At 41.9% G+C, this 121896-nt stretch overlaps 1 protein-coding gene across 5 annotated transcripts; it reads left to right on the top strand.

The window, feature by feature from the left end:
- Positions 1-754: 754 nt before the first annotated feature.
- TRANK1 (tetratricopeptide repeat and ankyrin repeat containing 1) lies at positions 755-103685 on the top strand. Of its 5 annotated transcripts, XM_034761085.1 has the most exons (26): positions 755-845; positions 9555-9671; positions 25235-25353; positions 35693-35827; positions 37530-37656; positions 39551-39701; positions 42531-42649; positions 43897-43980; positions 49300-49438; positions 50002-50133; positions 51895-52065; positions 64170-64331; positions 70910-71164; positions 72512-72688; positions 75010-77931; positions 78531-78730; positions 79268-79405; positions 82301-82444; positions 83260-83416; positions 84080-84168; positions 87807-87910; positions 88076-88208; positions 89889-90034; positions 95146-98213; positions 100725-100826; positions 102380-103685. In XM_034761085.1, exons 4-26 carry the CDS (start codon positions 35694-35696, stop codon positions 102487-102489), a joined length of 8964 nt encoding a protein of 2987 aa, XP_034616976.1. In that variant the 5' UTR covers positions 755-845; positions 9555-9671; positions 25235-25353; position 35693; the 3' UTR covers positions 102490-103685. The 5 variants fall into 5 exon arrangements, with proteins under 5 accessions (XP_034616976.1, XP_034616977.1, XP_034616973.1 ...); XM_034761086.1 differs by lacking the exon at positions 25235-25353; XM_034761084.1 differs by lacking the exons at positions 755-845; positions 9555-9671 and adding an exon at positions 21348-21503.
- Positions 103686-121896: the final 18211 nt, after the last annotated feature.

Raw genomic sequence — 121896 nt, 5'->3', positions numbered from 1 at the left:
GTTGCTTTTACACAGTTGCCAAATTCATCCATATTTCAGTGATAAAGATTTAAAACCACAGGCACGTGAATTCACTTGCTCAATAATATACAGTTTAAATGACAGTTAGACCTGGTCCAGCTAGTGGTTTCTAGCTGATCTCCTACTTAATTGTCCATATATGGTAGACTAAGGTGTAGTTGACCAGTCTGTTATTTATAAAGCACTTCATTTTTCTTTTCTTGATGCTCGGGAGTTTCTTCACTGTGCACTGATATCTTCTGCTGTCTTCAGTCTGTGGGATGCATCCTTAAACAGCTTATGTTGGTTAACATAATACAGTTTTTTGCTTGTTTGTTTTATATTTCTCTTGTTGGTGTCACTAGGCATCACCCTAGGTAACTCGGGGGGTTGGAAGACCCGAGAGTCGATGAAGCCGCTCTAGGCCAAAGTGAATCACAGTCCCTGCGTGTTAAACTTTACTAACCTCACAGGCCAGCAGCTGGGAAGCAGTAGTGATAAGGGAAACCTACATGCTTCTAGCTAAAGGACAAGATTACTTGCAGAAAGAAACAGTGAGAACAAGCTGCACAGCCAAGGTCGTGTAATGTAGCCAGAGGGAGAAAGGGGGAGAGGTGGGAATGGAGGAGGGGGGGTGAGAAAGGACGGGGGAAGAAGGGAAAGGCTTAGTTACAAACTGTATAAAAGACAAAGGCTGCTTATGTTGGTGTGCTTGATTTGAGACGTTCCTGTCTTCTTGCACCACTTTGAGATCTCAAATAAACTTTGATTGCTTCTCCAACCTGGTGTGTTTATTGGCGTGACACACACCGGGCAACGGACCCCGCTGTGCCGGCAACACTCTGGTAACCCAAATTTAATACACAGATTAATTTAGTTTGTTTACAATGTAATAGGGATAAAGTCTTTTATAACACAAGCTATGCTTTTGTTCTGATTTTCCCAATTCTTTAGCACAAATAAATCTGTTTTAGATACTTTTGCAGTTGTTGAATAGACATTCCTTTTCACTTAATATGTGCATTATTAATTTTTCATAATAAATATACTTCTTGACTGCTAAAATTGATGTTCACAATCTTCTGAGAGGTGTAACGCTCTCTCCTGCTGAGCACTCTGTTTTAGCAGGAATTAGTAACAGAATTTTTATCCAAGCTTTTTAGAGTTAATTTGATTGTGATACCAATTCCACTTTTAACTGTTTAGAAGCACAAACGTTAACAACCAGTACTTCCTTTTAACATAACATAAAAGAAAAGAGTATAAAAAGTAAACCAAACTTAATTTTAAATGCAGGTCTATGCAAATACATTGAGAGTATTAAACTTTTATGACACTTGGTTGTATTTGGGAGACAAAGGTTAGCTTTAACATTTTGCAGCATAACCAGACATAGTATATATTGTAATATATTTTAAACCATTTTTGTTATAACATTCTTATAACTATATCTTATTATTTAATGCATAAACAACTTTATAAAAACCCAAACAAGAAATTGACATTTTGTTAATATTACCTTTGCATTAATGTTGAGGTTTCCCCTTGCAATTTTCTCTTTGAATAAAAAACCCATGATTAATAAAAGAGAAATTGTTTTTGTTTGCAGTTGCAAAAATATACATATACATATATTTATAAATGAGGCCTTTTTGAGGTTTGCAAAGTTAATTGGTTATTAATAATATTATTATGGTTATACCCCAACCATAATATTAAAATAATGTGGTACCACTTACATTTAAAAAAAAGTATAAAATTGATTTTTGTTGCAACAAAATAACAACAACAACAAAAAGTCACACCATACAAGGACACAGGACAACATACATGACAAATTTACGATTAAAGATGAATCGTGCCAGAATTGTATTCATAACTATACAAGATAAGGCATTAAGAGCTCAAAATTATTAAGCCAATGTATTTTAGAAAACAGACAAGTAAACAAAAGAGTTAAACATGTAAAAAAGCAAGTATTTACCTTTTTATTTAAAACTTTTAATAAGAGTAATTAAAAATTAAGTTATTTGCCCACTTTGCTATATTAATTTAGTAACTGAAGGCATTTTCCATTACTTTATATTACTTTATTTTAAAAACTCTGCTATATGGAAACAAGGATGTGCTTAGGCCAGTCAGTGATTAGGATTAGAAACCTGAATTTCTGTTGCTAGGCAACCATATCTTCAAGAAAGCTAGGAGTATTTCCAGCTGTTGCATTCCTGAAGGCCTAAAATAATTAATTTGCTGCACTTAATTAAAGTAAAGATTTTACCTTGTTTTCTCTGTTTGTTGTGTTGCTTTGTTTTCAGTTGCTTCATTTTTTTAGCAATGGAGATTTCTGTAATAACTGTAACATTTAATTTTTAAAACAAAGAGAGGGCAGAAGTGAGAAGGAGGTGGGGAGAGCATTCTAGGATGGGAGGGAGACCTGAGCCAAGAGAGCTTCATTACCTTTATCAAGTTATCTTAAAGGACAGGCAGCAGCAGCCAGTTTAGCAAACTAAGAGAAGATATAAAGGAAAACTTAACTAGTATGTAAAAATATTTGAGTAAGAAGGTTATATTATTAGCTCTGAGCGATGAGTGGGGCTCCATGGGTTAAAGCAGTTGGGAACCCATAACCCCTGGTTTTTATCCTGGCTCTGAGAGGAGAGTGGGGGTCATTATCAGCTCTTCCAAAACCTGAATTCCCCTGATCTCTGTTGTTTTTGTCTGCATGCCAAATGGATTGCAGGAGTGTCCTTGCCTGCTGCAGTTAACTGTTTCTGGGCAACTCTGGGTGTTACTGCATCAATTCTAGGTGTTAAACCGCTCGTTCTCGATTTTTCACTTTGAAATTCTTTTTTATTCACTCCCCTGCGATCATGTTGCAGCTCCTATCTCCTAATGTGCTCTGTGAACTGTTCCATTTTGTCCTTCATCTGATTTACCAATCCAGGGACAGTATTGTTTGCTTCTTCTTGCTCCTGTGCACTTACTTCTCCTGTTCTAACAGGAACCAATCTAGGTCTTAGTTTAGGATTTACCAGAACCTGGCTCTTATCCTACAGTGGTGGTAGCAATGTGGTGGACCCTGCCCATGGGTTGTTAGGTGGCTGGTCTGGGTCATGCCACGTGTCCTCATTGCAACACCCATTCCAATCATCCCATGTTCCATCTTTTAATTTTACTAGGGCCATCTTTTTCCATTTCTGTCCCCATTCTTCAGGCACTATGTAAGTACCCAAAGTCTGTTGTTGCCTAACAAGATTTATAATGGGGGATGGTACTTCTCTTTTTTGCAGATTCTCTACTGCTGTGTCCTGTGCTTTCCAGTGTTTTGTTGCGTCTGTTGTTTCTTCTCACCTTCTTTTGTTTCTGTTACTTGCCCCATCAATTTTATGGTGTGTTGTCTGAACCATTTAACAGTCCTGGTCATAGTTTGCAATATTATACATTTCTTACTCTTATTATTATTATTTTTCAGGGCTACAGTCTCTGCCCTAGCCTTATAGATTCCATTCCATGTTTCTTCCCCACTTTGTTTTTTAAACTCATATGGACCACTTTTTTTTTTTGTTACCCAGTGTGTCCAAACCTTATTAAACTCTGTGAGGATATCCAGGGAGGGCATTAGGTGGTTCCCTAGCTTGGAGTTTTCTGTCATGTGTGGAGATATAGGAAGAAAAGGACACACATCAGGGCCCAAATGGGGCTCTGGGTGATCACTGCTTTCCACCACCCAACACAGATGTAATGAGGTTAAGTGGTGTCCGTATAAAGAAATTAAAACTACTGATTATTCCTCAAGAAAGGCTTTTAATGACTTACGGCTATAAATGCAACACAGACAGACTAGGAAAAGAAAAATTAAAGACCAGCATTGAATAAGGATTAATATAAATGACAAATTATATTGCAAACAAGCACAAGTACAAGTAATGTTATGCATTAGCTACTTATTACTATAAAAGCATGTCCTTAACATTGGCAGTTTTTACTGATGACAGGCACGAGTACATGCAAAGCTATTATTACTCATTAACTATTAACCTTACAAGTACTATTCCTACCCTTAATAAACACAAGTACAAACAAAGATACTATAAATTGATTAATAACTTTCTACTATTTCTAAACAACTTAACACTAGTATTAAGCTTTTACTACTATTTTTAATACTGCAGCATTAATATAATCTGAGATCAAATTATCCCTACACTACCATTCTTAATACTATAGTGTCAGTACAACTTGAGATCAAATCAGCTCGAGCAACCCAGACTTCTTTACTCCGTTACCTTATTCTGCATGCAACCAGACTATTTTACCTTAAAGCCTTACCCTACCGAGAATACGTTACCCTTTAGTCAACAGATCTTTGCACTGGCCAGGTACAGATAGTCAGTGTGATTCAGGTTTCCTCGGTTCAGGGGGTGTGGGTCAGACCGATCAAAGAGAATAACCTCTTAGACCAAGACACACACACAAATCCACCTGAGGCTCTACACATTTAATCTCATCTGCCCGCCATGTTTTGAAGCAGGTCAACCAATTAGGGAAGGTCGAATTTTATTGTGATTATTGTGGTTGTTTTGATAGCCAATTGTGTTTTAGTTTTATAAGTTATGCACAAGGAGATAACTTATTTCCATATAGCCCATTGTCTCGACTGTGGTTTTTCTAATAGCCAATTGGTGCTTTAGTTTTTTAAGTTACAAGGATATAACTTATCTCTAAATGGGCTATTGTCTTGATTGTGGGTAAGGTTATTTTGATAATCTATGCCTGAAGGCCTAGCCCCTCAAAACCATATAGGAATCAATTCTTTGGCGCAGCATTTCTTAACCACAAGTTTCAAAGGTGGTCTTAATAAGCCGAACCCGTGGGCATGACCTATTTTACCATATAGGAGTCAGCATAAAATGTTGTCTAGTTGCAGGTGTCTTTTGACCACAAGTTGCAGCTTAATTTTGCAAAGCTTGCTCTTTAAAGCTTCCAGAAGTTTTAGGCCTAACACTGGCAATACTGTTGTTCATTTAAAGCTTGACAACACTCTTGTTCAAATTAATCACACCATGTTAGGTTGCAACCCCTACAGCAGACAGCTCGCCACTTACCAAAATCAGCAGTTGGGGTCACCAACGTTGTCTGTTGGGTGTGTGTGTGTTCTCTCGGTATACAGTCCCATCCCTGTGCAGATAAGTGGTTCAGCAGACCTCAATAGCACCCAGAAAGACCACAGACTCGGTTCAGTGGTGAAGGCGCTTGGCCAGGTTTATTGTTGACAAAACACAATCCTAGTGCCCTGACTCCATGGTTACAAGTACACTACCACATGTATGTTCATGACAATGGAACAGCTGAGTCAGCAGCGAGAGTTTCTGCTGCCCTCTAGGCTGGACAAAAGTGCCCCTCCCATGATTTCTCTTTGATACATGGATATAAACAAGTTACATGTTACGCTCCTGATGTGGTTAGTTACCAACCCTACACCTTGTACCTGCTGGTTTGAACAAAACATTCATTATTCATTCATTATTCTGTCCTCCTATCCTTGTCTTACTTGGGGTCAGTGTGTTCCTGTACCATCTCCCAGGAATGTGTGTACATAGATATCCAGTAATTAGGAGTGCCTTTTCCAAGTACTTGCTGTACCTTTTCCAAGTTCACGTACCAGACCGTGAACATGTAAGCAAGTGTCTGTTTTATGACAGGGCCTGACTTTGCTGACAGTGGTTCAGGCCTCAAATCTTGCACCAGGCCCAGTGCTCTAGGCTCTCATTCTCTCTACTACAGCCACAGATAGGCTGCGACAACAAAGAGGACCTCTGTAATGGAAAGGCCAAAGGGAAGAACAGTGCTAATGATGGCCATTGTCAATGATAAACTGCAGGAAGAATCTGTGAGCTGGATGCATTGCTATATGAGAATATACATCCTGAAGGTTAAGGGCCACAAACCAGTCACCTGAATCGAATGACAATATTATTGCTACTAGGGTTCCCATCCTGAATGTGTCTTTGGATGCATGTATTCCGATTCCTGAGGTCCCTGATTGGTCTCCGTCTTCCTTTTGTCTTGGGTATCAAGAAGTACCTGCAGTAGAACTGTTTCCCAATGAAAGAGAGGGGAACTGGTTCAATCACCCCCAGGGGAGCAAGAGGGATTGTACCTCCTGCCTTGAGAGACCCTCATGAGAAGGTCCCCTGAAAAGTGAAGGGGAAGGGGGCATGGAAGGGAATGCACCTGAAGTGAATGGCATAGTCTGATGTAATGACTTCTAGTATCAATCTGTCTGATGTGATGTACTCTCAAGAAGGTTAGAAATGAGGAAGATGATCCCTGTCGGGTGGAGGGGGAGGTGAGATTGCGGAATGATCCTTGACTGAAGAGTCAAACGGCTGGTTAGAAGAAGTTGCTGACTGGGAGGTGACAGGGCCCTTCTTGAGGAATCTAGTCCTCTTCTTGCATGGTTCTACAGTTCTTTGGAAGGTTTGGTACTGGACAGGATGAAACCATTGTGCTGTCTGTTACCTTCTGAATTTTCTCTTCGTTGCAGAGATGTAGATGCCCAGGGATTGGAGGATCGCTCTAGAATCCTTTGATAAGTGAAGGGATTCATCTGTAGCCCTGCTGAAGAGCGTGGGGCCCTCAAAGATCCTCTATTGTATTCTGGACCTCCCTTAGGAGTCCAGAGAACTGCAGCCAAGAAGGGCGGTGCATAATTGTGGCAGCTGCCATAGAACAAAAAGCTGTGTTCACTGCATCCAGTGAGCCTTGCAAAGGGGCTTTGGCAATCATCTGACCTTCAGTCATGAAAGCCTGGAACTGGTCCTTCTGGTCTTGTGGCACATAATAAAATGAGATAACTTGTTGTAATTTGTGTAGTCATACTTTGCCACTTGGCCATGGTAGTTAACTAGCCTGAACTGTAATGTGGTCAAGAAGGACCAGACGCTTGAGCTCCTTTTCCTGAGGAGCAGATCTGGAGTGATGTTGTCTGTTTCTCTCCTTATGGCATTGAGCCCCAGAGAATTTGGAGTGGGTTGGAAAAAGAGGCGTTGCAGGTATGCAGTATTTCTTGTCCACCCCTCTTGCAAATAGATGGGATAGTGACTGGTGTTTGCCATACTGTTCAAGCTGGTGACATTTATAGGTTAGGCTATTTTGCCATGTGGAGAGATATGTAAGATGTCTACTAGGGCATGCTGTGGTTCCTGCACCTCTTCCAAGGGGACCTGAAATGATTCAGCTATCCTCTTCATAAGTTCTTGGAAGACTTTGAAGTTATCTGTATAGGATGGGAGTTCTTGTTCTTCTAGAGGGTCCTCTTGAAGAGGGGAGGGGGTCCTGTGGTACCAGAGGTTGCCCCTTTGTGGAACCTTTTGCATGAGGGTATCCTATAGAATTGGCCTCTGTGTAGGATCCAAGGATTCCAGAAAGGCATAAGGGAAGGGGGAGGGACCCCAAGGGTGCTCCTGCCAGAGAGGTTGTTAAATCAGTCATTGTCTGGTTCATGGGGTCTCTTCCTTGGGAGACATCTCAGGTAGGAAGGTAGTGAAATTTTGGATGGACATCTGAGTCTGAGGAGGTACGTTCTCCTGTTCCTATAGAGGCAGGGGCAGAAGGAGTTGGGGGGCAAAAGATGTCTGCATCAGCGGCTGTGTTAGTACCAGCAGTTGTGCTGGTACTGGCTGCGATACCTTCATCTGAAGGTGTGGCAGCATCTGGGAGCTATGGCAGTATCTGCAGAAGATCCCTCTTGATACTTAGTAGAGGGGATTCAAGTTCTTCCAACACTCAAAGATTCTCTTGCAAAATAAATCTAATTGGCACTGGCAAAACAGGACATTGAGTGGTGGTTGCGATGCAACTGGCGGTACCAGGGATGGTACAGCTGGACCATCCGTATGGTCCTTATGCCCTGGACCCACAGAAGTGGGTGCTGGGGTCAGGACCAAAGATAGTGTCTTTGAGAAGTCCCTGTGCCTGGAGGACTCCAAGGGGCATACCAACGTCAGTGCCAAGTGGAGCTGTTTGTGAGAGACTTCTCGATGCGCACCATGCTGGAGGTCTTCTTTGATGGTATGTGGAGCTTGGTATCGGAGGATGTAGGATCCTCAGCAGTACTCATAGTGGGACATGAGGTCTCCTTGCTACCTGATTTGTGGGAGACTTTTACCTTTTCTTAGTCTCTCTATAGGGGAATTTTGGTCTTTTCTTAGAAGTCTTCAGGGTCTCTGAAGCTGTCCTTAGGTCTCCAATCATTGGAGCAGTAGAAGTCACCAGTGCGCTCATGCTGTCTGAGCTGATATATGGTGGGGGGGATCAGGGTCAGAAGTGGTAGCTGATCTCAGGGAACTGTCCATGAGGAATAGCTTGAGTCTGTCTTCCCTCAGCTTCCTAAATCTGCTCTTAACATCAGTGCAGATCTTGCACTTAGACAGAATGTAGGACTCTCTGAGACAGCGGAGGAAGCTGGAATGTCCCTTGCTGAGGGGAAAAGTTCTATTACAGGTTTGGGAGACTTTGAAGTCTAGGGTTTTGGGCACGCCCCAAACCAGAGAAGGCCGTAGACAAAGACAGACCAAGATTGGAAGGGTGGGGCAACCGTGGGGGAAAAACAGGGGGGACCTGAAAAGCACACAGTGTTTGGGGAAATTAATAAAATGACAAAAATGTAAAAAGGTAAGAATAAAACAATAAGCTAGCCAAAACTAGGAAGCTAATGGACACCACAGCACTCTGTCTCTAGCTGCAGGTGGTTGAGAAGGAACAGGAGTTCCATTGGGTCCGCCCTCCTCTACACGCCCTCAGATCAGAGAACAAGGAAGTAGGGCACAACTGCACCACTCCCCAAACTCTCTGATTGAAAGCGCACAGATGTGTGCACACCTAAAGTGGAGAACCAACTATTCAAAAAAGAAGTATTATTATGCCCATTTTACTGACAGGGCGCTGAAGCACACAGATGGAGGGAGTGATTTGTCCATAGTCCCACAGGCAATATGTGACAAAGCTGGGAATCAAAGCCAGTTCTCCTAAGTTTCAGTACTGTGCCTTAATCACAAGGTCATTTTATCACCCTAAAATGTAGACACTTATTTATATGCATGAGAACATCTATAGTTTTATTCCTTAGGATAAAAAAAACTCTGCATCAGGATATAAGCCAATCACTAAGTGATGACTGTTGGGGAGAATTTTTCCTTCTGGGCAGGTTATTCCATAATTTCCCACTACAGTTTGCTCACCTCTTCTTTGGAAGCGTCTGGCACTGGCCACTCTCACAGGCAGGATACTGAACTAGACAGACCTCAGGTCTGAGCCAAGATGGCTATTTCCATGTTGATGGCTATTTCAATGTTTGAGTTATATCAACAACAAAATCATACATGCTTTTTCTACAAGCTAGTAATTGCAAACTGAATTAGCATTAGGAATTAATATTAACGGACCAATTTTATCCCTGGTGCATCCCCATTCTGCCATTATGTCATTCCAAAATGTTTAGAATTACCAAACCATGTTTAACAATTATACCTTTTTCTCCATCATGTTTTCAGCATTTATCACTATCTTTAATTGGAAGCAACATGGTCCACTGGACCGGCACTGGAGTGAGAGACAGAAATCCTGGGTTCTGTCCACATCTTTGCAACTGATTTGTCAAATGAGCTTGGGTAAGTCACTCATTTCTCTGTACCTCAGTTTCAGAGTCTTGTGGTGCTTGACAGATGTGCTAGAAGTTTCATGACAGTTCAGTTGTTGCAGGAAATGGCTTGAACTGCAGCTGGAGAAATCTATATTTTGTACAACTGCACAAACCACACCAATGTTTGTCTAACATTGACAAGTTTGTCATGGAACTGAGACAGATGTCCATGGTACATCAGTACTGTGTTGCACATCCCTGAGCTAAAGAAATTATAATTTCATCAGTCCTATTCTCTGCTCACCCAGACAGGGGCATCTGATGACTGGAGATGACATACCATATAGTCCTAGAATTCTGGTTTGTGAGTCTTCAGAGGCAGGATCTAAAGATAACAGAAGCCTGGGAATTGGCAAATATGTTTGACCTGCAAATACCCACTCCGGAAGTGTTTTTATATTTTGTGTCTTTATCTGGCTGTTCCTACTGGTGATACTGGATCCAAATAGCTAAGTTCCCTGATGCACTGTCAGAGGGACAGAGCTGTAGAAGTTTTCCTGCTGTGACCTTATTGCATATTGGCAAAAGGGTTTAACTAGGAGATGGAAAGGGCTATAAACTGTACATGCAAAAGCCTCGTGAGCCACAGATTATTGGCAAGTATTGTAATTGGTGGAGCTGTAACAAGGAGAGGGATATTGACAGGATATGTACAATTGGGCTGAACCTTGACCACTCTGAACTTATTTACTGACAGATCCTGGATTTTATTGACCAGCTACATATTTGCTATATTGATTGTCCCTAGAGGAGAAAAATTAAACATAAATCCCTCAGTATCCCCCCTGTTGTGTGACTTGGGCTTTGAGGAGGAAGAATACCATAAAGGTATTCCCGTTGCCCCATCCTCTCCAGCAGAGTTTGGGGCTATGTGGGGCTCATTTTGTTTGCAATTACTAGCTTGTAGAAAAAGCATGTATGATTTTGTTGTTGATTTAACTCAAATGCCTTATAAATAGTTGACAGAGAGGCTATATTGGTTAAAGATTCAACGAACAGGGTCCAAACCAATTTTTTCCTCCCCTCAGTGGCATTGCCTACATAAAAAATGTAATACTCTCATTCCAGGAATGGTGCAGCAACACTTATGAGTAGCCACATTGCCAGTGCTAAGATAGACAGGGTTCAGAAGTTTTGTATGGGTTGTTTTGTTTTGTGTGGGGGGTTGTTGTTTTTTTTTATTTACCACCATGTCATGACAACCTACTCAGAGCTCTGTTTGGAATGTCCCAATGAATAGGAGCAGTGATTGACATGTCTGGGGGAAGGATGCATTTTTCCTTGCAGTGCTGGACACATGATGAGCTGGACCTGCTCAGAGCCAGTTTTCATATCATGGTGCTAAAAATGTTTGTGCCCTGTCTGTGCTAGCACTTTTACACTCTTGCTTTCGTTAATGCAGCCACACTGTTGCTGACCGTTCTAATGCAAACAAGGCCTAAGTGGGCACAAACTGCACTTAGAGCCAATCATACCACTAAGTTGTTACGGATTCAGTTAAAAGTTATAGATTGTGCCCATGTTTGAACTGGTTAGTTTGGTTTTTGAACTCAGGCACAGGTTGTCAAGAACTGTCCATTCTGTTCTCATAGGGCCAAATTTCTGAGGACTTTGATCAGGTGAAACTCTCATTCAGTTTGTCCTCAACATTCTCACATGTGTCTACCACTCCTTGTTTGTCACTGAATTTTTTCTAGCATTCCAGATGACTAAAGTCAGCACTCAACAGCCTTTTGGAAAGGTACCACTCTGCCCCACGCATTTGAGAGAATGCCCTAGGCTACATACCTTTTTACATCCAGTTCCCTGATTCCACTTCCCACAAAAGATCAAGTTTGTTTTCCTTTTTCCTGAGAATGCAGTGGTGCCAACTCTCAGAATTTTATTGGGAGTTTCATTATATTTGAAGTTTTACTTAAAGCCCCACCTCCTGGAAAAGGTTGGTTACGTGAGAAATCTCAGTTTAATTTTTTTTTAAATGTAAGTTTTTAGCCCTTATGATTGCAGAGAAAGCTTGAAAATGTGAAGCAAATGCACCTAAAATATCAGAAACCAGTAGGTAAATAAATAACAAATATACCCACATTTATTATTTTAAAAAAATCATATGATATTTAGGCCAATATCATGAATTCTAGGGGCCTAGTTCATGAATTTTGAACTGCTGGGCTTGACAATACTGGGACTGTGTATGAACTTTAGAGAGAAATCAAAATAAATACAAAATCTGAGTTGTCGGCTATATGGGTTCCATGGTAAGTGAGCAAGATGTCAGATAATCAGCCTCAATCTATTTATTGAGTGAAAATAAAGTCAGCTTAATACAGAAAGGTCCACACATTACCAAACTGGAGAACAGTCTTTCAGTGGTTACATCTTCACTCTGTTCCAAATTATGCTTATATTTATATTCCTCTTGTTTATGACAGGTAGAAGATTCACCAATTTTACACATCTTTTCTTATCTAGGTTTTGTACATAACATTCCAGATGGCAGCAGATAATAGAAACATCTACGCTAACTGTACCTAGCACACAATTCATATTTCGCAAACCTTAATAACATTCCAGATTTCACTAGACCGTAGAGACACATGCACTAACTGTACCTGCACACAGTTCATATTTGACAAATCTCAACAGATCATACATCTTGCATCTGACAAATTCTGCAAATGAAAAGAACAAATGTTACAACAATTTAACTGCTAGTAAATTTCCACAATAAAGCTTAGCATGACTACAAAGCATTCAGGGAAATTTTAACTAGCTCAAGACACTAACGGACTAAATGTGGGTGAGTCCAAAACTGTACAAACGCAGTGAGATACCAAAATGGTATAAACTAAAGTGGAAAAAGATTCTTATTCTGGAATAAGAGTTTCCAAACAAGGAGTTATACCAGTATAACTATAGTGGTAAAATTATACCTGTATAATTAGGCTGGTAAATTTCCCTATGTAGATTTGTCCTGTGTTTCTTATAGCAACCAGGTTTCTTTGTTCTCTCCCTCAAGTAAGGCTGGCCAGTCTCCAGAGGGTTGAAAGTTATAGAATTACACATCACTTTACTTTTTCTTCTTCCATTCCATTTGGGGCATTTACTATTGCTCCCCACTTCTATTGCCTGCTGAGGATTGTCAATAACTCATCTCCAGTCAGTTGCTTTGGTACAGGGTTTGGGCATATCTGCTTTTAGCCCTTCCAGTTTTACTTAGTATGCAGGATCATTAACTTTTTGTTCGTCTTCAGAGCCCATTACATATCAATAGTGTGACGGGTTGGACCCCCCCCATCCGGGATGCCACCTGATGTACTGGGTTTCACTGAGCCTCTCCTACTCCACCAGCCTGGATTCCCTCTTCCTATTGTGCTGAATTTGGCTCTCCGGCCCTTGCAGCACACACACACAGGTAGGGCTACACCCAGCTGCAGATACAGACTGAAGTCAGCTCTGTGTGAGATGAAGAACAGGAGTACTTGTGGCACCTTAGAGACTAACAAATTTATTAGAGCATAAGCTTTCGTGGACTACAGCCACTGTAGTCCACGAAAGCTTATGCTCTAATAAATTTGTTAGTCTCTAAGGTGCCACAAGTACTCCTGTTCTTCTTTTTGCGGATACAGACTAACACGGCTGTTACTCTGAAATCTGTGTGAGATGACTCACTCAGCACTCATGTGCATGCCCCTTTTGGGAGATAAACCCAAAATAATACTGTCTTGCACTGTATAGAAAAATCTGCGCAGTGCAAGCTCATAAAAATTCATCCTGTTCCTCAATGTGAAGAGAGATATGCACAGCTCCTTGCCCCCCCGTTAGAAATTGCATAAACTGGGTTTAATAATATACAATACAAATTTTATTAACTATGAAAGGCTGATTTTAAGTGGTTAAAGGGATAGCAAACAGAACAAAGCAGATTACTAAGCAAATAAAACAAAACACACAAACTAAGCTTGATTCACTAAAGAAATTGGCTACAAATAGTAATTTCTCACCCTAAATATTGTCACAGGCAAATTACAGAGAGTCTTAAATGCCAACAGCACTGGTCTGCAGCTTGAAACTTCAGGTATTTCCACTCACGGACTGGACGCCCTTCCCGCCTGGACTCTCCTGCCCAAGATGCTGGCAAGGAGGAGCTGAGCCTTACACGTGCCAAAGCCCCACACAGTGCTGCCACGGGGAAGCCTCTCTGCCCCTCAGCTAAGCTCTGGAGTGGGGACAGAGTGGAGTGATTTCCAGCCTGTTCATGCCCCGAACCTGCAGGCTCCACAGCAACCCCTGGGGCTAGGGCTTAGCACCCTCTTCACACATACCAGGGAGCACGGGGCTAGTTACTCTTCTCTGCTGAGCCACCTCTCTGGGCGGGTCAGCTGAACCCCCTACAGTCAGGTTCACTGGGCCCTGGTGCACAATGCATCCTTAGGGCTTAACCCCTTCCTGCCTGCGCTGTAGCCGGGGGGACAGGAGGCATCTGGGTTATATTGGTGGCCAGAAGCAGCCTGGAGGTGTTAGCTGCCTTTCGACACTGTGCAGACAGGAAGGGACAAGCTGCTTCCAGCTTTTTTGGCGGGGAGGGGGAGAGGAGAGGAAGAGATGAGCTCTGTAAAGACACGGGCCAGGTCCCCCCTCCTTCTCCCCTGCGGCTGGAAGTAGCTCCCTCCCTTCCCTCCTGGCAGCTGGCCACATTCTGGTGTGAACTCTGGCAGAAATCTGGGGGGGGGGAGGGCATGTGACCTTGTGTGCCCCTCCCCCACCGGGTTGCCTCAGGAAGACGTGGCGCCAGGTACCAGGAGAGGTGGCCATCCCGGGTGCCCAGCCAGGCATGGAGGGCAGAGAGCGCCAGGCAGGGAGGGTTGGGTTGATCGGTCTCTTCCCCCCCATCTAAGAGATGTATACGGAAATGTGTGTGTGTGTGTGTGTGTGTGTGAGACCTCTCCCCATGTGTGTGATGGGGGGGGGTAGGTGTGTGTGTGTCACTCCTCCCTGTGTGAACCCTAAAGCCTTAAAGATAAGAAGTTAAATAAAAAGAATCCAACTATGCAGTATTTCTTTTTAACAGGGGCTCAGTCAACTTGATGTTAATTTGAACGTTTGTACTGCATAGTTCTGATTGATTGCTGTTGAACTTGCTTGAATACGAGTAATTTTATCAGGTGTCCCATATTCAGAATAAGGAAATATGGTCACCCTACCTCAGATCACCTTGAGCAAGGGATGGTAAAAACTGACTAAGAATTTCAGGACATGGCAGCCCAAAAAAACAGATTGTCCCATCTGGACATTATTTGTAAAACTCTATTTGAGGGCATAATACTGTTGAGTTTGTGAATGACTTTAACTTTGGGTTCTGAAAGTGTTGGTCTACTTAGGTGGGTGTTCTTACTTTGTTCCCATCTATATGTGGTTCCTGGGACAAAGGCCCACTGCAATCAGTAGGAGTCTTTCTGTGGACTTCACAGGGCTTTGGATCAGGTTCCAAGTCAGGAATGTGAAAGTTGGTATTCAGATAAGACAGGGAGACGAGAATACTATTAAAAATATATAACTATGGGCCCGATTCTCCACTACTTTGTATCTTGTGCAGTCAGTTATACTTCTGTAAAGTGGGTGTGAAAAGCTATCATTCTGATCTAGTAGCACTTTACATAGGTGTATATGCCCAAAGTGCAGTATAGTATCCCTATGGGCTTATCTACAGTGGGTTGATTTTTTATTTATTTTTTTGCCTTGATGTAGCCACATTGAGGTGAGCTGAACTGGTGCAACCCCTACTGTAAACATGTTGCATCAGTGTAAAATGTGACTTACACCCATACAACTTACTTCAGTTTGACACTTGGTAGGATGCACTGGTATCACTTTTTATGTAAGTGCGGTGTGGCTGCACTAGAGGTTTCCTCCAGTGTGGCTACCCCAGTGCAAAAATTCCCTATGTAGGTAAATCCTTATTTCTAGACAATTAGGCCTTGTCTGCCTATGAAATTGCTAGTTTAACATAAATTGTTTTTTAAATCTATTTAGTTAACCGAGTGCAAAGCCCTGTGTGGACACTTAAGGTTGGTCTATGCTATAAAGTTAGGCTGACTTAATTACATTGCTCGGGCTGTGAAAAATTTCATGGCATGTGATGTAGTTAAGCTGTACTAAGGCCTGGGGTAGACACCCCTAGGTTTATGGAAGAATTCTTCCATGGACCTAATTACCTGCCCTTGAAGAGGTGGATTTACTACAGCAACGGAAGAACTCTTTCTGTTGTGTAGTAAGTGTCTATGCTACAGCGGCACAGCTGTGGTGTTTCTAGTGCAGACATAGCCTTAGTTCTGTTTAAAAGTGGCTTAGGGCAGGTCTTCACTACAGGGGGGGGTCGATTTAAGATACGCAAATTCAGCTACGCTATTCGCGTAGCTGAATTCGACGTATCGGAGCCGACTTACCCCGCTGTGAGGATGGCGGCAAAATCGACCTCCGCGGCTCCCCGTCGACGGCGCTTACTCCCACCTCTGCTGGTGGAGTAAGAGCATCGATTCGGGGATTGATTGTCGCGTCCCGACGAGACACGATAATTCGATCCCCGAGAGATCGATTTCTACCCGCCGATTCAGGCGGGTAGTGTAGACTTAGCCTTATTTTGGTTTAGGTTAAACCTGTTCCCAGTTGATTTATGCTAAACTGAAATAAGGTTGGTTTAAACTGAAATAAGCACATCCACACAGGCTTTTGCACTGGCTTAAGTAAACTAGTTTAAAATCCTGCCTTTAGTTAAACGGTGCAAGTTTCTCATGAAGTCAAGTCCTTACAGTTTTGTTACCCATACCTTTACTTTGCAAGGACTGAGAAGACTGCCTTTCCCATACACATCCATATTATGTTGTAGGGGAGGGATATTTGGGGGGCTGCTTTATAAGACTTGGTGAAATTAGGAGGGACAGTCCCTGTTGCCAACTGCAGCTTATTCCATTTCATAGTGGTTTATACCTGATGCTCCCCTTTTCGCTTCCCTAACAAATGTGGAAACATAAATGTTTGACAGGTCAAGGTTTGGTGGAAGTATCAGAGTAAGTACTAGAATAGAACCAGGAACAGTGCTAAGACATTCATTTTGACGAGTTAGTTCTATCCCACCTGTGATGGTAAGGACAGCAATGGCCACCTATTTAGTCTTGTTTAACTAGTAATAATAAACTAACAAATTGTGTGGTAGTTTATTAAAAAAACTTCACTGTAGGCTACGTGTTGTGGCTGGCAAGGAATTAAAAAAAAATCCTTTGTGCCTTATATCCATGCCCATCTACAGTGGACTACTCTTGGGGGAATTCTGCCCCCCAAAATTAAAAATTCAGCACCAACAAAATTAAAAATTCTGCGCACAATATTTTAAAATTCTGCATATTTTATTTGTTAAAATAACGCAGTATAATCATGCTGTTTTCAATTATTTTAGTAATTTATTTAGACCAGGGGTCTCAAATTCAAATGATCACAAGGGCCACATGAGGACTAGTGCATTGAACCGGGGGACGCATCACTGACACCCCCCCTCGCTGCTTCTGGCCCCATCCCCACTCCACCCCTTCCATTAGGCCCTGCCCCTGTCCCACCTCTTCCCACCCCTTCCCTGCCCCATTCCAACCCCTTCCCCGAAGTCCCCACGCCAACTTTGCCCCCGGGGGTGCAAAAAGGGTGCAGGGTGCGCCGGGGGCTCAGGGCAGGGAGTTGAGGTGCAGGTGGTGTGCAGGGTGTGGCAGGGGGCACAGGGCAGGGCATTGGTGGGTGGGGTGCAAGAGGGTGAGGGGTGTGGCAGGTGGCTCAGGGCAGGGAGTGCAGGAGGGGTGTGGGATGTGGCAGGGGGCTCAAGGCAGGGAATTGAGGTGTGGGATGTGGCAGGGGGCTCAGGGCAGGGAGTTAGGGTGCAGGAGGGGTGTGGGATGTGGCAGGGGGCTCAGGGCAGGGAGTTGGGGTGTGGGATGTGGCAGGGGCTCAGGGCAGGGGGTTGGGGTGCAGGAGGGGTGCAGGGTGCGAGCTCCAGCCCGGCGCCGCTTACCTAGAGCAGCTCCGGGGTGGCAGCGGCGCACACTGGGGCCAGGGCAGGCTCCCTGCCTCCCTGGCCTGGCCCCCGGCCCCATGCTACTCTGTTCCAGGAAGCAGCTCAGGGTTCCGTGTGTGCGCTGCTCTTGCCGCACCTCTAGATACCTCCCACAAAGCTCCCATTAGCCGCAGTTCCCTGTTCCCAGCCAATGGGGGTTGTGGTGGGCGGTGCCTGGAAGGAGGCAATGCAGGTGCCCTCTGCCTCCTTCCCCTCCCCTCTGGCCCGAAGGGCCGTGCTGCCAGCTGCTTCAGAGAGCGGCGCGGGACTTGCAACACCACAGGGGACAATCCCCCGGGTAGGCAGAGGGGCGGGGAGCTTGGCGGGCCACTCGCAAGAGCACCGCGGGCCGCGTGTTTGAGACCCCTGATTTAGACTATAATACAATGGATAAAGAATGGGAGTGGGGAGCATTGGAGGAAATCCCCCAACCCCTTCTGTCTAATAGTAATGTACCTAATGTTGACCCTTTACTTCTAGTTATTAGTCAACAAATGTATGCAGCCATATGCTCAGTGTTACAGCATAGGCAACTGAAGAGCAAGTGAGGGCTGGGGACTCAACTCACAATGTATATTAGCTACTGACCATCTCCGGACAGGTCAGTAGCAAACAGTTCATGGAGCACATTTTGATAGGAAATTTTTTCAGTCTAAAAATTTAGACCAGTTCTAATCACTAAAGCACCATAAGCATTTATAAGTCCACACTGTCCTTTACAATAAGACTCTTTTACACCACTCTGGCAATGCAAAGGAGCCTTAGAATTTTTACACCTGTTTTATACTCCTGGGGAAATTCACTAAGAACAATGGGAACAATTCACAAAGTAGGCAGGCTGCTACATTCTGTTCTGCCCCATGCCTACCTCCCCAGACACACCCCAAAGCCTTGCCCCTCCACGCCAAGCGTGCCGTAATAGCGAGCGCGAGGGACAGAGTGTCTCTTTCTCTCACACGCATGACTGCCAGCCCTCCCGTCCCAGTGGTGATTTATGTCTCTACCGGCTGCTCCGGGCGCCCACACTGACCTGCCTGCACTGCTGGGGAGGGGCGTGTGACTGGTCTTGCGGCTTCCCTTTGCTTCTCCATCAGAAGTCATTTTTCTGTGAGGAAGCAAAGAAATCTGTGGGGGCCATGAATTCTGCGCACGCGCAGTGACACAAAATTCCCCCAGGAGTAACTGGAGTCAGAGGAACTGGATGGGCACTGGGCTCAGCAGTCTTCTATGGGAAGAACAACAGCAGTAGCCAAGGAGTTTTCACAAGACGTACCACTATCATCATCCATTCAAAGTTGAAATTAGGGCCCTGTCTACATGAATGACATTTACATTGTTGTAATGGCATCAATATAGTTATACCTGCTGTTAATTTTCTTAATTTGCTGTGGACTCTGGATTTTTGTTTCTCATTTTCTGTAGTCATGGATTGTTGGTTGCCCTCTCTCGGGCCCTTCAACTACCCTGCTTCATCCTCCCAGACACCACCACCATGCTTCTCTCCCTTTTTGCAAAGTCTCTTCCACCTCTTCACTTGTCTCCCTCGCCCTTTGTTCTTACTCCAACAATCTCTTCTCCAAAACAAATAGAAACAAATATGTTAACACACAAGAGAGAAAACTACCATGATCATTTAGTAACTTCTACTGCTTTCCCATATCCATTCTGTCACTTTTAGTTTGGTTTGTCTTTTTAAATAGCAAGCACTTTGGGGTAGGGGCTGTCCTCACCGGGGCCTGTGCGTGCTGCCACAATACAAATATGAATAATAACATTGAAAGATGGCTGTGAATCATGGTGCAGGCCGACCAAAGGGGAGTGAAAGCCCCCTCCCCAGCAAAGGGTGCTAATTATAAAGTCACTTAGGTCTGGTTTATACATAGTTTTTGTACTATTTCAGTTAGGGTTATGATTTTTTTTATTGAAATAGTTATGCTGGTATAACCTCTATTGTGGATGCACTTATATGGGTATTTAGGTGCCTCATAGGCCAGATTTACATGAGAATTTTTTGCTGACGTAACTATGTTGGTTAGGGGTGGACGAGGGATAATCTGTGACTGATATAGCTGTACTGGCAAAACCCCCTAGTGCAGACAGGTATGTTGGCAAAATTATGCTTTTGCTGGTATAGTTCATTTTGCTCAGGGAAGCTGGAATAAGCTATACTGGCAAAATGTTGCCACTACCACCATTCTTGCTAGCAAGCATGCCTGTGCCTCTGGACACTCAGTACTGCCTCCATAAAAGGGTCCACCTCCATTCAATTTCTATTTCTTCCACACTCAACTTTAAAGGTGAAACTCAGCAGTTCACAGAAGCCTCGCATACTTGTGTGGAGTAGGGCTGCAGCATTTGGAATTGTTCCTTTCACTTTCAGTGGGAGGGGAAGACTTCACATAGGCTATCATTCTGCATCCTGCCAAGTTTCATTTGTAAAGCTGGGTGTGGAAGAAAAAGAAACAAACTAAGTTTCATTTGCTATCGTGACTCATTTCAAATGTCCGACTATTCTCTTGGAGATACCGTAATGCATGTGTGTTGTGAGGGTGTTTCAGGTCATAGTTCCTGCTGAATTCTGTAGCAGAATTTTGCAAGAAGTTTTATCAGAATTAATGTGGGATGGGTAAAGTGAAACTGTGTGCCTGCATTTAAGTGTGATGACCCAGAATGGATATCTAGTTTCCAGTTTGCACCAAACTCCAAGTGAACTGGCCTTCACCTCTATGAGCCAGCCTTCCATTACTCAGCCCCTGGCAACAGGCTTATATACATTTTGTCCAGTTAGTGCGAGTTTTACCCGAGTAAGAACTGCTGCATCTCAACCAGGGACTTCGCCTTCTTCAGCTCACTTAATATATATAAATAAAATTACATCGAATAGTTTCTAAAGTTCTCCTCTGTTGTTCTAGCACTGATACAGCTCCACTGATCCTAGCAATTGCAGGAGCACTAGTGTAGACCATGCACAAGGTGTTTTTGCCAATGTGTTGTCTGGACTTTCTCTGATCAGAGTTAAATGATGTGGTGGTAAAAATCTCCAGCGATAGCAAAGTTGCTAATTCCCCACATGTGGTGCTATAGTAGGGTTACCATATGTCCGGTTTTTCCCAGACATGTCCGGCTTTTAGGTAATCAAACCCCCATCGGGGGGAACTGCCAAAAAGCCGAACATGTTCGGGAAAATACTGTCCGGGCACTTCCCCTCCCGCGGCTGCTCTGCTCCTCCCCTGACTCTTCGGCCCCTTGCCTCCGGGCCCCAGCCGCCGGCCGGACACTCCCCGCCCCCGCCCCGGGCTCCGGCTGCTCTGCTCCAGCGGCGCAGGGTCCGGAGGCATGGGGGCTGCCCGAACCCGGTAGCCTTCAGCCGACAGCCAGACACTCCCAGTCCCGATTCAAGCCCAGATTCAAGCCAGCCCAGTGGCTGGTTTCGATTTTCTAAGTTTCAGCTGCTCAGGGTTCTATCCCCAGCGCGAGCCGCCCGTTTCCCCGAAATGACGTCGATGGGAGGGCGTGGTTAGAACGTGGCCCGCCCGGGCCTGGCTGTGCAGCGAGCGTAGTGCGCCCGCAAGGATGGGTTTTGTTTACGGCCAGCAGCTGAGCAGTGCCAGGCCGCTGTGTAGAGCTGCGCGCTATGGAGGAGCAAAGAGCAGCTGCAGCGGCAAATGCCTCTGTGTGCTGGCGTGCTGCCGCCCCTTCAGGATTCAGGTAGGTGGGTGCATGTCGCCATTGCATCCATAGGCGGTGCAGCAAGCCAGGGAACTTCTTACAGAAGAAAGCAGCCTGCAGCTCTCTTTAGTCAGGGGTGCACTCGGGGCTAATGCACGAACCCATCGCCTTTCCCCCCCCCTTATTCCCGCAGAATGAAAGGTAGAGAGAGAGCCCAGAGACCGCCTTCCCAGAGCCACCCCTACTGCAACTCCCGCATTCGGCAGGGCTGCGTTGCATTGAAGGATGTGTTTCTTTAGGGGCCCCAATTCCACCTTCGTTGGACACCCAAAACTTCCATGAAGCTAGTGGGGGTGCTCAAGGAATGCAGGGGAGGGTCCATGTTGCTTTTAAGGGAAGGGCTGTTATATTCAACATTTGCAAAATAACGGGTGCAGTTATAAGTATTTTAGAGGCTTGCCTGCATGTGGGGTGAATTATGAGGCCATCTTTGCTCTTTCACCTGGGGGCTGGACTGTGTGTGCTTTGTGGTGCCCTCATGTAAAGAGTACTTAAAAAGAGGGACTGATTGTATGGATCTGTGTTTAAAAGTGGGGGGACTCGTTTAGTGCAGTCTGGAAATGAGCACATTTTCTAATGGAGTTGGACCCCTTTCCACACTGGGATTAAGTCTTTTACTGTTGCACCAGAAAGCTGCTTTTTGATCTCTCTATAAACTGAGAAGTTTTTTGTTTAAAAAGTAGAGTGAATGGTCTCTGCACTTTGGTAATAGCTTATCCTGGTAATGTTTGTTTTTCTTTTAATCCTTTTCTTGGCTGTTTGTTCCAAAACAAACTAGCAGTTTTGCAATATTGCAAAAATAGATAATTGAGGTTTATTGCAAGTGGTAAAAGGTTTCCAAATCTCCTGGAAACTATGTTAGTAGGAGTCCAATGGTTTTCCCATGGGTCTGTGAAAACAGATACATTGGACTCTTCGGAGCTGAATATAGTCTAAGCATAGGCGAGGGAGCCAGGATTTGTAGAGTTGTATTCCCAGCTCTGATATTGACTCACTGGTCTTGTCTACACCAGGGAAATCTTGCAGAGATTTCTCACTATCGCTTATACTAGTTCAGCTCCGCCAGCAGGACTGGGAAACCTTGTATAAACAGCTACCTGCGTTTCAAGTACCCTGTTGATCTTTTCTTCGCTGGATCACATCTTGTGGTGCTTAAAGTGTGATGGGAACTGGTGGCTGTTCTACACTAGGATTCTCAAAGTTGCTGTCACCTTCCTCCCCCTTCATGGTTGTAAACCAGAGTTAACAATTTGTAGTATTTCCCTAATGGAGACAGGAAATGCTAGATAAATACAAAGTTGCTTATTAGAGTGTAACTCTGGTTTATGTACACAGCCATCCTCCTGGAGATAAGACATGCTATTGCCCTTGTTACAGGGAGGAAGAGGCGATAACTTGGAAATTAAAAGGAAAAATCCTATTCTGTTACAATGATAGGATAACACTACTTTGGATAATATGTAGGACCAAATTCAACACAGGTGTAAAAAAGTAATTATTAACTTAAGGGAGGTCCATGCCACATATGATAGTGGTAAGTTTGGCTTGGGAGGGGAGGAGGAAGAATGTCAAGCACAGATCTATCTTTTTAAATAAACCCACAATGGCTCTTGGCTTGTTCTGTGACAAAGAACTACACCGTTAAATTAATCAGATACACATTTAATTCTTGTATTTAAGTGGTGGAGCTGCAATACTGTGAATTTTACTAGTACACCTCTACCTCGATATAACACTGCCCTTGGGAGCCAAAAAATCTTACCGCGTTATAGGTGAAACCGCGTTATATTTAACTTGCTTTGATCCACCGGAGTGCGCAGCCCTCTCCCCCCCCAGAGCACTGCTATATCATGTTATATCGGGTCGCGTTATATCGAGGTAGGGGTGTATTATCTTTTACTTGTAAAGTGTTATAAGTTTTCAAGGGGCTTCCCAAGATGTGTTATTAGACAGGTACTTGTCCTGTGGAGTTTATAGTCTAAATGGGATGAATACAACTTAAATAATTAAAAGACAGGGTAGGAGCATAGAGTCGTAACTGATCTGTGGTGGGTCAGGGTTTCCCACTTCTAAAGCCCCATTCATCCAGTAATCTCAAAGGGACAGATGTGATACCTTCACTCATACTGAGTAGTATCTTACTCTGTGACTAGTTTCCTAGATTTCACGGTTAGAGCCCTGTGAAAAATCACAATTTCACGGACTGGGTGGAAATAGTGAATTTAGCCCTAGACATGCTGTTGGCAAAATTGTGGGAGGTGGAAGCGGGCATCTGTGCTCTCTGGTCTCAAGCTCCGTGCAGCTGCTAGTTTGCATTCTAAGCTGCAGCTGCGGCACTGGCTACTTGTGCCTCGCATAAAACCAGCTCCCAGTTCTTCTCTCGCCCACCCCGAACTACTGCTCCAACTAACGCTGCTGTTCACTACAAGCTATACCCAGCATAAGATCGATGTGCACGGATGCCCACTTCCACTTCCCTGATGTTGGAAAAATCATAGCAGTTCAGGAGGGACTTGGTGGCCGTGCATATTCTGTGAAAATGGATACTTTACTTGTGCTGCTGCCTGTGAATTTAAAAAATAAATCTGTGATTTTTCACAGTTCTTACATGATGTAAGGTCCTGGCATGGTTTCAGAGCTACCTGCACCTCTGTTCCTTTGCTGTCTCTCTGAGTGCAGCCCCGCAAGTGTCAACCTTTACTTCTCTATCATGGGGTGGAATTCCATGATAGAGAATTCTATCATGGAATTCCATGCACCAGGCTCTTCTCTTCAGGAGTGTGTGTGTGTATAGTGGTCAGACAGCACTCTTAAAACCAAATTGTTGTTTAACAGTAGGAACAAAGCATTTAGAGAAGAAGACTTTTGAAATAGTCTACATAAATGTCTATCTTATCTAAGACTTACCATCCCTCATGGTATCTTCTGCAGACACCCCAGCAGGTCCTGAGGATTACTCTGATTTTTCCTCTTGAGGGAGTCCATTTTTCAACTCTTATAGTGCTTTTCAATCTTCAGGTTCCCAGATCTTGGCTCTATTCATTAAAACCAGTTTTGTAAATTGGCTGGAGTCAGGAGATTGAATTGTCAAAATTAATAGTTCGGGCATTGTCTTTTAACAGCTCTTAAGTGTTTGCTGAGAAGTGGCTTATCTTCAGCCATTTTGATTCCTTCCTGCTTGTTTTCCTTACCGTACCATCTTAAACTAAACCGGTATTTATGCAGTAAACATCCCAATAAGCAGTATTCATAATTTAGTGCAGAGCAGCTCCAAATCAGTCATAGGTGCTAGTTAGCATATGTAGAGATATCACAAGCTAGTTTTTCATCAGTAGATCTCAGCAATTCCCAAAATCCCTGTGAGACTGGGAAGTGTTATTACCCCCATATTACAGATGAGGAATTGAGACACAGAGAGGCTAAGTCATTTGCCCAAACTCACACAGAAAGTCAGTGGCGGAACAGGGAATTTAATCTGGGTCTCCCAAATTCTATGCTAGAGCCCTAATCACTAAACCATCCTTCCCCTCCTTTAAGAACTAGTAACAAAGATGATTTGTGGTTTAACAGGGGATCTGAAGGCATCTGTCTGCCACTAACTGCTTTTGCTTTCATCTTTCCTTATTGTTTTGCTTTCCCCTCACTCATTGTCTTCCCTGCCTGAAAATCAACTAAATATCTATCTAGTATTTATTTTTTTTGCATTTTAGTTGTGCCTGGAGCCCTGGCAGAGATTGAGGTCCCGTTGCACTAAGCACTAAATACACAGCGTAAGAGACGTGACCTGCCCTGAAGACCTGACAGTCTAAACAGACACCAGAGATAAAAGGTGGGAGAAAGGAAGATTATTATCCAAGTTGTACAGATGGAAAGGAGAGACTAAGTGATTTGCCCAGGGTCACACAGGATGGCTGTACCAAAGCTGGACATTGAGCCCAGATGTTCTTGAGTCCCAGTCCAGTGCCTCAACCTCCAGGCTGTTTTTCATCTCAAAATCCCTTATGCTCCTTATCGCTCTGATTTCTGTGACCCCAACCATCCCTCCCATTGTTAATTTCCCAGATAACACCTAGGACAGTGGTGGGCATTTTGCTGATGTTGACCATCTGCAGGCACGGCCCCCCGCAGCTCCCAGTGGCCGCAGTTTGCCATTCCAGGCCAATGGGAGCTGCGGGAAGCAGCGGGCTGCAAGGTCAGCTAATAGGTTATGTTGTGGTATGAGAAATGTCCAAATGATGTACCTCTTTCCAGATGAATCTTTGTTTAAAACTGAGCTGCAAAGAAAGTGGGCGGGGCAAAAAGTAGGGTTATGCACAGGAGGGCTGGAACCATTGTGTAGTGGTGATGCTGAGAGCCATTGAACCAAACTGTAAACCCTGTATATGCTGGAATCCACTTCAAGCCAGGGGGTGCAGCAGCACCCCTAGTTCCAACACCTATGGTTATGCTATTATTTTTCTTGTTCTGTTTTACATTAGGAATTCAAATTTTGTCTGACTTGGAAGAGTCTGTGGTGACTGGAGAACTAGTAAAATGATGTTGCAGGATTTTTAGTAGGGCTGTCAAGTGCTTAAAAAAATTAATCGTGATTAATCATGCGATTAATCGCACTGTTAAACAATAATAGAATACCATTTATTTAAATATTTTTGGATGTTTTCTACATTTTCAAATATATTGATTTCAATTACAACACAGAATACAAAGTGTACAGTGCTCACTTTATTTTTGATGACAAATATTTGCACTGTAAAAAAACCAAAAGAAATACACCTCTAACCCGATATAATGTGACCTGATATAACATGAATTCAGATATAACGCGGTAAAGCAGTGCTCCGGGGGGGCGGAGTTGTGCACTCCGGCGGATCAAAACAAGTTCAATATAACACGGTTTCACCTATAACACGGTAAGATTTTTTGGCTCCCGAGGACAGCGTTATATTGGGGTAGAGGTATAGTATATTTCAATTCACCTGATACAAGTACTGTAGTGCAATCTCTTTATCATGAAAGTTGAACTTACAAATGTAGAATTATGTACAAAAAGTAACTGCACTCAAAAATAAAACAATGTAATATTTTAGAGCCTATAAGTCCACTCAGTCCTACTTCAGCCAATCGCTCAGACAAACAAGTTTGGTTACAATTTGCAGGAGATAATGCTGCCCACGTCTTGTTTACAATGTCACCTGAAAGTGAGAACAGGCGTGTTTGGATGGCACTGTTGTAGTCGGCATAGCAAGATATTTATGTGCCAGATGCGCTAAAGATTCAGATGTCGCGTCATGCTTCAACCACCATTCCAGAATACATGCGTCCATGCTGATGATGGGTTCTGCTTGATAATGATCCAAAGCAGAGCGAACCGATGCATGTTCATTTTCATCATCTGAGTCAGATGCCACCAGCAGAAAGTTGATTTTCTGTTTTGGTGGTTCGGATTCTGTAGCTTCCACGTCAGAGTGTTGCTCTTTTAAGACTTCTGAAAGCATGTTCCACACCTCATCCCTCTCAGATTTTGGATGGCACTTCAGATTCTTAAATCTTGGGTCGAGTGCTGTAGCTATTTTTAGAAATCTCACATTGGTACCTTCTTTGCGTCTTGTCAAATCTGCTGTGAAAGTGTTCTTAAAACGGACAACATATGCTGAGTCATTATCCGAGACTGCTATAAAATGAAATATATGCAGAATGTGGTTAAAACAGAACAGGAGACATACAGTTCTCCCCCAAGGAGTTCAGTCACTAATTTAATTAACGCATTAATTTTAACGAGCATCATCAGCATGGAAGCATATCCTCTGAAATGGTGGCCGAAGCATGAAAGGGCATACGAATGTTTAGCCTCTCTGGCATGTAAATACCTTGCAACGCTGGTTACAAAAGTGCCATGCGAATGCCTGTTCTCACTTTCAGGTGACATTGTAAATAAGAAGCAGTCAGCAGTATCTCCTGTCAATGTAAACAAACTTGTTTGTCTTAGCGATTGGGTGAACAAGAAGTAGCCTGAGTGGACTTGTAGCCTCTAATGCAGGGGTTGGCAACCTTTGGCATGCGGCTCGCCAGGGTAAGCACCCTCGTGGGCCAGGCCGGTTTGTTTACCTGCCGCGTCTGCAGGGCTCCCACTGGCCGCAGTTCGCCATCCCAGGCCAATGGGGGTGGTGGGACACCGCGGCCAGCACATCCCTCGGCCCGTGCTGCTTCCTGCAGCCCCCATTGGCCTGGAGCGGTGAACCGCAGCCAGTGGGAGCCGCGATCGGCTGAACCTGTGGACGCGGCAGGTAAACAAACCGGCCCGGCCCGCCGGGGGCTTACCCTGGCGAGCTACATGCCAAAGGTTGCGGACCCTTGCTCTAATGTTTTACATTATTTTGTTTTTGAGTGCAGTTATGTAACAAAAAAAAATTACACTTTCATGATAAAGCAATTTCACATCACACAGGTACTGTAGTGCATGGAAATATACGATTTCTTTTGTTTAGCATTTTACAGTGTAAATATTTGTAATAAAAATAATATAAAGTGAGCACTGTACACTTTTATTCTGTGTTGTAATATAAATCAATATATTTGAAAATGTAGAAAAACATCCAAAAATATTTAATAAATGTTGATTGGTATTCTATTGTTTAACAGTATGATTAATCGCAATTCATTTTTTTAATCACAGTTAATTTTTTTGTTAATCGCGTGAGTTAATGGCGATTAATCAACAGCCTTAATTTTTAGTTTTTATTTTTATTTTAAAATATCTCAACCACTTATTGAAAAAGCCCACTTATTTAACAAATTAAATAATTTAGTAAATGACTAACATTTTAGATAGAATATGCCTTTAATAAAGATTCAGTACCCTTATTCTTTCAACTAAAACATGAACTAGTGAAATACATGCTTTGAGACATATAGCAGTTTTTCCCACAATACTGGGGAAGATCAGACTGGATAATCTTGATATTTCTAAGGTACTAAACAAGCAGAAATTAACTTGATTATTATTATTATTTTGGCTGGGAGGAGAGGTACATTTAGCATTGGAGAGATCAGAATCTTTTGGGTCATGCACTTTCATACACGATAAAACAAAAGAGCACAAGCCTAATTTTTAATAGAATCTTTGCAAGTCACATTAAAGAATGCAACACAATGCTGAGTTGGATGTGAATAATTAATTTAGCTGTGAAAGGACTAGAATTGTTGCTTCCTTTTCAGGGCAAAAAAAGTTAGCTAAGTTATTGTTGTAGGATCCTAAAGTCATGGTCATCCCTAGACAAAGGAAAAATAATACTTGGCACTTAAATTGCAGTGTCTGTACATCCTCTTGAAAATGAGCACTAATGTACTGACTGATACTGCAGGTAATAGTGTGAGTATGGACAGTCATGCATGTGCAAGTCATGCTGCTGTCATGCACAGGATCAGGGACTATGTATTTGGGATTGGGCTGCCCGTGGCCCAGCACTTTTTTCAGGTGGATAGCTCTGTCAACACACATGTGGGATAACAACACAATTTCCCTACCGGCACATGCTTTCCTCCTACCCCCGTGTCTTGATATTTCTTTCCTTTTTAGCTTGTGTGTCTGGGTTGATTTTTGAATTACGGTATCACCTCAGAGTTACGAACGCCTCGGGAATGGAGGTGATTCGTAACTCTGAACAAAACATAATGGTTCTTTCAAAAGTTTACAGTTGAACATTGACTTAGTACAGTTTTGAAACTTTACTATGCAAAATGCTGCATTTAACTGTCTTAATTTAAATGAAACAAGCACAGAAAGTTTCCTTACCTTGTCAAATCTTTTTATTAAAACTCCCCCCCCCCTTTTTTTTTTAGTAGTTTACATTTGAGACAGCACTGTACTGTATTTGCTTTATTTATTTTTTTGTTTCTGCTGACTGCATACTTCCGGTTCCAAATGAGGTATGTGGTTGACCTCTGGTGTTTATAACTCTGAGGTTCTACTGTATTGTGTGATGTGGAAGTGGGAGGGCGGACAAAGCCAGTCAAAGAATAGTCGTGGACTGCCAGGAGCCACCCAGGGGCCCTGCATGTTACATATTTGCACAGAATCTCACAAAATTTAGATCTTGTCTAGATTATGGGTGAATTTTGGGCTGATAAACACCAGCTAACACATTTTTAAAGGTATTTTAAATAGCAATGAAAGTGTGCTCCCTAACACTTCTTTTTAATTTTTTTTTTGCTAGCCTAAACAGGAGAGAAGGCCCTGTCCAAACTTGACAAGTCTATTTTTCCTGTGCCTGAAATTTTCATTTGTTTGAGTCACAACTAGATAGTCTGTCAGTGTTTCTCAAACTGAGGTCGCCTTTGTGTAGGGAAAGCCCCTGGTGGGCCGGGCCGGTTTGTTTACCTGCCCCGTCCGCAGGTCCGGCCGATCGCGGCTCCCACTAGCCACAGTTCGCTGCTCCGGGTCAATGGGAGCTGCTGGAAGCGGCGTTGGCCGAGGGACGTACTGGCTGCCGCTTCCAGCAGCTCCCATTGGCCTGCAGCGGCGAACTGCAGCCAGTGGGAGCCGCGATCGCCCGGACCTGCGGATGGGGCAGGTAAACAAATCGGCCCGGCCCGCCAGGTGCTTTCCCTACACAAGCGGTGACCCCAGTTTGAGAAACACTGGTCTATGTCTACATTAAACGTTACATGCACCACAATGGCATAGCCACAGCGTTGCAGCTACGCCGCTGCAGTGTAGACGCTTCCTATATCGATGTAGTTAATGCATCTCTCTGAGGGGCAGTTAGCTGGGTCAACTGAAGAATTTTTCTGTTGCTCTTGCTGTGTCTACCCTTGGGGTAAGGGTGACCTAACCATGGCACTCAGGCATGGAATTTTTCACAACCCTGAGCGACATAGCTAGGGGCGGTTTAATTTTTAAGTGTAGACCAGGCTTAAGTGCCAGCATTATGAGCCAGAATGTTGGAACATCACAGGTGCAAAAATAACAGTACATTCTGCAATTTTAAGATTTTTTGCCATCTTTACCATTTAATGCGGAGCCAAATCACATTTTTTTAAAAAAGTTCTATTTTGTTTTCCGACTTTTTGCACACAACAACTATTTCAATGCAGGCTGAAAGCTTCTTTGTGCAGCATCCAGGGAACAAAGTGTAAAGGCCTGCAGCCTCCTTTGGGTGGCTTTTGGGACCTTTCAGTGCAACAGTAACATTCGATGGGCCTGATGTTTGTGCATTCCATCTGTCTGTGGAGAAGACTCCATCTTTCTGCCTGACAGCTGCAGTGTTTGCTTTCGGAAGGAAGAGAGGCTGCTTCTTTGGCAAATGTTCGTGTAGCCTGTTGGAATGGGTTTATTTTCTTTCTCTCTGAATGCTGTTGAAGGTGTTGGCAGTCACTCTTCTACAGTTTGATTGTTTGTGTTTTCTGCTGACGTGGTGATGTCTGTCTTTGAGGACAGGGGTAAGAAGTTGCATTCTTTTTGCATGACAGGAAGGGTGACCACAAAGACTTCTGGATGATGAATTTCCTCAGGCTGGGAGAGAGGCTTCTCGTTTCCCACCATTGCTGATAACGTTATCATCCAGATGTAAATAACATCTCCCCTCCCCCAAAACATCTTTCATTTAAAAAAAAAGAAAAAAAAATACGTGTAGCCCTGCTGCCTGGATTTTGGAGGAAGTGACATGCCTTAGGGAGAAAAGGCACTTTCTCCCTAGCAGCTGTCGCTATAAGGTGAAGCTTCTAGATAAACTTGCAACAGCAGCATTAAGTTAACCACATTACATAATGTAGATTGCTATTCTAGTTTTTCTCATTAAATAAGTAGCTTAACATATTGTTTGTCTTACAAAATGTATAACCCCAGAACATGCAGGCTCAACAATGTGTCTGGGCCTTTAACTTTCACATTTCCTGATTATCGGATCCAGTTCTCAGTATTGCTAACCCCAAAAGTTCAAAAATCACAAGTCAGGCCTCCAAAAAAAAAAAAAAAAAAAAAAAAAAAAGAAGATTGGCTTAAAGAGGATGTTATTTAAAAAAAATTAATTGAGCCTTTAGGATTCACTCTGATCAGTTTCAAGTTTTTCTCCACAACCACAAGGCTCCCTCTCCACCTCCTCTCCCCCCCACCCCCCCCAAAAAAAAGAGAGAGAGAAAATTGGGACTTTCATGTAATCACATCTCCCGGAACTGGTGAAATACCAAATATCATGAGAGTCTCAACAGAATCCAAAGACTTGGCAACACTGAAGTCAATGGGAGCTTTGCCCTTTGATTCAATAGGAATAGGATCAGACCTTAGTGATTTTACTATTGTATACAATACTTAGGTCCAGATCCTGTAAACACTTACACACATGCTTAATTTTGCTATAATGAGTAGTCCCATTGAGTTCATTGGGTCTCTTCACAGTAGAAAAGTTAAGCCCATTCTTAATTATTTTCGGGATCAGGGTCTTGATATTAGATTGATGTAGTTATTTGCATTCAATTATTCTGAAAGCATGGAGAAGGGTCTCTGTGGCTTCCCTGCCCCCAGACCTCTGTATTTCTGTGACTTAAGGAAGATTTCCACCCGGTGAGGGACTTGGTATTTCCCCAGCAGGAAAGCCAAGGCCTTTGTTTACTTATGGTTGTATGTTCTTATGGTTCTGATTTTGCCCATTTATGTTGCATGAAATAAATAATTATGCTCATTCAAGCCAGAATAATAGATTATATCTTTGTTATGAACTCTTATGAATGGAGAGATATTTAGCTTTCTTTGAGAGAGAATTAAGCTTCAGGAAGAAGTTAGAGCAATATGTTTTATGTAGCAATTGGCAGTTAGTTCAGTGGTTCTGTTTCAATAAGCACTCAGCTGTCAAATTTTGATATCCAAACTTCTTGGCTCTTGTGCCCAGCCTTGCTCCCAATGACGTCAACAGCAATCATCCCATTGATTTCATTAGTATCTGTTTTAGGCCCTTGGCTGGCAAGGTCAAAAGAATAGGCTTTGCCACAAGCTTTTTAGTTCTGCTTCTGGTTGTGCTGGAGTAGTGCATGAAGAGACTCTTTTGCTGTATTTCATCACTACTGCTTCTGGACAGAATCCAGAAATGCAGGAGATCACAAAAATTAAAAACTGGCCAGAGGAAGATGGTAAAATTATTGCAAATGCCAAACAATGGTTAATGTCGAGGAATACATTTTGGGTCAGCTCTACCGAGTAGATTGAAACCAAAGGGAGAGCTCTGATCTCCACACCTTCCCCTTCTCCAGCTGGGCTGATGAGAGTGAAGTCTCCATTTGCTTTTCACGCAGGAAGGATAGTTGTGTTCCTCTCAGCCTCTTGACTTTAACTGGTCAGTCTCCCATTCTTTACATTTACTGTTTTTCTTTCTGGGGGAATTTCACTTATGCTGGAGTAAATCAGGAGTAACTTACAGTAGTGTAAAATGGTGCAAGTGAGATCAGAATTGGGTCCTACAGACCAGCATACTTCCTCTTTCATTTTCTTGTCTTGTGAAAAGAGGTTAAAATTTCTGTTGGTTTCTAAATTTGATCTTTCTTGTGATAAATGCTGTAATCATTATACTCATGTTTGGTTGTCGTCCCCCCCCCCCTTTCTTTCTAATTGTATTTTATTAGAAAAATCAGTAACAAAAAGCAAACAAATGTTGTAACCAAAGATCTTTCACTATATTGTTCCATAACATGTCTGTGAAACTTGGTTGTAGTGTTGATTTTTATTTTAAACGGACCTAAAATAATAACCAAATTTAATTCTGGGCAAAAGCCAGAGACCCCACCCTCACGACAATCTCCACCTTAATTCTTGAAAAAACAACAACAGTCAAAGTCTACCCTTGATAAGATGAGCTATATCAAGCGTTATATGTACTCTGATCAACCAGAACCAAACACACATGCACAATGCATATTAAGAAAACATCTCGGTAGCTGAACCTGTTTCAGAATATATTTTTCTTCCTGTAATCATTTTTTACTTGCTCCTGATGTTAAAGGGATACACGTGGATTAAAAATCATAGATTAAAATTGAAAGAATTGAAAAAGTCTAAGGATTTTTTTTGTAACATAGGTAAGAATTTGGTTTTTAAAATATTACTCATTTTTATTATTTACACAGTTTATTGCTTTTTTAATATTTTTTTTGCAGCTTGGGAAATGAAACTAAGGTTCCATCTTCACTATGAATGCATCTGTTTCTCTGATTTGTGTCTAAGGCTTTAGCATAATTCTAGAAACTTGGTTAGGTCCTATCCACTGCGTTTCCTTTGTCTAAAAAATCTGTTACCTTTTCAAAGAAGATCAGGTTGGTTTGGCATGATCTGCCTTTTGTAAAACCATGTTGTATTTTGTCCCAGTTACCATTGACCTCAATGTCCTTAACTACTTTCTCCTTCTAATTTTTTTCCAAGACCTTGCATACTACAGATGTCAAGCTAACAGGCCTGTAGTTACCCAGATCACTTTTTTTTCCTTTCTTAAAAATAAGAACTATGTTAGCAATTCTCCAGTCATACGGTACAACCCCTGAGTTTACAGATTCATTTAAAAATTCTTGCTAATGGGCTTGCAATTTCATGTGCCAGTTCCTTTAATATTCTTGGATGAAGATTATCTGGACTCCCCGATTTAGTCCCATTAAGCTGTTCGAGTTTGGCTTCTACCTCAGATGTGGTAATGTCTTACCTCCATATCCTCATTCCCATTTGTCATCCTGCCATTATCTCTAAGCTCCTCATTACAGACTGAAGCAAAGTATTTGTTTAGATATTGGGCCATGCCTAGATTATCCTTAACCTCCACTCCATCCTCCGTGTTTAGCGGCCCACTTCTTCTTTCTTTGTTTTCTTCTTATTTATATGGCTATAGAAACTTTTACTATTGGTTTTAATTCCCTTTGCAAGGTCCAACTCTACATGGTTTTTGGCCTTTCTCACTTTATCCCTACACGTTCTGACCTCAATATGGTAGCTTTCGTTGTTGATCCCTCCCATCTTCCACTCCTCGTAGGCTTTCTGCTTTTTCTTGATGCAAGATTTCCAAACTGATAAGAATGATTAGCAACACTTTTTTGTTTATTGGTAGTTCATTCTTGGGAAAGGATTTTACTTGAAGCTTCAAAACTTGCTTTTCTCTTTCACTTTTGAGATTATATTTTTTTATTTTTTATTTTTTTGGAAGTAACATTTCTCAAAGTAAATGTTTTTGGTTTTAATGTTTTTGAATCCCTTCTCCCCAAACATGTTGGATGTTGTGACTATTTTAATTTCTCTGTGTAAGTAATTTTGTTTTGCAATTTAAATTGCAATTTAAATTGCAAAAATGATTCTGGTTCCTGTCATTGTCCCCTTTATGTTCCCTCGGCGTGTTTGTTACCCCCTTTTCTTGTATCTTGTCTTAAATTAGATTTTTATCTCTTCTGAGCTGGGTATATCTCTTGTGTTTGTATGATAACGTTTTCAGGCTGTAGTCAGATTGTTATGCAGTTTTGCTGTGTAATTGTCTGCCTAACTGTGTAACCAGAAAAGCTGGTCAAACCCCAGGAGAATTAACAGGTTTTTTGTTTTTTTCAGAAATGTTTCCTGTTTTTTCAACCAACTAAAATTAAACTTTTAATTTGATTTTTTTAACCAATTCTGTAGTTGTCTCACAGTTTTTTCCAGTGTATGTATATATGTGTGTCCATTTAAATAAATTAGTTTAAATACCATTTTTAAAAATAAGATTCCAACAAGATTTGAGAAATGTACCAAGCACCTACCAGCCAAAGGACTAAATCTGCTAGCCAAAGGTTGAGACAAAAATTAAGAGGGTAAATTTCAAGTCAGTGCTATGGTCCAAGTTCACCTCACCATCTTCAGTTGCTGGGATAGGAAAGATGGTTTTTATCTGTCCTGCTCCTCCTCCCACCAGACATTAGAAGTTGCTACCTAAAATGAGATTAAATTGGCTTCAGAACCAAAGTGAATTGTTGTTGCAAAAGAGAATTTGGGTCTGATCCCAAGAACATCCATAATTTTCACTGAAGTCCTTACAAGCTGGTTATCACCTCTCAGGATTAGGTCCTTTATGAAGGAAACAGGCTTATTCTTGTGATTTTTTTGGGGCGGGGGGGAAGGAGGAGCACCGTAGCATAGATCTTTCATTTGTTTGTTTTGTTTTTTCCCTTTCAACTAGCATGGATCCCATGGATTATGCAGAGGTTATGAAAAAAGCTGGAAATGAGAACTTTAAAAATGGAAATTATTTCTTGGCCATCAGAAACTACGATGAAGCCATACGTGTGCTCTTTCAGTTATTCCAGTGGGGGATGTAAGTATTCAGCTAATGTATGACAGAGTAAATGATAAGAGAATTTTAAAGATAAGTGATCCAGCTATCTGAGGATAGCAGGAATCAGGAACTCTTGAGCTCTGTTTTCAAGCCCGATACTGACTCTTTTTTTTTTTGTTTTTTGGCAAGCCACTTAACATCCCTGATTCATTGTTTTCCCCATCTGTAAAATGGGCATGATACTAATCAAATTACCTGAACAAGCCCAAAATAAGTATTGAGAATTATTGTAAATTAAAATAAGCTTAATTCAATTGAATTTTACTATTTACTGTGACTTACTTATTTTTCGTTTTTTTCTTTCACTCTGACTCTTTCTACTGGCATTGGGCTAGACCAGCAGTTCTCAAACTTCATTACACCGTGACCCCCTTCTGATAAGAATTACTACACTACTCTAGGAGGGAGGCCCGAAGCCTGAGCCCGCCCGAGCCCCACTGCCCCGGACTGGATGGCCAAATCCCAAGGACTTCACCCCTCAGTAAGGGGCCTGTAACCTGAGCCCCACTGCCTAGGGCTGAAGCCCTTGGGCTTAGGCTTCCTCCCTGGACAGTTGGGTTTGGGTTTCAGCTTCAGCCCCGGGCCCCAGCAAGTCTAACATCAGTCGTGGTGACCCCATTGTAATGGGGTCGCGACCCACTTTGGGAACTCCTGCTTTAAATCAAGTTTTAAGGACTTTAGTAACTCAGCCAGAAGTTACTATAGGAGTGGTTGGGCGAGGTTCTGGGGCTTGTAATGTGCAGGAGATGAGACTAGATGATCATGATTGTCCCATCTGGTCTTAAAGTCTTCGAGTCTATCTGCTGTACTTATGCTCATCCCAGCCCCCAAACACTGTAGTATCTCAGCCCCTCACACAAACTAATGAATTTATCATCTCACTATCCCTCTGAGGTAAAGAATGGAGGCATGGAGATTTTGTGACAAAGCCAGGATTGTATCTCAGCTCCTCCTCCGACCCAGTCCAATGCTTTGGTGTCTAAGTTCAGGATCTTTAGTATAAATTTTCCTAGATACTGTCTTGGTTTGGGTCAGATCCCCACCATTCAAATTATCAATATTCAAAAACCAAGTAAGAATTAAATCAATGTTCTTCCAGATCCTCAGCTGGTATAAATTCGGCTTCCCTGGGGTTATGCCAGCTCACATCAGCCAAAGATTTAGCCCTGTATTTTTAGTTAGCGTTTCTTGGTTGCTGAAGCACATTTGCTCTCCTTACCACCTGCAGGTCACACCCTCAGTGTTCCACTCAGGCCTTGGGCCTGATCGTGAACCCATCCAAATTGTTTAATTGAACCAACGTACTTTCAATATTTTCCTTCAGAGATTAAATGAAAAAAATAGAATGCAGTCATAAAATAGACTGTATTTAATGCATATCCCGAAAAGGGTGGGATAGAGTTATGGTGGCATGTATGAGCATAACTGTATTTCTTTACTTCACCTTGTAACATTAATGTTGTTTTAAAGTAGTATTTTCCCCTGTGGAATATAGCTATAAGTTATGGAATTGTGTTAACTGAATTTGCAAGATCTTTATTTTCTTTCCAGAGGATATCTTTTTGTACCATAATTCTGTTTGGTGGAATAAATTGAAGAGTTTTGTCAAATGTTTGTTCACTATAAAGTACCATTTATCTCTTTAAAATTGATTAAACATTAATGTTGCTAATTTTTGTAGGGTTTCTCAGAGAGATGTGGCTGTGTTATTGTGCAACAAATCAAATGCCTTTTACAGCCTTGGTAAGTGGGAAGAAGCATATCACTGTGCCAAGGAGAGCCTCCAGTGGGATTTGTCCTATGTTAAGGTACGGCATGTTTAATCCAACAGCTCAGCAATGCTTGCCAGCCTTATTATTCTAAACAAGATTCAAAATTAGTTTAAAAAAGATTAGTACACAAATACACCACCTTGTAAGAAGAATAATAGTAACTTCAGGGTCCCTAATCAGTAGCCGAATATATTTTTTGACATAAAAAAAAATTACAATGGCAGTTGTATTTTGAATGACATGGAACTAGCTTACCATGAATCCAGGTATAATGAAACCATAATTAAGTGTTGTAGAATGAAACTCCCATGTTGTTTCATTGCACTATGCAAATTCCAGTACAGCAAGCTGTCTTGTGAAAAATGATTTCACTATGACCCCAATTCAGTGAAGCAATTAAATGTATGCTTAAAGCCCTATGTCGAAGCCATTTAAATACTTCAACAGATACTGAAAAGTGGTACTAGATTTTTGACATAAGCACGTGTTCAAGAGTTTTGCTGCACTGTGAGAGGGTTGAAATATATTTGCTAGTTCTTTGGTTATTTTTCAAAGTCTTGATTGAGAATTCTCTGCTTTCTTTCTAGACACTTTAATGACATTGATAATATTTGAGGGGTGAGCATTTCCAATGAGTCAGGTCCTAAGAAAATTGCGATTTTACAGACCGTCTGGAAATTGTGAAATGAGCATAAAACTGTGTTTAGCCTCTCTTCCTCCCCCCCCCTTTCCCCAACAGTCTTGTGCTCGGTGTGGCTCATAGCATCATGTCAGAGCAGTAGTTTGACAGGGACTTGGTGGCCGGTTTTATGCAAGGCTTGGTAGCCAGCACTGCTGCTACCTCAGCGGGGAGGTGGAGGCAATAGCAGATATCTGCGTGCAACAGTCTCATGTTTGGTGTGGCCTGTGGCCAATTTTATGCGAGGCCTAGTAGCCAGTTACACTGCCCCTTGGAACACATGCTGCAAATTGCATTGGGCACGAGACCAGTATGCACGGATGCCCACCTCTGCCTCTCCGCTGTTGGAAAAAATCTCAGCAGTCTGGGGGGAACTCGGCAGTCGATTTTTATGCGAAGGAATGCAACAGTGATCTCTCATTGCCTCTGAAGAAGTGGGTTTTTTACTCACGAAAGCTTATGCCCAAATAAATGTGTTAGTCTTTAAGGTGCCTTGTTGCTTTCGCTGACTGAATCCCATGCATATATTGTGAAATTCATTACTTGGCCTGTGACACTGCTGTGAATTTTATTAAAAAAAAAAATCTGTGATTTTTCTCGGGGCCCTACCAATGAGTGCCAATGTCATACACCTTTACCCCGATATAACACTGTCCTTGGAAGCCAAAAAATCTTACCGCATTATATCGAACTTGCTTTGATCTGCTGGAGTGCGCAGCCCTGCTGCCCCAGAGCACTGCTTTATCGCGTTATATCCGAATTCGTGTTATATCGGGTCGCGTTATATCGGGGTAGAGGTGTATTTATTCTTACAGAATTCTTTGAGTTTGAGTGTAACGAGCTGAGAGAGTAGTATTGCAACCCATACATGAGGTACATTTTGGGGCATGATTAGTAATTTGGGACTAGAAAATGATGTTTAGCTTAATAATAATTTTGTTTGCAGAAATATTTAATTTAATTTTCAAAAGATATTGGGCCTTGAGGAGACTAAAACATTATCATATTCAGATGCCCACAATATTTTACAGCTTTTTTCTGTAGATATGTGAGTAATTCTCTCAACTATTTAAAATGTTGATAACTTTGTATGCAGTTAGACCAGATCCTGCAAGTCTTATTCAGGGAAAACGTCCCATAGTAAAGTTACTGATAGTTTTCTGTAGGGCTTTCAGAAATGGGCTCCTAATCTCCTAAAATTAGAAGTAACAAGATTTGATGACAATTTTGTTGTTGTGTTTTTCCCACTAGGGCTACTATAGATCTGGCTATTCACTGCTGCAGTTGTCGAGAACTCGTGATGCAGTTATTACATTTTCTCGTGGTTTGACTCTTCTGTGTGGTTCTATGGATCAATCTCAAATTGCTGATTTTATAGTTGGAATCTTCACAAGTGTTAACGGTAAATTGGAATGGAGGCTTGTATTTTATTTAGACTCATTTAATAGGGACAGGACAGTTGAGGGGCTTGTGTATGGGATTTGGAGCCATTCTTCCTGGAATAGTTAATTTGGCGTCTACCGACCAGGATCAGATTTGAAAATTGTTAACATCTGATAGCTGTACAGTGGGATGGATAGTCTTAATCCTGTTTATAGATGAGGAATATCCACATTCCCAAAACACCACCACTGCCACGTAGATGAATGAGTTGTCACACACAGGTAGGTGTCCCAGTTGTGTTACAGTTAGAACTGGTTGAAATTTTTCATTAAAAAATGAAAAGTTGTGTGGAAGAAGAAAAACTTCATGAAACCATTTAAATTTTTTAAAAAATTCCTGCTAATTGAAAAAATTTGATGGAAAATGTATACAAAAACAGTTCAGGTTGTTCCTTTGCCAAGTTTAGTCAATTGTTTTTTTTTTTTTTTAGTTTGTTGCCAATTTTGATTGGTCACCTTAGCCACGTTGAGGGATTTATTCAAAATATAAAAAATTCCTTTTTAAAAAAGTTAGATTTAAAAAAATGGAAAAATCGTTTGAAAATAATTCTGTAGATTTAAAAAAAAAATCAGTCAATTTACAACACTATTGGAAGGAAAATGTTTTCAAATGGTTGGAAATTCCCATTATTTTAGTGGGAGGGTAAAGGAGGAGAAGTGATAGTGGGTTTTAGCCAGCTCTAATTATAATATGGTTTGGTTGGGCCTCAGAAAACTTGGATAACCTGGCAGACAGCACAAAGCTGGTGAAAAAGCAAATGTTGTACTGATTTTGCAATAAAAGAAAGAAGATTGATCCTCTCAATTGCCACTTTTTAACTTTAACTACCATCCCTAGTAAAACAATGGAACAGATATCAAGAGGAACAATCACAAAATGTTTAAAAAGGAAACACAACCAAGAGCAGTATGAATCTTCCCAGGCAAACTTGCTTGCCTTTTTGGACAGAATTACAAAATTAGTGGATGTAAAGAATGCAGTAAGTTTAATTCAGAATGGCTTGGAACGAATACTGTCATGTGTATTAAAAACTGATCAAAAGACCTAAATCCAAAGCCCATTGAAAGGGAATCTTTCGATTAATTTAATGGGTCTTAGGGCTTAACAATATATGCAATGAATTTAACTAAGTGCAGTCTGGAGATTTAGGGCCTGATTTTTCTGAGGTTCTGAGCACCCACAGCTCCCACTGATGTCAGCTGGAGTTATGGTTGCTCAACAGTTGTAACATGGATTGTAGTGTGGTTCAGTTTTAACTAACGTCTCTATTAGTGACTGGGGGAAGGAATGACAGCATGTCAGTGAAATGTGCAGTTGTTACAAAAATGGGCTGAGTTGTAAACACAGTTAGGACAGAGAAAGTACCTGGAGAGTAAAAGAAATATGAGCAGAAAATCTCAAAATAAGATCAATATATAGTACATGTAAGCCAACACGTCCAAGGAAAAATAATTAGAAATGCTCACTCAGTGGGAAGCATTAATACTAAGGGAGCTGCAGTGGCAGTGAGCAGCCAATTAGACTTGAGTTTGCAATCTTTATCTGGTAGCAAAGCACCAGTTCAGTTTTGGGCTGCATACTCCAAGTCATACCACAGAGCCGGATAATAGTCCTCTACCCTGCTGGTGTGACACACCCACACAAACAAATTGTGACAAATTGAAAGAATTTATAAATGAACATTACAAATGATTATGGAGCGGAGGTGACATGGAGGTATGGAGAACAATAAAAAGAACTGAACATGTATATCTTGGTCAAGCAAGACTTGTGGGGATATAAATTCTCCACATATATGAATGATGTAAGCACCAGGGAAGCAGAGTAATCATTTAATAATACTTAGCATTTTTACGGTATTTTCAAAGCACCATACATTAACTGATAAATTTATACAACATCCCTCTCCCCTCTCCCCCCAGCATTTTACAGATGGGGAAGGTGAGACAGAAAGGTGAAGTGTCTTGCCTAAGGCCACAAAGAGTCCGGGAAGAGCCACGCCTAGAATTTAGGACCATCTGAATCATAATGCTGTACTGGTTTCTTCCAGCCCACGCACTTTCCTTGTCAGTGAGGCAGATCAAGGAATAGCTAGGAGTAATGAAGAAAGAGAACATTTTAGGCTTAAGATCAGGAAAAACTTATAGTGAGATGTATTAAGTTGTGGAATACTCTCCCAGAGCAAATTATAGAAAGGCCTGTGATGGCAGCAGTGGGAAGAGGGGGGAAAAAACACATGCGAAAGGATACTTGGCTTTTCCCATCCCACTAACTACTTATTTCTGTGGCAGAGTCAGACCCCTTTCTCCTAAGATCCTACATTCCCTCCTCCACTGTTGCTCAATGGTCTGGTTTACAAGCTTTGCCTGAGTGAGCCCAAGGGCATGCCATCTGGTTTCTGACAATGCCCCTCTCTCACTTGCTTCGTGCATTCTCATTCCTGTTTTAGTCAGTTTGGTCACTTACATCAACTTCTCTCTTCATACACATAAGTAGAAAAACTGGTGAAAGGTTTTAGATTTTCTTGGGCTTCAGAGATTTTTCAAAAGCAATTGGTTAATTTCACATTGTTCGTGAAATCTGTGGCATCTTAAAATAATGCACCCTTACTAATTATTGAGTAGACATCTTACTAGTATTAGTTATGTGAATTGTATGTTTGTTTCAATGTATTAATCACTACTGAAGAACTGACCATATGAAATGAATTGCATTACTTGGAGAGCATAGCTTGTAAAAGTTGCATATGCTAAACACTTTTCTTAAGCTTCTTTTTTTATTTTTTTAGGTGAAAAATATATAGCACCATATTTTCTTTCCATTTTCAAGAACATTTTGGATGAAAGATTTGATGCATTAGTTTGGCAGGTGGTAATAGAAAAATTAGCCAAGAAAGGAATGTGGCAGGTAAGTTTATTGCCGTGCCAGAAATATTAGTTAATCTGATTTTTTTTTCAATAATAAGCTTTAATTTTCTTAAATTGCTTTTAAAATCTGAAATTATTGTTCCCCTGTGCAAATGTCTTAATTTTTAGAATTAGAAAAAATAGAAACGGAATATAAAATAGTTTCTAAAATTCTCATTCCCTTTTGAAAGGGACACAGTCAACTTCAAAAACTTATTTGTTTCTTTTTGTTTGTTGTGGTTACAAGACATTTCAAATGACTAATCTCTGAAAGAGATGAGAGAAAAAATATTTATCTTCATTTGCATTTATGGTCAGTTTTACTGTTTCTTTGGTATGACCAGTCAGTCTTCTGATTTGTATGGGTCTTTAACCCAGCAACAGAGAAATGGAGAACAAAAATAGGAATATATGATTGCTAAACCACAAAAACTATCTAGAAAACTCACTAGCAGGTGATTAGTGTCTGAAATTAATTTAAGTCTCCCTTTTTTTTAACTGACCAGATTTGAAGTTGATGGTACTTCTTTAAATTCTGAATGATGTAATAACCATCTAGACAGATCAGGTAATGCAGTGATACTCTGACTGAGACTCGTGAGCTGCAAGTGGCTCTTGGCAGCATGATATTAAAACACTGTGTGATATAATTATTAACCAGTCAGGATGCTTTTGCTATGTTGTTAACCAATTGTAGTTGATACAAGAATAATACTTGGTCAGTCATTTTGCTGTGAGAATGATATACATAAACTAAATATTTCCCTTGTCATACTGCTTAAATATGAATATATAGCACTATAGTAAATGAAACAATGAAGTCACACTACTGTGGCTCTTTTGGGTAATGTTGATCGCTAATTTGGCTTCTGAACCACTGAGGTCTGAGTAGCACTGTTTCCTGCTTCAGAGCACTAGCTGAATCTTAAGCAAACACATGTTGCCAGAGATATGCTTTTGTCACTGTGATGGCAAATGCTGCAGCGCTGTAGTAACTTGTGCCTGATGAGAAGCTCAGGTGGGGAAAAGTGTTTAATTTGGCAAAGGATTTAATGAATGAGAAGAAAAAGGAAGCTTTAGTGTTTTGAGAATCTGATAGGTTATCACAAACGATAGGCAGTAATAAAAAATTATATCTGTAGAGAGCACTGGTCAGATTTTTCCCTTTAAAGTTTGTTTAAATGCATCAACAAACATTAAAATTAGTATCTGAATGCTTGTAGGCTCATAAATATTTGTTTTTCCTAGTCCTTGATGTTGGTGGCAGCTGAGAGAGACAAGTTGCCGAGAAAGCTGAGAGTCACTCATTTATCACTGAAGGATCTTTTTGAGGTACTGTGCTGTCGCATACATTTTATTTAACAAGGTGACTGACTGTCTTTTTTCTTTTTTTTTCACAGTTTTACTAAATGACTTAATATTCTGTGAATAAGAGTGAGCACAGATTAAACAAACATCAGTTTGTAAAAATATGTCATTAGTGCTGGTCAAAACATTTTGTCTGAAATTGTCCCCCTTTTTTGTCAAAAAAATTTTGAATGTTTTCAATGAGCAGTATAATACACTAATTCTGTAACAAAAAATAGGAGTCTTGTTTGTATCAGCTTTGGTAACCAGCACTATACAATCAAGTTGCTAAATCTATTGTGAGAGTGTGGCAGCTGCCCTCACCCTCATATGACATCTCCATAGACTTGCTCTTCTCTTCCTTGTGAAATCCCACAGATTCTGCTGCATTTGAGGTCTTTCAAAGCTTTATTGCAGCAGGGAGGGTTTCTGCCTACATAAACTCTGCAGTCCTGATCCTGTTTTCGTTGACTTTAATGACCACTTTCCCATTGTCTTTAGTAGTGCAGGATCAGACCCTGTCCATAGGTTATCTCAGTTTCAAAGAAACCACAAGAGGGTATAATTTAACATCCCCTGTCATATGACAGGTGCTAATTAATGAGTTGCAATTGCAAAGGTAAAACAGGGACTACAGAATCTGTTTTGAATTATGAAACTAGCCATCCATAGGTTTTCTGTTTTTTTTTTTTTAACCTAAATCAGATCACTTATGTTTCATATAGCTGTTCTGTGCAAATTGTGCAATATGATGTTAAAAGAGGATTAAAAACCTCCTGCTGTGGAATTGTACTGAACCTGCTGTTGATGTGAGTTTTTACAGTGAGCTTATGATTAAGTTTCTCTTTGTACTGCTGTTAAATGCCTCATCTTCAGTGGTTTGAAATCAGATATTGAAAAGTATAAGAAAATATATAAATTAGGGGACTATAAAGTAAGCTCTGTACAGCTACATTTACTGGCTAAAAGTTTAACACTGTAGTAGGGCATATCTGATGGAATGTGACAGGTTGCCACATATCCTGTAATTCAACAGCACAGTTAGTATTTTTACTGTACATCTTTGAAACTGGGGCTGTTTTTTACTCCTATTGGTGGAAAGCTGTTCCATGGATGGTGCAGGGAAGAGGAGAAGCCCTGAGAAGGAAGGGAAGGCAAAACTAAATGTAAAGACATTTAACCACATTGGCTAATCATAGCTCTTAGTTGCCACGGAAAAAACTTGTCTGTATTTAATTAATGTGAATGGTGTAGAGGACTCTTATAAAAGGCCCATGATCTAGGAGCCATACTTCTCAGATGGCTGAACTGAAGCCTACAGATACAGAGAGATGCTGGTAAACCTTATAAGGCTGTGTTCCTTACTAGCATGATTGTCCTTATGAAATAATAGTACACATCATCATCGTGTTCCTATTACGCCTCTGGCGGTTAGGGCAGTGATGAAGCTCCTCCACTCCTGTCTGTTTCTGGCAAGTCTTTCAATGGTTCCCCACCTGTGCCCCAGGTTTTTCAACTCTGCTTCCACAGCTCTTCGCCATGTTGTTTTTGGGCGGCCTCGTTTTCACTTGCCTTCAGGTGTCCATCTTATTGCTGCTCTGGTGATGGAATCAGTTTCTATCCGAAGCACATGACTGATCCATCTCCAGCACCTGCTGGAAATGATGGTGCTCAGATCCTCTTGGCTGCACTGTGTCAACAGATCTTGGTTTGAGATTGTTCTGGGCCAAAAGATACGGCAGGTTATATGGAATTAGACATGTCATACTTCCTCATTCCCCAGCATTCTGCACTATAAAGTAGTGTTGAAAGTACGCATCTCTGATAAATCTTGAGTTTGGTTTTGGTGTTGTATTTTGATGATTTCCAGAGTGTATTTAAGCTCCTGAAGGTGTTCCTGGTTTTACTGATTTTGTTCTGGATATCCTGGCTTGTTCCACTGTCCTGGCTGATGGTGCTGCCCAAGTATGTGAATGTTTCTACATTGGTGAGAACATAATCCTCTATCCGTACTGGTGATGGTGAGGCAATATTAAAGGTCATGATATCTGTCTTATTGCGGTTGATTTTCAATCCAGTTTGCTGTTTGAATGCGTTGAGTTGAGTTGTTTTTTCTTGTATATGGTGTTGGGTATGTGATAGGAGAGTGACATCATCTGCAAAGTCCAGGTCTTCAAGGTATGAGAAGAGTGTCCATTTAATGCCTCTTGGCATGTCTTCTGTTGTGTGGCGCATTACCCAGTTGATGGGAATGTTGAAGAGGATTGCAGACATGACACACCCCTGACATACTCCTGTTTTGACTTCAAAACTGAACTTACTGTGATCAACACTGCATGAAAAGTTGAAATAGACGCTTTTGATGACGTTGGTTATACAGAAAGGAATTCCACATGCCCACGGAATGTGCTATAGGCTGGTCCTGTGATGCTATCAAAAGCCTTCTCAAAGTCTATGAAATTTATGTAGAGTTGCGGTTGTCATTCTAAGCACTGTTCTATTATGTTTCGTAGAGTGAAGATCTGGTCTGTGCATCCATGCCCTTTCCGAAAACCAGCTTGCTCTTTTCTGAGAATGCTATCAACTGCCTCTGATATACACTGGACTATGATCTTACACAATACTTTGCTTGGCACAGATAAAAGTGTGATACCACGCTAGTTATTACAATCGCTGAAAGTTCCTTTTTTTTGGTATCTTCACTATAACCCCATTGGTCCACTCATCTGGCACTTTCCCTTTCCCAGACTGATGTAAATAGAGGTGCCAGGATAGATGCTGCTAATTTAGGATTTACCTTGAACAATTCTGCATTCAAGTTATCCTTGCTAGGAGCTTTCCCATTTTTTAAGGATTTGATGGTTTGAATGATCTCTTCCTTAGTTGGGGTGTCTGTGTTGATATCAAGATCATCTTCTGCCTCCTGGATGTTTCCGTCCTCTTTAGGTGGCTCCTGTTGAGCAATTCTTTGAAATGCTCTGTGCATTTCTTGTTCTTTTTTGGTTGTTAGTAGGTGTCCTTGTTTGTTCCTGATGAGTGTTTGTTGGTGTCTGCCGTTTACCACTGATAAGCTTGCATCATTTTGTAGATGGTTCCTTGTTCACCACAAGCAGCTGCACCCTCTGCTTGTGTTGCCAGATTATCAATATAATGCCATTTGTCTACTCTCACAAGGCATTTGACCTCCCAGCGTGCCTTGCTATACTGCTCGTGGTATTTGTCCTTTAGCTTCTGGGATTTTGTGTCTAAAACTTTTTCCTTCAGGGCTTGTCTGGTTTCTATGGTGTTCCATGTGCCGGGTGTAATTCACTCCTTCCTTCTCTTCTGCCTGTAGCCTAGACAGGCTTCACCGCTCTGTTTATAAATTGCTGTTACTTTGTCCCACCTCTTGTTGATCTCCTCATCTGCATTTCCCTCCTCTTCATCAAGGTCTGCAAGTCCTTGAAACCTGTTCTTTAACTGCCGAACGAAGGCTTTCTGTATTTCAAGGGACTTTAGCTTGTCAATATCATAACGTCTATGTCCCTTGTTTGGTGGACCCACACTTCTCAATTTTAGCTTGATGAAGGCTGTCACAAGGTGGTAGTCACTGCCAACATCTGCACCCCTTCTCACTTTCACATCTGTCAGTGAGTATCGCCATTTGCCATTGATCATGATATGGTCAATCTGGTTCTTATCTCTGCCATTTGGAGAACACAGTGTCAGTCTGTGAATTTCACAATGGTCAAATAGGGTTCCGCCGATGACTGTCATTCATATTACAGAAATATTTCTCCATTTTCATTCATAGTGCCACACCTACGTATTCCCATTGCTCTTTTGTTGTTTGCGTTGTCCTTACCGATCTTGTCATTCAGGTCTCCCATGACGATAGTTAGGTCATGGTGTGGTACTCTCTTAACTCCGCCTGTAGTGTAAGGTAGAATTTGTCCTTTATTTCTTCATCACTGTCATAACACTGAATCAGGGTGATATTATGAGAGCCACGCTGAAAGGCAAACATAATAAGTCTGCTGCTGATGGATTTCCATTCAAGCAGGGAATGTCTTCAAAAGGATGGCAACACCTTCATGGTGTTGTCCATCATCCTGTCCAGAAAACAGCAAAGTTTCTCCCAAGGCTGCTGTTAATCTTCCTGATCCCGTCTATCTACTCTCGCTGACACCCAGGATGTGTAAGCTGTAGTGTCTCATCTCTGCTGTGACCTGAGCTAGCTCCCCTGCTTCGTACATTGTCTGTATGTTCCAAAAACCAAGTTTGGTTTTTGTCTTGGTGTTGAGCACTTCAGTCTTCATGCCAGTGGCTTCCTTTCGGCTTTGACCACTGGCAGTCATACAGGTCATTGACTCCTGAAGGCCATCACATACAGTAATGGTTGATTTCTCTGTCACTTTTTCCGTAACATATTTTGTTTTTTTACGAGACAGGGTTGTTGCCTAACTCCCAACCTGGAGAACCAGGATGTCTGTTTTGTCTGGCCCCTCCCCCACAGACCAATCCAGCATGGTTGAACCTACCAGGAGAAAAAAGCCCCTGGGGATCATTAGAGCATGCAAGCTGTTCTGCCGTGACAAGGCACGGACACCAGAGGACTGAAAGTACACAGTGTTTAGGTTAATTTAATTCTAATACTACCAATTTTTGCTCCTGAAATTTTCCCATGGAATTTTTGTATATGTGGAAGAGGGTAAAAAATTCAAGATGGAAAATTCCCAGATGTTGTTTTCCTTTGGAGGAAATAAGAGGAAAAAGTGCCTTTTTCTGCTGGAGTTTTCAGTGCTGCTTTTGTTTTTGCAGGTGTATATAACATTTTCACTTCGGATTTTGCACAAACAGTAACTCTTGCAAATCAGAATTCTTAAACATTAATGTTGCAGATGTCTGCAATATGTGTGGAGGCCACTATTTAAAAACCAAAAATGGGAAATAAATATAAAAAAGAATAAATAGAGATGCATAATATACAATATACTCTGTGTGTGTACGTATGTATAATATATAAAAATAAAAAAATCCTTTAGATTGAGAGCTCTTTGGGGCAGGGATGTAGCAGAACAGATCCCTGAACCTGGTCTGGGGCTCTAGTTGCTACTGTAATATAAATATGTGTAATTAAATTTAATATTGGATAAGGAAAGTGGCCAATATTTATTCATTTGCTTTGCCTTTGTAACACTGAATTCCCAGTGTTAGTCAAAAACTTTGCTTGGGCTGAAAAGGTAACAGGACTAAAAAGATGATTTCTTTCACATATATAAAATAATATAACTGTAATATATCTCTCTATTTCTTTGTTATCAGAAATATGTCCTGTTTGGCCATTATGAGAGAATGGAAAGGGTACCAGAGTTGGTGGAGTGGCTGATCACCATTGGAGCAAATGTTGGGAGCATTGGAGCATACCCACTTCATGCAATTATCAACCTCTGTATCAAAGCAAGTGAGTGACATCTCATGTCGGTATAAAACAAAAGCAACCGTAGTCAACCTACAGAGAATTTGCAGATAAAGCTCATATTTAACAATCTAAAGTATATATTTTACTTACACAGCTTTAGTCATTACTCTTAAAAATGTGTCCAGTTCATGTGTACCTGGGAGTCCTGGGAGCCTAATAATGACCCTCTCTTCTTTGATTCAAACCTGAAGTGTAACTGATGTGACCATCTCAGACCCTGAATGGGTCAACTCTGAAAAACCTGTCTGGGGATCAGGGTACATGTTTAAAATTTGCGGTCCAAATTCAGAGCTGCATGTGTTAGGGCAAAATTTGGTTGTTTATCTCCGACAATGCAGCTGGCACTTGACACCATTGGTTGCTTGGTATTTTACACTATACTTTCCTCTCTGTTACCCTTCTCTTTTAAAGAGAAAGTCTTTGATAGCTTGTCTGCCCACCTCTGGCAGGGGTGCGGGGGAGCAATAATGCTTCCCCCTATCCTGTCCTAACAGGACAAAGTGTGCTGTTTAATAACATGTGGTTTTAATTTATAATCATTTCAGAAGGGAACCATCTTTTCAGATGGCTACTAGATGAGATACCAGACTTGAAGGGTAGTATCAACCAGCAAGATCAGGATGGTTGCACAGTCTTGCATGTCGTGGCCTCTCATTCCAGTGGATATCCTATGAAACGTATGTAATTCCAAAAGTTAATTTCATCAACTTGGACTTCTGTTTTTTATGGCGAAAGAAAAAAACTCCAAACACTGATATTCTTTATTTCATGCCAAGAAGGAGAATGACAAAAGACTTGCAGGCTCAGTGTACATTTATAACTATAGCAAATATAGCAGAACTTAAAAAATTATAGGGCACTGCTTTGGTGGACAATTTCTTTGTCATTTTGCATAGTTACTCTGGGTACGGTCTTTTACTTTGGTTGGTGGATTAAGATTTAGCCACAACTTGCTGCAATGTATTTATATCTTTCTTGGTCCATTTATGTATTGATGCTCTCAGAAATTAGAAGAAAATTAGGCCTCAAACTAGTCTGAGTTTTTTCTCCCTTGTAGAGGAGAACCAAATAAAAACTTCCCTTGATGTCAGTAGCAGTGTCTCTTGGCTTAGACATGTAAACTTTGAGAGCTGCTTTTCTTTAGCTTTCTTGTGGGGGTCAAATTGCTCTGCCATCTCTGTGGATGCTTTTATCTTATAACTATAGAAACCTGGTTTGCTTTTTATTTGCATTTGCTAATAAATCCACTGGGTGGAAACAGGAAGTAAGCATCAGTCCTGAAGTTATCCTAGACTTTTTGTTCATTATACACAATGGCATTCTGGGGCCTCCCTTTGATTGTCTGTGTGAGTCTCATTCATACTATTTAATTTAGTTTTGCTGTAGACGAGTCACATTTCTTCTCTCACTGCTGTCCCATCTGTTGCACAGCGAGCACAGTTCTTGCAGAGCAGATAATGGAAGACATTTCAGAGCCATCTTGCTGACAAAGTCAGTTAAAATAACATGAATGGCAAGGCACACGTGTACAAAAGCAAGAAAACTGTGTTGTGTGTAAAGGTGTCTCACTTCTGTCCAACCTTTTCTTCTCCAAGTTTTGCCTGGTATTCTAGCAAGCGGGACACATACAGCGATTCAAGTTGTTAAACTTGCAGTTGTATCTGAGGAAAGTGGAAATAATTTGATGCAGCTTTCCTAGCAATCATTTTATGGTCCTTTCACTTGCCTGGCTGATCCTTTGATTCTCCGATGCTCCTCCTTGCTGTTCTTTGACTGATTTATAGCACATGTTCAGCTGTTTGAGGCAAAGAGAGTACATCTCCTTCTCTCAGGGTAGCACAATGCCCATCATAATGGAATGTGACAAAGTGAGACAGGAGTATAGAGCCTTGTGGTATATTAAAGATACTGTGTCAAGCGTCGAATCAGAATTTATATTTTAGGGTTTGGCCAATTATGTTTGTTCTGCAGTGTTTTAGAGGCAGTTATATTAGGATACTAGCTTCCATTGAAAAGAATGGTAGTACTGTCATATTTATCGAAGTAGAGATAACGTATGTGGCAAGGCTTGTTATTAGGTAATCATATTTTTATGCCACTCCTGATATGAAAAAAACCCCTAGTGACTAGCTGTGGTTTCAGGCTAAGTATCTTAGATACTTTTGAACATGCTTTCCTCTTTCACCAACCAACCCACCAAAAACAAAAAAAACCAAAAACCAACAACAAAACCCCCAGCATCAAAAATACACCCCCCAAAACAAATTGATAAAATGCATTGTTTCCTGTAAGGACCAACTCCAAGTATAACAGCTTCTATAAAATTGAGCTGTTCTTTCTTTGATTAAAAAAGCATTTGAAACCGTGGCAGTGATTTTTCTTTCATTCTGGACAAGAGGATAGTGCTAACTCTCTACTGTATTTATTTTATGTTTCAGGTCAGACAGAAAATGTGCAGATGCTCCTAAATGCTGGGGTGGACCCCACTATTCCAGACACACAAGCAAGATGTGCCACAGATATCTTGAAAAAAAACAAAAACTTCAAGGCAGTAGATATAATCAACAATCACTTAGCAAGACATGCTGCTTCCTCTAAGGAATCACCAGGTACTGATTGCTTTCCCCGTTTTAAATGACATTCTTTATGTACAGAAATGTTACACTTCTCATAGGTTGTAATAGGTAAGTTTTTATAGGGTTCTTCTCTGGTGGAAGTGTATCAAAATGTGCTATTTTTGCCACCCTGCCTCCCCTTTGCCTTCTGCCTCAAGTTAGACATCTTGTCCATGTCTACAAAGGCCTACGTAACACCCACACTGACATCTCTAACTTCAGTGTCCCGAAGCCTCTCTGCTCTGCCAATGATGCCTTTTCGATGCCCTGCTGTCTGCTTCTCCCGCAGCCAGCTCTGTGCTTTTTTCAAACTGCCTTTGATGCACAGAATGCCCTTTTAGCCTTGACCTGCTGAATTATTACTTTGGCCTTGTACAGATTCCTCCTTAAGTCTTGCTGCTTCTGTGATGAATCCTAACATCATTGTTTTTATTTAAAAACAAAAATTCTACCACCAAGTTGTTCACGTCCAAACTGAATTATTGCTGCAATTGTTGTTAGTTTCACGTTCCTTCCCCTCTCTAATGTTAGTCAGCCCCCTCATTGCCTCCTGTGCAAAAAACAGACCCCAGTCCTGAAAAACGCTTACTTATGTGCTTAGCTTTAAGCATCAGTGAGACTACTCATCTAATTAAAGTTACATATAGGCTTAAATATTGTAATAACTCTTTTGGGTCATGTCTTCCTATTTATTATAAAGTGTCCACTGTGCTCCTGGGTGCTGTAGAAGTGATAACCTTCAATTTTTTTATAGTCCTAAAATTGCGATGGAATGAGATACAATGGCTTATCGTTTGTGCCAGTCATTATGTGATGGTTTTGTGAAGCTGAGGCGAAGAGTAGAGACTAAGGACTCATTCTTGTTCTCTGTTATGTGTAAATTCAGCTATTGTGCCTCTGTGAGTCAGTTCTGTAGCTGATTTTTCCAAGATTAGAACTCAGTTTGACCTGTCATCAGTGAACAGGCTCAGATGCTGTTGGGACCTGCCAAATTAAATTCACTTAGATGTCTGGATAAAGAAGACGCACATAATTACAATATAAAATTAGTAAAATAAAAATCATATCTGATTAGGAGCTAACACTCTAGAGCAGTACCTTACCATTCCATACTGTTAACAACGGGAAAGAAAACTGGATCTTTTTGACTATTCTCCTTTCAATAAAGGAAAACATACTGACCTGTAACCTCCATTTACTAGGGAGCAAGAAGGACCAAAAGGATGAGTTCTGCTGCTGGTATTCATAGCCTAACCCACACACTTCCTCTTCAAATCTTTTTGTACTCTTCTCGTCCTCATTTCCTTTTTCACGTACATGTTCCAGCTGGAAGAGGAAGAGAGAGAAATGATAATAAGAGAGAGAAAATAAATTCAGTTGAAATTACAGATTAGCCAAGTGAGAATTAAAGGATCTAATTCCATTTCTCCACTCAGATTTATTAGCAGGTCCCATTATTAGATCCTATGTTACAAAGCCTGCTTTTTTAAAAAAATAGTGCTAATTTGCAAAATTAGGTAATCTGTAATGGGTCACATAGTCATTAGTGCAACTCAGCTGGGCTTTCTATAAAAGAAAAAACTTGGAGAATAGTTAGGGAAAGGATCCTGTGAGGAGAAGCATTTGGAGTCCAATAGCACTACAGCTATTTTCAGCACTTTGACCAATACAAAGATGAAATGGTCCGCATTCCAGATGTCCTCAGGTTGATCCTGCTTGACTATCTTGGGCCTTGGCTACACTTACCAGCTAGTTCGACGGCTGGAAATCGAAGTTCTGGGTTCGACTTATCGCGTCTAGTCTGGACGCGATAAGTCGAACCCGGAAGTGCTTGCCGTCGACTGCGGTACTCCAGCTCGGCGAGAGGAGTACCGCGGAGTCGACGGGGGAGCCTGCCTGCCGCGTGTGGACCAAGGTAAGTTCGAACTAAGGTACTTCGACTTCAGCTACGTTATTCACGTAGCTGAAGTTGCGTACCTTAGTTCGAATTGGGGGGGGTAGTGTAGACCAAGCCTTGGAAATGTGTGCTACTATACCTGCTTTGGAGGCTAGCATGCATACAGCCCCTTCAGTCCCATGCCTGTTTCAATGGCCATGCAGTGTAGCTAGAGTGGAGTTTTGGGAAGGGGGCCTTTTATATTTGTAGAGCTTTCTTTTTTTAACATTTTTTTCCTCCCTTTAAGTCAGTTTTGAATTCCCCTCCTCACTTAGAGTTTGTTACATACAAGACTGGGGAGAAGATGTTCCTGCTGCTGGTGAGAGATTTTTCAATGGTTTGGTTAGCTTCCCTCTAGGAGTGCTGTGGCTCTTTTTTGCAATCAGATGCAATGTCGCTGCTGCTTATGCGGCCCCTCATGTCTCTGGTCTGTCTTCTCATAAGCTTCAGCAAGCTCTCCTCTAAAAAACTTTTGGCAGGACTCCCACATGAGCCTCATGCTAGTTTTTTCCCCTTTGCCAGTTTAAATAAGTGGCAGCCATCAGGCCTGGGTCCTAAATTAATTGGGTTGGAGACATTTGAGGAACTAGCTCCATTAGGAAGAATGTGGACAAATTGAAGAGTGCCGAGGAGAGCAACAAAAACGATAAAAGATTTAGAAAACCTGACCTAGGAGGAAAGGATGAAAAACCTGGGCATGTTTTGAGAAAAGAAGATTGAGGAGTGACCTGATAAGTCTTCCAATATGTTAAGGGCTGTTATAAAGAAGATGGTGATCAATTGTTTTCCATGTCCACCGAAAGTAGAACAAGTGCAAGGCAGGGGTTGGCAACCTTTCAGAAGTGGTGTGCCAAGTCTTCATTTATTCACTGTAATTTAAGGTTTCGTGTGCCAGTAATACGTTTTAACGTTTTTAGAAGGTCTCTCTCTATAAGTCTATATTATATAACTAAACTATTGTATGTAAAGTAAATAAGGTTTTTAAAATGTTTAAGAAGCTTCATTTAAAATTAAATTAAAATGCAGATCTTATCAGTTTAGTGTGATCCTTTCCCTTGCTTTTCCTTGCTGAGTTTTCCAATGTCTGGCACGTATTTGGATACTTTAAGCTGCACACAGGCTTCGGAGTGATCAGTTGTTAACCGGCTCCGAGGGGGACAGAGGACAGATTTCATGTGTGAAAATACCTGTTCACACAGGTATGTGGCTCCAAATGCTGAAAGCATTGCAAATGCAATTTTCTTCAAACAATTAAATTTCACTGGCAGGGATGTCCAGCAGGTCAGAATAGAGGCCCCATGATCTCTCTAGGTAGCTTCAAGTGCACTCTGCAGATCTACAAACTTTGGTGCCTGCAATTCTGAGCTTTTTAACCGAATGAGCTGCATTTCGAAATCTTCAACACCCATCCACTAAAATACAGACAAATCCAAGTCGCTTTCGTTGAACTTTTCAGGTTTAATTAGAAAAGAAAGCATTGGGCCAAATCGCTGGAAATCTGTCAGAAAATTCTGATTCCAGTTCTTGCATGTACATTCCAATCTCATCGACACTGACAGTGCAACGTGTCAATAGCTCTTTTATGTGTTGGAAGTAGCGGAAAGTAGAAGTTCGAATATCCTGAGAAAAAACTGCTAGTTTTACAACAAATGCCTTCCAGGCTTCATAAAGATCCAGAATCGTTTGCCCTGCACCCTGGAGATAGAGGTTGAGTTTGTTTAGGTGAGCGGTGATGTCAGTTAGAAACACGAGTTTACACAGCCATCTGTTATCTTCCAGTTCGGGGTAGTGTTGTCCTTTTTCTGACAAAAAGTCCTCGATTGCATCAAAACGGTTTACAAAGCACACCAAAACCTTGCCACCACTTAGCCACCAAATGTTGCTGTGAAGTGGAATGTTGTTATAAGCACTGTCCATCTCTTCTAGCAGTGCTTGAAACTGTCTGTGAGTCAAAGCAGATCAAGCAAGAAGGAAATTGACTATTCACACCACTGTATTCATCACATTATTAAGCTCTGAATTAGAAATTTTAGCACACAGGTTTTCTTGATGGATGATACAGTGAAATTTGACTGTTGGGCGGCCAATTTGATCTTCAAGTAACTTTACAAATCCCTTCTGTTTTCCGACCATGGCAGGAGCACCATCTGTTGTCACTCAATATTTTTTTTCTGATGTCAACGCCTCGTTCTTCAAAATGGTTTACAAAACTTTCCATTATATCTTCCCCCTTTTGCTGTGCCATGCAGGGGTTTTAGGCAACAAAGTTCCTCTTGGATTTCATCAGAAGCACAATATCTTGCAACAACTGCCAAACGTGGGACGTCGTTTATATCCATGCTCTCATCAACTGCAACGCTAAACACTGCTGTGCCTTTTAATGCAGTCGTCTGCTTTTCATTAATGTTTTCTGCCATTTCACGTATGCGTCTCTCAACTGTTCTGGTAGAGACAGGCAGTTCTTTTATTCTAGATATGATCGTATCTTTATTTGGCAAATCATTGAATACAACCTCCGAACTGCTGAGAAAAACTTTTTATATATTCCCCATCAGTAAACGGCTTTCCATTTTTTGCAATGCACTGTGCAATCTTGTAACTTCCTTCTGTAGCTTGATATTTACCTACACGTAAACATTTAAAAACACTGCTTTGCTTCTCTGATCCTTCTACTGCCTTTTTGATCGACTCAGTCTTGTTTGCTTCGTGAAGAAAGGTTTTCTCGTGCTTCGTTTGAAAACGTCGTCGAACACTTGATGCGCGACAAACAACACTTCCATAACAGAGAGCACGAACAGCACGATCCTTCTTTTGAATAAATCCAAATGTGTCTGTCCAAGAAGGCCGAAATGAACGGACATCTAACTTTGCTTTCTTAGGAGCTGACATTTTGTCAAATGTATCCCTCAACTCACAGTGGAAAAAAAAATGGCAACAGAGGGCACGCACAAGGTCAGATGCAGTAAGTTGTTCCACGTGGTCTGATATAAGCAGCAAACCAGGACTTAAAAATATCCCAGTGGCCTGGAACAATTTTTAAGGTGGGGGTGCTGAGCTGTGCCCCCTCTTGCCCCTGTCTGCACCCCCACTGCCTCAGGCTGAGGCCAGTGGGCCACAGCTGGGGGTGGCTGTAGAGCCCTGAGCCAGCGGCTGGTACCCCGGGCCAGCAGTGTGCTGAGCTTGGCCGGTGGCCGGGACCCTGGCTGGTAGAGGGCCGGTGGCTGGAACCCCAGACAGGCAGCGGGCTGAGTGGGGCCGGCGGCTGGTATCCCAGGCCAGCAGCAGGCTGAGTGTGGCCGAGACCCCAGTTGGCAGGGAGCCGGTGGCTGGAACCCCAGACTGGCAGCGGGCTGAGCGGGGCTGGTGGCCGGGACCCCAGACCGGCAGTGGGCTGAGCAGTGCTGGCAGATGGAACCCCAGACTGGCAGCTGACTGACCGGCTCAGCCTGCTGCCGGTCTGGGGTTCTATCCGCCGGCTCCTGACAGCTAGTGTCCTGGCTGTCGGCCACGCTCAGCCCGCTCCTGGCCTGGGGTTGAGTGGGGCCAGCGGCCAGGACCCCAGCTGGCAAGGTGCGGGCGGCCGGAACCCCAGACTGGAAGCAGGGTGCCACTGAAAATCAGCTTGCGTGCAGCAGGTTGCTGACCCCTGATGTACAGCAAGGGAGATTTAGCTAAGAGATTAGGAAAAACTTTCTAACTATAAGGATAGTTAAACTCTGGAATAGGTTTCCAAGGGAGGTTGTGGAGTCCCCATCATTGGAAGCTCTTAAAAACAAGTTGGACAAACACCTGTCTGGGATGTTGTAGGTTTACTTGGTCCTGCCACAGCACAGGGGGCTGGACTTCGTGACTTCTCGAAGTCCCTTCCAGCTCTGTATACTATGAAATTGAGAGAGAGCAGCACCCCACAGTACTTTAAGAGATAATATGAAATCCAACATTTATGTCACACTGCATAATCCTTTACATAATCATTGCTTGAAAATATACCTCTCATCTGATCAAATGTTTCCTAGTGGCTCCTTATTGGATATATGTTGTTGGACACTAGGCACTAAATAAGTAATAGTTCTTAAACTATAGGACAGATGGTCACTTCCAGTACAGGGCATTGATTTTTTTTTTTTTTTTTTTTTAAGAAAGGAATAAGACACCACTTTTGGCAGATCCTCCCAGGTGGAGGTTTCCCTTGCCTTTTCTATCGAGTACAATGGGTTTTGGATCAGGCCCTTAACAGAGAAACACCCCTGTTGACTTCAGTGGACTTTAGATCAGACCCTTAAAGCATTCCTGGATACCAGTGTGACGGATTTGGTCACAGAGACCCCCTTAGGACTGTTACCTGATGTGCTGAAACTACCTCTGAGCCCGTTTTCTCTGATGGCTTGGGACTCCAGAACTCTGCCTTGTTGAGCCAGACACGCTAGTCTGCTGCAACATAGACCCATGGTCTGAGCCACACCCCCAAAGCTGCAGACTTTAACCAAAAACTGCTCAGCAAATCACCTATCTCCAGCATCCAGACACCCAGTTCCCAATAGGATCCAAACCCCAAATAAATCCGTTTTACTCTGTATAAAGCTTATACAGGGTAAACTCATAAATTGTTCACCCTTTATAACACTGATAGAGAGAGATGCACAGCTGTTTGCTCCCCCAGGTATTAATCACTTACTCTGGCTTAAGAAACAAAAGTGATTTTCTTAAGTATAAAAAGTAGGATTTAAGTGGTTCCAAGTAATAACAGACAGAACAAAGTAAGTTACCAAGCAAAATAAAACAAAACATGCAAGTCTAAGCCTAATACATTAAGAAACTGAATACAGGTAAATATCACCCTCAGAGATGTTCCAATAAGCTTCTTTCACAGACTAGACTCCTTTCTAGTCTGGGCCCAATCCTTTCTCCTGGTACAGTTCTTGTTAGTTCCAGCTCAGGTGGTAACTAGAGGATTTCTCATGACTGTCCCCTCTCTCCTTTGTTCTGTTCCACCCCCTTTTGTAGCTTTGGCACAAGGCGGGAATCTTTTGTGTCTCTGGGTCCTCACCCCTCCTCCTAAATGGAAAAGCACCAGGTTTAAGATGGATTCCAGTACCAGGTGACATGATCACATGTCACTGTAAGACCTCATTCTCCATTCTTTCAGGGCTGGCCTGCACATACCCAGGAAGGTTTGCAAGTAAACAAAACCATTCACAACCAATTGTCCTAGTTAATGGGAGCCATCAAGATTCCAAGCCATCATTAATGGCCCACACTTTGCATAGTTACAATAGGACTTCAGAGTAATACTTTATATTTCTTGCTTCAGATACAAGAATGATACATTCATACAAATAGGATGAACATACTCAGTAGATTATAAGCTTTGTAATGAAACCTTACAAGAGACCTTTCGCATAAAGCATATTCCAGTTACATTATATTTACACTCATAAACATATTTCCATAAAACCTATGGAGTGCAACGTCACAGCCAGATATCCCACACATGTCCTGCACAAAAGCAATCCAGGGCAGCTGCCATAAATTAACTTATGCAGTGGTGGTGTACTCATGTTGGTCCAAGGATATTAAAGAGACAAGATGGCTGAGATACAGTTTATTGGAGCAACTTCCACTGGTGAAAGAGACAAGCTCTGTGCTTCTCAAAAGCTTCTTCCTTTCACCAAGAGAAGTTGATCTAATAAGACATTATTTCACCCACATTGTCTCATAAATTAACTAGTTGTTTAGATGAGGCCAAAGGATATTTGCACCCAAATGGATGCTCCTCTCATTACCTTAACCTCTATAACTGTCCTACCCACCAGCTCTTCTACTCAATCTCCAGCCCTCACCAGATATTTCAGACTGGCCTAGACATCATTCTTAGGCATCTGAAATGTAAGGTATAGCTTTTAAGATGTTTACTTATGCTGTTTTTGTCACTACAACCTTGCAGGTAGACCACCTGAGTTCCATTACAAAATGCCCCCTTTCCTTGAAGTTAGCCAAAAATATGAGATGTATTGCAGATGTCTGTCAGTCTGAAGTTTACCTAAGTTGCCCTGGCACTGTGGGAGAAAACACAGTGGGTGGAAATCTCCCCTAGCTCGAGGAGTGAGTATAGAATGACTGATATTTTTAAAAACACACAAGAAATTTCAGATTCATGGTGAGGCGTACTTCCCTCCAAGACAGACGGAATTCTGAAAACTGGCACAGTTGGAGACATTTTAAGATGTTGCCTTACATTACCTTTCCAATTTCCTCTGCCTTTAAAGTGGTTTCTCTTTCAAACCAGAGGATCAAAATCTTTCTTTTGAAATCAGTATAGACAGCAGAGACAGGATAGCTTCTCTTCCATTCTCATTGATTCTTTATGATTTGGTAGCACTTTATATTCACTTTGCGGTGCAATGTGAATCAGACCCGTGCTAAGTGCAAAACCTGACTTGACAGGCTTAAAATACAAACAGTAGTTCCAATAAAACACTTCAAAACTCTCTGAAGTACTTCTTTAAAATAACCCCTTCCCCAATTCTTGGGGGAAGAAGAGACACATGACAAGGAAGTATTACCTGCTGGTAATTATTTCTTGTATTTCTTTCCTTACCTTCCTCCTCCTCCTCCCACCATCCCGAGTATATGATCTATATCCGTTTTGGAAGTAGAGTTGAGCTATTTATACAAGCAGTGTCAAGCAGTCCCTTTTTAGTCAGCTTACTTGCTGATAGGTGGGGACCCAATGCTGTTGGTCAGGATGTTTTCCTATATTGGCTGGAAGAAGAGAAGGATGGTGGTCGTCATCACTAAAGTGTATCGATAATGGCTTTGCTAAACAAAAGTTGGCAAAAAAATTAGGGGGACAATTTACATTTTTCTTGAAAAACAAAAAATGTTGGCTATTTGTGTTTTGCTTTTGATTAAAGCACTTTTTTTAGGGCTGTTGATTAATCACAGTTAACTCACACGATTACTCAAAAAAATTAATCACAATGAATTGCCGTTTTAATTGCTCTGTTAAACAATAGAATGCCTATGGACATTTATTAAATATTTTCGGACTTTTTCTACATTTTCAAATATATTGGTTTCAATTACAACACAGAACAAAAAGTGTACAGTGCTCACTTTATATTCTTTTTGTTAATCATTTTTATAGTGCATTATTTGTAAATGAGAAATAATATTTTCAGTTACCTCATACAACTACTGTAGTTCAATCTCTTTATCGTGAAAGTATAACTTACAAATATAGATTTTTTTTTTTTTGGTTACATAACTGCACTCAAAAACAGCAAAGTAAAACTTTAGAGCTGACAAGTCCACTCAGTCCTACTTCTTGTTCAGCCAATCGCTAAGACAGACAAGTTTGTTTACATTTACGGGAGATAATGCTGCTTGCTTTCTATTTATAATGTCACCTGAAAGTGAGAACAGGCGTTCACATGCCACTTTTGTAGCCGGCATTGCAAGGTATTTGTGCCAGAAATGCTAAACATTTATATGCCCCTTCATGCTTCTTCCACCATTCCACATGCTTCCATGCTTGTTAAAAAAATAATGCGTTAATTAAATTTGTGAGCGAACTCCTTGTATGTCCCCTGCTCTGTTTTATCCGCATTCTGTCATATATTTCGTGTTATGGCAGTCTTGGTTGATGACCCAGCACATGTTCGTTTTAAGAACATTTTCACTGCAGATTTGACAAAATGCAAAGAAGGTACCAATGTGAGATTTCTAAAGATAGCTACAGCACTCAACTCAAGGTTTAAGAATCTGAAGTGCCTTCCAAAATCTAAGAGGGATGAGGTGTGGAGCATGCTTTCTGAAGTCTTAAAAGAGCAACACTCTGATGCAGAAACGACAGACCCCGAACTGCCAAAAAAGAAAATCAATCTTTTGCTGGTGGCATCTGACTCAGATGATGAAAATGAACATGCGTCAGCCCACACTGCTTTGGATCGTTATCGAGCAGAACCCGTCATTCGCATGAATGCATATCCTCTAGAATGGTGGCTGAATCATGAAGGGACATATGAATCTTTAGCACACCTGGCACATCAATATCTTGCAACGCTGGCTACAACAGCGCCATGTGAATGTCTGTTTTCAGTTTCAGGTGACGTAAACCAGAAGCAGGCAGCATTATCTCCTGCAATGTAAACAAACTTGTTTGAGCGATTGGCTGAACAAGAAGTAGGACTAAATGGATTTGTAGGCTCTAAAGTTTTACATTGTTTTATTTCTGAAGGTAGATTTTTTTTTGGTACATAATTCTACATTTGTAAGTTCAATTGTCATGATAAAGAGATTGCACTACAAGACTTGGTGAATTGAAAAATACTATTTTGGTTTTTACAGTGCAAATATTTGTAATCAAAAATAAATACAAAGTATACAGTGCTCACTTTATATTATGTGTTGTAATTGAAATCAATATATTTGAAAATGTAGAAAACATCCAAAATATTTAGATAAATGGTATTCTTTTGTTTATTAATCATGATTAATTTTTTTAATTGTTTGACAGCCCTACTTTGTTTCAAAAATTTTGACCAGCTCTGATTTTAATGGATGACGTATGGCTAAATCCCTTGCGCCGCTCTGAAAGTCTTAACTACTGCATACAATAACGCAAAAAAGAATAGCAAAGTTTAGTATCACAATAAAACTATTGTCTACACCAAAGCAGTGGAGCTAAAATTAAGTTTGCATAGTACAAAGCACTTGTTACCATGCTCGGACTTTGAAATGCATTTTTAAAATGTTTTTAATCACAATTGATATTTCTAGACAACTTGCTAAGGGAAAAAGGTCTTGCTAAAAAAACTGATGATGTTTGTGACTATGTTTATGTGAAATTCCAGGAAATGAGTATATAAACTGGTTTTCAACCTGCTTTAACAGAAATTCTGACTTTCCCATTTTTAACAAAACTTAAAACTAGATTTTGATAAATTTAGTCAAATAACAGATCTCTCTCTAAATAATTGCTAAACTATTAGTAATGAAAGTAGCAAACTCTAGTGTCTAAATGTGTCAATCCAAATAGTGGGTACTTCATCCTCCACGTAGCGGGTGAAGATGGGAAAACAAACTTTGTGATAATGGCCCCAAATAAAAAGATCAGAACCAGCGAAGCCCTCGAGTTTTGTTTCCTGTCTCAATATGTGGAACAGCTTGCTGGAAAGCCATCGAAAATACTCTTGTGGTGGTGGTGGTGGGGTGTCAGTACTAAAAGGCCCTTTGAGAGGTCACTATGGGCATTTACCTGGGAGCACAGCTGAACACCTAAGTGAGCAAGCAGTTCCTTAAGGACCACAAGATTCAGAAACAGAGGAGACATGTCTCAGCTCTGACCTGGGCAAAGTCAGTCATGGCTTGAGCCTACCTCAAAGCCTGCGTATAGAGAGATAATGTAGTACCCTGGGTTTTACTTTCACATGCATCTCCTCTATCTCTGGTTCCTGGAAAAGTGGTCCCTACATTTCTCTCTCTCTATTATTGTCTTCCCTGGCCCTATGCTGGTGGCTTCAGAATGAAAAGATCAACTTAATTCCTCCAGCCTGGGTTGTAGTAACAATGGGCATAAGTTTATTGAGCTGGGGTCCTATATGATGCACTGTTTGGTCCAGGGTTGCCTGTTCCTCTCAAAAATTTCTTTTCCATTTGCCTTGGCACTTTTACACCTCATTCCCATTCTGAAGGGCCTGGTTCTGAATGGCAAGGTTTTCTGGGCTTAGTGCAGGAGTAGGTGAGCTAATCCTTAGTTGCTGCTTTGTGGCAAACTGTCTGACCTCTCTTCTGGATCTCCTGGAAGAGGACTAGCTTTCTCGGGCTGTCTCCAGCTGTCATTCTTACGTGGTCTGTCACGTGGACAAAGTTACATTCCGCAAAGCAGCTGGCAAACTCATGCTGAGTCTGGACTTTTGTTTTTAGGGCATTTGTTAACTAATGTAAACCACACTGTCGTTGTATGTTATCCTGAGTATGGGATAAATTGGGAGGTATTACATTACTATGTTTTTATTTTTAAAAATGTGTTTTTAGCCATGCTAGCACGCCATAAGCTGCCAATAAAATGTATTATATAATATTTTTAACACCCCCCACCCCCCAACAATAACAAACAAATAAGTAACAGAATTACCAATTTCAATGATATTTTTTTCAGGAAGGAGCGAAAGCAAAGCCTCAGTTAATGAAATCAGCTCTCTTCTGGATGCTTTTGATCAGTTCTTGATGTTTTGCAGTCCTGAAAACCAAGCACAGCATAAAAATTTGTTGAAGCATGAGACGGTTCAGAGGTTTCTGAAGCTTTTGTCTACTGTAAAAGGTAAAGTGAATTCCCATCTCTCTCCCCTTCACAAACTTAATAGATGTGAAAAATATATTTGATGTTAACATGTAGAGTGCTTTCCGCAAGTATCTGTAACAGAGAAATAATTATAGAAAAAATATTACTTCCTATTCTTGTTGGAGGGTTTTGCCTTTTTTAATTTAAACTTTTTGAAGAATACAGAAACAAAAAAACATCTCAGTACAATGAAAAGATACTTAAATTTATACAGTCATTATTAATGCCATGGCAAAAGAATGTAAACATACCAAATCTGTTCTTTTATGCTTTTAACTCCTGTGGTGTTTGTTGTTGTGGGTTTTTTTGTTTTTGTCTTTTAATTTTGACACGGGGAAAGGGCCAGTGCATGATCCTGTGTATACTAGTTTCAAGTAAAATCTAAAAGGTGTTGTTTTAATAATTATATCATGTCTGTGCCATGTTACATCATAACTGCATTAATGCTTCTATGTGCAACAAATAGTATATTTTCCACCACTTTGTCATCAATGTAAATTACCTTAATCAAAGCTTCATTTGACAATTTTTTCAATCATACTGAATAAACTGGAGGTGCGCTAGCATTCCATTTTCTGCCTATTAAACATTATGCTATTAATGACCCGTTAGTACCTATTCCAGGGTGTTTCCTGGAAGATTTTATTTTATTCTACTAATTCTAATATACCGACTTTGGAGAGGGTCAGATCTTTGTATTCAGAACTGCAGAAAGACTTATGCATATATTCTGCTTTTTATGGTAGTTTCTGGCCAGAAAAAATGACATAGGACAGGTTAGCTGATGGTTGGTAACATCTTCGGCATTTTCTGTGGTTAACTAAACTTGCTTAATGTTAGACTCTCTGGTATGAACCCTGTTTAAGATGCACATCTCATTTTTTTTCGTTAAAAATTTATAAATTTATCGACCTCAACGAGGAAGAAGTGTGTGCCTTTTGCCTTTTTGTTGTGACACTGGGAATGCCCACACTTTGAGCTGGATGTGCAATTACCAGCTCAAGGAGGCATACCCACAAGGGCTCTGATTGAACTAGTGCACTAAAAATAGTAGGGTAGCCACTGCAGGAAGGGTTCGCAGCCCAAGTATGTGCCTAGTACAGATATGTACTTGGGGTACATCAGCTTGATCGGAGCTGACATGGGTATGTCTCCTTGAGCTGAGATTTACACCCCCGCAGCTCAAAGTGTAGATTTATACCCTGAGAGCGTCGATGTGAGCATCAGAAGTAGCAGCCTCTAAGGAGAAATAACTCCCCTGCAGTGATCCTGGAGACGATCCTGATCCTGGAAAGCTGGTTTGATAGTATTACAGAATCTTTTCTACCAGTTCAGATACAGGTCAATGGTCATTTTATGTGGCCAGCCATTGTTGTAAAAGGGATTTCTCGAGCAGAGAGAAGAACTGGAAAAAAGTTAGGATTCGTACATCATTTTGAATACAAGTTATCATATTTTCAGGGCGCTTCCTTGCTTGAGAAAACTGTTTAACTTTATTTAGGGTAATGAAAGAGAAGCTCTTTGTGGAGGGAAACCTGTCTTAACACCCTCCCCTGAAGAATGGTAAAAGCTTTTCCCATGGATGTTTGAGTGAGGTACATATCAGTCTGTTTTAAATGAACTTGCTTTTGTTTATCTGGTGTGCAGATGAAGTCTCAGAGTTGTAAACCCAAAGATCATTTACCCACAGAAAGTATTTTACATACATATTGAAACCTACCTATAGGTAATGCTTTTCGGCATTACCACTGTGAAGACCGAACTCAGAGCTCGAGTATTCTCCCATTGAAACACAAAAAACAATGGCTATGGGGGGTGGTGGCCAAGCCCTGTTGATTATGTCTGGAATGGAAGGGGAGTTGCATTGACTCCCTTTCTCTAAGTACCTGACCCAAAACACATTGAAGTCAATGGAAAGACTCCCATTGATTTCAGTGGACTTTGGATCAAGCCCTAAATGACTAGGATTTAAGGGAGGTAGGTTGGGACTCTTGAGAATAAAGCCGTGAAATAGAGAAGACACATTTCAGGCAGGGACTTCCTATGGAGGAAAGTGAGCCTAGGATGCAATGTAAAGGCTTAAGGGGGGAAGGGTGTCATGGTGCTAGGAAGCCACTTTCTGCTCACCTCCACCTGCTTAGCCATAGCAGAGAGGGCCAAAGATAACAGGGAGGATGGCAGAAGTTGGTGAGGGCTGACAGGAGATGGGCGCTTCCACTGTTAAGTTGTGCACACTTGTAGGAGAGCAGCTGTCACTATCCTCGTGGCAGGGAATATAGAGCTGCTCTTCTCCCCTGCTGACTCAGTGCACCTCCCCCATCTTCTATCTTTTGTGTGGAGACAGCAAGGCACCCCTTCCGTATGTTCTCCCTTGTCCACCTGCGCCAGTTATGTGAGCCCCACCCCACCACATGTTCAACTGCCGGACTTTCCTCAGTAGCAACAACCCCTGTCCTCAGAAGCTGCTGACTCTCTCTCAGGTGCTGCCCTACTTCACCTTTCCTTCCCGATGACACTTAAGAGAAATAGCCTGGATTCTGCCTTTAGAAATCTGGATCCTTCAGGCTAGAGAGTTCTGGCTGGGCTCCTGCTTTGAATAGAAAGGGGTGTTGGCTGTGTCACCTGCTTATCGAACAGTGTTGTTGTCTGAATGGTGTCATGCTTCCTTTGAGTTCTCGCAGCTCCTATTGGCCCTCTCCAGGCCGCATAGGTTTCTCTAAATCACATGCTGGGTCTAGAAGGGGATGAGTGGAGGTGCGTGCTCTGAGGGACTTTTCTCTTCAGTCCCCTCCCACCGCAGCTGCTATGGGGAGCCAGCACTTCAGCTCACAGGCAGACAGATGTTCTAGCCGAACTTGAGTTTCTCACGAACTTGCTGTCTGCTGATCCCTGGGGGTGGGGAGTTCACAGCCTGCCAGGCCTCCGCCCCCTGCCAGGTCATGGCTACCAGATCAGACCAACCCTGAGGCGTGGCTCAAGAGTCGGACTGACCATGGCTGGTGGCTCAGCCCATAGTGCTGGGCTTGCAAGGAGTGCTGGTCTCCACATGCTGTCTTCACCTTCTGCATCAGGGATGTCCATCCTGGAAGAGGTTGGGTTCACAAACTGCCCCAGGTTCCCTGAGGTATCCTTGACAGACCCCTGTTTTACAGGTCCCCAAAGTGATAGCTTTATGGCAGGCATGGAGGTGCCTTCTAGCCCAGCTCTAAGATGGTATGTTCCAAGTTTATTTCTGATGCTGCCAATGGCATCTTGCCACCTGTCTCTGAATCTCCCTGGGGGGCAAAGCAAAATATAGATCTTTTATTCCTGTAAGGGCTATCACATGTCCCCCTAAAACTCAACACTTGGCTAACAGCTGCTTTCTAAAAGATAAAAGCATTTTTAATTTTTCTTCCCTTCTGCAGTATTTCCCAAACTTTGGAACTCAGTACTGGGTAGGTGATATGCTGGGATACCATAGGGGGTGAGAGGTGGCGGATCATGGTAGTTTTTCAGCATAAGGATCATGGGATTTAAAAATGGGAAACTTTCATCTTTACAAAAACTAGAAACTTAACATTTGATCAAACCGTTTTCTATCTTGATCTTAGAAAGCTGTGCACATCCTATGGCTGCGTGCTGGATGTGTGAGAGAGGGAACACTGCTTGGCAAGCAGTCAGACCAGAAAGGGAATTTGGTGATGGGAATGCTACAAAGGCTCTGCTACTCTAACTGGGTAATCCCCAGCATGTTTTGAAATGTATTGTTATAAATATGAAAGCCTGTAAGGGAATTGTGATTAAATGGGCATTTAAAAAAGGTAATCAGTTGTAATCAGAAAAAGGTGAGTAATCCCTGGTCTACTCTTTATCTGTCTAGCCTTTTATGCTTCACTCATGACCATGCCACTGAGTCTCCACTCTACTCTTCTTCACCCAGATTTTCAGGATACTCTTTTCATTTGTATAGAATCTTTCCATTGTGCCCAGTCTCCTCCTGAGTAGGTTCTTTCTAAACCTCCTTTTTTAAAAAAATCCCAAAAGAGTCCAAGGCTTTCAAGATTTGTGAACACATTCAAGTAAATTTTTTCTCAGAAAAGAGAGAGCATAAAAATGATGGCATTTTCTTATTCAACAGAGCTGCACCCTGTGTCAGAGTTGTGTATAGTGCTGTTAGTGACAAAAATAAGCATTAGAATTGTAAAGCCAACAGAGTGGAAAGAAACTGTGTTTTGTTCTGGCTTACAGCAGAATTATTTAAATTAGTTCCTACCATAGGGACAAATTTTGCCCACAGTTACACCAGAGCAATCCAATTAAAGAACTTGAAGACAACTGAATTGCACAGTTGAAACTGAGAGCAGAATTTAGTCTGCAGAATCTTTTATTCAGATCTTTCTGAGCTGGCAGTCAGAAAACTCATGTACGTACTTGTATAAACTCAGCAAATTTGATCTGGAAATAATTGGTGGATGGCAAACACGGAATCCCACGTTGCTATATTGTTTAGAGTCACTCTTCAGAATAGAACTGTGTTAAGATCTAAATCCAGAGCCTGGGTCCTGGGCTGAGCAGATGTAAGGAAGAGGGGGATGAAGTAGTCTGCCTGGCCCCAATGGGAATGGAGAGGACAGGAATGTGTTTGCTGCAGCAGCCTTGCTTCCTGATGAAGCCCTGTGCCCTTTTCTTTCTCACTGCTGCTCAGGGAGTTTGAGTGGTGTGGGGTGCCGTGTGTTGCTGTGCGGTGCATACACCATGTATGTCACATTCTCTGCACAGCAGAACCACACCAGTTCCATTGCTAAGGGGGCTGGGTTTTGCCCTAAGTGTCTATGTCTGGACTCTAGTAAATTGATCTCTCTGTTAGAGACGAAGGTGTCTGGCCATAGCTGTGATGAACCTTCCCTAAGAAAAGTTGAAGTTCATTAGCATAGTCACACTTTCTGCTGGGAGAAGCTTAGAACCAGTAAGAGAAATGATGTCCTAAGGACAGGAGGGGATGAAAAGGGTCCAGAAGAGTGCAGCAGTTGAGGTTTGTTTCAGAAAATTGAGGGATGAGAGCAGGAGAATAAAGCTCTTTTATTCCCATGAATTTAGTCCTTTTGATAAAGGTGCCAGACTGAGAGCCCCAGAGATGGAGGTCCTTTAACAGATATAGCAGAGGCAGCAGCACTGCAAACTTCTCAATACTGCCTCACCAAGTGCCTCAGCCCTTTCCAGGAGACAGTCACCTTTAGGACTAAAAGTGTAGTTCACTCTTCATGCCTTTATGAATCCTTGTCCTCTACTGGTTGAGAGTTAGTGACAGTTGTGGTGATATATTGTCACGTGCACACCCTTGTCCATTAAGACGTGGACGGAGACCAACTCACTTCTCATAGGGAACCAAGCAGCTTCTGGTGATGTTGTTAAGCAAAGTAGAATTCTTTCTGTAAAGTGGTAATTAGAACTCTCTTCTGATCTGGAAACAGTAAGTCTGTGTCTGCCTTCAGTTTTTGTTTGTGTTAGTTTTTCTTGATTTTTATATTGATCAGTGTTCAGGTCTCCCTTCCTTTTTGGAGGTTTATTTAAATCCAAACGAATTGGTCCAATTCTATCTGGCTTTACCTGCTATCTGATCTCAGTATAGGAAGCCCCGTCTATATTCAGTACCATTGTATGTAGATTGAGACAGTTTAATAGCAAAGGTGCTTTACTCGTAATCCTTTGGGTTCTCCTCCAAAGGCTCCTGCATTAATCTTTAACAGTGAAGATTCCACAGTTGCATATTTGGTGCCTGATGAAGACTCCGTTCCTGACACCAGGAGTTGTTCTGAAACTGAAGGTTTTTTCTTCAAGTGTCAAGAACTTGCACTATTGGGACAATTAGATGCAGTTGCTGTCTGATTTTGCATTCTCTGTCTGTACCACATCCAGTCAGTCCTCTCATTCTTTGTGAGAAGGTTTTAGGTACCTGGAGCGTCATTGTGGTTTACAACTCACCTTCCATTCAGGGAATAACAACCCAAGTTACTGCTTTGCCGTTTTCCAAGAATGGGAATTGTCTGATTGGTAGTTTTGAGTTATCCAGTGATTTCTTGTTTCCTTGAGGTACTAAAATAGCAACTCATTTACCACTGGTTTGTGAAGTCCTTTATGAAGTCCTAAATCTTTTGTCTTAAAAAAAATCTAAGTAACCTTAATTTAAATAATGGAGTTTCTTAGATTCATAGATTTTAAGGCCAGAAAGGACTATTATGAACATCTGGTTTGAAGTCCTGATAACAAAGGCCACCCTTAGAAGGCCATCAACTACATGATAAAGCTGCAGTTTGACCATATTTTTTCAAGCCTCCTAAGCTGATCTCAGAAAAGAACCTTCTTGCTTACCTAAGGTAGCACTGATTTTGTTTATCTCCCCCCCCCCCCCAATGGTGCTGGATATAGAGTATTAATGCAAGACTGCCAGTTACATATACTGTATTTTAATGGGGATTTTTTTTTTCAGTCATTGATTCTGGAATCAGTTTGCATTGGTCATTATTTTATTGCTATCCTGCTTCTATTTAATTATCTTTTGCTTTGCTTCCTTGCAGAAATTCCTGAAGAAATGGTTTGTGACATTTATGATACCTGTGCTAGTAGTTTCATAAAGCTTTTGTTGGAGAAGCAAATGTGGCATGAAGTTTTGCTATTGCTAACACGGAAAGCCAACGGGGAAATGCCATCATGTGGTGGACTCATCAGAAACTGCAGTCTTTCAGACCTCAACATTGGCAGTGTTATCAAACAAGTTGACAGATTGGATAAGCGACGGGTGCATCTTGTAAGATGCTTGCTAAAAAGAGGAGGTGAAAACTCAGATATTAAAATGTCCTAAAAGATTTGAAACTTCTGTTTGCTGACTGAAACAGATTAGTTTAGAAATACCACAACCTGACTCTCTGGCCCAATGTAAATGCAGTAGCTGTTTTATTAAAGGCTTGATTCTATCCCCTAAATTGATTGTGGAGTAAGCTACTACTTAGCTTGAGTAAGTGTGGCAGAATCTGATCTGAAATGGATATAGGATTGTATTTGGGGGGGAAATGGTCAAGTATTATTTTTGCCGTAAGCTTTGCTTGATTTTTTTTTTTAATTGTATTTTATTTTATTTATTTATTTTACTTCCTCATTCCCTTTCCTCAGTTTCTTCCTGCTTAAAAGAGCAGAATTGACATCATTGCCTTGGTGTGTCACAGTTGCTTTAGCTATTCACTTCTTGGGAGGCTCTTCATGCAGACACTACCACGCTTATCCATTTTGAAGTTTCCACTTTAAATCTGAATGGGAAATCCGTTTTTCTCACTTTGGGTGAGGAGAACTGTAAAGAGCTTGTGTTCTTTGTTCTGAATGTAAATAAGCACAGTTAACCTCACTTTAGACCCCCATATTATTTTCCTTAAGGTTTTTCATGGCAAAATGCATTTTTATATAAACACACACCTTCCTATACAGTATTCTAGGTTTCTTAAGGTAAGCATGAAGACAAGTTCCATTCTCCAAAGAGTGTTCAATGCAAGTAGCTGAAGTTTTAAAGAGAGAGAAAAGAGATGAAATAGCCATTATGTCTCACCAGATATGAGGGCTTTTGGAGAAGAGGAGCAGTTAGTAGTTGTGACACTCTGGGATCTGTTCTGTTTTAGTCCTTTGCTTCTGCTAGGTCTGAAAATTGGGATTACTCTGACATGTTTTTTTCCCTCTCTGACCAATGCAGTGGGGATAAATTAATATTTTTAAAAGTGGAGAGGGGAAAGTAGTCTTAGTGTGTACCACTAATGTGTACAAGCAGCGCTAACTCTGTGTATGTCTGAAGCCAGAAGAATTCACATTCTTTTCTTCAAGTATTTGACTTCTACGCTGATTTATTGAAACAGGTATGTTGAGGGAAATCCTGGCCTTTATATTTGAAGAGAGAAATTGTTTTTAACTTGACTCAGTTTTGGGAGAGTTCATATGAGGTTGGCTTAATATTTGAATTTCCTTAATAGTCTGTTAAATGTATAAATGTGATCAGCTGGTTAAGCAATGCGTATATTCTTTTTTTAACATCTACTCTCTCAACAACTGAAGCTGATGTCTTACATTTGATGCTCTTTTTGAGTTTACAGATCAATTGTATGAAATTTAATCTTAAATATGCCAATCCATTTCACTAGCTTCACCTGAGGGGACTGGAGCCATCCCTGAAAAACCACTGCAGATGTGCTTGAAAAATAATGATTTTGAATTGGCTTATTTGCTGCTGAGCAGTGGTGCAGATCCTCGGAGTGTTTCTCTCGTCGAAGGCGATACTCCTTTGCATGCTGCTGTTTCCATCTGCTTAGATAAAAGAGGTAAGTCTTTGTTTTGGTGCGCAGGTCCACCTAAACGTTAATTTATTCTGTTTATTATAGGAAGGAAGATTTATTATTTCTACTTCTACACCTGCATAATGACTAATATTGTATAGGAACCAAAAAAATGTGGAGGGTCAGAAAAGGAAGAGAAATGTCGAAAACTGAGTTACAACTGTTGACTCTCCAGAATTTGCCCCTTAAGTTCTTTACTCTATTTTTATTCGGTCCTTACCAAGCTAAGCATTCATTGACTCCAATGGGAACTTTGCCTGAATAAGAACAGAATAAAAACTGAGTAAAACATTTTAGAGCTTGGTCCAAAAGAAATTAATATAAATTAAATAATACAGATTATTTTATATTTTGTTATATATTTATTTTCAGAAAGCCTTTGACAGTGTTCCTCACCAAAGGCTTTTAAGCACAGTAAACTGACAGTGGATAAGAGAGAAGGTCCTGTCATGGATCAGTAACTGGTTAAGACAGAAAACAAAGGGTAGGAATAACTGGTCATTTTCAAATGGAAAGAGTTAAATAATGGTGTTCCCCAAGGATCTGTACTGGGAACAGTGCTGTTCAGCATATTCATAAATGATATGGGAAAAAGGGGTAAACAGTGGGGTGGCAAAATTTGCAGACGATGCAAAGTTACTGAAGATGGTTAAGTCCAAATCAGACTGTGAAAAGTTACAAAGGGATCTCACAAAACTGGGTGACTGGGCAACAACATGGCAGATGAAAATGCAAAGTAATGCGCATTAGAAAATATCCCAACTATAGATACAAAATGATGATGCCTAAATTTGCTGCTACTCAAGAAAGAGATCTTGGAGTCATTGTGGATAGTTCTCTGAAAACTTCTGATCAGTGTGCAGCTGCTGTCCTTGAATACTGCGTGCAGTTCTGGTCACCCCATCTCTATAAAGATGTATTAGGATTGGGAAAAGGTACAGAGAAGGGCAACAAAAATGATTAGGGGTATGGAACAGCTTCCAAATGAGGAGAAATTTAAAAAGCTGGGACTTTTCAGCTTGGAAAAGAGACAGCTAAGAGGGGATATGATAGAGATCTATAAAATCTTGGTTGGTGTGGAGAAAGTGAATAAGGAAGTGTTTATTTACTCCTTCACATAATGCAAGAACCAGGGGTCACTGAAATTAATAGGTAGCAGGTTTAAAAAGAACAAAAGGAAATATTACTTGACACGCACACAGTGGAACTCATTGTCAGGGGATGGTGTGAAGGCCAAAACTATAATGAGGTTCAAAAAAGAACTAGGTAAATTCATGGAGGATAAGTCCATCAGTGGCTATTAGCCAAGATGCTTAGGGACACAACACCATGTTCTAAGCGTCCCTAAATCTTTGACTACCAGAAGATGGGACTGGATGACCAGTGATGGATTACTCAATAAATTGCCCTGTTCTGTTCATTCCCTCTGAAGCATTTGGCATCGGCCATTGTTGGAAGACAGGGTACTGGGCTAGATGGACCATTGTTCTGACCCAGTATGGCCCTTCTTATGTTCCGATAAACTGTCAAGTTAGGTTCAAAATTCAGGTTTTGTATAAAAATGGTTTTGTAAATCCAAAGGATTAAAGCAGTGTCTTTATTGAAGTTTTTCTTACAATTGTATACATTTTTTTTAAGATGAAAATTTTTAATAATAATTTTGGCAGTCATGCTATATCCAGGGTTTACAATTTAGAAAAAAAAAATTCATGTGTACTCAAATTGCCACATGACTAAGACTAAAAATGCTATAGAATATCTGATATCTCTAATCTTCTGGAGGGCATGTAGATGGCTCAGGAAACTTCCGTTTTGGGAAAATGGTTTGAAGTTGGACTCGGTTTATAGTGACCAAATGCTACCAACATCAGACGTTGTTCATTTCAATAGGTCACCCAACATAGTTCATTACCAAGCTGACAAATGTCCAACATCAGAAGAATCAAAAGAGCTGGCACTTTTGTTGGCAGTTGCATGGGGAGAAGCTGTTAATTGAGCAGACATGGAGACTAAACAAGTCTCTCACCCAAGAAGGTTAAAAGAAAAATTCAGCACAATGGTGGGGGGAATGTGGCAAGTCTTCTATTGCCCTTGCTGCTGTTGTGCCTGTTTTTCTGAATAAATAGAAAACCTCCGTTTTTAGGGCTACCAAAATGAGATGTGTTAGAAGCACTAAATTCACTTTATTATTGTAAAGGACATTTATTTTCAGTTAATAGCAGCAAAGAGATTAGTAATATACATTTTCTGGTTCTCAGGAGAAAGTATATTTAAGTTAGTGATTTGTTGTTATATTTTTTTTTCAGATGACATTGGTTTACGCTTTCTGAACTATCTACTGGATCTCTATGGTTCAAACCCATCCACTTTCCCACACCTTAATCCAAACAGCCAAGATAAGAATGGAAATACAGTGATGCATATTATATTTCAGAAAGCTCAGTCAAAGCAGGTTAAGAAAATAATGGATTCGTTAGCAAAGTTTGACATTAACTTTAACTTGAAAAATAAATTAGGAAAAGATGTGAGGCACAGAATAAAAAAAAATGACCCTCGGCTACTCACCTGGAATACAGCTGTGTCAGAGAAGAGGAGGCACCGGCAAGATACAGTAGGGCAGGTAGTTAAGCTGCCTAAATCCATTCCAGTCTGTAACACATCACAGCCAAAAAGCACAGCTCATTCGTCATCTGCATCTGTCTGGAGAGCGTCACCTGGCAACTCGGCACCTGCTAATATCCAAAATACAGAGCCAGTTCCTGATAACTGGGAAGAAGCAGACAATGCTCGGTTGACAAAGCAAGAAACTGGAGAAGTAAATAAGCCCTTAACTCTGCGGGAAAGCCTACTGAAAGCAATCACAGATTTAATCCAGTGTCTTCAATTGGGTGACAACCTGATAGAGGATAATTCTCAGGTATCAAACCCATCTTCAGCACCAACCAGCGTTGAAGGTAAAAAGAGCGAGCCCCAGCAAACCTGTGGATATGAGAGTTTGGCTCACAGTAAAGGAGAGGGTGCTGACCCTGAGAAAGTGGAGGATACTCAGGAGTGTGGTGAATCTGACATGCCCATGCCTAATGGCGTAGGTGAAGAAACAATGGAAGTTAGTGGGCAGATTCAGGACATTGAGGCATATATTCAGGACTTTGATAACATGACATGGGAAATAGAGTGCACTTCTGAAATGCTGAAGAAGCTAGGCAGCAAAGCTGTACCTCATTATATGAAAAAGAAAATTATACTGGCAGTTCAGCAGCTGGGAAATGGAGAATGGACCCAGGGCCTCCAAAAGCGGCTAAAACATTTGAAAGCTGATATTCAGCTGTACGAAGCTAAGCTGGACAAAGGAGCAAGGATGTTATGGGAGCTTGCAATAGACTTTTCTCCCCGTTGTAGTGAGGCTGCAGAAAAGATTATAGAGACAGAACAGTCTATACATCCTCTAGAGAAGTCTGGGAGAGTTTACACCGAAATCATTAGAATATGGGACATTGTTCTTGATCATTGCAAACTCGACCGTGCTATTGGCACTATATGTACTGCATACAACCGTGGCTTGTCCTGCATCTTGAGGAAAAAACTCAAGGGTATAAGTAAAATCAAGCAGTCTTCTAACTTGAAAATGCAAAAGCGCATTCCTCGTTGTTATGTTGAAGACACAGAGGCAGAAAAAACAAAAGAACACATCATACCTGAATACTTCCCTCCAGCCAGCGCAGTGGAAACGGAATATAATATAATGAAATTTCACAGCTTCAGTACTAACATGGCACTTAACATCATAAATGATATGAATTCTGCTGTTGAATACCCCTTCAGAGTTGGTGAGTTAGAGTATGCAGTGATTGACCTCAGTCCCAAACCCATGGAGCCAATAATCTTAATTGGACGGAGTGGAACAGGAAAGACTACTTGTTGCTTATATAGACTATGGAAGAAATTCCATTCTTACTGGGAGAAAGCACAGTTGGCAGAAGCCCCTTTGCTGGTTAGACAAATGTGGCAGAGAAGAAAGTTTGAAATTGAATCTGAAAAAGAAAGTACAGGGGAGGATGATGATGAAAAGCAAGACAACAATGACTCCAGTGAGTCAACTGAGTTGGAAAGCATAGATGATGAACAAGAACAAGATGATGAAGGTGAACAATATTCAAGTGCAGATGACGCTGAATTGAATTTATTAGGTGACTGTGAAGAGGAGGAAGAGCATAGCACAGTAGAATCAGACAAATTGGAACACTTGCATCAGATCTTTGTTACTAAAAATCATGTTCTGTGCCAAGAGGTTCAGAGGAATTTTATTGAGCTCAGTAAGTCTTCTAAGTCAACAAGTCATTTCCAGCCACTTGAGCCAAATGTTTACAAGCTACAAGACGTTAAAGATGAAAATTTCCCATTGTATGTCACCTCAAAACAGTTGTTACTATTACTCGATGCATCCATACCAGATCCATTTTTTCTGAGGAATGAAGATGGAAGTCTTAAAAGAACCATTGTTGGTTGGTCCACTCAAGAAGATTTGGTCATACCAAATTGGCAAGATGAGGAGGAAGAAGGTAACGCTGAAGTAGAATATGGTGAGGATGAAAAGGCTGCAGAAGCTCACTCAAGAGAAAATGACCCTCGAGTTTTTGTGACTTATGATGTGTTCGCTAATGAAATGTGGCCAAAAATGATGAAAGGCAAAAACTCCTATAACCCTGCATTGGTTTGGAAAGAAATAAAATCTTTTTTGAAAGGGTCTTTTGAAGCACTAAGTTGTCCGCAGGGTAAACTTACAGAAGAAGAGTACAAAAAACTAGGGCGGAAGAGATCACCAAACTTCAAGGAAGACCGGAGTGAAATCTATCATCTCTTTTGTCTTTATCAGCAAATAAGGTCACAAAGAGGTTACTTTGATGAGGAAGATGTCCTATATAATTTATCTCAAAGACTCTCTAAGCTTGAGGAGCTACCGTGGTCCATCCATGAACTTTATGGTGATGAGATTCAAGACTTCACTCAAGCTGAGCTAGCACTGCTAATGAAATGCATCAATGACCCTAATGCAATGTTCCTTACTGGTGACACTGCACAAAGCATAATGAAGGGAGTTGCTTTTCGTTTTAGTGATCTGAGGTCACTATTCCATTACGCCAGCAAGAACTCAGTTGACAAGAAACAATGTGTTGTTAGAAAACCTAAAAGGATATATCAGCTATATCAGAACTACAGATCTCATTCAGGTAGAGAAATTACTATGTTCTGTTTTGGGGACAAAATCTTCAAAAGGCAGTAGTGATTGTGGATGTCTCAATATTTGGGTGCTCAACATGAGATACTGTTAAAGGGAACTGATTTTCAGATGGCAGGTGCTCAGTGCTTTTGGAAAATCTGATCCCTTTAAGGTATCCTGAGTTGGGCACCCAAAAATGAAGCCTCCTAAAATCATCAGTCACTCTAGAAAGTCTTTCCCTCACTGAATGTTTTGTTTGGGGTATTTGACCCATTTAGGATGATTTTTTTTTTAAATATTTTTGTCTTAAATTGCTGCTTCCACACCTCCCAAAATTCACAATTTTGAGGACAAGTGGCCTACTTCTGCTCTTGATGTTTTTTCATGTTTTTAATCTTTGCTTAGTCTCGTAGCCTATGTTCTGATTTGTGGTGGCCCTGCAAATCAGAGATGCTCAAAGTGTATCCTACAGCTGCTGTCTCCTCCTAATCACAATCTTAATCTGGCATTTCCAGATTCTGTGCAATCTGAACAACGTTCATTTTTATTATAGTTATGTTTATGTGAGGTATATATTACGTTTGTAATATGTATTTTTGATCATCACAGGAATTCTACATCTGGCCTCTGGGGTGGTTGATTTACTTCAGTACTATTTCCCAGAATCTTTTGATCGTCTTCCTAGGGATTCTGGCCTCTTTGACGGACCTAAACCTACTGTCTTAGAGTCTTGCAGTGTTAGTGACCTGGCAATTTTACTGAGAGGCAACAAAAGAAAAACACAGCCAATTGAATTTGGAGCACATCAGGTTGGCTTTACTTTTTTTTATGATGTTTTATATAGAGTTTTTTGGTTTGTAGCCAGATGTAATAGCACAATCCACTTTTCTTAAGGACCAACCCCCTGACTGCTTGCAACATTCTTTTGGTGTCCATATTGCTCCATGATAAATTATAATGTACAAATTCAGGACTTACCTTTCTCATTTCTGCTTCAGAACCTTTTTAAAAACAGGTATATTTGACTTTCTCTTATTGTAATTTCTGCTCAGTCCTGTCGCACTTTTCATTCAGATTTTTCTCTTCCACTAATACGCCATCTGTCTCATAATAATAGGTAGTGTGTCACTGTTCTGGCAGCCAGAAAGCAGCTTAGCAACCCCTTTTCTGGAACGTGCTGAAGTATCCATGGAGTTATCAATGTTGTATTAAAACTATGTTACCTACTTTAGTCTACATCTTAGATAACTTTGCATTGCAATAACTAATTGCTCATTTTCCACTCTCTAAATGAAATATGTTGTCTTTTTGATTCATGTGTCACTAATGCATTTATGTTTTGGCAGGTGATATTAGTAGCGAATGAAATGGTGAAGGATAAGATTCCAGAGGAACTTAGTTTAGCACTTGTGCTAACAATTTATGAAGCAAAGGGCTTGGAATTTGATGATGTCCTCCTTTACAACTTTTTCACAGATTCTGAGGTATTTAATTGCACTTTATTTTCCGCTTTTGCTTCTTCCTGTTGGTCTAAAGTTGGTCTAACTGTCCTAGCTGAGGAAATATATACAGTTCTCTCTAGAGATAGTCAGTTCCACTACAGAATTGGACTCGGGGCTCACCGGTAAGCAAGTTGAGCTGCTGCTCGCTCATCCCTACATGGGTTGCTGCATCTTCTGTTGCACTGGCTTATTTCTGGTATTTATTTTTCTCATTTTAAAAGTTTTCTGTGATATGAGCTGGGTTCAGGAAAGTGACAGACCAGCAGTATAGGCTAGAGCAGTGGTTCTCAACCAGGAGTACATGTACCCTCGGGAGTACCAAAGAGGTCTTCCAGGGGGTACATCAACTCATCTAAAGATTTGCCTAGTTTTCATAGAATCATAGAATATCAGGGTTGGAAGGGACCTCGAGGTCATCTAGTCCAACCCCCTGCTCAAAGCAGGACCAATTCCCAACTAAATCATCCCAGCCAGGGCTTTGTCAAGCCGGGCCTTAAAAACCTCCAAGGAAGGAGACTCCACCACCTCCCTAGGTAACGCATTCCAGTGTTTCACCACCCTCCTAGTGAAATAGTGTTTCCTAATATCCAACCTGGACCTCCCCCACTGCAACTTGAGACCATTGCTTCTTGTTCTGTCATCTGCCACCACTGAGAACAGCCGAGCTCCATCCTCTTTGGAACCCTCCTTCAGGTAGTTGAAAGCTGCTATCAAATCCCCCCTCATTCTTCTCTTCTGGAGACTAAACAATCCCAGTTCCCTCAGCCTCTCCTCATAAGTCATGTGCTCCAGACCCCTAATCATTTTTGTTGCCCTCTGCTGGACTCTTTCCAATTTTTCCACATCCTTCTTGTAGACAAGGTATTCCAGATGAGGCCTCACCAATGTTGAATAAAGGGGAACGATCATGTTCCTCGATCTGCTGGCAGTGCCCCTACTTATACAGCCCAAAATGCCGTTAGCCTTCTTGGCAACAAGAGCACACTGTTGACTCATATCCAGCTTCTCGTCCACTGTGACCCCTAGGTCCTTTTCTGCAGAACTGTTACCTAGCCATTCGGTTCCTAGTCTGTAGCAGTGCATGGGATTCTTCTGTCCTAAGTGCAGGACTCTGCACTTATCCTTGTTGAACCTCATCAGGTTTTTTTTTTTTTTTTGTCTAGGTCCCTCTGTATCCGATCCCTACCCTCTAGTGTATCTACCACGCCTCCTAGTTTAGTGTCATCTGCAAACTTGCTGAGAGTGCAGTCCACACCATCCTCCAGATCATTAATAAAGATATTAAACAAAACCGATCCCAGGACCCACTCTTGGGGCACTCCGCTTGAAACCGGCTGCCAACTAGACATGGAGCCATTGATCACTACCCGTTGAGCCCGACGATCTAGCCAGCTTTCTATCCACCTTACAGTCCATTCATCCAGTCCATACTTCTTTAACTTGGCGGCAAGAATACTGTGGGAATAATTAATGGAGATATCCTATCTCCTAGAGCTGGAAGGGACCTTGAAAGGTCATCAAGTCCAACCCCCTGCCTTTGCTATCAGGACCAATTACTGATTTTGCCTCAGATCCCTAAGTGGCCCCCTCAAGGATTGAACTCACAACCCTGGGTTTAGCAGGCCAATGCTCAAACCACTGAGCTATCCCTCCCCCCCCAGGCTACATAATAGCACATAAAAAGCACTAGCCAAGTCAGTACAAATTAAAATTTCATACAGACAATGCCTTGTTTATACTTCTTTATAGACTATACACTGAAATGTAGGTAAAATATTTGTATCCAAATTGATTTATTTTATAATTGTATGGTAAAAATGAGAAAGTAAACAATTTTTCAGTAATAGTGTGCTGTGACATTTTTGTATTGTATTTGTCTGATTTTGTAAGCAAGTCGTTCTTAAGTGAGATGTAACTTGGGGTACGGAAAGGGATACAGTAGTCTGGTAAAGATTGAGAGCCACTGGGCTAGAGCTTAGGTATACTGTGCACTTCTTGAGCTTTTTAACATAGCTCTGCTAATATACATCAGTCCCGAAGAGTGATCCTCCTGTCATTTTTACACTGTTGTGAATCAGGAGTAATGCCATTGACGTCAACAGTTAAAACAGCATAAGTGAGAGGAGGATCCGCCCCTGAATCTTTAGCATCCATAAGTCAAATCTCTGGTTTCTCTTAAAGAGAGAGCCATTCGTATGATGGTTTTTCACTGTTCACAGAAGTCTAGTCAAAAGTTAGGATGAGTCCTCTTTAATGAAGCAGAATTTGGATACAGGTCTCCAGAGTGAAAAACTATTTTATTAACTGACTTTGCCATGTAAGCATCATGTTTTGAGGTATGAATATAAAAGAAACTTAGAAGTTATTTGTTTTTTGTTTGTTTGGTTTTTTTGCACTCCGGGAACATAAAATGATTTTGACTTGAATTACAATTAGCAAGAGTTTCAATAATACCTAGCTTTTTTTCCATAAAGACTTCTTAATTTGATTATTTAAGGTTGTGATTGCAACAGAAATATGAGTTCGTGACTGTATATCAAGCTTAACTTTGGTTTTCTTGACTTTTTCAGGTTTGCACCATAAATTCGACATTATTGAAACAGTGTTTCATTTAATAAAGAAAAGATGCAATAATTTAAAAGCCGCAGAAAAGATTATATTTAATAAAGATTTTAGTTGAGAATTATGTATGGTATTTATACAAATTAAGGTCCCAATCCACAACTTTTAGGGTATAGGTAGATTGCTGCATGCAGAATCTTGGATGTGTGTGCATGGGGTTTTAAAATATATATTACATATGTGTACGTATATGTAGGCATGGGTACGCAGTAGATTCAGCTAACCTGAAGTCTTTGTATGTTTCTCAAATTATAGGCTTACAAAGAGTGGAAGATCATTTCTTCTTTTACCCCTTCCTCTGATTCACTAGGAGAAAGCAAGCTGGTGATCGAAACACCTTTAGAGAAAAATATTGCTACTCAGAGCAGATCTCCGGTGCTTAATCCAGAAATGTACAAGGTGATACACTCTGGGTTTTTTTTTTTTATAACAACATTGTTTGGAGATAGCAAGCACACAACAAACTAAGAAAAATCTCAAAGTTCAAGAAAGACTCCTAATAAATCTTATTTGGCATTTTCATGTATAACAGTTCTTTCAATAATATAGTAATATTACATAGGGTAATTAATTAATCCCAGATCCATCAATATTTTTTCTTGTTTCTGGCTTTTACCGAACACATGATTTTCTTGGGAGGATTTAGAAGTTTGTATGTTTTTGGACATATAGCAGGTGGGAAGGCAAAGATCTTATATAGTTAACTCTTAGTTGTAGTAGTTATGGTTAAAAAACGAATTAAGAGTTAGTAACTAATTGACCTCTATGTTATTCCAATCTTTTACTGTTGTAACTATTAAAAGCAATGAAGTTACATGAGGGATGCAGTAGTGAACCAGACTCTTAATACCAGATTTTTCAAAATTGTGAGAGAAATTGCATGTTTAATTTGTGCTTGAAGTGTCCATAATTGTGTGCAAAAAATAAATGACTTCATTTGTAAATGTTTTTTAGACATAAAACTGGCTCTTTGTGTATGGAACTATCTAACTTGCAGTACAAGTAATTGCGCACAAATTAGATGCAAAATTGCACATGCATTTTTGCAGGCATAATTCAAAATCAGGCCGTTAATATTTAAAGTGGCTTATTTTAAGATACTTTACTTTAAATAGTTAATTCTGTATGTACTCATAGCATTCCTTTTACCATGCACTCATATCATTTCCTGCACATATCATGTCATTTTGTCTTATTTAATCACTCTATCCTAGATGCTCAATGGAGAGCTGAAGCAGCTGTATACTGCCATTACCAGAGCCAGGGTCAATCTTTGGATCTTTGATGAAAACAGTGACAAGCGGGCTCCAGCTTTTAAATATTTCATCAAAAGGGAATTTGTTCAAGTTGTCAAAATAGATGAAAACAAAGGTAAAAGCTACATAAAAACTTCCTATAAAAACTCTGAAAACAAGATAATCCACTAAATGTTTGTTGTTTGTTTTAAACCAGTTAAAATTCCTGTGTTCTTAGCAAATATTCCTAGCTTTTGAATTATCATAATATGATGAATGGTGTGTGTGTGTGTTTTTGCTTGCCACTAATGTTGTACGTTTAAGAGTAAAATACTATACGTTTCTTAGCTCTAAAATATCTGCAATGTTTGTGAGACATCTCGTTGTTATCATCTTTCCTGTACAAGTGAGGAAGTTATGCAACCAACTCATAAACTCTGAGTATTGATTATGAAAAACTGTCTCAGTTAAATAAAACTACTTGTTGTTAGCAAATGAAAGAACCTATTTATTATTAAGGGACAATAAGGTTACTCTAATCTTTGTTGCCTGTGTAGTAATTACAATTTTTAGAGGCCTTTTAAAATAAAACTTGAATTGTCAATTTTAAAGGTAAGTAAAAAATTAGGAAAAATCTAATTTACCCCTTGGTGTGATCAGTTGATTTGAGTGTAAATCATGGGGATTTTGGAAAACTGTAAAATGACGATAATCCTTAGCTTTGACATATATTAAGTGTCTTCTCTTATACCATATCACTAACATAAAATAACTGTCTTCCATCTTCTCCACTACCCAGATTTTGATGATAGCATGTTTGTTAAAACTTCAACCCCAGAAGAATGGATTGCACAAGGAGAATACTATGCTAAGCATCAGTGTTGGAAGGTAAAGTCATATGTTTATCTGAGATAAGTCATGTTATCTCAGTTTTGAGACCCTGTTCTCTTTGTATCCGTAAAAGTCACTTTAGAATCATTTGGCCGTTTTACAGTAACAAAAATATGAGTCAGTTGAAAGTTGTGACTTTGAACCATTTCAAATTTTATTTCAGTAAACAGTGTTGTAGGCAAGACACTCAATTTCTTGGAAGCATAAAGATCTGGGTGATGAGCCCAGAGCCTTTTAAGGTCACAGTGTGGTTTATGTCTGTATCTATTTAATCTCTTTCTAGCAGTAATATCCGAGAACCAAAGGATTTTGCTGCAATACAAAAGTCCATATAAAATATTAAATAATAAAAAATGAAACCATCATTTTAAAGTGTGCACAATATTATTAAAAAGGCCTGTTAGAACTCTTGACTTTTAAAGTCTATTATTTGCTAGATTGCTAGCTAATATCGTCCAAATTGGGTCTGTCTGGTCAGTTGATAATGTGGAAATGTTCTGACTATTTCTCAAGTAAATAACTATAAGACTAAGTTTCTGTGATGGGTATCAGAATGGTGCATTACATTTCCTGAAGACAGCAGCATATAGAGTTCTTGTTTAAAAAAAAATTCTATGGAAGCACAAACTGTGTGTTCAGTACTCCTGCCATACAGGCCAAAAAAAAAAAAAAAAAAAAAGCTTCCTAATCTGATAAAGACGGTGGGTTCTGGAAGGAATAGGATTATCTATATCCAATACTGATTCCTTAGACCAGTGAGGAAGTTAGTGGAAGATCCTTCCATATCTCTGGCTACAAAGGTTGGCTGTAAGAAAGGGGATTAACTTAAAGCAAAGGAAAATGTGGGAGATTGTGATGGGGTGGAGTAGGTCTGGCGGTCCCCTGCTGGAGGCCTCACAACTCTGCCTCACCCTGCCCCAGAAAAGAGCAGAGGAGAAGTCCTCCAGGCAGCCTAGAGTGGCTGAAGGGGAGCAGCCAATTTGAGGAGGGGTTGCTGGAGTGACCAATCAGGGGCCAGAAGAGCTATATAAAAGGAAGCAGCAGATGCAGAGCAGTCAGTTGCTGCCTGTAGGTTGAAGAGGGAGGACCAGTGCCTGGCTGGATAGGACAGGACCGTGGACAGCTCACTGCAGAAAGGGTTGAGCTCAGGGAAGGCTGCTAAAGACTGGGTGCCTGGTCAGCTGAAAGAGCATCAGGACTGTGGACAGCTCACTGCAGGGAGGACTGAGCTCAGGACCTACCCAGACCAGGCGAGGTTATCGTGATGGCCCTGCTGGGTCTGGTTGAAGACAGAGCCCAGGGAGGGCTGCCAAAAAGGATGCCAACTGAGGGTGCTGAGGTGGGCCCCTATTGGACTGTTAAAGAAGGCAGTGCCTCCGGGAAGGAAGCTTTGGTGCTACGGCTCCATACCAGGGCCATGAGAAAGAACTAGAGACTGTATATCCTACCAGAAAGGAGGCACCCAGGAGACATTGGTGCCAACTGTGTTACAGAGATCCTTGAAGCTCCTACATATCATTTCTATTAATTAAATGATGGACTTTATGTAAGCTTGTATTGTCCAGGAGAGGGCTGGGCAGTACAGGACATACCTTTCCGAGAGGAAATCTGTGACTAGAAGTGTGTTGGGGTCACCCTGCAGTATAACCGAGGCTGATAAGAGCCTAGGTGTGACTGGCAGGCTGCAGGTGCACACAGTCATAGCTGGGAGTGATTTGCATACAGGAGGCTGTTTTGGAGCACTCCCAGGATGCCAGGTCAGGCCAACAGGTGGATGCTCCTAGAGGCGATGTGTGGGGGGGCATGCAGGGTCACATCCCCCAAGTTGTTGCTTGGCTTGTGGTGAGCATGCTCACATGGACTGAGCATGCTCAGTAACATCTGCTGAAACCACTGCCCTCACTCTGTCCCCCCATTATTGACAGGTACAGGTAGTCTGATCCCTCCGTCCTCCTTAGAAGGGAATCACCAACCACCACCCTCTGTTTCCTCTTGGGAGTGGTGGTCATGATCCTCTCAGCCTTGGAAATACATGGCTTCTCCTCCTCCCGCAGTGGTCTGGGGGAGATTCTAGATCCCTTGTTGCCAGGGCAGCGTACCATTTTTTTAAATATGGACAGTAGGTTGGGAGCAGGGGTGGAGCACTACCTGCTGCCAGAAGTAACCAGCAGCCAGGTTCATCCCTGTGAAGAAGCCATTTCCTCCTTTCCTGGTGATAGTACTGCAGTCCTCTCCAGCCAGTTGCTTCCTTCACCTTGGAGGTCTTCCTCCTGTGCACACATGCTCCTCAGCCTAGCCACCTCCTCCTGTAGCTCTTCCATATGCTTCCTGGGAGATTCTACCAGTAGACACCTTTCACACTGGATGGTCTTCCCAGCCTGGCTTTCTGTGAGGGGAAATGCAGGTCAAGGTCTCTGCAAATTCATACCAAGACCTGGGTAGAGATCCATGGTTGGGTTCTCTGTCTGGACACAGGTGCAGGTGGAGGAGCCAGAAGCATTGGCGGTGCAGCCTTTCCGAGCCATGCTGATTTGATTCTTTCTCCCTCCTACAAGCTCCCTCTCAGACTCTTCTGTATGCTGCCCTCTGTTGGCTAGCTCCCCGTGGTCACTTAGCATCTGGCTTTTAAGCCCCGTCTCCTAAGTCAGCCTTTCCCCCTCGTTAACAAACGGGAATGGTGATCACAAGGATGATCAAGATTCAAAGGACAGAAGGCTAGAGCCTTGCTAGTGACCACTCAGCTAGCAGGCCTCTGGCCCACAGTTTCACATAGTCACCGACAGACCACCACTATACATTTTAACAGACTGAAAGAAAAACCAGACAGACAAACTTGCCCACTCATGCCAAGAATTAGTGCTCACGCCTCCTTCAGCAGGGGATCTCCCTCTCAAACTCCCCTGTTGTTGTCACAGGACAGTACTGGTATATTAACCTTGTATGTAAACAAATAGTCCATGTTCTGTGATTTTGCTCTACATTGAACAGATTTTTTTTCATCTTACAGTGATCGAACTGAATAAGTGCTTTTTAGGCAGCACCTCCCTAACTTTGTGTGAATTGCTTTGTGCATAGTCTAATCTCAGGCAGTTCATATTGCCTATGTATGTTTTGAAAAATCCATTACTGCATGTGTTGAATATTTTTTAACTATATGGTTGTGAATACTGAACATCTGAGTTTAGCCCAGGGCCCATGATGATGCAGGGAAATATGCAAGGAAGGGTTTACTGACTTCCGCAAATGGGGCTAGTTCCCTTTGACATATCAATTAACCCTTTAGAGTCTGATATAGTAGGAAAGTATTGTTTGTGTTGCCAGTCCACCCGAAATGCAGCTTTCCCTGCTTTCAGGTTAATTGTAAAAACATTCTTAGTTAAAATTGTGCGTGAACTTATTTTGAAGCTTGTCTTCATATTAAAAATGTACTCAAACGCTGTCCCTCCCCTTCCTCCAGGTGCTTTTCTGATGTTAATGTTTCCCTTGATGTCACTGTAAAATGAAATGTAACACTTTTTTAGGTAGATGTGTTGTTTCACCAAGAAAATTGTATGAATCTGTTATAAGCTTTAAGGGACACATGCATGAATGCATACATACATACATATATGTGCAGGTCATTTATCTAATTTCAGGTGGCAGCCAAATGTTACCAAAAAGGAGGAGCAATTGAGAAGGAAAAACTGGCCTTAGCGCACGATGCTGTACTTAATGTGCAATCAAAGAAAAGCAGCCCCAAGTAAGTGCTGAAATATAACTGAATTTATTAGTAGTGTTTCTTGGAAAATACAGGGAACAACATGTTCTTGTTGATGGAACTGCTAGTATATCAGACTTGTAAAAAATAATGTTAAATTGGATTGGTTGTGCATATGTGATCTTTTTTGTTTTTTGTTTTAAATAGAGAAAAACAGATGGACTATATGTACCTGGCAAAGACCTATTTGGAATGTGGAGAACCAAAACTATCCCTGAAATGTCTGATTTACGCAAAAGAATTTCAGCTTTGTGCAGAACTATGTGAAAAATTAGGCAAGGTACTAAAATCCTCTTCCCCCTCCCCCACCTAGTATGGGATTTTTAGATCTATTTAGGGATTTTAAACATCATGGTCCTAGACAGGACGCTTTAAAATTTGTATTCGTTATCTCATATTAGTATTGGTGAGATTAGATAAATGTTCTTCCACGGCATACTGGTAGAGTCATAAGTAAAATACAACAGAGGGTCCTGTGGCATCTTTAAGACTAACAGAAGCATAAGCTTTCGTGGGTAAGAACCTCACTTCTTCTTGCATCTGAAGAAGTGAGGTTCTTACCCACGAAAGCTTATGCTCCCAATACTTCTGTTAGTCTTAAAGGTGCCACAGGACCCTCTGTTGCTTTTTACAGATTCAGACTAACATGGCTACCCCTCTGATAAGTAAAATACAGTGTTTTTCAGGTGGATCGTATGTCCAAGAGCAACAAACATCACAGAACAGAAATAAGAGGAGGGAGGAGGCAATAGCAGGGACTCGGCATTCAAAGATTAGGTTTCTTTACCATTCCCCACAATGCCAAAGAGTAGTCATTCTTGCTTTAGCTTGGTTGGTGTTTCTAACTCGGAAACCTTTATCTCCATACAGTCCAGTGGACGGGGGAAGGAGAAAAAAATTATTTTTGTTTGATAGTTAAGACTGAAATTATTACTTGATATAACCATTCAGGTGTTGCTGGCGTCAGCAATTTATGTGCCAAGTGGACAGTTTCTGCCTGAACTGGTCTAACATGAATAACAATCCATTACTAATGCAGAGTTATACAAATTATTATAATTTTATGGTTTAAACCATTGCCTGTGAACTCTGTCATCATCCATTTGCTGGAAAAGTGCAGAAACAACTCAAACTGTGAGATGGAATAATGTACCCCAAATAAAAACCAGGTTACAGCTCCGATATCTCAGTAATTAAAAAAAACAAAACATTGTGGTTCAAAATAAGAGTTTTCAAACACACTCCGCATTAGCCTAACTTTGCTTCCATTGCAGTCAGTGATAAAATTCCCATTGACTTCTGTAGGAACAGTTAGGCCAGTTGTGGGCAACCTGCGGGCCGCACGTGGCCCATCAGGGTAATCTGATCACGGGCCGTGAGATGTTTTGCTGACGTTGACCGTCCGCAGGCACAGCCCCCCGCAGCTCCCATTGGCCAGGAATGGCGAACTGCGGCCACTAGGAGCTGCGGGAAGCAGTGGTCCGCAGGGACGTGCTGGCTGCCGCTTCCCGCAGCTCCCAACTGCGGCCCCTGGGAGCTGCGGGGGACCGTGCCTGCAGACGGTCAAGGTCAGCAAAATGTCTTACAGCCTGTAATCAGATTACCCTGATGGGCCACAGGTTGCCCACCACTGAGTTCAGCCAATGCAGAGCACTTTTGAAAATCCAATCCTAGTATATTTTTTTACCAATTTCCAATTTCTTGACTTTAAAATGTTTGAGTTTTTAAAACAATTCACCATTCTAATGATGATTCTTTTTAATTAATACATTTATCGTTACAAACATAACTATTCCCATCCAGATAATATTGTTAAAATAAATTTATCAATAGAAGGTCATAGGAACTGGCTGCATCCATTTCTCTCTCCGTTGTATGGATAAAAATACCATGGTTTTTCTGTTGGTATTGTTCAAATATTTAGAAGACTGCAATATTAATAAGAGTTATTATGGTGCAGATAAAAGATGCTGCGTATTTCTATAAAAGAAGCCAGTGCTACCGAGATGCATCCAGATGTTATGAACAAATCCAGGAGTTTGATCTTGCGCTTAAGATGTGTTGCCATGAGGAACTGTATGAGGAAGCAGCTATTTTAGTGGAAAGGTATGTTCATAAAGAGGATGCTGCAGAGGAAAAAATCTCTCTTCTTCCTTGTGCTGCTTGAGCATAGTAAAGTAGGTTCTCCACGGATTTTGACAAGGGTTTTAGTTGATGACATTACTTTTGCACCAAGATCAAATTCATTGGGTTTATGAGAACTCCCTCCAGCTTGAACTGTAATAGAGAACTTGATTTTTTCCCAGGACATATTTCACTCCCTTAATGTCAGCTATGTCAGATCTTCAGTTCTCCATCTGGACTGGTCTCCTCAACTAGGTCCCTAAGGTAGATATCACAGAAAGATTCAAGAAAATAACAGATTCATTCCCCTTAATTTGGCCCCCTTATGGGTATGCGTTATGATTACTCACAAAGGGTATGTTTACACAGGGATAAAAGACCCTCCACCCTCGCAGGGTCCAAGAATTTTGACTGCAGCCTGAGCCTGAATGTCTACACAGCAATTTTTCAGCCCCGGAGAGAGTGAGCCCCGTAAGCCCGAGTCAGCTGATCGGGCCAGCTGCAGGTTTTTTATCCCTATGTAGACGTAGCCTTAATGAGAAAATTCAATATTTTGTTTTCTTCTTAATGTTCAGGCCTTTTTTACTGCACACAATTCAAACTCTGCTCTGAAGACAGAATTATTAATTTCTTTGTGGGATTTTTTTTATGCCACTCATCTCTGTAAGTGTCTGAATGCTTCAGAAATATTATGGAATTATCTTCACAACATTCCTGTGAGATCAGGAAGTGGTATTTTTCCCCATTTTACAGATGGGAAACTGAGGCACAGAGATTAAGGTCAAAAGCATCCATTCATATTGAGTTCCAAATCTGAGATGATTGGGACCTTTATTTTTCAGAGTATTTATCATTTTATAGCACTTCATATGTTCAAAGTGCAACTCCCAAAGACTTCAGTTGCAGCTGTGAGTTCTCTTAGCACTTCTGCAAGTCAGACCCCAGGGTCTCAAGTCAGGCACCCAGAAAATGAGGAGCACACAACTAGCTACCACCTCTAAGTTTGGTTTAAGTGACTTGCTAGCATTATGTAGAAGCTGTTTAGCTGAGGCAGGGAAAAAATCCAATTCTCCAGGGTAGCATTCGACCGTGGGATCATCATTTCTCTTCCTGCAGTCTCTTGCCTCATTCACTACACACATTCCAGTTTTGCAAGATACGAATCAGGGGTCCTAAAGACAACAGCCTCCTTCACTATACTACCCTGATTAATTCCCGGAGCAGGACTGTGCACTGAATGACATAGGGGTCTTGAGGAAAACATAGTATACAGTCATGTTATTAAAGACTGCATAAGGCGGCACCAAATTAAGCTTGCACAGGCAACCTTAATTCTTGCTTTTCCTGACTTTTAGTGCTTGACTTTGCAACATTGATGACATTATTTTAACATAGGTTTTTGTGTGCAATTTTCTAGGTTTAATTTTTTTATTATTAGTTTTTAAAGCAAACCGAAAAAACAAATTCCATCATGTGGCATCAGATTGATACCACATAGAAGCTTTAGATCCACCACACAGACTTCTGTCAGTTGAGCTAATGGAGTAACTGATTGTCATCCTCTATAAAGACAAGAGAGAAATGGAGCACTTTGCTGATGGGTTTCACAAATATTTGCAGATAGCAGAGGAATGGTGAGATGCATGAAGGCTCTGGAGGGGAATGTGCTCTACTTGGCACAGACCTTTCTATCCCATCCCTCTAACCTGTCCTTGTCACAGTCCTGTCTTTTTCCCTACCCCTGCCTATCGTCACAGTCCCATTCTTCTCATCGCCATGCCCAATTGCCATCACTCAGGCATCTCATCCCAGTCCCCGTCTCCTTGTCAAGCAAGTTCTAGTCTCACCCCTTCATATTACCAGTCCCCAACTCCCAGTCTCCTTGCCCATTCAGTCCTAGTGCCCCTTTCCCTTGGCTCCTCATCCACTCTGTCTCTCTCCATCACCTTGGCCTCTAGTTACCCATCCCCACTGGCTCCCACTCCCAAACTCTCTCTGTGACCTCCTTGTTTTTATCTAAGGATCCCATCTTTTTCCCCAGCTCCTCAACAGATCTGACTCCCCTTCCCTCTCCTCACCCCACTGGTTCTCAATCCCAGTCTTTTTCCTCAGCCAGTCCCAGTGTTCTCCCTCACTCCTCCTTGGGCTCCTTATTTGATCTCAGTCTCCCCCTGCTCCCTCTCTTCCTATACACACCTGCTGGCTCCCAGTCCTTTTTTACCATTTCTCTTCCCAGCTCCCAGTTCCAGTCTCTTTGCCTAACCTGTCACAGCCCCTCCCCCTACCTCATACATCATGACTCCCAGTCCCAATATTCTTCTCCCCTCACCTCCCAACCTCTAGACCAGTCTCTCCCCTTTACCAGGGTCCTTGTCCCTACCACCCTCTCCTCAACAGGTCCTGCTCTTATTCCTTGTGCATCTGAGTAAGGCAGTTTTCTCTTCCATGTTGCCTGAGCCCAGCAGGAGGAGTTATTGAGAGCTCAGGGAAGACGGGTTATCTGCTGTCAGTTCAGGTGCCCAGGCCCAACCTGACACAGCCGAGGGCTGCAATTGCAGGGAAAGTCCTGCTTATCCCTGGGCAGGAGCATAGAATATCATAGAATATCAGGGTTGGAAGGGACTTCAGGAGGTCATCTAGTCCACGCCCAACGTGGACAGAATCTTCGGGGAATTTAGCAGCTAAACTTGAAGAAATCTTCTATGCATGTGTGAACTGCAGTTTTTCATAACTTGGTTTATAACTTTTCACAACAGGTTCATATCTTGGCCAAATTTAACGGATTTTCATAGGGAAAGCAAAAGTTTCATCCCTGCCAAATTTTAAGTCACTGGTCAAAAATATGGTGGGCTAAATTCCCTCTAAGGTGCCCGGCTGCACAGCGGGCTATCAAGGGCCACACGGGTTGGGAGAAGCGCCCCACCCAGCCGGAGCTGCCGTGGCTGGGGAGAGTCACCCCTCCCCCGGCTTGGCCCAGCCCAGCCCTGCCGCAGCCGGGGAGAGGTGCCCTTCCCCTGGCCCGGCCCAGCCAGAGCTGCTGCAGCTGGGGAGAGGCACCAGCCCAGACCTGCCGTGGCCTGGGGGAGGTGCCTCTCCCCCGGCCTTGAGCTGCAGCGGGGAGAGAGGACTGGGGAGAGTCCTCTCTCCCCGCTGCAGCCCCGGGGCAGCCTGCACCCCAGAGCCCTCACCCCCACCCGCACCCAACCCTCATCCCCAGCCCCACCCCACAGCCTTCACCGCCAGCTGGAGCCCTCACCCCCCGTACCCCAACCCTCTGCCCCAGCCCCGAGCCTCTTCCCACACTCCGAACCCCTCGGCCTCACCCCTGCCACACATCACCTCCATATTGGTGCACATAACAAAATTCATTCCGCACATGGATGTAAAAAATTAGAGGGAACACTGATGGTGGGGACACTAGACCTTTAAAAAAAAAATGTTTTCCGGGATGTTTTAACATGGACAAAACATATTATTTTTCCCCAGCTTTGCTCTTGGAAATGATTGAACCTTTTTGGCTGAAATTTTCAAATAAAATTCAACCTGAATCAGATACCCAGCATGAAAAGTTTCAGCCCAAATGATTAAAGTTTGGCAGAATTATGAGCAACTGAAAACAGGGTCTTACGATGGGAAGTATTGGGCAACCTTCATGGATACATAGATAGCAAGGCCAGAAGATACTATTGAGATTACTTAGTCTGATCTCCTGTATAACACAGGCCATAGAACTCCCCCAAAATAGTTAGTAGAGCATATCTTTTAGAAAAACATCCCATCTAAAAAGTGCTAGTGATGGACCTTAATGATAGACAGTGCTGCCTGCCCCACCTAGAACCATAGGATTAGAAGGGACCTCAAGGGTCCTCTAGTTTAGCCCCCTACCAAGATGCAGGATTTGTTGTGTCTAAATCATCCAAGATAGATTGCTATCCAGCCTCCTTTTGAAATCCTCCAGTGAAGGAGCTTCCACAGTTTAATTAACAATTTAAAACTTCACAGTAAAGTATGTATGTTCCTCAAACAGCATAGTTAATGTTCATATTCTGTATGACATAGCATGAAATCTTATGTTCTATAATGTGGTAATTTGGAAAATAACTCTTATTCCCCCTGTACTTGGGATTTTTTTTTTTTTTTTAAAGAATAGCATTTACCAAATGTATAGAAATAGTTTGATTCAAAATTGGAAGTCTTAAAATTATTTTTAACATCTAATGTTTTATTTTAAATCAACCTTGCAAAATCATTTATGCAAATTTACCATCCCAGGCACAAAATCTACTTCTTCACTTTTATCATGAAAAAAATGATAATGAAAAGCTAATGATGACTTACTCACCTGTCAAAAAACATTTCTTTGCCCTAGGTGAGTGGGTGAGAAGACTATTGCAAGGTTGAAGTTTGGCTATGAAAAAAGTTTACTAATTTATTGACATCATATAACAGTAATTAACCAGCTGAATGTCAGAACTAATGTTGAAAAAGGAACCTTGATCTGCCACTCAGAAGCAACAAATGGGAAAAAGATTTATATTATATGCCGTACTATGGTGCACATGTATTCTGTTAATCATAAAGTGATCAGTGATTGATGTAAGCTTTTGTTTGGATTTACCAAGTTTGACCCCTGAAGAATGATATTTGATAACCTGAGGGTCTTAGTCTCAAAATTCTGGCTGTTCATGTAGAAGATTCATAATTATCATATGTATCTTAATAGGAGTTCATACCGCTGTGGTTTGAATTACTTTAATCTCACATTCATCATGATTTTAAAGCAGTTTGTAGCAAGACCCACTGATGTTCTGAGCTTCTAATCTGATTCCTGATTGAAATTTTAGTGGTCTTAATTCAGACAGCTTTAAATTGTAATGAAATGATTTGTAGATCTTTTAAAGTACTGTGATAATTTTTCATATTTCTGAGACCTCTTATCATTATGCACAACATTTGACGTGCGTCTGGAGTAGACCTGACTGGCACAGAATTATTACCTTGCTCGACATTGTGTGATCTTTTAAAAAATGCTAGATTGTGTCTGTTTCATTCATATATGGTAGTAACGTGACATTGATGTATCTTTATTCCAGATATGAAGAGATACTAAGGATGAAAAGGCAACCAGTTTCCAAACTTTCATACTCTGCAAACCAGTTTTATTTGGAAGCAGCTGCAAAATACTTGCGTGAAAACAAAACCAAGGAAATGATGGCAGTCCTCTCCAGACTTGACACCGAGGACCAGCTTGTATTCTTGAAATCACGCAAATGCTTGGTCCAAGCAGCAGACCTGTTGAAGAGGGAGGGTCGAGAGGAAGAGGCTGCTATGCTGATGAAACAGCATGGGTTTGTGTTGGAAGCAGCCAAGCTCACTACCAAAAAGGAATTTCGAGCATCATGTCTGCTTACTGCGGTCCGTTTTAGCATAACTGGCTGTTCAGAATTGGAAAACAGAGACACCATCCTGGAAGAAGCCTTAGAGCTTTGTAAGCAAACAAATCAAAAATCCAGCATTGCTGAGGCAACTTTTCTGCAGGGAGTTCTAAAGAAAGATTTTAGAAAGCTTGAAGAGGCCTTCTACAAGTTCTCGCCTTTGAATCATTATGCTGGTGTGGTGGAAGCGCTCTTTGAATCAACCCACTGCGAACCAAAAAGCCAGGACATCTTTGTTCTGGCATCGTGTGGTTTAGAGGCCCTTCTAAATCTGGTCAGAGCTCTCCAAAAAGCAACCACCAATGCTGAGAAAGAAATGGTCAGGTCATGTTTTGATTATTTTGGGATTTTGCCAATAGATGGCAGTGTTTGCCAGGTGTCTCAAAATGAAGCTGGACATATTCTTCAATTCTTGCCCGATAATCCTAGTCTGAAAGAGAAGAAAACTAAAGATCACTTCTTTGTAGGCCTGGAAGAGGTAAAGTCTGCACTGAATAAGCACTTTTTAAGCAGGCTGTGTTCAATTACATGCAGTATACTTGAGCAGAGTTACCCTGATATTTGCATGAAGTTCATTGCTGGCTTGAAGTGTGAGGATAAAACCTGTAAAGATTTCCATAGACCTTTGTTGCGTCATGAGGCAAAATCTATACTTCAGTGTAAAATACATCTGGCAGCAATAAATGGACTGTTGTTACAGGCCAAGAGAGTATTCCCAAAAGAGCTGTTGCATGAATTTAATGACATTGATGAAATTTTGACTGCAGATAAGTATGCATTATGCAAATCCCTATTAGATTTTGTTTTCCCTAAACATTTTCATCTGAGAGTGGTGTCTGAAAACCCAAAGGCATGCAAAGATATCTTGGGACTCAGTCAGTTTTCTAAACCCTGTAGGATGGTGCTGAAGGAGTACATCATATTTCAGTTTAAAAGTGAAAATGCCATAAATAGAAGAGAATCAACCGACTTATGGCTCAGGGCAATGCAAGTTTTCAGCTTGTCTTCTAGTTATCCTGAAGAATTTGAGAAGCTCCTTGTTAAGGAGGAAGATGATTATAACAAAGAACTGAAGTTACTAGAAGCTAAAAAATATGAAAAGGAGGATAGAGGCAGAGGAGGAAGATCCAAAGGGGTAGATGGCAGATATGGCATGTTGATACCTGATAAGTATTCTGGAAATGCAGAAAACACACACTTGTGTTTCATTCGACTTCTTGAAAATTCACTAGAGCGGCTCTATGTTTACAGAAACCCAGAAGACTGTAAGTGGATGTTTTTCCGTTTTATGAATGTCTTGGTGAAGAAATGCATTGAACCTCTGATTCCTAGCATAGGAAATACAGTGATGTTGCTGGAATTCCAGTATATTCTCTGTTGTGCCGTCCTGATGCGCCTCTGCAAGAACATTACTCTGTGTCTTCCGAAAAGTTACATCGCTCTCTTTCATTACTGGGAGTTTTTGTTCAGAAAAAGAGACCAGAAGAGAGAGATTAGAGACATCTTTTCCATTATACAGGAGTACAAACCAAAGGACACAAATGAGGCTCTGAAAGAGTTCAAATTTCATCTCCTTTATGTTGCAAAAGTTTTGTGCGGCGCTAAAAACAGTAATTTCAATGTTCTTCTTGATGCTTTTGGGGACAGCGATTGCATTACGTCAGGGGAAGCAGAGCGTACAATGGTGCTATGCTTAGTGATGTTAGTGAATGCCAATCAAGTGCTTAGTCCTAGATGTAAATCCCTTTTACATGAACACTTTCCTGAAATCAAGGCAAAGTTGATAAATATGAAAAAAGATTATCCATCCAAAGTGCCTGAAAGATTGGTTAAAATTGTGGAACGAGTGACTGATGCTGTAAATGTGAGGAAAATAGCAGAAGGCCTGCAGGAGCTGCTGATTGAACGAGATGAGGAGTACTTAGCTGACTGCCACTGGAAGTGGGACACTATGTATGCTAAAGGAGCAAGTATACGGGGCATCTTTTATGAGCAAGTAAATCTAGATAGATTTGAGTCATATTTGGATCCTTTGGAATATTTTGAGGAACCAGAAACGGAACTCGAAAGGGATCTCTATGTGGAAGAGAGAGAGGATCCCCTAACAGCCATAGCATCCATAAAGCAGCAGAAACAACAGCAGAAAGCTCATGCTAAGCAGAAATTGTGGCGTTTGTTTCTTTTAGCCTATTATTGCATAAAATGGAAGAGGAACTCCTGTTCAAAAGCAGATCCCAGTGGGATGGAAATGAAAGAATTGGTATCAGGAATCTTTAAAAAAGCAGATATTGACCGAACACAATGTGACCTCTGTGGAGTCAAATTTATTCAGGGTCCTGAAAACTACTTTAACCAGACAGAAGACTTTGAGAGAGAAACTTCTGAAGCTGTGACACCAAGAGAGACTGATCAGGGAGAAAAGGAGAGCATGAAAAGGAGTGAAACTGTTGTGGCGAGTGAGACTTATGTAAAGCACATATACCTGGATGAGCATAGAAATAAATACACTGCCTACCAGAATTATTTTGAATTTTTCAAAAGAAATGTGGATCCAAAATTACGTGAAGGGTTAGATGTAGTGGACACAATTGAACAAAATACCTGGTTCACAAGTCACTTGATATTTAAAGAACATTCCAATATGGTGCAAAAAAAAATTCAAGAAAACATTAAGAAGATTTCTGACATAGTAGAGGACGTCTATAAGAGAAAGGCTTGGGCTGATGGTAAGACTTTTTTGTTGTGTTGCCATCTCATCATTGCTTGTTGCTTGTATGGTCTTGTATTTTAGGTTCCTCCAACACTTGAATGATGTCTCAACGATATGAGATAAGTATGGGAGTGTCTATAAATATTTTTGTGCAGCGGTAATAATATAGGCCCTGATTTCTCCTTTTGTTTATTCTGATTTTCAGTGGAAGTACTCCTGATTTATCCTAGTGCAAGTGAATGGAGAATCAGGCCCATATTGTTATAGTCTGCTTGTAAAGAAAGATCTACACTGCCTCTCAGTTTTTGCCAAATGAAACGAGTTAAAATTAAGGATGCTGTTGACAGTCATATTTTATTTATTTAAATTTTATATTTCATGAACACACAGAAGAGTATTTAAATAATACAATCAGCAGATAAAATGAATAGTTCTAATAGGGTCTCAAGTTCAGCTCTTTGTTAAAGTCTTTTTTAATATTTTAGATACATGATCAGGTGCTGCTGTCATGCTTCTGTGGCAGTTTCTAACTTGTCTGAAGTGTACTTCTAGAAACACCTCTAAGGTTATGTCTACACTGAGAAGTTTTAGGAATTCTTCAGTTCTTGGTATAGCAGCTCCACTAGTACTAGCAAGATGGGAGCACTGGTGTTAGGGTAGTGTCAAGATTAGACTGTGCATTGGGTAAGAACACCTGCAGTTAGTCTCCACTTGTACCCCCAACACTGCTAGCACTGTGCTAGCTACACAATGCTAGCTACACTGATGCTAGACCAATGGTGGGAGCATTACTAAAGATCCTCAGTGTGGACAAGGCAAAAAAGCATTGCTAACAGTGACTGAACAGGAGTTGTATTACGTTTTATATCTTAGGAAATAAATATGTTGATACAAATATTATTTCATATTTGTTTACATATATTTGATGTTTTGCACTGTCTCTGGCAAGGAAAAATTAAATTAATAATGAGTGGGTGGATGATCTCGGAACAGAATAGAATGGACTAACTGCTCCTAGAAAAAAACTAGCACCTTAAACCAAAACCCTGCCATTAACTCTAGACCAGCCTTCAAAAGCATCATGGCAGTTCATCAACTGTGGCATAACATCCACTTGTCTAAGGTGACTTGTAATGAAAAAACGAATGATATTTCACTCACCCATCAAAAAAACCCTGCTTGCTGTGATGAATAGAATTTTGCAAGACTGTGTCATTCATAAGCCTGTGTTCACCAGTGTGTTACATAAGTCTTATGTTACTCCTCTCTTGGGAATGTTATACTATTTGGAAAATTGCTATATACAGACAAAGATGTAAAGTGCATAAAGTCAGTTTATTACACGTGCGATGGGCTTGCCTATCTGTGACCTTACGTTGTTGAAAGTTGCTGATTTTTATCTAGAACAAACCATATTCAAATGTCATGGTTTAAGGGTTTTTTTTTTTTTACACTTACGAGATAATTTTATTTTATATTTATTTATTTATTTAACTAATATACACAATCTTCGCAGTAGCAGAGAGATGTATTGTTATGTGCACTGGAAATACAAACATCTCTCACTGCTGCAGATTTTGGCTGACAGATGTCAAAGCAGTTTTCCCCTGTGGGAAAGCATAATACAGAACCACGGAAAGCTGAAGATTTCACTTCAGGTTGGGAGTCCTTTATTTCAAGTACAAAAATCTTGGTTAGTTAACAGACCCACCCGGACATGTTTTGACTTCTGTTTTAACATAATTAAGTAGTCGGCCACAACGTCAGATAGCGTAAGTCAGCATAGCTCCAGTGAAGTCAACACAGCTGTTTCTTTGGGAACTGTAGCAAACCTATCATCGGTTATTTGTCTAAGAAGTCATCTGCCAACTAGAGTACTTCCGTTCAATAAAAATTCTGATTATTATTGTAATACTAATTATTCACATACCTAATTGTTAATGATAGATTTAGCTGCAAGATCTCAGTACTTGTTATCTTTGTTTTTCCATCCTGGAGGAAACTTTACATACAAGTTTATATTTTGCTTCTGAAGTTTTTTTTGTTTTTTAAGTGTTTTTGTTAAGTCTGTAATATTACATTTGTAGTGTATTGTGCATGAACCTGTAGAGTTTAAGGGGATTGAGGAGAGAATTCAAGGAATCTTCTCATTTGCACCCTGCACAGAGCTAGCCATAATGTTGATGGGGAGTTTAGGCTGTGCATGGCCTTTCTAAAAGGGACAGGGTGAGGGTGTGGCTGTGACCACCCCCCCCCCCCCGCCCCTTCTGGCAGAGTTGATTGATGATGCGGAGAGGAGTGCATGCTCTATCCTCTTCCATGGTGGTCTCTCTCTCCCCTACAGCATGTACTTCTGGAAGCCCCCAGAAAGAATTCTTGTTGATTCAGACAAAATCCTTCCTAGAGTTTTCAGCGCAGCATGGTCCTATAACACCTTTCCTTTAGAGTGGGCTGTCTTTCTAAGTCACTATCCAGCCCTCAGATAATAAGCACGACCTTAGTATGTTTAACAATTTATCTATTTCAGCTGAAGAAATAATGGCCAAGCCTGTTAGCAGTTTATCCGTTAATCTTGGTGATGCTTGTAAATGGCTGAAGAGCACCGAGTCACACATGGTAAAGGAGGAAGGTACGTCATCAAATTATGCAAGTCTCCATATCCACAGAAATTATGTGGTTATATTTTAATTTGGAGGTACTCACCTTCTAGGTTTTATCAAGGCCCCTACCATTATTGCGTAGCCAAAGAGGACTGAGTAGGCTGTGTACGCAGGTAGTGGTGGGTCAGGTGCGCTGTTCAGAACAGAACAAATAACTATTAAAAGGGAAGGGAAATGGAACCTTCTTCACCAAACACTAGGGAATTTGTTTCTCAGAACTTTACAGCATCAGTATGTTTATGGACTGGTATCTGTATAACCCCAAGTTCTTAGGTCAGTGGTTTCTAATAGGAGTGATTGTTCTTAACCATTTTTTTACGTTCTCTTTTCATCTGGGTACAGAACAGAAGAAAGACAAGTCAAAGGGAAATAAAAAGATCCCTACCTGTAAAATATTCTTTCTATAAGACCTAGTGATTTGCATTTGTGCCTTAATCCATCACAACACTTAAGCATAAGCTTAACGTTAAGCATGGGAGTAGTTCTACTAACTTCCTTGGGAGTACTTTGGTGCTTAAAATTAAGCATGTACCTAAGTGTTGGATTAGGGCAATAATAATGATGTTGAGAAAGGAGGCAGTATCCAGTAATAAAGCTTCTTGAATGTCATGTTTTTCTAATCTAAAGCTGTGGTTTTAGACCAGTGATTTTGATCACCATTACGTATCCTGTTATCCTCTGACAATACAAAGAAAGAGATAATTAAAACATAGTATGAGTGAGCTCTTAGTTCTACAAACAGCATTAAAGCCTTATTCCTGCTCTCTTTTGAGGTCAATGCGGAAATGCTTACTGATTCCAGTGGTAGCAGAATCGGTCCTGAGTGTCTGTCCACCATTAGCAGGAGGAATCCAAGGGAGAAATAAGTGCTTTGACACACCGATTAGCCATTAAGACATGCTCTTCTGTTCACGTCAAAACTTAATAGAGGAAAAATACTTTATTAAAAAGAAGTCATGATCATAAATAAAATTAAGTCTTCAATGCAAAAGGTATATCGAAGCAACAGAGACTGTAATGTTCATACCAAAAAATGACTTGTAATTGATTCATTGGTTGAAGCTAATGAGTCTACTCAAGAAAGGTAATTATTTTAACACTTAGGTTAAGATGCTTTTGTTCTTAATTTTGCAATCATAAAATGTAAATATGCAAGAGGAAACTGCGAAGAAACTATTGCTGCTAGGAAAGCTTTCAGAGAAACTTTGCCTCCCCCCTCCCATATTTAGCTTTAATAGTGGTACTTCATTAAACTTGATTTTATTTATTTGGTTGTAAATTATTTTATTATATAAGATTGGTTCACCAGTTCATCCTTATTCAGCAACACACTTTAGCACATGCTTAAGTCTTCTTGAAGTCAGTTGGTCTTAAGCACAAGTTCCATACCACCTTGTGCTTAAGTGCTTTGTTGAATTGGGGCCTGAATAGGAAATGGCTATAGTGTGGGTTTGGTAATGCCTTTAGGAAAAGAAAGTTTCAATCTTATACACTTTTGAACAATTTGTTGTTTTTTAAATAGGTTTTGCAGATGACAAAGACTTTGAAAATGAAGGAGAGGATGAAATGGCAGCTTTTGAAGAACTAATCCCTAAAAAGTCTTCAAGAAAAAAAGGAAAACGTAGAAAATAATAATTTGAAAAATATGCAGATGACTATCCCACCCTGTACCTCTGTAATTTAGGAATAAAACTGTTAAAGGCTTTAATAGAAAAAAATATAACGGGATAGGGACAGCAAGGGGGAAAATGTGAAAAATACCAGCAAAGATTTTTTACTTTTGATTGTTTTTAATCATTTATTTTGGGGGAACAGTGACCTACCTGCTTGAAGTTATTTTATAAATTTATGTATTTTAAAAAATAAACTGCAACAGGGCAAACTTCAGGCAGAACCAAATGGGCAGCTCAGAAGTGACAAATGCCAGCATGTAACTTAAGTCATGTCTACATTAGCAAGCTTACAGCGGCACCGATGCAGCTGTAAAATCGCTCATGTAGCCGCTGTATGCCGATGGGCGAGAGCTCTCCTGTCATCATAATTAAACCACCTCCAATGAGCGGCAGTAGCTATGTGGGTGGGAGAGCGTCTCCCACCGACATACAGCTGTCCACACTGGTGTTTCTCTCAGTGTAACTTACGTTGCTCAGAGGGGTGTTCCTCCTCCCTCCCCCTGCCCCCCCCACATTCCTGAGTAACATAAGTTATACCAACAAAAGTGCTAGTGTAGACGCAGCCTTACTAATTTGAAATGAGCCAGTGGAAAGAATAGCACTTTTCTGCCTCTACTCAGGGGTGTTTCTCCATCTATTCCTTTTCCTGCTTTTAATTTGCATCTTTGCCATCCTGCTGAGCTGGAACACTCATGGGGAGGAAGATGATTTCTGATTTTTTTTTTTTTTTTCTTGGAGGATTTTATTATCTTTTTTTTGGACTGTCCAAGACAGCTTGTCCCTGGAGGACATGGTTTCAGATAGCCATGGTGAACTAGCCATGTTTGGAGGAACTTAAATCTCCTTGGGGGAACTTGCAATATCTCTTCTATTAATTCCAGAGTCAGGAATGGTGAGTACAGAGAGTTCTAAACACATTTGTATGTGTGTTCTATCACCATTGTATACATCTCTAGTTAGATATGGACAAGAAGTCTTTTTTTCCTATTTGTTCTTGATTTGATTATGCTCTGTACATATCAAAAACATCTGATGATTCTATAAAGTTAAAGATTGTTTATACATTTTACTCATTTTATAGATTTGACTTGCCAAAAAAAAATCTTTACATGTAGTACATTTTATAAAGCCAACAAGACTGATGTTATAGCCTGATGTTGTGTCATTTTTTAAATTGCTGTGCAAGGGCCGTATAGAACTGCTCATATAAAAGAGCTGCGGGATTTGGGACAAAGTACAGAATGTGTAATGGTGCTCACCACCACTGCAATTTCTGGCAGTTCACATCTCTGTTATATACTCTTAGGATGTTTTTGGTATTTTTAATAATTATGTGTTACTATGTGGCTGAGATATTTAGTTTTGAAAAGGTAGCTATTTTGTTTTCACATATCAAATTGTTTTAGCAGTTACCAGACCCGTCAAGAGAAATTTGGGGCCCTGATACATAGGGTTCATGATCCCTCTCCCATTTCACTTTGGTTACATAGACATTAGACTTTTTTTTGGGGGTGGGTACTGACCTCAGGGGCCCTGGTACAGTTGTCCCTCTATTTTTCCCATCACCCACCCTGGTAGCTACCTAAGCATTTTCCTCTGGGCCCCTGGGCCCATTGCTTTGGAAATTGGATGCATTGCATTGATAAAAGCAAAACATCAGTGTGGACCTGGGCAATATGGGCAGCAATAATAGCCATCTATCAAGTACCAAACACCCATCCATCACAAGAAGAAAAATTTATTATCCGATGGCATTTTCAGTATGGTCTATGAAATGAGTGGATTGGTCTCATTTTGATTTTTTTCCGAGGTGGTGTCCACATCCCATCAGAGACTATCACAGTTGGCAACTTGGGAATGGTCATGAAAACTGATCTACTCGTTCTGCTCTAAGCGTGGTACATCCAGGCTGGGGTGAAGGTGCCGTGGCGGTGGAGTTGCCCATACTCTGTGTGCTCCTTCTTTAGCTTTCAGGGCTGTATATCTAGTGCACGTGTACAGCTAGTAACCTTGAAGGTGTGTTTTGTTTTCTTCTTAGCTCCCCCAACCCTGCCAAACAAATAGGAATATTAACATTTTAAAGCCTATATTCCTGTAACATTAAAGTCAAGTGTTTAAATACTCTTGAGTCAAAGAATAAAAAAGGTAAGATTCTCAGTAACTTTCTTGGCTATTTTGCACATACTGCATGTTGAAATTTCAGTCAGTTAATTTTTTTTAAATTTGTATCTTAAGATTTTGGTTTTTGTTCACTGTAAACTATAAATCTATGGGAGGGTCATGCAAACATTACTCCAAGAACCTTAACTGTTGAGTTTCCTGACTTGAGTGTTTAAATTCTTGACTTTAATGTTAGCTAAACAGTTTTTGTATTTTAATTACATTTCATATTTGAAAAGCCCTTCACATTTATATTTCAGTTATTACATATATACTGGCCTTCACTTTAGTGAAAAAGTTAGACATTTAGGTGTGTTTTCCCATAAAAAGCATTTAAAAAACAAATAAAATTACTGTAACAGACCAAAAAGTTGAAACAGATATAACAAAAGCAAAAACTTAAGCTTAAAAGCCAAATCATAGTACACTTGTACAGGGACTTTAGATTCTTTGTGTGGATCCATCTATGCAAAGGAAACGGCAAATAAATGCAAATGAATCCATACAAAAAATCTGACTCCAGTTTTGGATCAGAGTTGCTGGATGGAAGCAGTCTCAGCAGTGAGCTGAATTCAAACAGCTCCCTAAAGTCTCTGAAGTTCACATTCAGATTTCCAACCCCCACCCCTTCAAATTCAGGAGTGTCTGGATCCAGAGTTTGGCTCTCCTCAAATAGAGACAGGAAATCTGGGTCTGAAGATCAAATCTCAGTGCTTGGCTTGAGCCTCTTTTTGGTGTACATAAATTCTTGCCCTCCCCCTGGCCATTCTCTTTGAATAAAAAACCCTCTGTTCATGAACCCTATCCTAATGTGTGATTAATGCAATGACGTTACAGTTCATTCAAATCTCTCTCGGTTTATTTGATGATTTAGTGTAATGTTCCTGCCTCTCAGGGCGTCCCCTTCGGCGGTGGAGAATCAGTGCTCATGGCTGGTTAGTCTCTCGGCGGTTCTGGCCTGCGGCTGTGCAACTGAGCAGGTCAACTATCTGAAGCTCAGGTGTAGCTGAGCAAATCAACAATCAGTGGTTCAGGTCTTCTGGCCGAAGGGTTAGCACTCATCCAGCCCTGAGTGCGGAGCCAGAGGTAGGGGGAACTTGGGTCCATCCTGCTCCACCGGGTCCCAAAACAGGGCCCTAGAAATGATAGGTTGACAGGAGAACAGGATTACTGTCTTGCCTCCCTCCAACACTGGAGGATCCATGTTTCTGTTCCCTGGCATTCCTACCAGCATCTGAAGGGACTGCTCCATGGCCTCTGGGGCCTGGTTCCCGGTCTTGTTATCGGGCAGCCTGCTCTCCACTCCCTCGTTGGGCCTCTCAATCTCTTCAGGCAGCAGCTGGCTTTCCCTCCAAGCCAGCTCCAGAAGATTGTCACCCACCACAGCCGGTCATGGGCTCTTCTGGTAGTTTGGCTCCCTAGGAAGGACAACTAACTCCTTCCCTGGTCCTTCTCAACTGAGCTGCGGGGCCCTGTTCTTATGCTTCTTACCCTGCTCTGCCCCTGCACTTCCTGCAGAGACTGTACTCTTTCAGAAGAAAAATGTATTCGTCTTCAAGCTTCCAGTTATGAGTGGTGAACTATCAGGCTCTCCTGGGCCAGTACAAACTCAATCTGTGGGGCTCCCTGCCCATATTTGAGGACTCTCTCCAGGAGCGGGATAAGGAGTTCAGGGCGCTCGTGGAGGAAGGGGCAATGCCAGCTTGAGCTTCCCTGCAGGCTGCCTCGGATGCTGCGGACACGGCCGCGCAATCGATGGCCTCAGCGGTGTCCATGAGACGGGCATCATGGCTCTTACTCTCTGGGCTGTCCAGCGAGGCGCAGTCTTCCTGCAGGACCTCCCATTTGATGGGAAAGTCCTGTTTGCAAAGGAAACAGATACAACCCTGCATGGCATGAAGGACTCCCGGACGACCCTCCAGACACTGGGCCTATATGTCCCGGCTCCGACAAAACCTAAATTTAAGCTGCAGCAGATTTCTACCCTGGCCGCCCTCCCGAAGTACGAGGCCGCCTATAAGAAGCAGCGGGACTGTAAGAGATGCCCCCCAGCCTGGACCCTCTAAGGGCAAGCAGGTGGGAAAAAGGCGGTTTTGTCGGGACGCTCGGGTGCGTCCCCAGTCCTCGTCAGGGATCCACTGTCAGCAAGTTTGCAGATGACACTAAACTGGGAGGAGTGGTAGATACACTGGAGGGTAGGGATAGGATACAGGGTAGGGATAGGACCTAGACAAATTAGAGGATTGGGCCAAAAGAAACCTGATGAGGTTCAACAAAGACAAGTGCAGAGTCCTGCACTTAGGACGGAAGAATCCCGTGCACTGTTACAGACTAGGGACCGAATGGCTAGGAAGCAGTTCTGCAGAAAAGGACCTAGGGGTTACAGTGGACGAGAAGCTGGATATGAGTCAACAGTGTGCCCTTGTATCAGAGGGGTAGCCGTGTTAGTCTGAATCTGTAAAAAGCAACAGAGGGTCCTGTGGCACCTTTAAGACTAACAGAAGTATTGGGAGCATAAGCTTTCGTGGGTAAGAACCTCACTTCTTGCATCTGAAGAAGTAAGGTTCTTACCCACGAAAGCTTATGCTCCCAATACTTCTGTTAGTCTTAAAGGTGCCCCAGGACCTAGTGTGCCCTTGTTGCCAAGAAGGCTAGCGGCATTTTGGGCTGTATAAGTAGGGGCATTGCCAGCAGCTCGAGAGACGTGATCGTTCCCCTCTATTTGACATTGGTGAGGCCTCATCTGGAGTACTGTGTCCAGTTTTGGGCCCCACACTACAAGCAGGATGTGGAAAAATTGGAAAGAGTCCAGCAGAGGGCAACAAAAATGATTAGGGGGCTGGAGCACATGACTTAGGAGGAGCGGCTGAGGGAACTGGGATTGTTTAGTCTGCAGAAGAGAAGAATGAGCGGGGATTTGATAGCTGCTTTCAACTACCCGAAAGGGGGTTCCAAAGAGGATGGATCTAGACTGTTCTTAGTGGTACCTGATGACGGAATAAGGAGTAATGGTCTCAAGTTGCAGTTGGGGAGGTTTAGGTTGGATATTAGGAAAAACTTTTTCATTAGGAGGGTGGTGAAGCACTGGAATTGGTTACCTAGGGAGGTGGTGGAATCTCCTTCCTTAGAGGTTTTTAAGGTCAGGTTTGACAAAGCCCTGGCTGGGATGATTTAGTTGGGAATTGGACCTGCTTTGAGCAGGGGGTTGGACTAGATGACCTCCTGAGGTCCCTTCCAACCCTGATACTCTATGATCCAACCCCAATAAAACTTCCCTTCTCCAACCGGTTTTGTGCTTTCCTCCCGGAATTGTCGCGGATCACCTTGGACCGATGGGTCCTCAACACCACCTCCTGGGGTTACACCCTCCAGTTTACCTCCTCCCTGCCCAACTGCCCCCGTCCCTCCTGAGGGACCCCTCTCACAAAGCTCTGCTCGAGCAGGAGGTGAGGCGGCTCCTGGAATTAGAAGTGATAGAGGCGGTGCCTGAGGAGTTCATGGGCAAGGAGTACTACTCCTGTTACTTCCTTATCCCGAAGGCCAAAGGGGGGCTCAGACCCATACTGGACCTACGGGGCCTAAACCAGCACATGGTGAAGCTCAAATTCCGCATGGTCTCCCTGGCCTCCATCATCCCCTCCCTGGATCCCAGGGACTGGTACGCTGCTCTCGATCTACAGGACGCGTACTTCCACATCCATATATTTGAGGGGCACAGGTGCTTCCTCCGGTTTGTGGTGGGACACAATCATTACCAATTTACAGTCCTCCCATTTGGACTGTCCACTGCCCCCAGGATGTTTACAAAATGCATGTCGGTGGTAGCGGCCTATCTCAAACGGCAGGGGCTCCAGATATTTCCTTTTCTGGACAATTGGCTTGTCAAGGGAACCTCCAGGTCACAGGTGAGGGATCACGTGGCACTCCTCCTGTCCACGTGCATGGCCTTGGGACTACTGATAAACAATACCAAGTCCACATTAGTCCCGGTCCAACGCATTGAGTTTATCGGGGTGCTCTTGGACGCAATGTTGGCCAGGGCCTTTCTCCCGCCAGACAGATTTGAGACCCTGAAGGGTCTCATCGACTCGGTCACGAGGTTCCCGGTTACAACAGCCAGGGTTTGCCTGCAGCTCTTTGGCCATATGTCAGTGTGCACGTACGTGGTGCGTCACGCCAGACTCAGGATGAGGCCCCTCCAGCTCTGGCTGTCCTTGAATTTCTCCTAGGCCAAAGACGGGATGGACAAGGTCCTCTCAGTGCCAGACTCAGTGATCACCTCCCTGAGGTGGTGGTCCACTCCAAGCAACATACTCCAAGGGGTCCTGTTCAGGGACAAGGCCCAGTCGTTCGAGCTGGTGTCTGATGCGTTGGACTTAGGTTGGGGAGCCCACGTGGGGAGCGTTCAGACCTAAGGTCTGTGGTCGGCTCAAGACCTGACCCTACATATAAATGTCAAAGAACTCAGGGCAGTGCGGCTGGCGTGTATGGCCTTCTGCTCACGCCAGGAGGGCAAGGAAGGCAAGGTCCTCATGGACAATACAGCCTCTATGTTCTATATCAACAGGCAAGGCGGGGCCCGGTCCTCTGCCCTCTGCCACACAGCCCTCAATATATAGCCCACAATATCCACCTGAAGGCCTTCCACTTATCAGGCGCCTGGAAAGAGAGGGCGGATCGCCTAAGCAGGGACTTTGCCTCACAACATGAGTGGTCCCTCCACCTGGAAGTGGCCCACTAGCTCTTCCAAAGGTGGGGAACTCTCCAGGTGGACCTGTTCGCGTCTCAACAGAACTGGCAATGCCCCCGGTTCTGCTCCAGGGGGTGTTTGGGGAGGGGCGCTATCTGTGATGACTTTCTCCTATCCTGGTCAGGCATGCTCCTCTACGCCTTTCCCCCATTCCCTCTAATCAGCAGGGTCCTGGAAAAGATAAAGTTGGACAAGGCCTGGGTCCTCCTAATTGCCCAGGCAGTACTGGTACGGGACCCTCATGAGCCTGGCGGTAGCTCCGCCATGGCGGTTACCGCTCCGCCCGGACCTGCTCTCACAGGATCAGGGCTGCCTCCTCCACCCCAACCTGGCGGCACTCCATCTCACGGCGTGGCTGCTCAATGGTTAGGGGGAGAAGAGAGGGCGTGCTCGGAACAGGTTCAGTGCATCCTCCTTAAAAGTAGATGGCCCTCCACTTGCTGTGCTTATTTGGCTAAGTGGTCATGATTCTCTAGGTGGGCAACGGACCAGGGTGTCTCCCCAGTGTCCGCCCCATCCAGCTTGCCCTTGATGACCTCCTCCACCTGAGGGCCGAGGGCCTGGCGCCCTCATCGGTCAAGGGGCCCCCATTTGAGCCGTTGGCCACTTGCTCCTAGTCTCATCTTCTGTGGAAGGTGGCATTTCTGGTTGCTATCATGTCGGCTAGACGAGTCTCGGAGCTCAGGGCCCTGACCTCCAAACCCTAGAACACGGTTTTTCACAAGGACAAGGTCTAGCTCCGCCCACACCTCATGTTCCTTCCTAAGGTGGTCTCCACATACCACGTGAGTCAGGACATTTTTCTACCGGTCCTCTGCCCCAAGCCTCACACATCCAGTGAGGAATGCCGCCTCCACACGCTCGACATGCGGTGGGCTTTGGCTTTCTACCTCGAACGGACTAAGCCGTTCAGAAAGTCCTCACAACTGTTTGTCGCCTCGGCTAAGCGTGCGGGGGGCCAGCCGATCTCCACCCAGAGGCTTTCCAACTGGATCACTTCCAGTCCTGTTATGAGCTGGTGGGCGTTCCCCCGCCGCCCATTGTGAGGGCACACTCGACCCGGGCGCAGGCCTCGTCGGCTGCCTTCTTGGCCCATGTCCCCATCCAGGACATTTGTAGGGCTGCCATGTGGTCCTCGGTTTACACGTTCACCTCGCACTATGCGATTGTCTCCCAAACCAGATGACACTGGGTTCGGCAGGGCCGTCCTCCATCCTGGGAACTTGTGAACTCCTACCCATCTCCAACAGATATAGCTTGGAATCACCTACTGTTGAATACACGAGCAATCACTCAAAGAAGAAAAAACAGTTACCTTTTTGGTAACTGGTGTTCTTCGAGATGTGTTGCTCATGTCTGTTCCACATCCCATCCTCCTTCCCCTCTGTCGGAGTTGTCTGGCAAGAAGGAACTGAGGGTGGGGGGAGCGCGCAGCTCCCCTTATACCGCACCAGGCAGGGGCCACTCCAGGGGTCGTGGGGGGTGCTTTCCACCCCTCCCCCCACGGGTACTGCTCGGGGAAAAACTTCCGGCACCAGTGCACGTGGCAAGTATGCACGCCTACTGTGGAATAGACATGAGCAACACATCTCGAAGAACATCAGTTATGGAAAAGGTAACTGCTTTTTCTCAAACTTTTGTATTGGTGACCCCTTTCACACAGCAAGTCTCTGAGTGCCATCAACCCCCCCCCATAAATTCAAAACACACTTTTAGAAATATTTAATACTATTATAAATGCTGGAGGAGAAGTGGGGTTTCGGATGCTGCATACTGTTTTTGTTGCAAACTCTTCCAGTCTAATGTTCCATCCCCATTGGGTTCTACAGGAACAAAGGACTAGAAAAATCTGGCTAGAAATCTGGCATGCCATGAGAAGGCAGCAAATCACCAGAGAGCATTCCCTAAGTGGAAAGAGCTTGAGATGAGACTAAGGTTAAAGGCCACCATAGATGATCAGCATCAAGAGAAGATTGCATCAGAGTCTCTTTACTGGCAAAATGTTCTGAAAAGACTCATTGCCATTGTGAGAATGCCTGCTACCCAAAACCTAGCACTGCATGCACTTCAGATCAGCTGTATGTGCCAAACAATGGAAACTTCCTTAAAATTGTGGTGCTGATGGCTGAGTTTGATGCTGTACTCCAGGAGCATCTAAGAAGAGTCATCACCCAAGAAATGTACACACACAACTACCTTGGAAAAACAATTCAAAATGAGATCATACAGTTACTGGCAACAAAAGTCAAACAGAAGATTGTGGCAGATCTGAAATCAGCAAGATATTACTCTGTTATTCTGGACTGCACACCTGGCATCAGCCATACGGAACACATGACTTTAATGGTGCGTTTTGTAACAACAGAACCTAGTGAAAATGTCCCTGCAATGGTGACTGTCAGAGAGCATTTTCTAGAATTTATTGACATTGATGATACTACAGAGGTGGTATGACAAATGTGCTTCTTAAAAAGCTGGAAGATACGGGAATTGCGATAGCTGATGTGAGAGGTCAGGGCTATGATAATGGTGCCAACATGAGAGGAAAGAACAGAGGAGTGGAGACACGGATCCGAGAGTTTAAACCCTCGAGCTTTTTTTGTCCCATGCAGTTCTCATTCATTGAACTTGGTGGTCAGTGATGCAGCATCAGCTTCTAGTGAGGCTGCTGAATTTTTTAATGTAATTCAAAGCATCTATGCATTTTTCTCTGCATCAACTCATCGATGGCAAATTTTGAAGCAACATTTAGAAAGATCCCCTCTGACACTGAAACCATTGAGTGCCACATGATGGGAAAGTCGAGTGAAGGCGATAAATCCTATCAAACACCAAAATTGGGAAGATAGATGATGCCATAGTTGCCATTATGGAGGATAATGCTATGACAGGAAGTGTTTGTGGGAGAACAGTGGCAGAAGGAAATGGAATCACCAGAAACATACATAACTTCCAATTTCTGTGTGGTTTAGTGTTGTGGCATGACATACTGTTTGAAATAAATGTTGTAAGCAAGAGACTCCAAGGTGTTGACCTTGATATATCTGGAGCAATGGAACAACTGGACAAAGCAAAGACATACCTACAGTCTTATCGGTCAGATGAGGGATTTCAAAACGTTCTGAAGAGTGCACAGAAGTTGGCAGAGGAACTTCACACTGAAGCTATTTTCCCACCCATTCAAGAATACAAGAGTCACCGAAGAAGACGACATTTTGATTATGAGACATGGGATAATCCCATAAGAGACCCCAAACAACAATTCAAAGTTATATTCTTTAACCAGGTGCTAGATTGTGCAATACAGTCAGTTGAAGAATGTTTCATGCTGCTCAGGGAATGCAGCAGTATATTTGGGATGTTGTACGATATTCCAAAACTCCTCACTGTACCTGAAGAAGACCTACACCTCAATGCAGGGCACTAGAGACAGTGTTGACACATGATGACATGCGCGATATTGATGCGAGTGATTTAGGTGATGAACTGAAAGCCCTTTCAAGATACATTTCAGAGGATCAACTCCAAAGGCTGTTCTGGAATATATGTGCACAAATAAGATGACAGCCCTCTTTCCAAATGCTTTTGTTGCTCTGCGCATACTTCTAACACTTCCTGTAACAGTTGCCAGTGGAGAACGCAGCTTCTCCAAGCTGAAGTTAATAAAAACACATCTACGCTCCACAATGACACAGGAGAGGCTGGTCGGCCTTGCAACCATCTCAATAGATCATGAGCTGGCCCAGACTGTGGACCTTCAGGAAGCAGTTCAAATCTTTGCAACCAAGAAGGCACAGAAAGCACCACTTTGATTATTCAAACAGATAAAAATGCCAGTGTTTACTATGCAGACAAGAAAAGTTACATTTGCTGTTCAGGCGTTTGAAAGTTAAGTGTTACTTAAAATTTTTGAACAAGGCATTTTAAGTTGTTAGTTCTCCTTTATTGGAGTAGGTAGCAGAGCAGTACCATGAGAGGAGTAGAACAGGAAGAAGGCAGAATTGAGACCTTTCAAAGTTTTGGCCAAAGCAAGGGGACATGGGGGCGTCATTTAAGCTTCCTGCCTCAAGTGCCAAAATATTGTGGGCCAGCCCTGTGTGGATTTTTCATATGCCTGAGCTACATAGCTGGGTTGACCTAACTTTTTAGTGTAGACCAGGCCTCAATCTGTTTGTGCACTAATTTAACTGACTGTCTACAGACAGTTTCTAAACCAAACCCTTAAAGGGAACTGGATTAGCCCCAAGACTATATGACAAGAAAATAAAAGGTTAATTAGTATCAATGACTAGCTTTTATTAAACCTTCAAAAAGTAAATTCATATAATTCCCTTTATATCATTGATAAATAGGTCTCTCCTGAGATTGTGACATGGATGCTCAACTCAGCATCTTCTCTTCACGAATTGGTCACTTGGCCTATGTTGGGGATTTTTTTCTGAACGTCAATGCTAGGTATATTTTTCACCGTTAAAGAAAGTCAGATTGAGATGGAATGTGAACATGCATACAAAATATCAAGCCATTTAAAATTTGGCTACTTTCCTAAAAATAGAGAGAAAGAGAACTATGAAAGAAAATCCCTCTGAAATGCACACCTATAATGAAACAGGCTAACATTTCTTCTCCTCAACAAGATTCTGTTCTATTCTGCAGGCAATTCAGAAGTCATTAATCAAAATCCTTTTTTCTTCTACTTCAGATAGTGAGTCTGTGGTACTGAAAGGAACCACATTAAGATGTCTTTGAAATTGCATTTTAAATCAGGGGTTCTCACAGCTAATTTTTTGGTGGCCTCAGAGGGCCTTTCTTACTGGTGGCCGCACTGACACTTTTCCCTAAAGTACTTAATTTACTTTAGGAAAAACAATTAAATATGCACAGATACACACCCAACTCATTGTAACTTATATTTGTAGGGTTTTTTGGCAGACTCAATAATAAAAAATAATGCTGCCTCCTCCTTCGGCAATTATATTTGTATATTTGTTAATATCACAGCACACTTAGTAGCTAGCTGGGAGGCTATGAAAAGTGATATTAACAAACATACAAATATCACTTTTCACAGATAGCTAGTAAGTCTGCTGTGAAAAGTGATACTTGCATGTTTAATATCACTTTTCTCAGCAAGCCCCAAGACGCTCTAGTTGGGGGAGGAACCAGGCAATGCGGGGGAGGGATGTGGGGCTGGGGGAGGCAGTGGGGACCTGGGGCAATGCGGGGCTGGGGGTGGCAGTGGGGGGGGGGGGGGAGTCAGTGGCGATGGGGCTGGGTGATGAGTTCTACTGTCGCGCGGCCAGGGTATGGTGTCTGCTGCCATGCAGCCAGGGCTCGGTGCCTGGAGCTGGGGACAGGAACTGCATGGCCAGAGCCAGGAATTGGAGCCGTAGGTCAGTGCCTGCCACTGCATGGCCAGAGCCTGGACCTGGGTACCGGAGCCCAGGAGTGTGTGGCTGGAACCAGGAGTCAGCACCTATTGCTGCGTGACTCGAGCTAGTGCTCACTAACGCATGGCCAGGGATTGGCACCTGGGGCCAGCTCCTGCCACCGCGTGGCCAGAGCCTGGGAATGGGATCATAGCTGTGGGTTGGCGCCTGATGCCACGCAGCTGGGGTAAGGGATCAGCACCAGGAACTTGGGCCAGCGCCCGCCACCGCATGGCCGGAACTGGGGGCCAAAGGCCGACTGGAGTTCTGCAGCTGGAGCCGGGGGTCAGCATCTGCTGCCCCGTGGTTAGAGCCCGCTCTCGCAGTTAGGGCTGGGGGTCATTGGCACCTTCGGCCAGCGCCTGCCACTGTGCAGCCGGAGCTCAGGACTGGAGTTGGGGGCCACACAGCTGGAACTAGGGGCCAGAGCTGAAGCCTTGCAGCTGGAAGCAGGGCCATGTAGTCGGTGCGAGGGTGACCAGGTGTCCGGTTTTTGACCAGAACACCTGGTTGAAAAGGAACCCTAGCGGCTCGTCAGCATCACTGACCAGGCCATTAAAAGTCTGGTCGGAGGTGTTGCGGGGCTAAGGCAGGCTAATCCCTACCTGTGCTGGTACCGTGCTGTACCCCAGAAGCGGCCAGCAGCTGTGGCACCTAGGTGGGGGCCCAGGAGGTGCCGCGTGCTGCCCCTGCCCCAAGCACCGGTTCCCGGCCAATGGGAATTGGGGGGGGGCTGGTGCCTGCAGGCGAGAGCAGCTTGCAGAGCCTCCTGGACCCCTGCCTAGGTGCCAGAGCTGCTGACAGCTTCTGGGGCACAGTGTGGTGCCAGGACAGGCAAGCAGCCTGCCTTAGTCCTGCTTCGCCACTGACTGGGAGCTGGCCAAGGTAAGCCTGCAGCCCAATCCTCTGCCCCAGCCCCAAGCCTCCCCAAACCTGGAGCCCCCTCATTTCTGGCCCCACCCTAGAGCCTGCACCCCCAGTTACAGCCCTCACCCCCTCCTGCACCCCAAACCCCTGCCACAGCCCAGTGAAAGTGAGTGAGGGTGGGGGAGAGCGAGCCACCAAGGGAGGGGGAATGTAGTGAGTGGGGGCTGGGGCCTCAGGGAGGGGGTGGGTCAGGGTCAGGGATGGGGGCCTCAAGGAAGGGACGGGGCGAGGATGTTCGGTTTTGTGCGATTAGAAAGTTGGCAACCCTAGTTGGAGCTGGGGAGGGGGGCACATGACTCCTCCTGACGTCTTGCCACTGGAGCCTGCTGCTCAAACCTCCAAGATGGGTTAAGAACTCACCTTGCTCCTGCAGCGTTGTGCCCCACCTCTCTCCAGAGGCAATGCAGGGCAGTGCGTCTAAGAGCAACAAGGAGGGAGTGGAAGGGGTCGATGCTTTTCCCCCCACCCCATGACCGCCCAGGAGACGGTCATGGCTGCATGAAAAGCCCCTGCTGGCCGCATGTAGCCCTGGTGGCCGCATTTGAGAAACGTAGTTCTAAATATTGTTAGACTATAACACATCTCTGTGCTTTTAAGTGGGCGGGATTGTGGGCATGTGATTAGAGCTAGGGTCTAGGTAGCAGGACTTCAGAGGAAGAGGGGGAGTCTTGTTCCTGATTCACTTTGTCAGTTTAGGTAACATATTAATAATAGTGCCTAGAAGGCCCAGCCAGTGTCATGTACCTGTCCAAACACATATTGTCCCAAAGAGTTTACAATCTAAATAGACAAGAAAGCCAGTGCAAGAGACATGGAGGGGGGAAGCTATTTGCCCACAAGTTACTGGCAGAGCCAGGAATAGAACCCAACTCTACTAACTCCCAGTCCAGTGCTCTAGCTACTAGGCCTTGCTACCTCTCCTGCTTGTAGCTTTCTCTTCCTTTCCATAAAAGGAAGATATGAATACTGACTTCAGAGGAGAGGGTGAAACTCAATTTTTATGAAAACATTGAAATTCCAGGATGGTTGGTGCCATGCAACTGAAAACTAAAGCATTTGTGCACAAATCAACATGGTACGTGCTGCAAGATTATATTGACTTGTATTGTGTTTACCATGCAAAGACAAAACATTTAACTGCTTGTGTTAGTGAGTCATTCAGAATGGAATCTGTTTTCCACGGTTCCAGGATAAAACATAGTGACGTTTCAGAAAGATCCACTCTTGAGTAATTACCAGAATCCCTTGGCTGGAAGCCTGCATAAGGAACTAAGGGAACAAAGCAGAAGTGAATTCATAAGTGAAGAAAAAGACTTAACCTTTCAGCCACTCGGCCTGTTTCTGTAAATAACTTCCCTGGGCAAATCTTATTAGTTTATTTTGACCCTGTCACTCTGGATCTGTCTCTGCTGTTCAAGATGATAGCCACAAGATTAAATACAGGATAATAGGAAGGAATTTCCCAACATGCTGGGTCCCCAGATTGCTGGCACCTTGTTGCTAGCTTGCATACAGGAAGTGTTTTACATTTAAAAACCAGAATAAAAGTGTGGAGTGGGTGACAAGGTTACATAACAGGCGTCATCCCCACAAACCCAGGGAATTCGCAGCAGCAATTCATAAGATGTGTTCTGTAGGAGTCTTGCTGTAATGGGGAAGAAGATATTGTATGTTCTTTGGGAGATATTCTTAGCTTTGGGAACTAAAAACAGTTAAATGTTCTTAAAGGTGATATGAAGAGGGTAAAAAAAGATTTTTTTGTGCCCACCCCCATTTGCTGCTTTTGTCAAAAGTTGCTTTTTATTTTTTGTAAGTTCTTTTTTGGGGGTGGGGATAGGCGTTGTGTGTGTGTGTGTGTTTTAGCTTAGCAATAGTAACTTTCCTGTTTTGCAGGGGAGCCCCCTTGGAAAGCCCAGAGACATGGGTTGGGAACTCTTAGTCCTCAGATTGAAAGCGTGGAAGTTCATTCTTTAACAAAAAGGGCTTTTCTGCATCCTGACATTTGCCCCCCATACAAACTATTTGGATTGTGCCTCTCTCTGTACAAATATCAGAGCCAGCTCAGACGTGACCCTAGCTCCAGAGTTGGCCTTCTACTCGCCCAACAGAAAATACTTCCAAAGCTGTAGAGCATACTGAATTCCCACTACTAGTAAGCTTTGGTGTATAACATAAGTTGTACCTTCTGACTGGTGGAGGAAAAGGAATGCCAATCCCCACAGTCCTGGCACAGCAGCAGAGAGACAAGCAGAGCCCATTTAATCTAGGTTGAAGAGAGGTCAGTCCGGGGAGTACATTCTCCCACTTGTTTGTCAAAGAGTTTGAATTAAATACGAGTTAACAAAAACAACAGTTTTCCTGGGGGGAAAACACCACTTCCCTTGTCCATTAATCAGAGCTAGAGTTTTGTTTCCCACTTTTTTCTTCCTACATAGACTAATAAAATGCAATTCTCTAGGTAAAGACCTGTTATTAATGTTTCTTCTAACATGAGTCTTGGCTGCATTATAAATACAGCCACTGTGGGAGATAAGAGGGACTAGTAGATGAGGGACTAGTCAAATTGATATAACTCCAAATTTTACAAAACTCCATGTTTTGGAAGGTCTCTTCACTCAAGAGGGGAGGGAGAAGTTAGAAGTTTTTTCAGCAGTAGTGCACCTTCATTTTGTGTCTCCTTTTATTCTGACTAGCTTTGTGCCTTCCCTTCCCCTTTAAGGATGATTCTGAAACATAAGCTTCATATCTGGATCTGAACAGTGTTTGGAGTCAGACTCCTGTGGTTCTGTTTTAGTTATTTCTGGTGGGCAAACTGCCCCAATGGCTGCAAGTTTCCCCAGGCCTAGTCATTTCAACCTAAGGGTTCAAAAATCATGAGTTGAGTGAGGGCCCCCAAAATCATGACCTTGGATTAAAAATCATGAGTTAAAAAAAAAAAACACGTGTTAGGTTCTTTTTATTTGCCTTCTTGTTTGAGTCTTTAGGGTTACACTTAGGTCTCATTTTTCTAAACTTTTCTCCACAGCCATGAGGGTTGGAATGAAACTTTTTTTTTTTTTTTTTTTTTAAGTAAAACTGAAATTCTCAAGTAATTGCCTGCCTCCAGGGGCTGAGACTTAAAAAAAACAACCCACCAGGTACTGCAAGACTTGTGATTAAACCTCGAAAATTGGCAACATTGAGCCTCTGTCTATTCTGGACTACTTGTAAGAGGTGGGGAAAAGGGGAGGAAAAAAATTCTGAGCTATGGGCTGTCCCCTGCTCTTCTCCATCTCTCTAAGGAAGGAGGATGAATGGTAATGAATGCCATCTAGATTTTCCAGCAGACCTTACTCATCATCTAATAGAATCTACAGTAGGCCCCTTTTTCTTACACGTGTATTAAGCAAGAAGCAAATGCGATGTCGTGATTAAAATTAGGCACTTGGAAAGTGGGTGTGCAAGGAGGAGGGTGTGGGATCCTCCCTTAAAGAGCACTCTCATTTTTAGCCAGACAACATTTTTGCAGGAAATAAAACCTCTGTCTCCAACAGATGGAGGAGAGGTGGGTGGGTGGGTGGATGAGTTGGAATGTATAGCTCATAACTTCTCTTCGTTCATGGCTTCGGCTGCAAGGGAGGGTTTATGATATATTAGTCAATCAAAGAGTGAGTTTAAGTCCAACCACATCTAGAAAGGAAATGTAACACTCCATACTTACATGAGGCTTTTCTCCATGGGTCTCAAAGTGTTCTGCAAACATTAGTCAACTAAAAGTGGGAAGGTGTTGATTATCCCCAATTTACAGATGGAGAAACTCCGGAACAGAAAGATTGTGATATGCTTTAGGATCACACAGGGTTATTCAATGGCAAACCAAGGAATAGGGCCCAAGGCCCTATTGTATGTGCTCTAACTACTAGACTATATTCCACATGTGCGATTGCTCACACTCAAATTGGCTCCCTGTTCTTAACTTCGATTAATCTTTATGCTCCTTAGTTAGACTTCTCTGGCAGAAGCAGTCTCATTTCCAGTTTGTGAGTAGATCACTTGGCCCTTTTATTACAAATTAAGACTTTAAAGTAGGATTGTCAAACGATTAAAAAAATTAATTGCCATTAGTTGTGCTTTTGAAAAAATTTATTGTGATAGTCGCACGATTAAAAAAATTAATCGCGTGATTAATCGTGGTGTTACAATAGAATACCACTTATATAAATATTTTTGGATGTTTTCTACATTTTCAAATATTGATTTCAATTACAACACAGAATACAAAGTGTACAGTGCTCACTTTATATTTATTTTTATTACAAGTATTTGCACTGTAAAAAAACAAAAGAAATAGTATTTTTCTAATCCCCCTAACACAAGTACTGTAGTGCAATCTCTTTATCATGAAAGTTGAACTTACAAATGTAGAATTATGTAAAAAAAAAAAACTGCATTCAAAAATAAAACAATGTAAAATTTTAGAGCCTTCAAGTCCACTCATTCCCACTTCTTGGTCAGCCAATTGCTCAGACAAACAAGTTTGTTTACTTTTGCAGGAGATAATGCAGCCCACGTCTTCTTTACAATGTCACCGGAAAGTGAGAACAGGTGTTCACATGGCACCGTTGTAGCCGGCGTCACAAGATATATACGTGCCAGATGCGCTAAAGATTCATATGTCCCTTCCTGCTTCAACCACCATTCATGGAGTCATGCATCCAGGCTGATGATGGGTTCCGCTCGATAACGATCCAAAGCAGTGCGGACCGGCGCATGTTCATTTTCATTATCTGAGTTGGGGTACATCTACACTACAGCGGGGAGTCGATTTAAGATACGCAAATTCAGCTACGTGAATAGCGTAGCTGAATTCGACGTATTGCAGCCGACTTACTCCGTTGTGAGGACGGCGGCAAAATCGACTTCTGCCGCTTTTTGTCGGCGGCGCTTACTACCACCTCCGCTGGTGGAGTTAGAGCGCCGATTCGGGGATCGATTGTCGCGTCCCGACGGGACACGATAAATCGATCCCCGAGAGGTCGATTTCTACCCGCCGATTCAGGCGGGTAGTATAGACCAGACCTCAGATGCCACCAGCAGAAGGTTCGTTTTCTTTTTGGTGGTTCGGGTTTTGTAGTGTTGCTCTTTTAAGACTTCTGAAAGCATGCTCCACACCTTGTCCCTCTCAGATTTTGAAAGGCACTTCAGATTCTTAAACCTTGGGTCGAGTGCTTTAGCTATCTTTGGGAATTTCACATTGATACCTTCTTTGTGTTTTGTCAAATCTGCAGTGAAAGTGTTCTTAAAGTGATCATGTGCTGGATCATCATCTGACACTGTTATAACATGAAATATATGGCAGAATTCAGGTAAAACAGAGCAGGGGACATACAATTCTCCTCCAAGGAGTTCGGTCACAAATTTAATGAATGCATTTTTTTTTTAATGAGCATCATCAGCATGGAAGCATGTCCTCTTGAATGGTGGCCAAAGCATGAAGGGGCATACAAATGTTTAGCATATCTGGCATATAAATACCTTGCAATGCCAGCTACAAAAGTGCCATGCAAATGACTGTTCTCATTTTCAGGTGACATTGTAAACAAGAAAAGGGCAGCATTATCTCCTGTAAATATAAATAAACTTGTCTGTCTTAGTGATTGGCTAAACAAGAAGTAGAACTGAGTGGACTTGTAGGCTCTGAAGTTTTACATTGTTTTGTTTTTGAGTGCAGTTATGTAACAAAAAAAATCTACATCTGTAAATTGCACTTTCACAACAGAAATTGCACTACAATACTTGTACGAGGTGAATTGAAAAATACTATTTCTTTTGTTTATAATTTTTACACTGTAAATATTTGCAATAAAAATTATATACACTGTGATTTCAGTTACAACACAGAATACAATATATATGAAAATGTAGAAAAACATCCAAAATGTTTAATAAATTTCAACTGGTATTCTATTGTTTAACAATGAGATTAAAACCGCAATTAATCGCTATTAATTTTTTTGAGTTAATCACGTGAGTTAACTGTGATTAATCGATAGCCCTACTTTAAAGTAATCCTGAAAATGAAAGTATAGACATTCCTTCATCAGGATAGGGGGAGACTGGG

The sequence above is a fragment of the Trachemys scripta genome, chromosome 2 (genome assembly GCF_013100865.1).
Source record: "Trachemys scripta elegans isolate TJP31775 chromosome 2, CAS_Tse_1.0, whole genome shotgun sequence".
Classification (NCBI taxonomy): domain Eukaryota; kingdom Metazoa; phylum Chordata; order Testudines; family Emydidae; genus Trachemys; species Trachemys scripta.
This window is presented reverse-complemented; position numbering and strand designations above follow the sequence as displayed.

What these genes read in the sequence shown, in the direction of transcription:
- TRANK1 (XM_034761082.1), top strand. Translation starts at nt 21,430, where the DNA reads ATGGAGGAGCAAAGAGCAGCTGCAGCGGCAAATGCCTCTGTGTGCTGG. An exon ending in GCTTTTGTCTACTGTAAAAG is followed by an intron (nt 64,332 to 70,909) that starts GTAAAGTGAATT and finishes GCTTCCTTGCAG; the next exon opens with AAATTCCTGAAGAAATGGTT. An exon ending in ATGCTTGCTAAAAAGAGGAG is followed by an intron (nt 71,165 to 72,511) that starts GTGAAAACTCAG and finishes CCATTTCACTAG; the next exon opens with CTTCACCTGAGGGGACTGGA.